Raw genomic sequence first — 144,179 nt, 5'->3', positions numbered from 1 at the left:
AGATGTGAGGCACCATGATAGAAATCAGAATGATTACTCATAAACAATTAAAAATAGAAGTACCACCTGACCCACAGACGTAACATTCCTGGGAATATACCCAAAGACCTCTAAGTCCTGACATGGATATATTTGCACATCCATATTCATTGCTGCCTTCTTAACAAAAACTATGAAGCAATAAGCCTAGATGTCCACTCAGAAATACATATGTGAATCCTAGATGTATTTATGTATACGTATGTATATGATGACATATGTATAGGGCATGAAACTAAAAAGGGGATGACAAAAGTGTAAAAAATAGATTTCAAAGAAAGGGTTGGGGGAAAGAACAGAAGAATACATATGACATGAGAGCTGAATGGTAGCAACTGAGGGAAGCAGAAAGACTGAACAAAGGAGGGAAAAGAGTAAACCAAAAAAGTGTGTATGAAAAAAGCTATTAAAACACCCTTTACTTTGAATGGGAATGGGTAGTTAAGAAACAAATAAAAATATTAAGAGAAAAGAAAGAAAGCAGAAGACAAAAGAGTAAGGATGGTATAACGGGAGGATTTTTGTGTTGGACTTTTTCTTTTTTTTTTTTTTGTTTACCTGCTGAGAAGAAATAGGTGAAGTGAAATTGTTAATAATATTAATGGAAATCTGTAGATTTTGGTTTGTTAAATATTTTTCTCTATTTATTCAGAACCAGAGAAGACACAGAAAAAAAAAGAGGTGTCAGACAATAGAAATGGTTCAAACCTACCACCCTGTTTTCTTAGGGGCAACAGATGGGGGTAAGAAAGGAAAAGATTGTGACAAACAGGGAAAAAGGTAAGAAAGGCGTTAGTAGAGAATTTTTCATAGACTAATAAGAATGGAGTCTCATAGAAAAAGCAGGGAATTTATGAAATACAAAAATTTGAAGTCAACCAACTTGAAGACATTTGGCCGTATCTTTGAATACTACAGATATTGTGATAATATGATTCAGAAACTGTCTTTGGTATTTAACAAAATGATCTGAAAACTTATATCACCACAAAAAGTATGCACATGGGACTTTACATCATAATTGCTAGAACTTTAAGGCAGCTCTTTGTCCAACCTTTTCAGGACGTTTCATAAGATTTCAGTCTTCTTGGTCTTAGAAGAGATGAGACCAGATTGCCAGCCTATCATGTTTACAAAGCAGAAGCTATTGTGTTTCTTTAAATGATGGAATATTCTCTGTGAAATCACTCTAGTTAGACTGTCAAAGACGTGTCTTTAATTAGCAGCCTGGAACTGGTAGACTGTGTATCTAAGGAAGTATATTCTGGGATGGCTATCTGTCCTCCATTTGGAACTCCTGGAACTGGTAGACTATGTATCTAAGGAAGTATATTCTGGGATAGATTTGTATCTAAGGAAGTATATTCTGGGATGGCTACCTGTCGTCCATCTGGATACCATCCTGCACCAAGCTAGCCTAGGCTTGCTGTCATGACAGCAAATTCTGAGAGAAATGAACACTACATAAAATGTCCAGAAGACTCATGCTGCAATCACCATCACACCACATTCTATAGGCAAAGCAAATCACTAACCTGGGCAGATTTACAGAGCAGGAAAAAGATATAGTCACATGGTAGGGTATAGACAGGGCAGAAGCAGAGACATGTCAGCTATGAATCCAGTTTCTATGTGGTAATAAAAGAGTATCTATCAGAGGGATGAGAGGTGGTTTGCAAAATTACATAGGACCCCAAGTCTTATAAATGGGAATGAACCTGTACACTGGTAGATAACAGGAGGCACGGAAGATGGAAGCAGAGAGGCTATAGGTTGGCATCTGACTTCAGGAAAATAACTCTGCTAGCAATAAAGTATGAGGCATCCAAGCCTTTCTTTGTAAACAAATACCTGAGCTGGAAACCTGCATAGCTATCTATGTATTTATATCCCTTCCCATTCCAGAGAAGATATGACTCTTACATCTCACCCATACTTACTTTCAAAATTGTATTTATTTATTCCCTCTTTGCTGCTAGAAAGAATTCGAAGCAGCTCTTTTGAATTCTGCCCAAAGGTCATCTTGGAAGCGTGTCATGGCCTGCTTTAACTGAGCTACTCATAAATGAAGCTCCAGAGCTCCCAGCCAGAAATATTCTGGAGGCAAAGTAAACAGAGGTGAATTTGGCTGTTTAAAAACACATGTAAGCACTTTATTTAGAACTCTGATTCCATTGTGGCTGAAGGGAAAGAAAGGCAGGGCAAGTTCAAAAAGAATATTCACCATTCCGACTGTCTTAAAAAAGGTTGCAATGACTTGTGCTTTGCAGGCACCGAAACAGGATGCTAAAATTGTTCATCTGTCTGCCGAGCAAAGAAAGGCCCTTAGAGACAGAACAGGGCCTGGCAGGCAAGGCTGCTTCCCACTTAGTGTTAAAGTGAAGCAAACTTGGACAGGCATTGTTTGCTTTCTCTCTTCCACCTGCTGATGATAACAAAGTAAAACAAAGGGAGGTTGGGAGACTTCTGACTTTTGCATGGGACTATCTTCCCCAATATTAGCGAGGTCTATATATTTAATTACTTATTTATTGTTATCTTTTAACCAAGACTAAATTCTTCTTTAAGTCAATTGTAGTCAACTTGAGGTTAGGACTCTTGATCCTTCCCCATAGCCTTCCACAGGTTACCAAATTTGAGTTAAGCGCAGAGGCTACAGAGAGGAACAATGCATCCTTGGGAGTTGTTCATACATAAATGGCACAGCTGGTATATAACTACAAAGGAAGTTCAGTGGCTACCGTTAACAGCAACAGCCTTACTTTTTTGGTTCCTACCCCTTGTCTCAGAACCCTGTTCTCTCTGCTCTAACACCGTTTCTTGAGGCGCACCTAACCATGGATTTCTGTTATCTGCACAACAGGTTTTACTTCAGGTGTACCCGAAAGGTAGGCTGCATTCAGTATAATCCTGGGCTTCAATTCTACATAGTACGTATACATCGTTTAGATGTTTTCTCACTTAAAAAGACGATGCCAAAGTAAGCTATACAAGCCTCCACTTGCTGCTTTGTTGTATCATATGCTCAGCATCTCCGAGGACTTTTTAACAACCGAAGACACATTACACAGCCAGGGCACTAATACAAACGGCAGATATCTCACAACAGCCATAAGTTAGTGTTTTGCCTGTTGTGATTTTTTTTTTCTGTGAATTACAAGTTATCCAAAATCTGGCCTCTGTTTTCTTTGATCATGGGTGTGATTTTTCAAGATGTCTGCTCCATGATAGGGCTGGTGTGTGTGGTTGAGAAACAGTTCTCAGAACAGAACTGAATACTCTGTGTAGAGATCATAACCCTGGGGATCCATCAGTGTCTGACATCCATAAAAACGAAGCTGGCTCTCACATCAGCTTCTTATTTGTGACTTGGTAAGAGAGCCACTCCTTGGAACACTTTGGACTACAAATGAGACTTACATTCCAGTCTTAGGTTTTCACTGCTGTGTTAATCTCAGCACTTGGTGTACTTGTCATGCTTTCAAAATATGCTGAAGGCACTTTGCCATGTTCCCTAAAAAATGCGGAGAAAAAACTTTAAAATGATTTCATAAGGTAAAATGGAGAAAGATTTTCTGTCTTTTGTCCTGGAAGAGACTTTGTTTTGCACCTAAGTGGACTCAGTTACTTTAAAAATCACATATAACTCAGTGTTCTTTGGTTAGCAAGATTTTGTAGTTTGTATTTCTATAATAACTAATATTCAGAATGAGCTTAGTTTGAGTTCCATTATGATATGAACTACTAGGCATTAGAGCCACATAGGCCAGGGTTGATGTCAATTTTCCCAGTCTATAGGTTTTTGATTTGGGACAGCTTATTTTTTCACTCTCAGTTACATCCATTGCTGAGGGGTTCTGAGGACTTTGCTATTGTGAGGATCACAACCAGGCTCGAGATGCTGACCAAATGTCCATGTCTTTCTTTCAGCATCTCTCTGGAAAGAATGCCACTCCCAACCTTTGAAGCATTCTCATTCTGCACTTTAAGGGATATTTCTAAAATTAAAGGAATCTTATTTTCATCTTCATAAAATTTATCTGTGCAAATGGATGGAAATAGAAAACCCAGACCCAGAAAGATGAATATGGTATGTACTCATTCATTAGTGGACTCTAGCCATAAACAAAAGACATTAAGCCTATAGCTGACAAGCCTAGAGAAGCCAAATAACAAGGGGAACCCCCCCAAAAAAAACATATATAGATCCTCTTGGAAATCAGAAGCAAACAAGATTGCCAGGCAAAAGTTGGGAGCATGGGGATGGGGATGGAGTTGGGGGAAAGGGAGAGGAGGCGAGAGAAGGGAAAAGGGAAAGACTGGAGAGTGCTTGGGGGAGTGGTGTTGCGGGAGGTTTTTCCGCTCCTCCAGCCAATAGCCGCTGAGATACCAGCCCATTGGGGTGTGGTCTCTCTCCCTTGAAAAAAAAGCGGCTACTTCCCTTCTCGCTCTCTTTGCTTCCTGCTCCGGTTCTGGAGACTAGACTTCTTCCTGGTTGGACAGAGGGCTGTTGTCTGGGACGGTTATCTGTAAGTTTTTTCCCCTTTAAATAAATACCACCCTATTAATCATAATTCCAAACTGGTGTGGCATTGTTTGTGACTTACGCCTTCAGAGTGGGAGGGTAGAGATGGAGGAAGGACAGATATAAGAGCAGGGAAGAAGATATTTACATTAAGGGAGCCATTTTAGGGTTGGCAAGAGACTTGGCTCTAGAGGGAATCCCAAGTGTCCACGGGGATGTCCCCAGCTAGGTCTTTGGGCAGCAGAGAAGAGGGTGCCTGGCCTTGCCCCACTATCACACTGATGATTATCTCAAATATCACCATAGAATCTTCGTCCAGTGACAGATGGAGGTAGAGACAAAGTTCCTCATTAGAGCAACAGACTGAGCCCCCAAGGTTCAGTTGAAGATCAGAAAGAGGGGGAAGATGAGCAAGGAAGTCTGGACTGCGAGGGGTTGGTCCACCCACTGAGACAGTGTGCCTGTTCTATAATGGGAGCTCACCAAATCCAGCTGGACAGGGACTGAATGAGCATGTGATCAAACCGGACTCTCTGAATGTGGCTGACAATGGGGGCTGACTGAGAAGCCATTGATGAAGGCACTGGGACTTGTTTCTACTGCATGTACCGGCTTTTTGGGACCCTAGTCTATTTGTCTATTCGGATGCAAAGCTTCCTAGGACTGGATGGGGGGGGGAGCCTTGGACTTCCCACAGGGCAGGGTTCCCTGCCCTCTCTTAAGGAGGGAGGGGGAGAAAGAGGAGGGTAAGTGGGGAAGCGGGAGGGGATTGGGAGGAGGGGAGGAAGTGTAAATTTTTTTAAATAGAAAAATAAAAAATCCTATTCATGATGAAAATAATCTTTGTCCACAAATAACTTCTGATAATATAAGTTCGTAAAGAATGACATTAGTGGTTCTTCAGATTTTGAAGATATTCTTTTTAATTATAATAAAACATTCTCTAAGGGAACTAAAAGAATGATTGATAGGTTGTTTTTATTTGTACATAAAAGTATTGAATTTAAAAACTGCCAATTAAATACAGTCTTTTTAAAGCTAGATAGAGTTTTTTAAAAACTGTGAAAAAAACAAGTCACTCTGGTGGTATTAAATCATGATAATAACAGAAACTGGTACCTTGTTCCAGAATGAGTTGTGCTACAGTAAGGAGGACCTTTTGAAATGGGGAACTTCTCCAGAGGACATATATCTATTATAATATGCACATGACGGAAGCCAAAGGCGTTTTCAAAATGTCATGTTCTTTGGTAGGAGAGCACATCTTCCACAGTAAGCACATGGAAAGATATTTGATGAGGACTAAAAAGGGAGCAAGAATGTGTAGAGGTGTTAGATGTGGAAGAATGGTACAAGAGACAGCAGGCCATTTGACCCAACAGAAGAGCAGATCCTGTGTACCACAGAAGACTTTGAAGTAGAAACCTATGATGGTATGATTTCCATGGGTGAGCTACATCAGGAAAATACATCTAGCTATTTGTGCAAATAATTCTTACTGGGAAACAAATCTCACATTGAAAAGTAGTGCCCTCACTTCTGCCTACTTTATTACATTGTCTTTATTCTTCAAAGTATTAATCGCATTTATTTTGCTTTATAATTTGTCAAATTTTAATTATATTTATATACTCTTACTAGACTATAAACTTCCTGAGGTCAGGGATGTTTTTTTTTGGTCACCTTTACATCCATGACATTTTTTTTTCCTAGAATGAATTGATGAATGCTCACATGGGTCAGCTCTTTGAGGTTGCAAAAATGTGATTCTCCTTAGGAAGCAGGGAATAATATGTGCTCATTCAATTTTATAAATGGAGTTATCAGTTCATGTACATAACTGTGAAATAAATGGAGAACTCCAAAATCTGAGTAATACAATACCCAATATAGTCTAGAAAAATATCCTTGCCAGGAATGCTTTAAATTGCTTTTTGGACCATTTGGTTGCCCTTTTTTTTTTTTTTTGCCTCTACCTCACCGTAAACATTATTGTTATCAATTTCCATTTGGCAAAATGAAAATGAAAACAGCCTGTTTCACTGTGTAAGTTTAGTCCCTGAGAGGGAGTCCTAAAGGGAAGAACAAGCATTTGGAACAAGAAAGAAACATAAGCAGAATCGAGAGTTCATTGGCATTTCCCATCTGGGCCACATCCTCTTCTCTCTAAACGGACAGAACAATAAAAGGGAACTTAGGAAAAATTTTCAAACCTTTATTGTAAACATATTCATTTTAATATATTAAATCTAGTTAAAGAAAAAAGCTTAAATCATTGCTTAAAGAAAACCCTAAATGTGTAAAGACACATAGATACAGGGATTGAGTAAAAGTGTGTAGAAATAAGAATTACGTAGGAATCCTAGCATTCAGATTGACCCAATGATTATATAAATGTCAAGGACAATATTAGTTCCTACTTGTGTGAAATATAACTGTGGAAAGCAACTTACTTATGACTTTCACTCATCTAATATTTTGAAAGACTTTAACTGCTTCTTGGAGCAGTTGTGAAAGTTTGAAGTGGGTGAAAGGAAAGCAGCCAGCTCCCACTTACTGTCAAGGAGAGAAGTTTTTAGACTGTGAAAACTGAAGAAAAGGAAAGAATTGTAAGGAAGTGCAATGGTCAATTTTATGTCAACAAGCTAAATAGACAAGTAAAAGGATTACTTTTTAGCTGATAAATTGTATAAAGTAGTTAAAGAGTAACTAATATCTCTCATTTAAAACTCTTACAGGGCCACTTATATCATGATATCAAATTCAGAAAAGGAGATAATAGAAAAACGTGACATCATAAATGCATATGAAGATCAAAACCATAATGATATACAATTTCTCATTGGATAGGAGAGCTACAAAAAAACATAGAGAAAACAACAACAACTGTGGCGGACCTCTCGACCGGCGAGAAAGAATGACCACCACACCAGGATTCCACTCAGATCACGCTTTTACTGGAGTGCCCTTGATTGATGGGGAGCATGGAACGAGAGGGCGGGAAAGCGAGGCAGAGGGGAGAGGCAGCAGGAAGCGAAGGGACCGGGGTGCACTCAGGCAGCCGCTTAAATAGGGAATTGGCACACGGGTCACCCTGTGATTGGCTGCCACCAACAGCTGACACCAGACCGCATCGGGATAGGCTCAAGGATCCTCATCCACCGCTCATGCGGGAAGCGGGGACGCGCAGCTCTCAAAGCCATAGCCAAATATGGAGTTGTTTATAACCAACAAGACAGGATGTCGGCGCCATCTTGTAATGGCGATCCTGTCCGGCTCACTACAAACAACAACAAAAAGCCAAAACAAAAATTAAGCAAACCTGTATATATCTTTACCCTAAAATTTCAATATAGATTTCCCAATGATTCAGCAAACCTCCTCTTAGGTATAACCAGGAGAATAATAGTTAAGAAGGATATAAACAGACATCAGCATTCAATGAAGTATTAGTAATGATGATGATGATGATGATGAATATCCACTTGCTCGCTTCAGAATGCATTGGGTGAAATCTATGAATTGTTGGAGCATCTGAAGGCAATGAACCTATAGATCCAAAACATCAGGATCTCCAAGACACAGGACAATAAGAGGATATCCAAGAGGAATCCAGTGAGAGCCCATCACCAGTGGTATAGCAGAACCCAGAAGTCTAGAGCCAAGAAAATGAACACTTGCAAATAAAGATGAATGGAATGGGCTAAAGGGCCACACTATAGCTTCCATGACAAGATTCTTCTTCTTTTGTTGTTTTTGTTCAGTTTTGGTTTGGTTTTTGGTTTTCCTTTTAAATTTGGTTTTGATTTGGGTGAAAGGTTGTAAGGGTAGAAAATGGATGAGAGGGAACAGGGAAATAAGTGTGATCAGAATGAATGATGTAAAATCCACAAAGAATCAATAAAAGTTTAAGAATATAGAAATAAGCCAAATGTTCATGAACTGATGGTATAATAAACAATGAGTATTATATCAGCAAAAACAAAACAACTCATAAAGTTCTTATACATAATAACCATGGATGAACCAAGTAGAAGCTAGGCAGAAATTGTCATGCTTATATAATCCATCTTATTTTAAAGATTGAGAATTGTTCTGTGTGTGGAGAGGACAACAAATGTCATCACTGCTGGGAGTGGTCAGAGAGGAATCAGAAAGTGACTACCTAATGAATTTGGGTTTATTTTTGGAGTTATGAGAATTCTCTGGAAGTAGGTAGTGGTGATGATTTTACATATTTGGAATGTACTAAAACACATTGGCAGGGTGGTATATTTTAAAAGAGTCAAAGCAATGAATTTTATCTCAATTAAAATACCTACAATTCTTATAGAAAATCAGGGCTATGAGGACAATTCCCTAAAGTAACATACAAAAATCATGTGGAAATTAAATTTAAAGACAAGAATCTAATAAAACTGGTAACATAGTTCGATATTCCTAACAAATGAACAGTTATCATATTATCAATGATAATCGAAAAAGGCTCAAATCTAGAAGCAAAACTATACTTTTGAAGGAAAATATAAATATAAGTCTTGGTAGCCTTGGACCAGGTAGTGGTTTAAGTATGATGTCACCTTTTAAGAAACAACAATAATTAATAAACTAGAATTCACAAAATGTAAATATTGTAGCACTGTAAGAGATGCCATTGGGAATGCATTGACAAATCATTGAAAAGCACTTATAAATCCTACACTTGGTAAGGTGTTAGTATTCAGAACATAAAAAACCCTCTCGCAATTCCACAAGAAAGACAACAGTGTAAGCAGAGACCACATTTCTATTCCCTGCCACCCAGACCCAAATAATCACACAGAAACTATATTAATTACGTCACTGTTTGGCTGATGGCTTAGGCATATTTCTAGCTAGCTTTTACATCTTAAATTAACACATTTCTATTAACCTATGAATGACCACAAGGGTGTGGTCTCCGATAAGGTTCTGCTATCCATCTCCTTTGGCAGCTACATGACGCCTCCCTGACTCTGCCTTCCTTCCTCCCCTATCTTTGCTTAGGTTTCCTGCCTTGCTATATTCTGCCCTTCCATAGGTCAAAGTAGCTTCTTTATTAACCAAGGATAATAAAACATACTCATAGCATACAGAGGGGGATTCCACATCACATCACAACACAACTGAAAAATGGTCAAATACTTTGAATAGAAACTTTTCTCCCTCTTCCCAGAATAAATAATTGGGCGACTAGTAGAAAGATTTTCAGCAGTGTTAGTCTTCATGTAAATGCACCTCAGATCCTCAGTGAGACACTGCTGCACACTCACCAACATCGCCACAGTCAAAAAAGTCAAACCATAATAAGTGCTGTCTAGAATGTGAGTCCACTTACGTTGATGATAGTACAAGATGGTGCTACTACTTCAGACACAGAAGGTCAATCCATAGGGCCCACCAATTTTACTACAACCACTATAGTTAAAAATAGAAACCTTTATGAAAATGTTTATGATGCTATTATTCATAACAACCAAAGTTAGGAAATAACTCAAATATTTGTCACATAAAGAATGGATAAAGAAAGGTGTTTAATTATGAAATATTACTTGACCCTAAAATTAAATGAAGTGCTGATAAATTTTGAGTCCTCGGTAAATCTTGAAAGACTGACACTAACTGAAAGAATGCAGTGTTAAACATGACCAAAATAGCTAAATTCAAAGAAAGAAAAAGCATATGAATGTCTTTCTTAGGATGAAATACAGAAAGAAGTGCAAATAATCAGTTTCAGAAAATGTTCTGATTTTAAATTATTGATAACATTTTTACAATTTTGTGAGGATAATCAAAGAAAAGTTCCAAAGCTGAAAAGGGTAAATTTTATAGGATAAAAGGTAAATTTCAATAAAAAAAATAGATAGAGTCATTGATAAGCCCAACAAGTAATCATGAAGAATAAATGATAATTCAATAACACCATGTCTGATGGTTTTTCATAACTGGATTAAACAGATACAGAAATAGACATGAACAATATTTCTTGGTCTATTCATTGTTGTATTTGCTTATTTATTTAGATAAGAAAGTATCTGTTTAATGATTTTGGTGTCAGCATGAACCTGGGAGAATGAGGCCTAAAAATGAGTCAGACTAAAATCTCATGTAATAGCTAACTTTATTCAGAGCATCAGACAATTAATAATACTCTGAGAGTTCAGAAGAGTCACCTGAGTAAAGTGTACAACACAAGAACAAGCCACATGTGGTGAAAACATTTTTTACATAAAGGCATATGAATAACAAATGTTGAAGGAAGCTCACTCCTAATTGCTACACCTCGAAGGAGCATGAAAACACTTTCCAAGAACAAATCTGTGTTTTTGAAGAAATTGAGATCATAACACTCTTGTCTTATTTTTTTTTTTTTGGAGTTTTCTCACAAGTGCTCAGAATTCTTTTTGTACAACTACATTGTTAAACTGTGTTACAACAATTATGTGCTGCTACTTCATTAAAAGTACCTGGTTTGTACTGGGTATTGGAGATACAGAGGTCAGAATAAGACAGGTCTCCATAACATTAGTGTACTAACTAAAAAAATATGCATTTTTTAATTGGAAAATAAAATTTCCCAGAAGTTAAATAAGCTAGTAAGTGACAAAGCAAAAATGTTAGCTATTATATGTGACAATAAATCCCAGGCTGTTTCAGTATGTCTTGCTTCCAAATGCAGTATGCTTATGTCTAAAAGAGTCACGGTGTGAGTAATGAGAGTTACGGTGTTAAATCACTGTATGCCTGAAACCTGAGCTTATACTGATTTCTGTCTCCAGTATCTTCATGGAGTTTTGATCTTGGTTGGGTTTTTGTCAATATTCTTATCAGCAATATAAATGAAGATACAACAACATTTTCTATATACACAAAGCTGGAAGAGACAGTTAATAAATTCACAGAAAAAAAGTAAGGATTAACAGAGATTCATCAGATTGGAACTATGGGTTGAAATTAATACACGGCTCAAGAAGAACTGAATGAACAGTAATTCACATGAAAAAGACTTGGCAGCTCAATGTGATCCAAAGGTACGAGCCAAAAGCACTCAAGTACTCTTATCCTGTATTAAGAGAAGTACAGCATCTAGGAAAAAGAATGCAGTACATTTCTGTTCTCTGCTGCTGTCAGATTCTGCAGAGTTTGGCTGTGCAGGCTGTCATTTGTAAGAGGAGCATGAGCAAACTGGAGTAAGTTAGGAAAGAGGAGCCAGTAGAGTGGAAGTGTCCTGTGAAGAGCAGGGTAACTTAACGTGGAAGAGTGGAGCATGCACCACATAATGGCAGCTGGGATTGGGAATGAAATCAGAAGGGGTATTTCAGGGTTGATGATTTATTCTAATTTCATTTAGTTTGAGGGAACCAGGACCTGTGAGATAGTGATGCAGAATTCTCGCTCAGTATGCGGCATGGGCAGGTGGGACAAGGACACAAGTCCTAGAGGGAACTACCAAAGAAAAACCAGGACGACCATTTGAAGTTATTTACCGGCATTCCTGAACTTCCTTGAGGATTGGTTTAAAAGATCTAAAAAATTTTCATGAATTTTTTAAAAAGCAGAAACTGTAAGTAATTGTCATGCTAACAACTAACATTGCTGCTGTTAGTATCCTAAGAGATTGTAACAGGCATTCAGCTCCCATTTACGAATGAGAAAATTGAGGCCTTAGGCTGAACTTTTCTCAAGACCTATGGCACAAGCACAGGCTGTGGAATTCTGACTGTACATAAACAAGTTCTCTTTCAAAACTCTCAGTCTTCATGCCATCTAGTGTGCTTAATGGGTTGATCATAAGAAGAAAAAATATTTAAATAACATTATTGCGTTTATTTTACATACCAGTCAGTTTCCCCCCTTCTCTCCTCCCATCCCCTCCCCTTTCCCATCTACTCCCTCCCGACTCACTCTTCCTTCATCTTCATTTAGAAAGGGACAGGTCTGTCATCGGCTTGCACAAAGCATGGTGCATCAAGTTGAAGCAAGACCACACAGCTCCTCTTATGATGAGATGGGACCAGGTAATCCAGCACGGGGAGCAGGTTACCAAAGGCCAGCTAAGATCCAGGGAGAGGTCCTGCTCTCACTGTTAGAAGCCTTACTAAGAGACCAAGCTACAAGACTGTCACACACATAGGGCCTATGTTGTTCCATGCAAGCTTATAGGGAGAAAAATTAATTTGAATTCTATATGCTCAGAATGAATATTAATGAGGACTTCATGCAGGTGGACATCTAAATAATTCAAGGTCAACTAGAATGCTTATCGCTGTGGAAAGAAGGGACTTTTCAGCAGAATTTCAGCATTCTCCAGTTCAGCATTTACAAAAACAGACAACTTAGCTCATAACTCATTCTTGGATCATTTTAAGAAAGAGAGTGACAGAATACACAAAAGCAGATAGCTTGGTTTCAAATTTTCAGTCCTGAATTGGGATTTCAATATGAATGCCTTACTAGTAGAAGCCTAGAAGAGAATGGAATGAAGAAAGAATGGAAATTACTGCATTTACTCCAATGTCAGATGACTAATTTCTGCAATGTGTGGTTTTATTTTCCTCTTCATAGCAGTTGAGCTACTGACCCGTGTTTTCTGGTAGACTTGAAATATGTGTTTAGTTTAAATATCTAGGCTTAAACACAAAGTGTAAGTCATTGTTAGAAGAGAAAAGTGGCAGCATAATGACTTTTGCAAATTCCTTTCTCCTTAATTGGTGTACGTTCACTGGGTTTCATAAGAATATTTTCATACAATATATAATGTACTTTTACCATATTCCTTTCCTATACTCCCTTCTCTCCCCTTTCTCTTACAACCTCCTCCTGACAATTCCTTTCCCTTTTCTAGGTAGTGTTGTGTCTACATTCCTGTCATACATATATACAGGACTTTGTATAACTGTATAAAATAAAAAAATCCACAAGTGTGAGAGAACATGCTATATTTGCTTATTCTAACTTCACTTGATCTGATATTTTCAGGTAACCTTAATTTTCTTCCAAGTGACATAATATCATTCTTAATGGATGCAAGATATTTTTATTGTAGATATACATGCTTTCTCTATTAATTTTTCTGTTGAGAGGGACTTATGATGTCTTTATAACTCATTGTTATTATTATTTAATAAATACTATGTGCAAATATCTCTGTGATGTTCATATATAGTACTTAAGGTACATACCCAGGAGTGATAGCTAGGTAATATAGTAAATTTTTGTAAGCCTTTTCAGTAATCTCCATACTGATTTTTATAGCAACTAGAAATTTACATTCCCATCAACACCATAAGGTTTTCTTTTTTCTCCACATCCTCATCAGCATTTATTATTTGTTTTTATTAAGGACTGTCATTATTATTTTGGTGAGATAAACCTCAGAGAAGTTTTAATTTGCATTTCCTATTACCAGTGGTGTTAAAGATTTTTCATTTTTATTGGCCATATTTTGATAACTGTTCATTTTATTGGTCCACTTGGTAGCTGAATTGTTTGAATTCTTGGCATTAAGCTTTTTGAGTTCTTTATATATTCCAGATTTTAGTCTTCAGTCAGATGTACAGGCTCTAAAGATTTTCTCCAATCCTGCAGACTACCTCTTTATTGGATTGTTCTCTTTGCTGTATAGAAGTTTTCTTATTTCATTCAGCTTCACTTATGAAGTTCTGCATTGTTTCTTGAGCAATCAAAACCCTGTACAGAAAGTCCTTGCCAAAATCTATACCTTGAAATTTTTATCTCCTTTTTTTTTCTAATAGTTTCAGAGTTCCAGGTCTTGTATTAAGGTCTTTACTTCATTTGGAATTATTTTCTACTCAGGGTTAGGGATAGAAATCTTATATACTCTTCTATATGTAAATATACTGTTTCTCATTACCACTCATTGGAGAATCTGTCTTTTCTTCGTGTATATTTTTGGCATTTTGTAAAAATATTCAGGTAACTGTAGCAGTGTATGGTGAATTAGGAATGTTCTACTATGTTTCACTGACCTATTTGTCTGCTTCTGTGTCAGGATCCTGCAGCTTTTGTTACTATTACTCTCCAGGATAATTTGAAATTAAGTATGGTGATACCTGTAGCACTGATTTTTTTATTTTGACATTGTTTTTTCTTTTTAAAATAATTTATTAGATTTTTAAAAACTACCAATCCAAGTTCCCACTTCCTCCCCTTCTCCCATTTCCTCCACACAACCTCCCACCTCACCCCCATCCAAACGTCAGAGAGGATAAGGCACATTGCTTTGTGAAAAGTCCAAGGCCCTCTCTACTATAACTAGGCAGAGCAAGGTATTCATCCATCCAAAGAGAATAGGTTCTCAAAAAGCCAAGAACTTTAAGTCTTTGAGGAAAGAAATTGAAGAAGGTCAGAAAATGGAAAGATTTCCCATGCACTTGGATAGGTAGGATCAACATAGCAAAAAATAGCAATCCTACCAAAAACAATCTGTAGATTCAATGCAATTTCCATCAAAATCCCAACACAATTCTTCACAGACATCGAAAGAACAATAATCAACTTCATAAAGAAAAGCAAAAAAACCCAAAACAGCCCAAACAATCCTGTGCAATAAAAGGAACTTCCAGAGGCATCACAATCGCTGACATCAAGTTCTATTATAGAGCTACAGAAATGAAAACAGCTTGATACTGACATAAAAACAGAAAAGTTGACCAATGAAATCAAATCAAAGACCTGGATATTAATTCATACATCTATGAACACCTGGTTTTTGACGTAGCATTGTTCTTTTTACTCAGGATTGCTTTAGCTATGTGAGGTGTATTGTGATTTGAATTTCAGGATTTTGTTTTATGTTTCTATGAAGAATATTACTGGAATTTTGATGGGGCTTGCATTGAGCCTGTATACTGTCTTGGTACCATTTCCATTTTCACAGTATTGATTATTTCTGGTCCATGAGCTACAGCTGTATTTTCATCTTCTAGTGTGTTTGTTACACTACAATTTTCAGTATAGAGAGGTCTTCCTCTGCCTTAATAAAACATGTTCTAAGCTATTTCTAAGTTATTGTCAATAGCATTATTTTTTTAAGTTTTTCCTTAGTGTGTTTGTTCCTGGTAGGTAGAAAAGCTACTGACTTTCGGGTGATGTTTTGCATACTGACACTTTGCTGAAAGAGTTTATCACTTCTCATAGCTTTCGGATGGAGTCATTAAGGAGTCTCTATAGGATCACAACATCTGCAATAAGAATCTTTGACTTATTTTTGATTTCTATTCGTTTTATTTTCTCCTCTGGTCTTACAGTTCAATGTCAACTTAAATCACTATAATGAGTAAGTGTAGGAAGTGTGGGCTCTCTTCTCTTATACATGAAGTACTATGAAATCCCGCCTTTTAGTAAAACATTGGGTATCGGTTTCTCACATATAGACTTTAATATTTTGAACTATGCTTCCTCAGTCCCATTTTTTTCAGGGATTTTTTTTTCATGAAAGGTTATTAGATCTTATTTTTAGCAGAAGAACTATGAAACTAGCAATAAATTCATTCATTCTTCGAAGTGGACAAATGCAATAACTCTAGATCTTAAGAACTGGAGGAATATGAGACTCTTAAGAAATAAAAAGTAGGTCTCCATGTCATCCAGCTATCCTACCTCTGGGTCCATATCGAAAAGAAATAGTATATTCATAGCAGAGCCAACCGCATCCCTCCCATATGTCTTGCCTCAGTCATCACAATTCCTGACAACATAATAAACCAAAAAGTCTACCAGCAAGTGAATAGATAGCAAATATGTGGTATATGCAAATGAAATTTTGTTTAACTATAGAACGAATAGTTTTCTGTCATTTGTCCAAAACAGGTGGAAATAGATTCTGCATAATCTACATATGTGAGTTTTTTTTCTAACAACCCCATCTGAATGTCCAGTATTAATAGAAGCTGGAAGATATCGGGAGAAATGTAGAAATAAGGATATTGACTAATAACACAGTTACAGAATAAGTTGTCCTGTGATAAAGCACAATGTGTTAGCTGTAGTTCACAACAACATACTACATATTTATGATTGACTAGAGCAAACAGGCTCTAAGACTTTAATCACAATATAATGATGGAAACAAGGAAGTGATTACCATGATTTTGCAGTGCATATTATAAAAATGTATTAATATGTATTACTATACTCACAAATATGCACAATTATTACATGCTAATGAAAATTGAGACCTTGAAATAGATGAAAGCTTTAAGTACAGCAAGTTGATTTTATGCTATATTCATATATTGAAATATCACACTGCATGCTATAAGTACAAACTATGAATTAAGAAAGCGCAAAGATCCTGCCACAGAGAGACATTACGGCCACACTGAGTATATTGCCATAACCTGCACAACTAGACTTGTGCTATGATGTCAGCAATAGAGAAGATCCCTGGAGGTTGCATTTAGACACTAGGGTTGACTTTAGACATGCAGTTGATGTTATAGGTGCTTCAGCTATACGTGAGGAATTTTGGAATTACTGTATACTCTCCAGAGATATTCAGCATATTTAAGTCTTTCATCAAAGTCTAGGACTAAGCAGCTCCTTTTCTCTAGTTTGAGAGACCAAGCCAGCTCCTCAGACCATTCGTCTCTACTTGAGGGGCTTGGGCTCCCACTCCACCCTTGTCTTCCTGCACTCCTTCCTTGCCATACTGTGTGCTACATGATTATATGACATCAAACCACACGTGGAGTAAACCAGGCCTGGATTTATCTCCATGTAGCTTTCATTTAATTAGAAGTTGGCAAACCAGAATGCAATTGTATCTACTTTATGTTTCTATTTTTCTTACCTAGTAATTATTGGATGTCTATTAAATTCCAAGTATGTTACATGCATTATATTTTAAATGTTATGTTAATTGTAAAGAGATACTATGACCATGACAACTCTTAAAAAGGAAAACATTTATTTGGGATTTACATACAGTCTCAGAGGTTTAGTCCTTTGTCACCATGGCAGGAAATCTGGAGGCATGCAGGCAAGCAGGGTGATGAAGAAGTAACTTAAGAATTCTACGTGTGGATCTGCAGGCAGGAGGAAGATAGAGACACGGGAATCTGGTGTGAACTTTTGAAACCCTTCAAAACCTGTTCCCAGAGACACACTTCTTTTTATTATTATTATTATTATTATTATTTATTTACTTATTAAAAATTTCCACTTCCTCCCATTTCCCTTCCCCTCTCCCATCTCCCTCCCCCTCCCTCTCCAGTCCAAAGAGCAGTCAGGGTGCCCTGCCCTGTGGGAAGTCCAAGGCCCCTCCCTCCATCCAGGTCTAGGAAGGTGTGCATCCAAACAGACTGGGCTCCCAAAAAACCCGTACATGCAGTAGAATCAAAATCCAGTGTCATTATCATTGGCTTCTCAGTCAGCCCTCATTGTCAGCCACATTCAGAGAGTCCGATTTGATCACATGCTCGTTCAGTTTCAGTCCAGCTGGCCTTAGTGAGCTCCCATTAGATCAGCCCCACCGTCTCAGTGAGTGGACACACCCCTCACAGTCCTGACTTCCTTGCTCATGTTCTCTCTCCTTCTGCTCTTCATCTGGGCCTTGGGAGCTCAGTCCAGTGCTCCAATGTGGGTCTCTATCTCTGTCTCCATCCGTGGCCAGATAGGCTGGAGACATGGCTCAGTGGTTAAGAGCACTGGCTGCTCTTCCAGAGGTCCTGAGTTCAATTCCCAGCGACCACAGGGTGGCTCACAACCATCTGTAATGATATCTGGTGCCCTCTTCTGACATGCGGACATACATGGAGGCACAATGTTGTAGACACACTTCTTTAGAGAAGGCCACGTCTACTCCAAGGCCACACCTCGTAATTCCTGTCAAATATCACCACTCTCTAATGACCAAGCATTGAAATAAATAAGCTTTGTCGGCATTCTTTCAAACCACTGCAATTTTTCTTATGGGACCCCTTTTCATTTTAATATATAGTGATATATATATATATATGACTATCACTATATATTATATATATATATATATACTATATATATATACACACATATATGTATATGACTGGCCTTCCTAGAATCTCTACTGTGCTTATCCACGTTCTCATAATAACATTTACATGGTTCATAATTATTTAAAAAGGTCCTTTTAAGTTCATTATACATGTTTCAAACAGCCCTAGAGGTTAACTTTATCCTGAGGACAAAAGAAGAACTCAGAAATTAAAGGGAAAATATTATATTTAGTTTTGAAAGACTGTTCAGACTAATCCACTTTTAAGAGATTAAATACAGCATTTTGAATGCAATTCTTGAATCTATTTTAACAGATTTTATCTTGTCTTATAAATTCTCTAGTTATGATAATTTATTTAATCTAGTTGACATATAGCAACTATGTATATTACAAGGATTTAACTTTGCATATTGTACACTGTCGTAGTTTGCTATCTATTTCTCTGATAAAACATTCTGATTAAAAGTAATTTGAGCTAAAGGGGGCTTAATTTATTTATACATCCCAATCACAGCCCCTCATTCAGGGAAGCCAGGCAGAAACAGAAGTAGAGATTGTGGAGGAATGTGGCTTGCTGACTTGCCCTCCCCCCCTTGGGGCTTGCTCATCCTGCTTTCTTATACAACCCAAGACCACCTGTCCAGGGATGACATTGCCCCCAGTGAGTTGAGGTCTCCCATATCAATCATTAATTTTTTAAAAAATAACCCTCAGATATGCCTACGTGCCATTCTTATGGAAGCATTTTCTCAAATGAGGTTCCCTCCTCCTAGATAATGATTAGCATTGCACTTATACAGTTACTTCTTTTGGTGCTTTCACAAATACCATCCCATATCTCCTCCATTCAGCATCTATCTGTTTCTTTTGGATAAATATTGGGGCTTCCTCATGGAAGTGTAATCACATGGTATCTCTGTTTTTATGTCTTGCTCATTTGGCTTTGCACAGTTATAAACTGAATCCATTCAGTATGGCTGCAAGTGGTAAGATTTTCTTCCTTTGTAAAGGCTGCATAATTTGGGTTCTCTTTCTCTCTCTCTCTGTTGGTGTGCTCATACATATGTATATTATTTCTTTTTCATTTTTCTAACAAAGGATATTTACGTTAATCCTAAATTTGAATAATGCTGAAATGAGCATATGAATGCAAGTATGTCTTTGCAATATTATTTTATTTAATTCAGATTTATATTCAGCAGTCAGATGGCTGGATCACATAGTTATTCTGTTTTTAATTTTTTAATTAATTTGTTTTTAATTTAACTTTTTAAATTTTGTTTTTAAACTTTTCTTAATTGCAAGCTTTTGAATTCTTCCTGATTCCATTTTCAAAATAACCAACTAAATACATAAATGAAACCAATCACACAAACAAACACTTATTCTAGCTTCTCCACGCTTTGCTATAGCTGAAGTTATGAGCTGGGTGGGCTCTGGAGAGCTTTGTGACTATTTATCACTCTGTGCTCTGATCTATATCTAAGAAATGTATTTTAGTTTAAGTCATAAGAAGAAGATGACTAAGGGAACTCTCTCTTTTCTTAGTTAACGATCTGATATCAACTCCTCATCTCCCAACGTGGAGGTAATCAAGACAGTTTTCAGCATTTCCACTATATTATTTTACTCTTATCTGTATTAAAATCTTGAAATGGGTTTTGCTTCTTTTATTCTTCTTGTTTGTGTAACCATATCAGCCTTCCTAATGATCTATGAAATTGCTAACTTAGTCATATAAAGAAAATATCTTGCTGAAATCTTTGTATTCAAATTATGTGCTTTTCTGCCTCCACTTTTATTCATTCCCTTCTTAGGTTGTGTCTCTCCTCCCTGCAACATTGTCTAGCTCACCAGTGCGTCAAAGTGATCTCTTCACTGTGACTTTCAGGGCCTCCATGGCCTGTGCTCAGCATCCTCCCTAAGCTTGCCTTACACCACCCTCTCTCTGAATCATCACCCTCCAGCTATCAAATTCTTGGAGTTCCTGCCTCTGTCGATGTCCTTCCTTCAACTCTTCAAATGATTAATACCTTTCCAAGTGTTAGTTCTTTGAATTTATCTTTTTGGGAAGCCCTCCTCCCATAACTATATTCAAAGGAGATCTGTTCTTTCTGGTCTACCCAGTACATCATTCTCTGGCTCAGCCTTTTATTCTAACATGACTCCCAAACCACAAGTTATCAATCTGCTTGGTTTATGTCAGTACACCGACCAAAACAAAAGTCCTAAACTGAGGGAGGAAACCTCCCTCTTGTTCCTTGATAAATTGTTGGTACCTAGGACAGAGATTAATGCTTACAGAAATGAGTAAATGTTATGAATGCATGCGAAAATAAGTGTAATTTCTTCAGTTGTATTTTTCAAGTTTATCTTTTGAGTGTATTGGATTTTGTTAAAATATTATTGCATTTGGAATTAACCAAATCACATATGACTGGGTAACCCTAGAATCTTCTGCAATGATAGGCACACTGTAAATCACCTATGTCACGGGGTTTTTTCTTTGATAAATGAATAATTTTAGGGAGATTATGAATTTATGATAAGATTTGTGGTATTTGTGTCTACAGAAAAGTCTAAATTAAAGATATCTACTCTAGTAAAAATACATTAAATTTATAAAATAGTTTTTGTATTTAGTGTTTTTAGTATAATCAGATGATTTTATTTTCAGATCTTTTCTTAATTTTTCACCGCCAGTGAGAAGTATTCTTTTATTTCCTTTGAAATGAGACCTTGAAAAATCCACAAGGGCTTAAGTAATACAGCATTTCAACAACGGGAAAGCATGGGAATTATGCTTGAGTCAGGACTACTGGGCTTTTCAAAAAAAAAATCTGTTTTGATATTATGCCCATTCTTATTTGTGCCTGGCAAAAGTGGCCAAGGGGCCATTTCTTTCTCTCATCGCCCTGGTAGAGGAGGCAACGTTATTGCTTGCAGAGTCCTGAGGCGTAGTCAACAATGACCATCACTCATTCTCTCAGTGGAATATCAAGGTGGGAAGTCTTTGGCATAAGCCAAAGAAGAAAGATTTGACCAGCTGTACCTCTCAGATTCACATCTGATCCTTGTTTGAAAGAAAGAATATCCCAAGAAAAGATTGAGAGTCTAAATACAATGCTGCCAAACATGGAGTATAACCCTGTTTATCTTGGAAGCGACTTGTGCATCAGTCTGCCTGTGAGAAAGGAATCTTATGTGAACTTCTGTCCACAGGGCCAGCCAGCTTCATTTTGCTTGTCTGATTGCAAATTTCTTTGTGAATTGTTTGATTTTTGTGTCTGGCACTTTCTGAAAAGAGCATATCTTTAAGGTCAATAATAAATGATTATGATTAAATGATTAAGGCTAAACAAAATTTGATTTGATCAGAATTACCAGTCTTGAGGACTGAAGTTCTGATAGAGTCCAGCAGGATGAAATGTCCTTAAGATTAATATCAACAGGTCCTCAGAGTTTAGTGGGGGAGGTATCAGAACAGAACTGCTTCTAGGCAGCATAGAACACTCCAGTCTTTCCAACCCTCCTCCCCCGAATCCACACACTGTATCCCACAGGTTCTATTCGTCTGGTTGATACTATTATAGATCTGCACTACAGACACGCTTTCCCACTGCCCCATTTGTTGACATTTATATCTATTGCATAACAGTAATTAGGTGCTCTATCCTATGGAATGTGACATAGTGGGGTTTTTCCCCCTGCGTTTCACTGGACCTGCTCTCTCAAGGACTGCAGTTCACTTTTGCATGCCACAAAAGAGCTTCTCACTCAGTTCTGCTCCTTTATCAGTGGAACATTCCAGTAAGTTAACATTATAAAAATATGAAAACCAGCTTCCGTTTCTATCAACTGATATTGTATTTCAAGGTTAAAATATATTGATGTAAAAATTATTTATTGTCAACTTTAAATTTCTCAAAGTTCTCATAATTTACCAGATACTTCTGATATATGAAAACACAAAACATACAAAAAAACACAAGAAAATGATACTGTATCATTGGGACGTAGTGAACAGGACAACTAAGAGAAGCTGAACAGTTAAAGGTCAGCGGGGCTGTTTACTCTTATAGCAGACCTACTTGGCCCCAGTAATGTGTCCTGTGCTTTTGAGTTTATGCTACCTTGGTGACTACATAGCCTAACGTCATTGTGCTCCACAGCTGCGTTTTCTTACAGTTGTAGTTTTTAGTGAACAAGTCTATGGCTTGAGGAAATTAACTTAGAGATTTCATATTAGTTTAGCTATTTAATTATCAAATACCAAATCACATACTAATATGGAACTAAGATTTTAACTGCCTACAATGTATAGCCATGGCTAAATTGTATCACAGCAATTAATTTCCCAAAACATTATAGGTCCTAGGAATGAAGTAAGCAGAAGAAAAAAAAAACAATAAACATGGTTATTTCTGAGGAAAAACACATGCTTTTTTCCACAAACATATATTTTTATGTGAATAAAAAAATTAAAAAGTACAAGTAACTTTTCTTAAGGTAATAGATTATAATTAATCATACCTTTGTCTTGCAGGCCCTGGGGTGACTAATTAGTGATTGATTGTATTATTTATTTATTTATTTATTTTAGTGGTTTTTGGAGCCAGAGTTCCCTGGCTGTCTTGGAACTTTTAGACCAGGGTGGCCTGAAACTCATAGAAATTTACCTGCCTCTGCCTCCCGATTAGTGGGATTAAAGGTGCGCACTATTGTTATCCAACTAATTGACAGTATTTTTAAAACATTGGGTTATTGTTTTATTGAAATTATTTTTTCTTGTGGATCATAAAATAATGCTTTATATTAAAATGAAAAGGAAGAAATGGAGATATATTGCATAACATTTTCTATAGAAGGTATTTTACTCTTACAATATTAAATTTTTTCAAATTTATACTCAATATTTAAAACATTTAAGAATAGATTTAAATTTAATTATTTATTTGGAATAAATAGGACAAAAGAGTGGTATAATGCATTATCCGAATTGAAAGAATCCTGTTATTGAATTTTAGAAAGCAATGAATAATGGCATTTTAGAATTATCAGTAACGATGATTCTGTACCCTGCTTTATGGAAGTTGAAGAAATACAGTCTCCAGTGTTCTCATTTCTATAAGATGCTGCTATATTTTGTTACAGTTTGATCCCTAGTGTAGTGGTGATATGTGCTATAACCTTTACAAAGTATGGCATAGGAGAAGGTCATTTGGTCCTGGGGCTCTATGCTTATATATGGACTAATGCTACCTCTTGAGAGTGGATCAAGTTTCATAGGACAGGACTAGTTCTCTGGAGGATGGCTGTCTGTGGTGAGTCTGGCACCCACCCAAACAAATGTTCTATGTGTGCTGTTCACCCTTGCCATGTGTCCTTCATTACCCAGATTCTGTCCTCTCAAGAGACCCTCCAGAGCCAAATCTTTGGAACAGCCTGTTCGTAAACTTCTAGAAGGCCAACTCTATAGATTTGGGGCCAACATAGGTGTGTCTTGCAAAATGTCATTTACAATTTAAAAGCCAATCTTTTTTATTCTCCATTAACTATTTGTTCAACTAGATTCATAACATGAGAGCAAGAATGAGTGCAGCATGTTACTTTTCAAATGTACATGCATCACTCTGTTTGTTGTTGGGAACCCAGAGAGAAGGACCCATGTTATTTTGAGAGGTTTGCAATGCTTTAAATTGTGAATGTTACAGAGGAAGCTTCAGCTCCTATAGAAATGAGGTTGCTGTATTTTTCTTCCCAGGAAAGCAAAGTACATGAGAGTTGATACAGTATTATTTCTTTTCTCCAAACATGGGTCATTACAACTCCAACAAGTGGCTTTGCCTGGAATTTGACTGGCAATTGAAAACAGAAGAAGACGGGTTTAATACATCACTGATCTTCTAGATGACAAGACCATGGCATTTTGATGAACATGACACAGTGATAGAAATGGTTTTAAGCTATAGGGTATAGAAAAAGAAAGGAGCAACTATACTAAATGAAAGTGTGTAAAAAAAATCAGCAGCAAGGAAGAATAAAAGCCTTATGGGAAGACCAAAGTAGGCTCTATGGATGCAGTAAAGGATGGGCGAAGAACATGTGCACTGAGCTTCTGAAAGCACCTGACACTCCTTTAATGTGTGGCATTAATGTGAACAAGAACCATGGTCATAAAGTAGCATGAGTTTTCAGCCTTGTGGCATGATTTTTAGGTATTATTGAAGTGCTGCGAGCTTCACTGAGTTCTGTTTGATTAATGCATTTTGTGCATAATTGGTCCTGGGTAGATTAACGTTTGCTATGATCCCTGTGCTGAAAAGGGTCAAAGCATGATTACAGTTTGTAGGAGAGGGTGAGTACTGTGAGTTTCATTTTTTAAATTTCATACACGCATGGTATGTCATGTAATAATGTCTGCAAGTTAGCACCTACACTTTGCAACATACAAGGAAGGCACTGTTTATGGTCAACAAGGGACAGGGTTTATTTAGGGTAGAGACATTCCAGAGAGATGTTCTATGTAGTGAACAAGGAAAGACAATAACTCCGTTGAGTGCTCACTCTACTATCTTAAGCTATGCTAGTTAACTGCTTTGTATATTGTTGTGTACGCTTCACAAGAGCTTTGTAAAGTGTACATTATTTTCTTCATTTCCCATAAAAGGCACCTAAGGCCAAAAAAAATATAGACAATCAGCCACTTAAGTCAACAAACAAACAAAACAACAATAAAAACCTACAAGAGTTAGCTCTACTTGTTAAATTCTATAAACAAACATCATCATGAAATTATTAGAAACAAGTCTTAATGGTCCATGTTTGATTCTAAGAAAGCACATTATAAAGTTCAACCATTTTCTCCTCTTAATATTCTATTACTGTTTTAAAATAATGATTTAGGTTTGGAAGAAACAGTTTGAACTGATGGACCTCGATGATCAGATCTTATTGGGTAGATCTGGGAGGACTTCAGATGGGGCCTCTTGCTCCCACTCTCAGGTAAAGTGGTCAGTCTGACACATCTCAGGTATGGAGGCACTTAGGCTCCTCTCCTCCAGGCTTGCCAAGAACAGCAGCCAAGTATAAGATCTGATCCAAATGGTCCAGCTGGCAAACTTGGGAACTGCCTTTGTCATTATCTATAGCACACCCTGGCCAATCTTCAGCTGACAGTGCTGAGGAGGAGGCTAAAGGCAAGGCATCCGTCACAGTCATAGTTTCATTGAATTTTTAATTTTTGTTGCCTGTTTTTTGCATTTCTGTCCTAGAGTTTATTTTATGAAAATAAATAGTAGAAAATCCATGTTCATAAACATAATATTTAAACTGAATTATTAAATTACTTCAGATCCTAATTGATGGTTTATTTTTTAGTAATGTAATGCAAATGCCAAATGATATCAATTTGTGGAATATTTGAGTTAACAGCATTACAAGTTATCTTTGCCAAATAGAATGATTAAATCATGGAAAAATATATCTAAATTTTAATATTTTAAATTCTAGTATTTTAAATTCACTTCTAATATTTTAAATTCAGTTTAATATCATCTAGCTGACTCTGCCAGCTGCACCTCTTTGGCTAGTTTTCTCTTTTCTTTCCTACTACCTCTTTCTCTGTTTACATAGAGTCATTTTGGGAGGAAAGTCCAGAAAATTGTCCACTTTCCCATGATTCTGCTGGGAGAACTGGAGGACACAGTCTGTAGTCAATTATTAATAGCTATTTGATCTTTCTCCTCATTTTCTTGTATACCTAGCATTGTTCCTTTCCATGCCAACTCCAAAGGCCTAAAAGTCCTTGACCTAATTTAGAAGTCTCTTTACTCTGTGGACAAACAGTTTTGTTGAAGTAACTCAATTAAGATGGAGATGATAAGTTTGCAGGTAGGTTTGAAAATTTTATTTGCAGTTGAATTCAGATGAGGTATAATGAGAAAGGGTCTCATCACGTGGCCTTACCTACCCTTGAACTCAGCATGTAGACCAAGCTGGCCTCAAACTCACCGAGACCCACCTGCCTTGTTGACTCCTGACACTGGAAGTAAAGATGTAAGTCACACTTCCGGCTTAGAATTACACAATTCATTATACATTATGCTAAATTATACTTTTCACTAATTTTTTACAAGAAAGTAAAAATTGCAAGTGCTGCTTTCAAAATTATTGTATGTAAATCTGTTAGATATTTCATTTTTCTACTTAGTGTTTTTTGTATTCCCCACTGTGTGCATTTATTAAATTGTAAATGAAGCAGTTAAAAAGAATCTCTGGTACGAACCGTGGTAGCACTATGAATTTCTCGTATGTCTTCACTCAATAATCAGTAACAAATAACTATTGGTAATTATGAGATTTAGTTATCAATCTCCTGATCACCCAGGTCAGAGAAGAGTTAGCATCAGAGTTGGTGGCCTGGAGTGAGATTCTGGCTTATTCACCCATAACCATGTGCTGGTAACTTTAAATCGCCAACTCAGCAGAACCTATCACAATGAGCTAAAAACCCAGTCACTCGTGGCCCCTTAGCTTAGAGCTGTGTTTGCTTGGATTTTCCAAAGTAACTGAGGGTTCCTGATTCCACAGTGCTATTGTGTGGATCAAGTGATCCCTGGTCACAAAAATACCCTGGAGACTGACTACCCTGGCGTCCAGGTTCTGATGTGGTCAGGCATTCCACATGCCTAGTCGATGAGCTGTCTTTGCCATGATGAGAGACTTCCTTCTCAGGTTTTGTAACCCCCAAGGAAAAGTAAAATGGAAAAAGTCATTTTAAAAAGTAGAAGGTATAAGAAAATGCATACAGAAATCTCATTCAATTAATTTCTTTCTGGTCTTTTAAAAAGATATTCTTGTCCAAACAAGAATTTTTTATAATGTATGCATAGAATTGCGAACATCTGCCATACTAATTTAGTGTGAGACGTAACCAGATATTTCTAATTATACCTTTGACAAGCACACATGGGATACTCCAGTTTTACTCTTCTTTTATGTGGGTGTTGTATTACGAAACACATTAGAACTGAGAGGAAAGAAACGACTCCTCCCCACAAACCAGTTCCGTAGACCCTTTCCTCGTTTTGGCCTAGTCTGTGATTATGCTTTGGAGAGTGAAATTTTTAGTTAACATATTCATTTTATGGTATCCTTGGCGTCCTGAGACCAATGGAGCCTACCTCCCAGTGTGACTGAGTCCCAGGCTGCTGCTGGGTGAGGCTGGAGTGCAGAGATCTTGCTCCGCCTAGGATCCGCCTAGGATCCTGCGCTGTGCTCCGAGTCCTACTGGACAAACGTGCCCGCTAGGCTGAATATGAAGCCTGGCACCGTCTGCCTCAGAAACTCATCCCTTGAAGGATAACGGGACTGGGCAGCGTGTAGTCCCGGGTTCCTCCTCATCTGTGTTTCCAGGATTTTACATGTTTTCACAAGGGAATCATGATTGAGTCAGAGGATCAGAGGAGTTCTTTCCCCGCCACCGTCCGGGGATTCTTTCAGGAAAAGGAACTTTAGCGTTCAGAAGACCGCAGCTGGTGATACTCCAGTCCGAGAGAAAAGCAAAGTCTTCCGAGTGAGGCTGCTGGAGCAGCTTTTAGTTGCTGACTAAGCAGAACAGGACTGCAGACAGTGCCGCGCCTGCCCAGACCCCCAAGAGGGAACCAGCAGGATCAAAACCGGAGCTCTTAGAAAGCCCTGCCGCTTGGAAACCATCAAAGAGAGCAGAGAAGGAGCCGGTGTGAGAGCCAAGGAGGGGCCTTCCGTTCCCCTCCTGCCTCCTCCTGTCACCCTCTCTCCAGGACAGCTGTCCAGCTCTTGTAATTCATTGGTTTTCCCCGCCCCGCCTTCAAAATACCACCCCAATCCAGTTTAGTCCCCTGCCTCACCCTCTGACCTAATAAGGCCATGCACACTGCAAGAGACCTATATAAAAGTCAGGACTCTGGGGACTTTGCAGGACACCTGGAGCAAGAAAAGGAAGAGCTGTCCAGCTTGGGAACCAAGAAGGTGACCATGGCTAAGGAGTGGGGCTACGCCAGTCACAATGGTGAGTGGAGCCAGGGCATTACAGGGTTGCCCTTGGCATTTCACAGGCATGCTGGAAAACGTGGGTGTAGGGGTAGTTAGGAAGTAGCATTTACTGACCATGCCGCTGCTCCTTTGAACATGATTCACTGTTTTCCTTTCCACAGAGGAATCTGAAGTTCAGAGACACACTGTAACTAGTCTAAAGTTCAGTGATGAATCTGAGAAGTCACTGGACCCGAAGTCAGATCCTATTGAAACTTACCCTGCGAAACTGAGCAGTGAACACTTGGTTTCTTTGAGTTTGGGGCCCCAATAACAATCAATGTTCTGATTTTGAGTCATCTCTCATCCATGGGCAAGAGAAGAAAAGTGTCCCCTGTAAAAATGTGATCAATATGTGATTCGTTTCAAAGATAAGCTTTCAGGCTTCATGATTCCCAAGCCAGGGGAGGGTCTGAGTGGACTGAAATACTCTTCGAGCATAGATAAGCAAGGTTCTAAATAGGTTTGGAACACAAAGTGCTATGTTGCTTAATCTGAACCCAAGACCTCTTAATATGAAGCCAAGACTACTCTCTGGTCTATGCATATTTTTTCTGGCTTAGTCCACTGGGAAGAGGCCTTGGGTTGTACTAAATAAACATACTCTCTTCTTTTTACTTCCTAGGTCCTGAGCACTGGCATGAACTTTATCCAATTGCCAAAGGAGACAACCAGTCACCCATTGAGCTGCATACAAAAGACATTAGGCATGACCCCTCTCTGCAGCCTTGGTCAGCATCTTATGATCCCGGCTCTGCAAAGACCATCGTGAATAATGGAAAGACCTGCAGAGTTGTGTTTGATGATACTTACGACAGGTCCAGTAAGTACAGCACTTAGGAAGGGTCATGTGGGTGTTTTTGGTATCTATTGTCAAAATGCAGTTTGTGGCAGAGTGACAGAATTACTGGGAAGAAGGACAGGCTCATCCCAGAAATGGAGATGATATTTAACCTGGCTCTAGTTGTAAAGATTTATATTTATGGAATGAAGTAGAATATCACACCCTCCAACTAATTTAGTTACTCTGTTGCTGAAAGATGAAGTTAAACGTTCATAACACACTCCTGAGACAGATTATGGTTGGGTAGGGAGTTCACGTGGACTTTCTTCTGACTATTGAAAGTTGAAGTTCTTGTGTTTCCTGATGGTTTGGAGAACAAGCTACCTCAAACAGAAGGAAATCAATTGGTTCTTCTCTTTCCTGGGTGACTGGAAAAAGGCCAATCAATGTGGAAAGGTAGGGATATTGTGTGAGTTCAGGTGACCTGGGTCCAGTACCTCACTGGGGTTCAACCAAAGAATCTTTGTGTTGAGTGTTTCTGATGTATATGACCACTTCTTCTTGGGTCAATGTTAGTGTAAAACTGGAAAAATAATATGTTTTTTAAACTCTACACTAGTATCCAATCTTTGAAATAAATAAGACTAATTTGACTTTATTTCAGACAGGCTTGGTGGCTCTCACCTATAAATCCAACACCCAAGAGACAGAGACAAGAGGACTGCCACAAATATGAGGCTAACCTGGTCTTTCTAATGAGTTTGGGGCCAGTCAGAGCTAAAGAGTAAAAATTTGCTTCAATTAAGCAAGCTTTTATTTCCTTGCAAATAAGTCTAAGTAAGAATTATTCTTTAGTTATCAAGAATGCAATTTCCTAGAACCATGTTCTTCATGATGAGTTAAAATGAATGAACATCCTGGTGATGTCATAAGAAATAATGGTAGAATGGCCATTCCTACCTTCTAGCTAAGGGAGATGACTGAAACTTACCATTTCTTGAGCAATTATTTCAGGCTGCTCTTTCCCACTTTTCCTTTGCCTTAAAAGCTGAGGTTCCATTTGGAGAAAAAAACAACAACAAAATTAAAAACTACAAACAGAATCACATAAAATACCATTTAAAAAAACAAAACATTGAATATTAGAGATTTAATATAGTTTAGTACAATAAGTTATACTCATGTCCTGATCATAGTTATTCTCAGTGATTGGACTAGAAACAAACCAAAGCACCTGCTTTCCATTTGATCAAGCTGGTTCAAGCCTAGAATTATTGCTCTAGGTCTGCACTGTGGATTTCCTGTCTCACTGCAAGAAACCAAGCCTTTCTAAAATAGCTGCTGTTACAATGTTATTTGCATCTAACTTAACATTGGTAGATGTTAGAGTTAGAGTTTCTGTACAGTTTTCAGTATCTTTTAGAAGACATTTGAACTTTGAAATTATTCTCCAGACAGCATGACTAGAGATCAAATTGCATGAGACATTTAGATAAGTGTTGTACAAGCCCATACTAATGCCCCAAAATTGTCATATATTATATTTCATATATAGCATATATCATATTTCATATATATATATATATATATATATATATATATATATATATATATATATCAGCCCACCCTGTCTAGCTTCCTGGGAAACTGCTGAAATTTTGTTTCATCTGACTTGAGCAGTCATAGTCTAAAGTAGATGTGTATGTATTGTCCTCTAAAGTAAAACACAACTGAAATTGGAACACTATGGAGGAGTCCCCACCTGCTCAGTGTCCCCTTCCTCGCAGGGCACTGTGAGAGAGCACCATTTAAGTGCTTGATCTCAGTTAATCCTCACAGCAGCTTGCAAAGTGTGGGATTATTAACACCTTCTTAGAGATTCAAAGACCAGTTCAGAGAAGTTGAGTGTCTTGCCTGAGATCACACAATGATGTGTGTGGACTCGGAAATGGTATCTAAATCCTGTCAAATACCTAGCTCTTCCCTGAACTACTAACCTATCCTCAGGGTCCTATAGTACATCTGCTACTTTAATTTGTTTCCTAAAGTGTTAAAAAGACAAGAAAAACAAGCAAAAATAAGAGAGAAAGGAAAATTCTTCCTTTGATATATTTGAACTTTAAGTTACAAACACTTGCAGATGGCTCCATATTCTCAGGAGGTGACATCTTTTACCCATGGAGTCTTCTGTAGAGTACTGGTTTCAGATAAGGCTCTGCAGAGGGATGGGGACTCATCAGTCACCTTATCTTACTCACAGTGCTGAGGGGTGGTCCTCTCTCTGGACCCTACCGACTTCGCCAGTTCCATCTTCACTGGGGCTCCTCAGATGACCATGGCTCTGAGCACACGGTGGATGGAGTGAAGTATGCTGCTGAGGTAGGAGGAACCACCCTACCACACTAGGTCTCAAATGGTCAAAACTGGAAACTTAGAAACAACTGCAGAACCCATTCTGCTTCAAGCCGCTCACTCACTAAGTGAAGCCCCACATAAACTAGGACAGAGAAGAGTGGACCAGTGGCTCAGAGCTCTCAATGAAGATTCTCCAGATTAGATTGAAAAAATGGGCATAGTCTTGAAAGGAACCAGGACCAGCAAGGCAGCTAATGTGTGTGAGACTAATGTGTGCTCTAGCTGATCTGATCCGCACCACAACAACTTGTAAGAGGTTACAGATAAGCAACATAAGGTTACATAATAGAAGCAGTGTGGCAGGGCCTGGTCTTCTTTGTACAGACTGGCTCAGGTACCTCTTTTATGGGTACATATAATGCTTCAAAAAACAATACTTAGCAATTAAAAAAAAATCCTTACTTTCTGCTTACTTAAGGAAGTATGCTTGTATGTATATGCATCTTGTTTATTTAAGGCAGTAACTTGCAGATAGAATAAGACAGGGTACTTCCCATTTTCATTAGAAAATCAAGTCTGTATTGCATTACCCTAGAGGTGAGCAAAATTCGCTTTTTTTCTGCTCTACTCTTTTCCAAAGCAGATGTTGGTAAGGACTGGTTTTGGTTGGAAATGTGAGCATGGCAGCACACTTCAGCTGATCCATTTGGGGGCATCACTGAGTACTTAACTGTTGGTTAAATAAAACTTGATGAAACTTCAAATACTACCCAGGCCTTATCTGGTTGGCTTCCAAATTAGATGAGATATAACACATTTAGGGTGCCACAGCCATTTCTATATAGCCAATGAGGTAGAGACTAATAAATTATTAGGACTGTCTTCCTGAATAGACATTGCCTTCACTGTTGGAGAAAGCTCAGGCTAATTTTTTTCCAAATTAGAAATAGGCTTTGAGTGTGATGTTTGTACATGGGTTATCTCACAATTTTGGAATTGAATAAAAATTTTTAACAACTATAAACCATTATCTTGCCATTTTAAGGAACTAAATATGGACAACTCGATTACTTAGGCTGTGCTCATGTCCTAAATTAAGATAAGCTTGCTGCTAGACACTAGAGTCTGTCAATTAGGAGGCAAATGATTTCACACACTTTTTATTTGAACTATTAAAATTTCACTGAAGCTTTGCTTACTAATAATTAGAATTTCATCAACTTCCATGAAAGTGTTCAGCAACAACCTGAAGGTTGCACACATTTGAGTCTCTTGTGGATAATAATGCTCATTTCTGTATCCAAGGATTTTTCTCACAACCTGTGTTTGGTGGTTGCAGCTCCACCTGGTTCACTGGAACCCAAAGTACAATACCTTTGGAGAAGCTTTAAAGCAACCCGATGGAATTGCTGTTGTTGGAATTTTTCTGAAGGTGAGGTATACACTGATGGTAATTTTTCTCATTCAGAATGTAATCCAATACTAATGTTTTGAGACCACGCATTCCATCTTTTCCTTGTATTTGAAACATGCGTGAGAGTAGAGAGGCTCAGAGTTTATGAAGGGAAAGACAAGGACAAGGGTGTGTGAGTCTGACATGTGTTCATATTCTTTTCACACTGGAAACAGGAAAGTCAGTGCTGGAAACTTCTGTGATGCCAAGTGACTGGTTGGACCTACCCTCAGCTTAAGGGGGCCCCCACCCACAGGATCTCAGGCGCAAGGAATGCGTGTGTTGTCCAGCCAACCTTGGTTTAAAGAGGACTTAGTGATATTAACACATGAACTTCGTGGTAACCCAATCTGAGTTTTAAGCCAGTGAAAGACCTAGTTTGTTCTATGTTCTGAATCCACAGAGAGGACTATGAGGGGAGAGACAATAAGTTCAGTTGTGGAAACATTATCTACTTTTGCTTTGGCTCTTTTAAAAAATGGAATCTCTTTGCAGAAAGGGCCAAGGAAATAGAGTTGAAACCAACATATAATTTTGTGGTTTTGAACTTCAGAGAACTGAAATTCAAATTTAGATTAGAAAATATATATTCTACCATCTTTTAGGATGAATAAACTTATATTTGGCTTAACCAGTGACCATGGAAGATTTATAAAACACCAATAGCAAGTAGATGGGTCAAATCAGCTTTTATGATGATCTCCAATTATGAAGAAGGGAAAAATATCTTATTGGATGTCTATTTTCTTACAGATAGGCCGGGAGAAAGGAGAGTTCCAGTTTATCCTTGATGCCCTGGACAAAATTAAGACCAAGGTAAGAGAAAATCATTTAAGTATGGTAAACTTGAGTCAGAACATATCAATTGTCTTCGAATTTCTGGGAAAACCTGCCACTGTCTGATGGATGCTATATGTTTGCATATAATAGTAAATATCCTCATATTTCTTTAGTGTTGAGTCCTTAGAGCACTTTCACATCTGTTATTTCATTTGTTGCTCAGCCTATGAGATAAGGACTTTCCACAGGAAGGTGAGTGAGACGTTTGGGGTCTCCTTCCCCTCTCCATGGTGGGCACAGGATCATTGAGGTTCCCTATGCCACCCACTGTCATTCTTTAATCTTGGTATTGTAGTTTTCTGGTAGCTCCTATATAAGCTTAATATTAACAGTATTCTTCTAACTAACAGACTTACTTATCTGTTTTTGAGATTATTCCAAGTAACGTTTTTTAAGTGTGGACACTAGAAGAAGTAAATATTCTGAGCATGAAATGTACTGAAGTCTTCAAATCAACTTCTAAGAAGTGTTCTTCATTCCGAGTAATCCCTGTGAGAAAGGACAGAATCGCAGCCCCACAGACCATAAAAACAAGGAATAAAATACTGCAGTGACTCTAACAGATCGAGTCAGAATATAAAGCAAAATCCTTTTCATCTGAGGTTTACTAGTGAAGGGCCTAAACCTGTTCAAATGGCAGCTTTTCTTTTCGCTGGTGAAATCCCTTCTCATAAATGAGTATGTGAAGCCTCTAGGGGGCGCAGAGTGCACGTGTCCTCTTAGAGTGCTCTGGTCTTCTAGGGCAAGGAGGCTCCTTTCACTCACTTTGACCCATCGTGCCTGTTTCCTGCTTGCCGGGACTACTGGACCTACCATGGCTCCTTCACCACGCCGCCCTGTGAAGAGTGCATTGTGTGGTTGCTGCTGAAGGAGCCCATGACCGTGAGCTCAGACCAGGTGAGTGCAATCACAGGTTGGGCATCAAAGGTTGTCAGGCTTGTCATAAGCACCTTCACACACTGAACCTGTAGACTGCCAAGGCATAATATGTTTTTATGATAATTTCCTATTTTATGATACTTTAAGGAAAAAAAAGGAAGGAAGTGGTTAACTTTTGTTGTTTGTTTTTCGAGACAGGGTTTTTCTGTATGGTTTTGGCGCCTGATCTGGAACTGGCTCTTGTAGACCAGGCTGGCTTTGAACTCACAGAGATCTGCCTGCCTCTGCCTCCTGAGTGCTGGGATTACAGGTGTGCGCCACCACTGTCCGGCCTAACATTTTAACATATGGCCTGGTTTTAATTTTTTTTTCTCGTCCTTTAAAGTAATTTCATAAATACTTAAGTTGGTCACACAACGGAAGCCTATCAAGGTTTTTCTCATTTGCAAGCATTCAATAAACCATCATCCCTTTTTATGTAAAGTGATACACCTCATGCTGGCCCCTCAGTTTACAACCCGGGAGAAATGCAGGTGGGAAAGGTGGTTATCCAGAGAGCAGGGCATCCTGAATGTAAAGAAATGCTTATATTATGAACTGATATTTGCCAACTCATGACCTATCCATGGAGACTGGGTCTGTGGTTTGCGTGGCCAGCTTAGAAAGCCAGTGGTTTCTAACAATCTGCTATCCTTTACAGATGGCCAAGCTGCGTAGCCTCTTTGCCAGCGCTGAGAACGAGCCCCCGGTTCCCCTAGTGGGGAACTGGCGTCCTCCCCAGCCCATCAAGGGTAGGGTGGTGAGGGCCTCCTTCAAGTGAGGCTCTGTTTCCATCCTCTTCAGGAAAGAATACCTGCCCCCTGAAGAGTTAACTGCCTCCTGGTACTCTGTGCTCTACGCTACTCTAAAACACCTAGAGAAAACAAGATGCAGTCGCAGGAAACCGCAATGCCTTTGACACTATCTAACCCAGAAGCATGAATTTCACCCCTAACCTTTGCAACAACTATGTTTTCTATAAAATTAGTATTTCTAGCATGGGTTCAATGAGGAAGAAATAGAAAAATAGAGATATGGAACTTAATGAGCATACTAAATTTCTCAGAACCTCATGGCTCCTGTTTCCCAGCTGAGTTCGGTCATGTTATTTATATGTGTGGGTATGGAGGCATGTGCCCACCCTACCACAGTTAAGTGAAGGCACAAGTTAAGATCATTGTGTTTGGCCTCTTAAATGCCAGTGAAACTCCATCACTCATTAAAATTTTGCCTACTATGAAGTTTGCCTGGTTTCAATTGTCTGTAAAACACACACACACACACACACACACACACACATACACACACAAGAACAAGTGATTTAAAATGTTTGATCCAGCATTTGAAATTTTCCTTCATAAAGATGGTTTTCTTTGAAGCAGGGCTATTTCTTTTTTACTTCACTACTTTCATTTTTGCATGCCTATTAAAATAATAATAAAGATAAGAACTCTCTCTGGTGTCTTTTGAATTTGAGGCTGGAATGAATGATTCCTAGAATAGGAAGGAGTAGATGACAACTGAAGCCAAGAGTTTCTACTGTCCCAGAAACTATAAAGACAGGATGCAAATGAAAAGTGTGTGTATTCTCTTTTTAAACTGAAGTCTCAGATTAAAACATTTGTTTTAAGGTAGCATATGAAGTGATACATTTCATTATGGCATTTTCATGCATTCGAGTCATTATACTTTATTCTAATTTAGCCAGTCCTTCACCACCACCACCCATCACATCTGTCCTCCAACAGTTCCCTCTTCTGATATAACATCACATGAATCCTGTTATCCTCCCCTTTAAAGATTTATCTCTTCCTCCCGCCATGATCCCCTTTCAAGTTTCAAGACCCCTTCTATGTCCATAGACATATATAATTTTATGCTTAGACTTTATATATGAAAGAAAATATTAAGTATTTATCTTTCTGAGTCTGACTTATTTCCTATAATAAGATTGGGCTGTGTGTGTCCAATTAATGGAAAAGCTTTATAAATGACAAAAATGGAGGAAACTGAGAATGACAAACTTTCCAGTTTTGTTTTTTGTAACTGGAGGATAGCAATAAAAGACTCTCAAGTTCTGAGTTCAGATGTTCCATCCTTAGGAAAGGGAACAAGGCAGTTGGTAAGGGCATCTAACTAAACTGCACACCTGAGCAGACTGCGTTGCCAATCTCATCATGTGACAGTTCCCAGTTGGACAAGTTGAAGCTGGGTTCTGGCATTCAGATCAGTGCAAACAGCTAGTACTCCTTTTAGGCAAGAAAGCATCTTTTATATAATTCTTCAAAAAAATGTACTTCAGCATTATATTTCCCAACAGTGTAGAAATGCATATATTTAACTTTTAATCCATTTAATATCTCTATATACAAAGTTCAATTGTGATAAGGGATCATGCCAACGTGGCCAACTAAATCCACTTAAAACCTGAGAAATCTTCAAAAGTAATTCTAGACACAAAAGAACAGAGTTAAGCATAGCTTCTTGGTAGCCTGCATTTTGCTGGCTGCTGGCAGTGTACTGCAGCTCCTTTAAAAGAAGTCTTCCTGGTTCAGTAGTAACAGAAAAAAAAGCTGCCCCATTTTAAAAAGGCTGCTTCCTAGGCTATGCTACCAGTACAAACTCTGATGAAGTCTGGCTTTGGAGCATTTAAATGGGGGTGTGTAAGCAGAATGCTACAACTCTGCGTGCCTAAAAATGGGGCAGTGTGCATGGTTTTCATAGGCAGTGAGCAGTTCCACCATGCTGGACTGGGCAGAGCAAGCAGGAGGACTGTGTGTGGAGTTGGTCTAAGCCCTGCACACTTAGCATTAAAAAAAAAGTGCTCCTGGTCAAAAGATAATTACAGATACACAATAAAGACAAATTCAGATGGAAATGACCTCTAAACGAGTCACAGTGTTGAATAAATGTATGTCAGCTTGGGAGAGAGAGAAGAAAAAGAGTATAGAGAGTTATAAAAATAAATGGGTTTACAGACAAAGGTCTGATCTCCAAAATATATAGAGAACTCAAGAAACTAGACTTTAAAATGCTAATTAACCCAATTAAAAAATGGGGCACTGATCTGAACAGAGAATTCTCAACAGAAGAAGTTCAAATGGCCAAAAGACACTTAAGGTCATGCTCAACTTCCTTAGCAATCAGGGAAATGCAAATCAAAACAACTTTGAGATATCATCTTACACCTGTCAGAATGGCTACAGTCAAAAACACCAACGATAACCTTTGCTGGAGAGGCTGTGGAGGAAGGGGTACCCTCATCCATTGCTGGTGGGAATGCAATCTTGTGCAACCACTATGGAAGTCAGTGTTTCGGTTTCTTAGGAAATTCGGGATCAACCTACCCCTGGACCCAGCAATACCACTCTTGGGAATATACCCAAGAGATGCCCTATCTTATGACAAAAGCATTTGTTCAACTATGTTCATAGCAGTATTATTTGTAATAGCCAGAACCTGGAAACAACCTAGATGCCCTTCAATGGAAGAATGGATGAAGAAAGTATGGAATATCTACACATTAGAGTACTACTCAGCGGTAAAAAACAATGACTTCTCGAATTTTGCATGCAAATGGATGGAAATAGAGAACACTATCCTGAGTGAGGTAACCCAGACCCAAAAAGATGAACATGGGATGTACTCACTCATAATTGGTTTCTAGCCATAAATAAGGGTCACGGAGTCTATAATAGGTGAATCTAAAGAAGCTAAGTAAGAAGGGGAACCCAAGGAAAAACATATAGTTATCCTCTTGGCTAAGGGAAGTAGACAAAATTGCCGGGGAGAAAATTGGGATCTTGGGGTGGGGTGGGTTGGGGGTAAGGGGAGATGGGGAGAGAAAAGTTAGAAGGGAAGGAGGTCGGGCCTTGGGAAAGCAGGAGGATTGGGATAAAGGAATGTTGGACAGGGGAGCACGGAACCACAATTCTTAGTTAAGGGAACCACTTTAGGGTTGGCAAGAGACCTGACCCTAGAGGGGCTCCCAGGTGCCCAAGCTGAGGTCCCCAGTTAGTTCCTTGGGCAGTTGAGAATAGGGAACCTGAAATGACCCTATCCTTGAGCAATACTGACGAATATCTTGCATACCATCATAGAACCTTCCTCTGGTGATGGATGGAGATAGAGACAGAGACCCACACTGGAGCACTGGACTGAGCTCCCAAAGTCCCAATGAGGAGCAGAAGGAGGGAGAACATGAGCAAAGAAGTCGGGACCACAAGGGATGCACCCACCCACTGAGACAGTGGAGCTGATCTATTGAGAGCTCACCAAGTCCAGCTGGACTGTGACTGAAAAAGCATGGGATATAACTGGACTCTCTGAACATGGCGAACAATGAGGGCTGATGAGACGCAAAGGACAATGGCACGGGGGTTTGATCCTACGTAATGTGATGGCTTTGTGGGAGCCCAGCCAGTTTGGATGTTCACCTTCCTAGATATGGACGGAGGTGGGAGGTCCTAGGTCTTACCACAGGGCAGAAAACCCTGACTGCTCTTTGGATTGGAGAGGGAGGGGGAATGGAGTGGGGGGAGGGGGAGAACGGTGGGAGGAGGGGGCGTAGGGTGGGAGGAGGGGGAGGGAAATGGGAGGCTGGGAAGAGGTGGAAACTTGTTTTTTTTTCTCCTTTTCTCAATAAAAAAAGAAAAAAAATAAATGGGTTTAAACAAAACAAAGTCTTTAAAGACACACAGTAAGACAGTCATAGATTAAAGGAAAAAGATCATAAAATAAATATTTAAAAGTAATAGAATAATAACGAATAATCCATGTAAAGATGCAATATACACAGAACATTTGGATTATGTATATTATTGTGTTTCCTTTGGATTTTTTTTACTGTGAAGGACCTAGTACAAAGAGACATTTCATTGTATGGGCTGCTAATCTAATCCAGCATATGTGTTCTAAAGGTATCATGATTTCCAAATTTGGGTCTAAGGATTTGTTGCTTTGGAAAAGAGGTTCTGCTTTTGTTTCCACAGAAGATAAGAACCTATGGAATCCTTTTCAGACTAATATGGTTTGATGGACTAAGACCCTCAAAAGGTCATCTGAACACCCCCCAAAATTACTTGGCCCACAAAGAGCAGGAAGAAGTTTGGAGAGAACTACACCCAAATTCTTTAAATGATTGTTTATAAATGTTTGTTTACATTTAAAGGATATGTTATAGCAATGTACATTGGTATGAATCTTGGTTTATTGATACAAATTTAAGGTCAGTTTTGTTATATGCCTATCTCTGCTCTTGATTAAGGTATTGTGTTTGTGCAGTTCATTTAAAAATGTAATGTATAATTAAGAAATATAGGTTAATAGAGAGTCATCTATAATAGTCAAGTTTCTAGTCATGTTAGTTAGGTTTTCTAGATATATAGAGATATATGGCAGTTAGGTATTCTTCAACTCTTTCAGAGACCTTAAGAGCATGGCATTTATAGTGCTTTAAGAACTTAGGACTTGGGGGCTGGAGAGATGGCTCAGTGGTTAAGAGCATTGCCTGCTCTTCCAAAGGTCCTGAGTTCAATTCCCAGCAACCACATGGTGGCTCATAACCATCTGTAAAGAGGCCTGGAGCCCTCTTCTGGCCTTCAGGCATATACACTGACAGAATATTGTATACATAATAAATAAATAAGTATTTAAAAAAAGAACTTAGGACTTTTTATGACGTGAGACACATCTCTTCCTGGTTCCTGGCAGAACCAATTACTTCAAGAGGAAGATGGGCATTGAAAAGGCTCCTTATGAAGTTTGCTAGCCATTGGGGCAAGAAACTGTTCTTCCCTGGACTGCTTGATGCTATGCTGTGTGAAGTGGACATGCAGGACCAATGGCTGCTGAACTTGCCTAATTATGAGATGGTCCTTTGGGGTTCCTGCTTCATGAAAGAGTCTGTCAGACCTTCTGCAGGACACAGAAGAAAGTTACTGTCAATATGGATGGAACTGTCTTTAAAATTTCCTGCTTCATGGAAAAGTCTGCTGGATACTATGGGCCTGTAGGCTGAAGATGGATGACCCAATGGTACAGAAGAACTTTGGGTGACTGTCCAGGCAGGGAGATGCCTCTGTCAGCTCTAGCATTCTGACAGTAGCATAAAATGCACTTTCTGTTTACTTAGGTAATATTATATCCTTCTGGTGTCTTTGATGGAGTTGAAGTTACAATTATAGTTTTCCTTAATTATGACAAAAGATAAAGTAGATGTAAATTCTTTAACTATAATTATTGCTTGATAATTGCTTTGTTATTTGTAATTTTACTATGTTAAAGTTAAATCCTTCCTTTTAATTAAAAAAAAAGAGAAAGTGATGTGAGATTCCCTTCTGTATTCTGTGAATATCACTGTTTAATAAAGAAGCTGTCTTAGGCCTATGGAGTAGAGCTAGGTGGGGAAAACTAACTGAATGCTGAAAGAAAGGAGGCAAAGTCAGGGAGAAGCCATGGAGCCTCAGCTGGAGACAGAGGCATTGAATCTTTGCTGGTAGGCCATGACCTCATGGTGATGCACAGATTAATGGAGATGGGTTAAATTAAGATGTAAATATTAGCAAACAACAAGCTAGAGCTAATGGATCAAGCAAAGATTTAAATAATATAGTTTCTGTGTGATTATTTTGGGAGTCTGGGTTGCCAGGAAATGAACAAGCAGCCTCCTACAACACAGTTGTACAGTTAGAGATCTTGGTTATCTTTCATTGCTTCCTTCGGTGGTCTATGTGTTAGCTATTGTAGAAAAGGGCAGCAATGAGCACATTACCTTAATGGCCCTGGGTCATGAGAGCCCTGAGACATTGGAAGCTAAATCATGTAACTAATTCCTGTGAGGCTAAAGTTATTTAATAGATTACCACTTGGGTGAGGTAAAACCAGATTGGTCAGTGTGAAGAGGATGTGCTAATTAAATCCCTTGAAATTAGGAGGTGTGGAGCTCTGATCATTAGTGGTAATATATAAGCTGCTTGTCTCAGAATACTTAGTTTGTGACGTTCAGAGTCCTATGAAGAATGTATCCATTATTTGTGCTGTGTATGGTAGACACATTGTCCCGCACTTGTTAGAAATGGTAATTATTCTATGCACACCCTGGGCAAGGCTGGAGGAGGCTATCTCCCTGGACCATCATCTCCCAGAGGGTTTGGGCATTACTCTTGCCACTGGCACTTGCCTGTCACCTTATACTGTGGCAAGCAAAAAATATCCACTTGCTTACTTTTGTATGAACAGATGATGTCATGAAAATAGGGGTCCAGGAAAGTTCCTCTTGAACTTCAAAGCACTTTGAATGTTAATGCTAATACCACTTTTGTTTCTCACAGTTTGCATCTTTGTGAAAAATCATTTCATTGGCAGTAGGTAGAGACTTTACAGTGTGCAGTCTGCTATTACTGTCAGTGATTAATACTGCAAACAACAGTTTGTCATGTTAACCCCCATCTCCTTCTCACTGTTCCTAACATGTGATGCCATAATAAACTTCTGCATTCAAGGGGCCATCATTTTCTGGATTAGGTTCAAACCTCCAAACAATTGCTCCACAGGCTTCAGCAGCTTGCAGAACAGTGTGCCAGGAGCTGCCGTCTGAAAACACTCCAGAACACACCAACCTCATTCTTTAGGGTGTAATTGCAGGTATCTTCACATTTCAAAGTGGGGAGAAACCTATGTAAATTAAGTGTTTAATAACCTTCGGATAACGGCATGCTTAAAAGCCTACAAGGATAACAACACTAGCAGGCTATCAGGCTGGAGGGTGCATTACATAGTCCTGCATTTGTGAAATGGAGAGATATGATAGCTTCCAGCATCTAACCATGGCCACTTATGTCATTAAACAAATCTAGTTGAGATGAACCTGTCATAAATATGCTTGGAAGCATTTGAAATGGTAATACATCAGATACCAGAATAAAACGTACACAGCAAAATAAACCATATGGTGCTAAGACACATTAACTTCATTTACTAAAAATTATTTCTCGATTTTCTTTAAGGGTTTATAGGACATATGAAAGAATTCTGGACATGGGTATTTAGAATATGAATAATAAGAGGAGTAAGAAGAAACAATAACTATAATATGTCAGATTTTAATTAGTTAATATTTAATGTTTGCAAATTTAATTTTTTTTAATTAAATGTCACCCTGGATAGTAAGACTTTAAATGCAAATAAAGCCTAGCTGTGTTTACATGTTATTTTCATTTTGAGCACTAGATGGCAATAAAATCTCTTCTACAAAAAAAGCTTTCCAGCATGTTGCCATATAAGTTGCTCAGCTATTAAAAGTTTTTTGAACTGCCACTTTGTGTCCTTTGCTTACATATTTACTCTTATCCATTTATATTAACCGGCCAAAGAGATGAAGGACTTTTACTCTTAAGAACATTAGCTGAAAAAAAAAAAAAAAAGAACATTAGCTGACACCCTGAACCTTATGGAAGAGAAAGTGGGAAGTTCACTTGAACACATTGGCACAGGAGATACTGAGAGAAACAATTAATAAATGGGAACTCCAGAAACTGAAAAGCTTCTGTAAAGCAAAAGACACGGTCAACAAGACAAAATGGCAGCCTACAGAATGGGAAAAGATCTTCATCAGCCCCACATCAGACAGAGGTCTGATCTCCAAAATGTGCAAAGAACTCAAGAAATTGGTAATCAAAAGAACACATAATCCAATAAAAACAAGCAAGCAAACAAACAAACAAACAAAAAGAATGGAGTACAGACCTCAACAGAGAACTCTCAACAGAAGAATCTAAAATGGTTGAAAGACACTTAAGGAAATGTTTAAAATCCTTTGCAGAGAAATGCAAATCAAAATAATTCTGAGATCCTATCTTCCACCTGTAAGAATGGCCAAGATCAAAAACACTGATGACAACTTATGCTGGAGAGGTTGTGGGGAAAGGGGAACACTTCTGCATTGCTGGTGGAAATGCAAGCTGGACAGCCCCTTTGGATATCAGTATGGCAATTTCTCAGAAAATGAGGAAACAACCTTCCTCAAGACCCAGCAATACCACTTTGGATACATATCCAAAGGATGCTTAATTGTGCCACAAGGACATGTGCTCAACTATGTCTATAGCAGTATTGTTTGTCATAGACAGAACCTGGAAATAACCTAAATGTCCCTCGACTGAAGAATGGATCAGGAGTACTACACAGCAGAAAAAAACAAACAATGACATCTTGAAATTTGCAGGCAAATGGATGGATCTAGAAAACATCATATTGATTGAGGTAACCCAGACCCATAAAGACAATTAGCATATGTACTGACTCATAAGTTGTTTTTAAACATAAAGCATAGAAAACCAGCTTACAAATCACAATCCCAGAGAGCCTAGACAACAATGAGGACCCTACATGAGAGACGTACATGGATCTAATTTACATAGAAAGCAGAAAAAGACTCAGGTCTTCCTCCTGAGTAAATTGGGAGCATGGGGACCATGGCACAGGGTTAAAGGGAAGGGGATAGGAATGGAGGGGAGCAGAGAAAAATATATAGCTCAATAAAATCAATATTTTTTTTTAAAAAAAGAATCTTAGCTGAAAAAGAAGGACTGAAGGCTTACAGGAAAGCTGTTCCTGAACAAAGACTGTGATCAATAAGTACTGAGCAGTTTAAAGTCCTGTTTCAGGTAGGAAAAATCACACAGCTGGTTAGGAGACTATGAGTGGATGCAAACTCTGTACGCCTGTGGGAGTGGTCACGATGTCTATAGGGAAGATATTTTAAAAATTAAACAAATTAATATGCTTAAAATACAAAACAATGTCATACTGACAAAACTCTCAATAAGGGTTAACCCTTATCTTTTAAGTTGATTTTACTTAAACATAGGAAAATTCTAATGACTTATTACAATCCTAAAGGTCATGTTTTAATGTAGCTTTTTGATGTTAGGAATTTACATCTCATCTGTTCATACTGTAAGAAAAGGTATGAGAATTCTACTTACTTCTGCTTATTATTTGATGACTTTCTATTAAATTTATCTGTGTATGTATTTATGCTTGTGTATGCATTCATTTAGGTAGGTAGCTAGTTATATTGTGTGTGTGTGTGTGTGTGTGTGTGTGTGTGTGCAATTGTGCGTGTGTGCTTGTGCGTGTGTCACAGTGTTCCTGTAAATGATAGAGGATAACTTTTGGAAGTGAATTCTTTCTTTCTACCATATGGATCTTGGAGGAGCAAACTCAGTTCTTTAAGCTTAGCAGCAGGAGACTTTCCCTGCATAGCCATCTTGCTGGCTCAGTGATACTATTTAATAACTCAGGTACCAGAAGAGAAACCAAGGTGTGGTCACACTGAACCAACACATCTCCTGAAGAAGTGGTTTGGAGGAAGACTAAATTATTTTTTCTGGGAAAGTTTCTGCCTCAGGAGTTCTGTTCTTCCTGGAGGAGGCACATGATTAGCAAGACATCCAGAAAATCAAACACTGAACAGAGGCCAGAGAATTATAATGCTCATTTCTGTTGGACATTGGCTTTTCAAATGTCATGAACAGGGTATCCTGCAGTGCTGAATGAGGTAGAAGAGCCATCTTAATACTGATGGTGGGAAATGTCCTGCAGTGATTAATTTGAGTGTGCCTGGGCATGTCACAAAGTGAGAAGACCAAATATGATGCGCAAGTTACACCAGGGAGAAGCATTTATGATGCTGAGGGCTTTCAACTCCAATGGAAGAAAATAAAGTCAGGCAGTCTTAGCATAACATCCAGGATCAAGGGATTAGGCAGTGCTAATGATCCGTCTTCTGCTGATGTGAGGGTGTTTAGCAGGTACAACCTGTGACAGCTCAGCCAGGGAGATAGTCACAGGTGATCAGCAAGAGTAAGAGGGAGTGTAACAGCACAGCCCCAGGGGACAGAGTACACTGCAGTGGCACAAGCCCAGTTAATCTAAAAGCTAATTTTAGCCAGTTGAGAAGCTGCTCTACAGTAAACAGGGAACCGGGTTCTCCCTTGCACTTGAATGAGCCCCAGGTAGAGGATCCTGAAACCTCAGGGAGAATGTTTTTCCATTAAGTGAACATTTCTCTCTGTTCCAACTTGCCTGTAAATTTCTATTGCATTCATGTGCTCATTTGAAATTTGGATGGTTTCAAACACATTTGTTTAAGGGGAAGTCGTTCCCTAAAGACCTCCTGGTTCTCATGGAAGCATAATGCAAATAGAAGTGCCGGAAAGTACAAGGCTCACAGAAGTCGCACTTCAGCCTCTCTGTGAGCAGAGTAGAGCAGAGCCTCAGGTCACCAGGGGCATTGCCTGGATGGAGCAAGAATCCCAGAGAGACTGGCAAGGTCGATGAGCCAAGCAGAGCAGATGTGAGAGCAGGGCCCAGTGCGGAGCAGAGATGAGAGAAAGGCTGTATGCAGTTCCCAGAATATATAGGGACTCAAGTTCTTGCTCTACATGTTAATTTAGGAAGAGCTAATGTATTTAAAATTTCTATGTGAAATGAAGGTTGGAATGAGTTAATATGAGTTTTGTGAATAACAGGGACAGACAACAAGGTTTTATGGCAGTAAGGACTTGATCTGTTGTGTTGCACTCAGGACTGATGACCTCACTTATAACCAGGGACCTCGTAGAACTCAAAATTATTTGTTAAAGGATAAGGGAATGAATGGATGGTGAAATAAGATTTGCACTTGTCTTTGTCACCGTATTCTGGCAGGAGTTATTCCCTCACACTTTGAAAGTTAGAGACATCTCGAAGAGGTTTTGGAAAATTGTAGAATCTAAGTTATGAAAAGAATGCATGAGAAAAGCTATTTTACATATATTCAAATATTTGTTATTTGTAAATTTAGAACTGAATTCAGTAAAGAAGAGATGTGTGTTAAAGGATAGGAGAGAAAATTCTACACAGGATACTTATCTCTTTTAGCACCTGCACTGCTCTGTGCAAATGGAGCGAGGGGCTGGCAGAGTGCCTGTGGGATTCGGTTCCAGTAGCTCTCATTTGCACCATCATCCTGGTGCTTGTGTTTTCCCAATTTCTTTCTCCTAGAAGTTTTTCTTAATTTTCTCAGTGTTTTTGGTTCCCCAGTAGTATCCAGTTTTGCGGAAGGATGGGTAAAACAATTCCACAGACATAGTGAAGAGTCCTTTTCTTAGGCCTAATGCTTGCCTCATGGTCAAATATCAGAGAATAGAATGCATGTGACGATTCAGTAAGCACTTCTAACTCATCCACTCCAGGAAGACAGTAAGTTCAAGGAAATGGCCTCCTCCGCGTACAGAAGAGACGCAAATACTCCCGATAGTACTACCAATTACTACTCAGTACCTTTCTGCTGTGTGTATGTGATGCTGGGCATCAAGCACGCACTCTCCCATGACCTACATCCTGGACCTTTTTATTGTTATTGTTATTATTGTTGCTGTTGTTTTAAATTTTAAAACAGAGCTGCATTAAATTTCCAAGTCTGACCTTAAACTTGTAATTTTCCCTCCTCAGCCTGTCTGGTGGTTAAGATGATAGATCTGTACCATGAGGCCGATCTTAGTACTTTTTAATATAGCTGAGAATATTTTCAGAAAAAAATCCAAAATTTGACCCCCAGACAATGAATTAAGAGAAAACAGAATTGCTTTGGTGTGGGGAGATTAGATGGTTTTTTATATCTTAGCTCAGAATTTGACTTGTAAATTTCTAGTTCCCTGTTATAAATCCTTTTCTTTTAAAGGAATATTTTAATGACGTTTCGTTAAAGAATGTCTAATTTCTCCCCTTTGTTTTCTCTATAAAGGGCCTGTTGTCAAGATTGTGAGGTATGCTGAGCCTCATGTCCTCAGCAGCCTAACTGATAGAGAACATAGATAGAGAGGAAGAGTTCCTGAGGAGTTAGGAAATAACCACAGGCTCAGAAAGGAAGGGATGTGGCTAGAAGTACTGCCATTAACTGAATACAGAAAAAGCTTTCAGTATTAGACATGTGCTTAAAATAGATATACACAAGTGGCTTTGTAAAATCCTTTTTTCAGAATTACTCCATGCTTTTCAAATATGTTTGTGTGAAAAGAATATAAGAGATCAAAGAAGGTCAATAAACAACCTGGATTCAAGAAGGAGAAAAGAATAAGAAGAGAAGGGCAGCCGCTAAGCATTGCTTGAGAGAAAGGCTGATTTGGGCTGTGGCCACCAGAAGGAAAACTTATCAGGCATGGGCATGGCCACAAAACCAGGGAGTGTTGAGTAGAGATATCAGCACCACTGGAAAGGATGCTTAGATAGCAGGGCCTGGGGCAGGTGGCCTGCAAAACATGGTTCTGGGTCAGCAGGCCTGGAATCCCACAGTGGATTCCATCCAGCTTACTTTGGGTGATATGAGCCCTGAGGCACATGATCCCCAAATTGGACTTTTTAAAAAATGATATATGTGTATATATAACTTATATATCTGTTGTATAATTATATAACAGATACTTTAGTTTTAGTATCCGTTTTAGGATAAAAGTAGACATTTAATCATAAATACAAGTTCTTCTGTTTTCTTCCTGCCATGGGTAGCAGACATAGCATGAACAGCTCTGAAATGCATGGAGTTGTGGGTAGAACTGGGGTAGAGCCTTTTACTTGCTAGAGTGGCTGTGGCCTTCAGCCTCTCTGTGCACACTGTTCTTTCTCACTCTGCTAATCTATTATTTCATTTACAGGCTTACTACGTGGGCACCTGAGAGTGAAATGAAAGGAGTCCTGCACCATGAATAGTAGGAAAACAGAGCAATAATCCTTCCATGGTGGGAGAAGGGAAGCATAGTCCAGCTTCAGCACTTGGTGGGTCGAGTTTGAATGGGATATGACCCTTTCAGTTTGATCAGGAAATGCAAAGAGAAAGAAAGAAAGAAAGAAAGAAAGAAAGAAAGACTAAAAGAAAGCCTGTTGTTGGGGAGAAAAGAAGAAGTAAAGAATAAAAGGTAGAAATAAGAGGAATGGACAGAGGAAGAGAGTAAAAAGGGACATAGAAGAGAGAGAGAGAACACATTTTTCATTTCATCTTTAGGGGTCAGGTGACACTTACTATGTTTCCTCTGTCCACTGAAATAACATTCAGTTATTCATTAAAATGTGTGTATTCATATTTGAGCCACTGTAGTGAGATGGGGGAAAGAGAGAAACAGGGCAGAGAAATGCTATTGAAGACTACACCGTTTAATTTTGAAAATTTTGTATGAAGTGTGGTATGAAGCAAAGGTGCTCAAAGCAAATGCTGTCAGAGTTCAAAGTCAGAAGCATTTTCTTTGATTATGCTTTCTATTTTCCTGAATCCTAATTTTGAATAGTACAAAACTTTTAAAACAACTTATTTTGCATATGAATAAAATACATTTTTTCTGCTTCTGAACAAACTTGCACAAAGCAAGAAAGCCACAGTTAAAAATGGAGCCATTCCATTTGCTGAAGCCCACTCATACATGTTACAGGGCTGTGCATCTGTCTGCTCCTAGTGAGCAGGGTTAGTGACTCTGGCCTCCTTCCTGTAAGCAAGAGAAATCATGTCATCCTCACGCCCTTATCCCTGCATGGAAAGCGCTAGCTTGCTCTTGTTAGTAAGAGGGAGTCAGAATCCCCCAAACAGAGCGGTGACTTATAGGTGTTTATTCATGCAGTGAAGCTAATGCTCACCTAATGAACTGTTAGGATCTGCACAGCACAGGTGTGCATTCAAGCACCATAAACTGACGATTTCCCAAGGTGCAGTGGTAGGGTCCTATTCTTTCCTACTCAATCCAGTAAACAAAAACAATTACAAATACAAATAATTGTTTTCCTGATTCTCTCTGTCTCTCTGTCTCTCTCTCTCTCTCTGTGTGTGTGTGTGTGTGAAAATGAAGCCATGGTTTTGCTCATACTAGGCCAGCACTCTGCTCTTGAGCTCTACCATAGTTCTTTACCATGTAGATAGTCTTATGTCAGAATTTCATGGCCCAGAACAGTGGGTTTTCTCATATGTGAGGAAATAGATAGATCATTCTTATCCTCAGATGCTCTGCAGTTTTGGTGCACAGTTCTAGTATTAATTTGTCTTCCCCAGTTTTGTACTCTGGTTACTACTTTTGTTCTTTGACTCATGATGAAGTAAAACAGGTGTTGCTTGAAAAAAAATTCTCAGATACCTGGGTGGTCAATCTGATAACCAAGATACCTGATAAATTGTTATTGGCAGGTAGTGTTTGTAGCATATCTTGGTGGGATCAGTCAAAATATTGTTAGATTTCATGAGAATGGTAAATGATAAAAGTTTTATAAATAGTTTGTTTCTGGAATCTACCATTTACTATTTCCTTTATTTGACTGACCATGGGTAATTGAAGCTAATGAAGCTGTGGGTAAAGAAAATTCTCTAGATAGGTGGCATTAGGGGTTGAACTGTGGCAAATGTAGGGCATCCTTGACCTTTGTCCATTGGATGCCAGCCACACACCACTCATGTCTCCCAAGCAAGGAAAGCTAGAAGTCTCTTCAGAGATCATCAATGTCCCCTGTAGGATAAATCAGTTAAGAACCGATGTTCTAATGACAGGTGGGCTTTTATTTATTAGAATATTGTGTATGGTGAATGAGGCAGCTGTGCTGAAACACCTGATATTAAAAAGGTGTTATTCACATGCTTGAGCATAATTTTTTCATTTAGTATTTCAACTCACTTCTGCTTAAAATGGAAAGTTGTTAACGTACTTGAACTCATTGACTACTCTGGATGAATTTTGTTCTTATAGAAATTAAATATTACCAGTTTTTATGAAAAGCAAAAACATTTTTAAATGTCTTTGAAACTTAGAAATGTAGGCATTACACTTTTTTAAAATCTAGAAAACATCTGGCTAAGAGCAGTTGAATTCAACTGTTTGTAGATATAAAGTTTGTGTTATCTCTCCCCCATGCTGTACTTAGAAGGACTTTGGCAGGATGTTCTAAAAGTGCTTGGCATGTTGACATAACTTGGCTTTCCAGAGTAGGGCTGCACACACAATCTTAACACATTGTTATTCCACTACCATGGAGCAGAGTCCTTGACAAAGAGGAATGCATTGGCTCTTAGGAGGCCAAGGGACAGGTGGCTGAGGCTTCAAACTGGAGTTACCAGTTTGTTTCACACCTGGCTCTGTTGCTTGCTAGCTGAGTGACCTGGGGTCAAGAAGCTTATCTCTGTCATCCAGTGTCTCTGGCTGCAACTTAGACTGATGTGAAGAATTTAATACTGTATTGGTAGATAAGTACTTTTAGTAAGTTATTTTTCAGAACTATATTGGTAAATGAATAGTTTTAACAAATTATTTTAAGAAATCAAATTTTAAGCATGTTATTTAAATTCTCTTTTCCACACAAGTTAATAACATAGAAAAGGCAATCTATTATTTTTAGTGGAAAATATTATAGTTATCATTATATTATTAATTCAGGAATAAAACCATGCCAGGCTTTTAAAATCTTCCAGACCCTTTATCTTATATCTGGCTATTCTATGGCCAGAATTCTCTCTCATTATTTTACAAATGGAGCAGGACAAGCTGAAAGAGATTGCATAACTTGCATAACTTTAGTTCAGGGCTATGGTGGAGTCCAGGGGTGGACTCAGCTCACATGGAAAGTCTGATTTTAATTTTGTTAATCCATGCTTCTCCTCTACAATAAAATGGAACATAACAGAGAAGCTAAATAACACAGGAAGCCTTAGCTAAGCCACATAAATGAAGCTTATCACTCAACAGCCCTGTATTAACAGTGCTGAATACATTCCACATATAAACACAGAGGCTTGGGGAGTAGAGCAGATCATGCAGGTTTATACAGTGGAAAAGGCTCAGAGACCCAGTACAAACCCACAAGCCTGTCTCTCATTCCTGAAGAAGAAAGCCAGGAGCCTCACAGGAAAAAAGGGAAGCCAGAGTCAGAGTCAGATGGCTTTCCATACCACAGGGACTTGTCATGAAGGGAAACACAAAGGTGGGATGACAAGGGGAACACAGACCCTCTATCTTACCCTTGTCAGTAAAATGAAGAGTTGGAATGGGTCACCTCAAACTTCTGTCTATCTTAGTTATAATTTGCATCAGTCTCTTCCTTACACTTGCCTCTGGCTTCTTCGTACTCTTAAACACAAAACACTTTCAAAAAGTTTTACCTAAGTGGCTACACGTTTATCCTGGGGCTCAGCTTAGGAAAAGGGTTCTAATACCTAGGATATAACAAGAAAGAGTATTTCTTAGCTAGGGTTACTGTTACTGTGATGAAACAAAATGACCCAAAGCAACTTGGGGAAGAAAGGGTTTATTTTATTTGCAATTCCATATAACAGTGCATCATCAAAAGCAGTGAGGACAGGAATTCAAGTAGGGAAGGGACATGGATGCAGGAGTTGATGTAAACGCCATGGAGAGGTTCTGCTTACTGGCTTGTTCCCCATGAGAGGCTCAGTCTGTTTTCTTATAGAATCAGTACTATCAGCCCACCTCCCCACCAATCACTAAGTAAATGTTGCATCTTAGGCAGACATTTTCTCTGTTGAGATTGCCTCTTCTCAGATGTCTCTAGCTTGTATCAAGTTGACATAAAACTAGTCAGCGAGTATGATACAGTTTGTATTTTCATGGCTCAGTGTATGTTAGAATGGATGTTCCTGTCCCAAACATTCTTCATTCCGCCCCCCCCCAAAGAAATTCCAGGCAGCTGGAGGCTTTCTCTCCCTTTGGCCCAGATGTTTACTTTTACATCTGTTGCATGGTATTTTGTACAGCCCTGGGTAGGACGAACTCTAAAGATATAACTTATTGATGACTTCAGGTATCAGGTGGTTAATGGGCACTCACTAACTGAATTCACCTCACAGTAAGCACTCAATGGCTTATGGTGGTGTGTTACAAACAGGTGCATAGACAGTGGTATCAGATTACTTTGCTGCATCAAAGACACTAGGTTAGAAAGTAGACTACATATAGAGCTCCAGAAGCCCTGAGAAGTGAATGGCCCTCTGTCTCCATAGAACCTTATTACTCTAATGAATAACTATGAGATTACTGACTCCTTTCCTTGATTATGGCATGAATCAAATCATATATATTTCTTTGTAACATATATTAACTATCTGTATTTGGGAGTAAATCAAATGTTTTCTCATTTTGTTTTAAATTTTTACTCAGATTCATAATAAAGACTTTTTAGTATAGTAAGTGAAACACAATTTTAGTAATTTTTATGTTTTCCAGATCCTGATCATCAGTAATATATATAATATAAACATATATATATTTATATATATTTTTCCCCTGGAGGTACATTTCTTCTCTCTAAAAAGACATGAGCACAAAAGAATTGTTTTTGTTTTTAAAAGCCCAGTGTTAACCTCTGAAAGCCACTGACTGACGACAACCTGGAAGGAACGTCAGCTTGACAGTGACGGATCTATCTGTGTGACTGTGCAAAGCCATCTCCGGCCATGAAAACCTAGCAGACAGAAAATGCCAACAATCACTGTAATTTGAGAGGAAAATAAATAAGAAATACAATACCCGAGACTGTCTTGATTGTCCAAAGTAGGACAAGGGAGATTCCCATGCAGGAGCCTGGCTCCCACTAAGAAGTACCAGAACCTGGAGGTTGTGGCACACGCCTTTAATCCCAGCACTCGGGAGGCAGAGGCAGGAGGATCTCTGTGAGTTTGAGGCCAGCCTGGTCTACAGAGTTAGTTCCAGGACAGCTAGGGCTGTTACACAGAGAAACCCTGTCTTGAAAATCCAAAAAAAAAAAAAAAAGAAAGAAAGAAAGAAAAGAAGAAGAAGAAGAAGAAGAAGAAGAAGAAGAAGAAGAAGAAAAGAAAAAGTACCAGAGATGATGAAGATTCCCAGTAGCTAAAACCGGAGTTGGTGGGGTACTTGATCAAAACCTGTTCCTATTCAGTGCAGGGCAGTAATGGAACAGTGGACTTCACAGGAAATGAGTCAGGGCCACACAGCAAATTATTCAGGTCTAGTGTCACAGATGAAAGCACTCTGTGAACTACATTCTGTAAAAGTCCTAGAAATCTAAAATTAGTGATTTACTCTCCTTTGTCAAAAATTTCCCTTGACATCAGCACGAAGACTCATATATAGGGACTTACACAATTTTCTGAATCTTAAAATAAGAACAAGGAGATCTACGCACACATCATCTCTGTGTGGCATTGACTGAAATAAATGTATGTAGATTCCAAGAAAACTGAAAATCTAGTCACATGATAATGTGCCATTGCATTTACACATAGATTTTAATATATAAGTAACGTGAAATCTAGCACCCTCGCCCCCAATTATATCCAGCTTAATTTTATGGCCTCAGATCCACAATAGATTCAGAAGTCTACGAAAACGTTCTCAAAGTCAAAATGGGAAGAAACCAAAGGGAAGTGTTTAAATATAAATGCCCAAACGGAACACTGCGAAATATATCTCTGGAACGCCTTAGGTTCCTGGAAAGCCAGAGAGCTACTTTTTTTTTTTTTTTAAAGTCATTTTGATCAAATTATTTTGTTGTTTGTTTAGGCATTCCAAAATTCCTTTGCCAGGCAGGGAAAGTTCTCGTCTCTTTGGAAGATTTTTTTAAAACCCGATTCCAAAAGAAAAAACGATTTTTGAGAAGTGCTGGGTTATGTTGAATCAACACACGACTGGAAAGCTCAGTGTCCTGTGTTAATTTGCCGGCAAGTGAGAAGCTGGAGGAGGGCGCCCTGGTGGCAAGGCTGGGTCGTCTTGCCGCAGCCGGGCAGCAGGGGGCCCCGGTTCCCCTCTCCCAGCTCGGGTTTCCCTGCTCCGGGCTGCTCCAAGACGTTCCCCGCCCAAGGTCAAACTCTGCAGACGCGTGCGGGCCGCTGCCAGGTGGTCGGGCGACACTGGGAAGCGGAGTCGAGCTCTGTGGGCGGCTAGCGCGGACTGTGCATACAATGGTGCCGGGTTGTGGGGCTCCGGCGGCCCGGGAGGTAGCGACGCTCCCGGGAGGGGTGGAGAGCGCGCGGTTGCCGCAGAGTGGCTCGGACGCAGAAGCGGAGAGCAGCCGGAGGGCGCCCCGCCCCGACCAAGCAGCGGGAGCCCCCGGCTACCCAGGCCTCCGCCTGTCACCTGCGTCCAGCCAGCTCCACGGTCTCCTCCCCTTGTTCAGGTCCACTCGGTCCCTCCCCTGGGCCGTCCAGAGCACCAAGTTGGCGGGAGCCTATAAAAGCCGGACCGTGCGACCCGCGACACACACTGCAAGACCGCTAGACAGAGGACAACTGCTGTTCTGCCCCAAGCACAGGCGCGACTATGTCCCACCACTGGGGATACAGCGGGCACAACGGTGAGTGCGAGGCCGCGAGCTCTGGGCCACGCGCTCCAGGTCTCGGTTTAGGCTGCTGCCTAGCACCCAGTTCCCGTAGCGCAGCTGGATGCTTGGGTCCCAGCCGGGCCCCCGCGCTAGGATGTCCCTGGCGCGACTCGGAGAACTGTCGAGGATCTGGTGTCAAGCCAGCCTGGCCGTGCGCAGGGGCTGGGAGGTACAGCGCAACACAAGACCGGAGGACAGTACCTGTAAGGACCACAGCTGGTCACCTTATGCCAACCTAGGCAGAAGCACACGAAGGTTGTTACAAATATTTTAGCTGTAGGTCACAGAAAGATTACGGAGGGGGAGGGGGAGACGGGGGACTCTTGTCCCCTTCGCTTCAGTCTCTGCCGCACCTGTAGCTGAAATTTCCAGCGCAATTTGTTAAGGCATCTTCTGGAGCCAGTTTGAATCTAAATGAGCTGGCTCCAGAGTTCTCCATTCATTTCTCAACTTGCAGTGTCGTTGATAACTGGATGTTTTCCTGGTCACAGACCTATGTGCCAGAGGACAGCTGAGGGGAAAAGAAAGTGCACCTGGCTCGTGGCTGAAGTGTGTGGGTCTCTAGTAGAAAGAATTCAAAGGAGGTGTCTGTGCCTGAGCTTTGGTCTATATCCTCTGTACTCTCACCTAGAGTGACAGCAGAAGGCATCCAGACCTGCTAATGCCATAGGGAGAATATATATCCCAAACCCAATCTCAAGAGGATGTGTAGTCTCAGTTGGACTACAGCCCTATCAGTAGTTCTGCCCAGTCTTAGTTACTGAATTTAGGTAAAAAGACCAAAATTGTTAACGTTTGCCTGACGGCATCTGTTAAGAAATGGATGTATGTGAATTCTAATTTTCACACAGATCTTTCTTAGGAAGGCTTGAAATATTATTGCTTCATGTCACTAATATGGAGACTGAGGAACATTTTGTTTTTGTAAATGTTACAGTGCTATAAAGTATCACCTTCAAATTTGGAACTGAGCAGACTATCTCTAGAATTACCCGTGGTTTCTAGTTGCTAGTGTTCCCTTTCCTACACTGATGGCTTTATGGTGTCTTTTCACTTTCAGGACCAGAGCACTGGTATAAAGACTTCCCCATTGCCAATGGAGAGCGGCAGTCCCCAGTTGACATTGACACCAAGACTGCCCAGTACGACTCTGCCCTCCAGCCGCTGAGTGTATGCTATGACCAAGCTACTTCCAAGAAGATTCTCAACAATGGCCACTCCTTCAACGTGGAGTTTGATGACTCCCAGGACTGTTCAGGTCAGTTTCCATTTTAATGGAAGTTGCAGGGACACTGACAGGAGGCCCTTGACAGGATAGTTTTTTTTCTAGAAGCTAAGATGTCATGCTGATTTCTTTATTAGGTTCTAGAAGCAGGCTATGTAAACTATCCTGGGGCTGTTTGCCACTTTGTCAGATTGTGAGATCTGTAGGGTATTGTTCAATGTGCCTTCGAGAAGTCATAAAAAGCAAGCCAGGTCCGTAACCAGGGAATTTTTGAAACTTTTAAACTTTTAAGATTAACTTAACTTTTAAACAACTTTTAAAACATTTATCCTCCCGAGCTGATGATGTCTATCCTCGATAAGTATGTCTTTGGTGTCTTCAAGTAAGCAGTATGGAAAGTGATGAGTCTGATGACTTAAAATGTTGAAGTTCCTGGTAAACACCCCGTGTACTGGCCAGTGCCGGCATACTGGGACAAAGGCAGCAGGATCTCATTCAGAAATTTGCTTCACAAGGGAAGAGTTTTCAGAGTGAGTTGGCTATGCTTAAGCAGTTACTGAAAGGCCCAGTTACCATAATTTATTTGTAACTGGGCTGCTGACAGGATGTTGGTGAATGCTTTTTTGCTTTATTTAGAAAGAGGAGACTGATTCCGTTTAGACTTGGTAGCTGTCTTGATTGCTCACTGACTGTTTAATTGCCAGTGTCCTACTTTCCTGAGTGTTTTCCTTTGAAGGTCACTGAGTGAAATGGACCTGTAATACATTATGTTTGGTGGTAGTTTGGAAAAGGACAAAGATAGAGAAAACAGTTACTATTGCTGTCACAGGTAAAAGTAATGCCTCTGCTAAATACTAGCATGTATATGATGTGCAATTAAAATATTATGTTTCAGTAGCAGCAGAAAAATCTCAAATACTTCAGAAAGAAGCAACAGTTGAAAAAGGTGCACTTATTGGGGGGTGAGGTCGCATACATATACAGCAGATGCATGGAGAAAAGACCCTCTACAAGAAGATGGAAAATTCAGAATACCAAAAAAAAAAAAAAAAAAGCCAGTCTCTTCTTGAAGGCAGTTTTTGTTGTTGTTGTTGTTGTTTGTTTTTTTGTTTTTTTGTTTTGTTTTGTTTTGGTTTTTTTTGTAAAGCCTCTGAAGTATTTTTCTCTCCTGACTTAAGGTTGGTCATTTTAAAGAAAGCTAGGTGGTTGATTGACCCACAATTGTCTGTCGGGCCTGTCCTGAGCAGCCCTTGGGACTTTGTTGAGTCAGTCAGTCAACAGGGGCCGTGCTGGTGGGAGACAGAAGTCTTGCAGAGCCTTGTTGTTATGTCAAGTCACACCTAGCTATGGCCTCTTCCCCGTGTCTGCCATACTAGGAGTCTTTCTGTCAACATCACTAACAACATGCCTTGTTAAGATAAGGGACATGAGGGCAGTTGAGGTCTGATTCCTTTCTTGTATCCAGAATGTACTGAAGACGTCTCAAATAGAAGGCTATAAAGAAGGCTATAAAACAATAGGCTTTGACGGTAACCTCGATGCATGCAAAAGTAAACTGTTCAAGGAACTGATATGGGATCCAAGGGTCTTGAAATGGATTGTTTGGTTTAAGAATTCTCTGAGGAGTGTTTAAGACCCTAGCAGAAGCAAACAATGTGTGGGTGGATGGGAGGGGGGGGTGTTGATTGAAGAGAAGAAGAGGGTTCCGGTGGCACAAGTCCGGTTTCCGAGCTTTTGGAAGATAGAGTAAGGGGGATGGTTTTGTGGTAGTATCTTGCCCACAGGCCCCAGGCACAGGGAAGTGGGTAGGGAACAGGATATGTGGCTACCAATACGTTTTTTGATTTAAATTTGTTCCCCAGGTGGGAAATCCTGACATTTGGAAGTCTGTTAGCTAGAGACTCACAGACAATGTTCTCAGATGGGTATCTGTCAATATCTGCGAAAAGGGAGGGCTGTCACTTTGGTGCTTGCAAAAATGACGTGAGAAAAATAAGAAGGCTTAGGCGTCCACATGACACCCCAGTAAAGAATTCCCAGAGTAAATTCCTTCCCTTCGGAGGAATAAATTACTGGGTTTTGTTTTAAGAGACTCCAGCAAAGGGAATTAGGAAACTCCAGGGGGTTAAAGAGAGAACAGAATGTGTGTCTTTGTGCCCTAGATAGCAAAAAGGTCTAGGAAAAACAAGGGTCAGTGGAGATTAGAGGGAATTGTTCTCCCTTAGCCATGAAAGATTCCTTTGTAATTTGGCCAGCGTCTCCTATCTCTTTCAGTGACATTGGCTAAACAAGAATGTAGAATGTATTAAAATGTTGATATAAAAGGAAAATCAACTTACAGAATAAGTTAAAAAGTTATGCAGCACCTGGAGAAATACTCTTTCGATTTTCTTTTTAATGATTCTTAAATTCTCAAAAGCAGAGGAAATGGTAGTGCTGCTCTCGTCAGCCCACAATCTGAAGAAAGAGAACCATGTGCTGAGGCTTGTCCTTCTCAGCACCACTCTCCTGTAAACATCAACTAGTGGCCTTTAATATTTGTGCATATGAATACTCGAATGATAAGCACTGTCAAGGTTTAATTCTACATACCATATTTTTAAAAGGTGATATTGCACGTAAGTCTCAAATGAATTCATTTTGGTTACTTCATATTTTGCAAGTTAACTTTAATGATTCTTGGTTGAGCTATTTTTAATTTTCTGCATTTAAATGCATCAGTAACTTACCCCAACCTACTCTGTTTGCCCCCCTGAGATCGCAGCCTCATAGAATTAAATCTTGAATTCTGGCCTTGCAGTATGTTCTAATTGTTATCTTACACATAGATTTTAGTACCTGCTGTCAAAACTGAACTAGCTGAGTTTGATGTTCTGTCTTTTTACCTGGAGGTATTTCTTTTAACACATGGAATTAATAGGTCTTAACCTGAAACTCATAGTAAAGTTCTCAAAATTCCTTTAAAGTCAATAATCTTAAATTAATGGAAATTTGATAATAATCCCTTTTTAAAGTTCTTTAAAAAAGTATTATAAAGGAATAACCTCTGCTTGAGATGTTTTCCTGCCAGCTTTTTCTGGTACTAAAGGAGAGGAAGCATTAACCACTGCTAACTTATTAACTCTGATTAATAAGTTAAAACTCTGCTTTATTGCAAAGCTACAGAAGAATATTGAGTAACGTTGGAATTTTCGGTCAGCTCACACATCATATTCATTCCAGTTAGGGCTTCCTTTTTTAAAAGAGAAACAATGTTTATTTGTTTATGCTAGCTCAAGAAGAAAGAAGGAAGCTGAGTTGTTCCCCAGTGTGCCTTTGAAGCTGGCCATTGTCTGCGTAACATAATGGAGCTTTGTACCTGGGTTCTGTTTAACTTTGCAGGGACTTAGTTTTGGAGCTGTAAATTTACCTTCCACAAACAATCATAAGCAACCAAGGAATCTCTAATACTCAGAACACTGATCAATGCTTCCTAAGCGCACTGAGTAGTGGTGACACTCTCTCCTAAAAAAGGGTCAGGCATAATCCTAAGTAATCCTACATAACGTAAGCTAGAACAATTGATTTTCACTGTGCTACTCTAATGAAGTTGATAGCTCAATGTTTTATTGTTTAGCAGAAATGGAATATGAGCTCCTCTCTCAGATATGCTTGCATGACTATAGATAGTCCTAGGATTATTTGGTACTGTCAATGGAAAAGTATGTATAGTTTAATAAGTAGTTAAAATTGCAAGCATGAATTAAAAAATTTCAGAGTTTTTGCGGAGAAAAGATTTTAAGTATTAACGTTGACATCTTATCTGTGGAAAGTTTTCATTTGTCTGTTTGGACAGGAAATCACTAAATGTTGGTTTATGTAAACAATATTGGGATGTTTACTTATTTGGATTAAAGGAGATTACTTACCCCAGTGGTCTTTCGTTTGTTGTTTAAATACATCCTAATTATCAATAGTGACTAGGAAGAAAAATAGTGAAAAAATGGTAAATTTTCAGTTATTTTATATGGGTTTCTAATTGGTTTCAGCAGTATAGAATCTCCTATTTTAACAAAAATATGGTTTAATAATTTAGGTATTCAGCATAAGAAGACATTATTATATAGTGTTATAGTATTTATACTGTGTTTAACTGGTAACAGATTATAAAAGTTGAAATTGGGACAAGTTCTGGTTTTAAGAGTTGAAATTTAATTTGCTATTTGAAAGTCTACAGTAAAGAAGAATAGAAAGCACCCTTTATCCTCCCACCTGGTAGAACAAGTTTCTGTGGCATAGCGAAAGCATGAACTCTGTGGAAACCCCTTACCCCCAAATACCTAGATTTTACAGAGGATAATCATACAGCTAGTAATTTCTACCACAGTGAAAATTTTTTGCATTAGAAAAAGCAAGCAAGGCATATTTAAAAATGGGGTATCACAGTCACAATAAATAAATTTATTTAGGAATATAGTGTAAATTATTTTTAACAAAGTGTTATATTTTTTATTTCTTAGACAAAGGGAAACACGTTATATTTATCCAAGATAAAGACATTGTAAGATTCTGACAATGTTTACCAATTAATCAGCTAAACTTTATGTTAACAATTTCTGAAACCAGAACTGTTGCTGTGTGTAGCAATTTAATTATAAAGATTTAATAATCTTTACTAATGGCAATGGACTTCTATTCTGCATAACAACAAGTTTTATTTTAATGTGGGGTAAAATATCTGTCTAGTGTTAAAACCACTGGTATATTTAACATTGAATCATTTCTTCTAGTGTTCACAAAGCCTTTAAACATAAAAGTGCATATGCACTCAAAATATATTTGTGTTTAAAATATTCCCTAAAACAAATGGAAGATGATGCAATTTCAAAGTCTGAAAAGGAGGGAATAAGAAATAGTGGGAAAGTATATTCACTTTAAAATATGAGGTGGCGGTATGATTCTCCTCTGGTGGAATGCAGATACACTTAGATTGGTGATGCCTGATGCTTAAGATAGGTTCATTGAATTGGATTAGCCCCTAGACTGATCTAATGCACACGACATTATGCATGACTTTTGCTGCATATGAGCTTTGCAGAATTAGGGCAAAAAGCCTTTTTCCCTAGCACTAAAATTGCTTCATCAAAATGATGGCATTGTTAAGTGTGTATTTGTGATGGTGTATGTCTGGTCATATTGTAGTTTGTGATGCTGTATTTGGTTGATATCCCTGGATATCTTGGTGGAGGGGAGGTGGAGGGGAAGTGTGTGGGGTGGGAGGTTCATCTGGAGAGAGATGAATCTGGAGGAGAGAGGGGAGGTTGTGGGGAGAGACTGGTGGAAGGGGAGAACTACAGTCAGGATGTAATATAAGAGAGAAGAATAAAAAGGGGAAATCCGTATTCTTTCATTTCTGAAAAAACATAGCATAAGGGTCTCAATACTTTCTTCCCACGCTCATCAGATAAACACAGTCGCTTCTGTGCTTCAAGGGACACAATTTCAGCATAGTACATTTGAGTTCATGTTTCTTCACATGAGTAATATAACACCATTTATGATTCATTTTTTTCTGCTTTCATTCTTTATTTTTTCTTTGTCCATTGGAAGAATAAGCAGCCAATGATTGCATAGTTGCTGTGGAAAGGCCACACTGCATATCTCTGCCAGTTTCACCCTTTACTTTGAATAGCTTAATAGGCCTTGCTACAGTATTTAAGTGAAATGAAGCAAATGATATTTATTGTACAGACTTTGCCCTTGTGTTTTACAAAGCCCTGTGAATTTAAGTTCATTATTTTATAGAGTTATAGTCCAAGGCCAATAAAATGTACCTAAAGCAGCAGATGCTTTTCATCCTAGAAAGATAGACTCTCGTAGAACAGAGTCACTTCCGAAAACATCTAACTGTATTGTTTAAAGGGTATAGATACATACAAATAAAGTAAAAGTTTCAGTTTGTTTGCTTCTATTGTAACCCTTGTTCCAAACACACTTGCCAAGTGTCTCTAAATGAAGCAATCCAAGCCTGTGGCCTCTAGGATGATCTGTTGACTAAAATGAAATTAATTCCAGGATAGATAATCCAAATAGTTTCTATAGTTTAAATTTCAGCTTCTGAAATAAAGCACCTTGAAATACACATAGAGATGATGGATAGGTTATTATTAATGAAATAAACAATTGAACTACACATTTTAAAGAATAAGAAGTTTCAGAGGTTGGATACAGATTTTCAGGGACAAAGTTAGTTAGCATAAGCACAGTTAAATTTTATAATATTTTGAATTCTTTCACAAATCTGGTGTTTGGACTGTCAGGGTAATCATTGGGCTACATGGGAAGATAGGCCCCTGGGTTTGCAGATCATTCCACTAGCCCTTTGGCTAACTGTCCATCAAGTCTCCCCTCTTTGGGCCTGAGAGCTTACAGGAGATATACCAATGTGCCTGGCAAATGTGTGTGTGTGTGTGTGTGTGTGTGTGTGTGTGTGTGTGTATCTGGAGACATTATATGCATGTATTGTCATTTCAGTGCTGAAAGGAGGACCCCTCAATGGTACCTACAGATTGATCCAGTTTCACTTTCATTGGGGCTCATCCGATGGGCATGGCTCTGAACACACTGTGAACAAAACAAAATACGCTGCAGAGGTAAGATCATTTCTTTGTCACAGAGAAAAACTTATTTAGCATAAATTTCCAAGACTTAGGTTTTTTTTTCTAAAATATTTATTTATTTATTTATTATGTATACAATATTCTGTCTGTATGCCTGAATGACAGAAGAGGGTGCCAGACCTCTTTACAGATGGTTGTGAGCCACCATGTGGTTGCTGGGAATTGAACTCAGGACCTTTGGAAGAGCAGGCAATGCTCTTAACCACTGAGCCATCTCTCCAGCCCCCCATCCAAGACTTAGTTTTATATAAAGTCTAACACATACCAAGTCAACAACCTCTTCGCAAAAGACCTTCATATTGGTTCTTAGGGGCTTTGTTACCATCCAGTTAAGTCTGTCAGAACAGCACTGAGTTTATTTTATTATAAATCCAGAAATAATCTCTGCCTTTTCTTGATATTCTACATTTCCTCATCTTAGAGTAGTTTTTAAAGTGATGTATTAGTATAACAAATATAGCCAGAAGTAAATCAAGTTTTTTTTCTTAAAATTATCCACATTTTCTTTTTAATAAAGCTGTAAAGAGAAGAGAGGGAAGAGTAGCCACTAGATGAAATCTTCACTTTTATCATGTGAGTCACGTACTGTGGTTTTTCTCCCCTGACTTTAGCTTCACTTGGTTCACTGGAACACCAAATATGGTGATTTTGGGAAAGCTGCACAGCAACCAGATGGACTGGCTGTTTTGGGTATCTTTTTGAAGGTTAGTTAATGGCCCAGTTCTTTGTTTCTCTGTGTTCAAGAATGATTGGCTAGATAGAATATTGATAACAGGAAGAACATTCTATTAAAATTCTGAGAAAATGCATTGGGCACTATATATTTCCAGGCTCAATTCTCTCTCCACCACTTCATTCTTTCCTGTGGATGTCTGAAAGACACCTCGAGTGTGTCACTTAGAAACCAGTTAGATATTAATGTGATGAAAAGACAGATGTAAACTTAGTGTGACCAGTAAGATATTTGCTTTAATCAAACCGTCAGCTAAGGTTCCTACTTGATTAGTTTAGGACAGACAGTGCTAAAGTGAGATCAAGTTCTGTGGGGTGGTGCTGGGGTTCTGGGTCAGCTTCTCAATGTTGGCAAATTTTAGGAACTGTGGGCTCTCAGAGTTGAGCTGCCCCTAGCAAATTGGAAAGGGAAGTTTAGAACACTTTGGGATGGACGTTCAAGTGTTATGTCCCATGCTAAGGAGGAAGTTGTAGCAGGAGTTCATGAAGCTCACTCATCCAAAGGATGCTCATGCAAAGACAGCAGAAAGAGATGATAAAAGTACTCAGGATATAATCCTGAGAAACTGCTAATGCGAGAGGCCTTTAAGCCCTGAGAACATGGTTACTAATGATTGAAAAGAAACATAGGAGTCAAGAGATAGGAAGGCGAGAGAGTGGGGAGAGCAAAAGGAGAATTTGTGTAAGGAGGGGTAGGCAAGAGTGTGAGTTCCTTCAAAGGCATTAACTGAGGTCAGCTTTTGAGTTCATTCAGCTTAGCAGTTGGAGGTGATAGGGAACATAGGGCAAGGCAGTTCAGGGGAGCGAGTTACAGAAGCAGAGGTAAGCTAAAGATTCAGTGACAGCTGAAATGCTATGTTGTCAGTGTTTACAAGGCACAAATGACGTGTGGCATGTCTAAGGAATAACTGCTTCTTCTTCTCCTTCTTCTCCCTCTCCCTCTCACTCTCCTTCTCCTCCTCCTCTTCTTCCTCCTCCTTCTTTTCTCCTCTTCCTCCTTTTCCTTCTCCCCCTTCTCCTCCTTCTCCTTCTTCTCCTCCTCCTCCTCCTCTTCCTCCTCCTTCTTCCCCTCCTCCTTCCTCTCCTTCTCTTTCTCCTCTTCTTCCTCCTCCTTCTTCAGAAATTTTATGATTGTGTTGCTCAAATCAAAACTGGTGAGTGCCATCTGGCTTATAAGGTCTTGTAACTCTCTGCTTTTCCATAGATTGGACCTGCTACACAAGGCCTTCAGAAAGTTCTTGATGCCCTGAGCGCCATTAAAACAAAGGTAACTCTTTTCAATACTCTAGATTTTAAAATATTCTTTTGATCAGAATGAGTAGTTTTATTGATGATGTGGTGGTTGGATGAAAATTTCAGTGAAGGCAAATAATTCCTTATATTATTTTTCCTTCTGCAAAAATGGATTCTAATTCTGCTAAATAGTTTGTCTTGTATTGACTTTCTATTAGAAGCATACATGTTCAAGACCCAGAGGACATCAAAGGGCCAGAAAGATCATCTGAACAAAGCATTCAGTGATTCATACAGTGTTTTTAGAGGCTTGCTGTGTTATGGTCTCTATGTTAATCTAGGAGATCCAGAAATATTTGGGGTGGACAAGCCTGCTCTATGGAGATTCATATTCCATAATCTGAGTTCATCCATTCTGTGTAAACCCTCTTTGCAGCATTGGAATGTTGAGGCTTTGGGACATCTGCTTATGTGCAACATTCACTTGCCGTCATTGGCCATCCCTATGGCAGCCTGGTTGCACAAAGCCCATCTGCAAACAGCACCCAGCTTATGAAATGCACAGTGTTTGCATCTATCTTGCGCCTCCCCCCGAGTCATATGTGATAAGACTGATCTTGTCTTCTTCTCGCTATTATTTTCTTTCTTAATTGCTAATTGTCCTTGGTTCCCTTCATTTCTTTTTTTTCCAATATCACTTCATCTCAGCAACAGCTATAAAGGGAAAATAGTAGTGTGAAATTTTGCAGTGTCATCCAGTTACTGGTTTAAAACTGCTGCATCAAGATCTGAACATTTTGCTTTAATGTAGCTCTGAAATATAGAAAAACCATTTTTTTATTGCCAGAGATCATTTATTTTTGTTAATATTGCAACCTAAGTATGTTTACCATTTTAGTGGTAACAATATAGTTTTAAAGAAATGCCATAAATGATTAGTTAAGGGCAATGGAAAACTTTAATTGTTTTGATGACAAGATGAAGCACAATTAACTTGTCATGATCTCACTAGGCAATCTATGTTTCTAAGTGAAATCCCTTCTGTTAGTGCTCTTCATTTCGTTTGTCACTAAACCTGGCACTTCTGTACACATGACTTCCCGTGAGAACTGATGAGACTGTGGCTGACAGTCTCCAGCTGTGGACTGGTGTTGACTTTCTTCTGTGCTTTGGCTTTGCAGGGGAAGAGTGCTGCCTTCACTAACTTTGATCCTCGCTCCCTTCTTCCTGGAAACTTTGACTACTGGACATACCCTGGCTCTCTGACCACTCCGCCTCTGCTGGAATGTGTAACCTGGATCGTGCTCAAGGAACCCATTACCGTCAGCAGTGAGCAGGTTGGTTTTCTAGAGAGAATTCTCATTTAGCTGAGACAGAAAAGCTGCCCTTCCCAGTTAGACCTGGGATATAAGCCTCCTGTGACTTTTCACCCTGTGGCTAATGTCACAGAAGTCTTTGGCAGCTAGTAAAGATTTGGTGTCATTGCCAGCACCGCAGGCAGTTCTCAAGCAGTTTGTTTAATCTGTGATTGTTGGTTATTGTGAGATTTACATGAGAAAGATGACTGCTTATTAATGTATTGCTTTTTGACAGCTAGGAGGAAATAGAGGCTTTGAAAAATGAGATTTCATATTGAGTGTTACATAGATATCAGTGATAATTCCTAGGCTCCTGCTCAGTGATGAAAGAGCTTAGTGGAATCCTGTGCACGTGAGATGCCATTCTCAAGCTTGGCTTGGAGAAAAAATATCTCTCAAAACACCCAACCCCAGCTTGCTTCGGAGGCTCACACCAGATATTCATTCTTACATTTCCTGAGCAATTTGGATGTTTGAGTGCTCGGTGCAGCCCCGAAGTCACCAGTGAGCCCCCATACAAGCAAACACAAATGGGTGTTTCCTCTGACTTCCTCAGCATATTCTGAGAGTGGAAAACACACTTTTCTCAGAAATCACAAAAGGTCAGATCCTGGTAATATAAAAGACAACTGCAGTCAGTTTTGAAGTGACAATTATTTGAATAACTGTAATTTAAACTTGAAAAATTTTTGAAGTCATGAGGGTTCAGACTTGCAGTATGCAAGAAAGATCACATTGCCAGACTTTCTTATGTCACCATCTGGAATCTGCTGATTAAAAACTGTAAGCACAGGAAATACAAGTGCATTCCACCCAGTTTTTTGGGCAACACCAGCTATGACTGGGAACATACTTTCTTTTCGGGCTTATCTTTTAGAATATTAATGTATTAGTTTTAAGAATAGTTCACACCCAACCCTTGAGGAAATCAATATACAACTAGAAACTCGCATGGAGTAATTTCAAAATGGGCCACCCAATGGCATGCTTGGCTGGTATATGGCTTGGAAATTAAACTGGGAGTTGAACAGTTGAGCAAGCATCCTGAAGTAGCACGAGGGAAAGGTTAAAATGCCACTTCTGATTGTAGATGTGGTGCTTGAGATACAGTGTAGAAAAACAGTGTTCTTCTTTTTCCTCCACTAAGAACAACTTACGTTAGCTCTGAATCTGGTATCAATAGCTGCTTCAGCAGGTATATTTTATTGTCTGCACACATTTTAGTGCCAAATACCGGTAAGTACAGTCAATGAATTTTCCCTTTGCTGTAGAAAATGGTACGAAACTACAAATATGAATAACATGTTTTGGTGAGATTCCATAGTTAGGTCATATTTACATATCATGGAACACAGGATCTGGAGGTCTTGTCATGATCAGTTCAGAGCACAGCTCTGGTTCTTCCTCCAAGACTTCCTTCTCTTGGCTATGCTTCTCGGCTCTGTACAACCTAGGTGGCTGAAAAACCTCTTGAGCATCACATGCTCTGAGGCAGCCCCCACTGTTTCCCTGCCCTGTTCTAAAGATCAAAGATGCCCAGCAAATTGTTCACATCTCTGACTAGCATTGTACTTCTTGTTCATTTCTAAGCTATATTCTAGCATGAGAAAGTGTTCCCATGAGATTTTTTATACGTTGCCTTGTCTTTGATTCTAAAATGATGAGTCAAATTTACCAATATTTGAACACGACATGAGTGATAGAAAGGGGCCATAGTGTGCTATCCATCCAAATTGATGCAATCACTTTAGGACTGAGGAGATTGCTTATTCAGGCTCTGAAGTACTTATATCAGGGCCTGAGTTCAAACTCCAGAGGACACATGAAGAAGCTCAGCATATTGGTGTTAATTTGCAATCCCAATGTTAGGAAAATGAGAACTGATGTATCCTTGGGGCCTGAAGGCTAGCCAGCCTCTACTAGGAGGCAAGCTCCGGACAATGAGAGCCTTTTTCAAAGAGGGAGAGAGAGAGAGAGAGAGAGAGAGAGAGAGAGAGAGAGAGAGAGAGAGAAAGAGAGAGAGAGAGATTCTCTGTATAGTCCCTGGCTGTACTGGAACTTGTTCTGCGGATTTCACTAGCGTGAACTCAGAGAGCTGCTTGCCTCTGTGTGCTGGGATTACGGTGTATGCTACCACTGCCAAGCTTTGGAGGTGTCATTTAAAGATAAGACATGAAACTTAAAGTACGTAATATTGTGACACTTCATTTTTTTAAATTTCTTTGTGTCTTTTAAGATGTCTCAGTTCCGTAGACTGAATTTCAACACAGAGGGGGAACCTGAGGAACTGATGGTGGACAACTGGCGCCCAGCTCAACCCCTGAAGAACAGAAAGATCAAAGCATCCTTTAAATAAAATGGTCCTGGAGCGGGCGTCCAACAATAGAAGTGTGGCCGCCTCTCTGTAGCTGAGCACAAATCTACCTTGGTGATTTGGTTCCCACCTTTGCGTCTCTCACCTGTTGTGCTTATTAATCAAATGTGAAGAAGTCTCAGGCGTCTCCCATGGTGGTAGTGTGGTGGCAGGTTGGTAGCTGACTCATGGCACACTCAATCACTCATAGCAATCTAATGCAAAAGACAGAAATGGCTTCTTGCCTTTCTCCACAGCCATAGGATAATGAGTGCTCAGGCTCGTTTGCTAAAATGCTATTTTTAAAACATAGGAAAGTAGAATGACTGGTTACAAGTCCATATCATGAGACAAACTGAGATAATTGAAGCAAATCAGGTAAAATAGTTACAGTTTTATGATTATAAATTATATAAATGTTCACTATTTCAAGATGTTATATTAAAGAAAACTTTTAATATGCTTATATATTTGTAGCAATGTTATCTTAAATTTGAATTATGTTTTAATTTAGTGACTTGAATTTTAGAGAAGCAAGTAGGTGTAAATTGGTATAGTTGTGATACAGAGTATATCATAACTTAATGGATAATGTATTTTAGATATATTCTCTAATAAAAATCAGAATTATATTCTGGGTTGCCATCATTGTATGCATTACAGGGACAGAAATGAAAGAACAAATGTCTACTTACAAGGACCATGTCAATTCAGATTTGATAGTCAGCCATCACAGCTAGCTTAAAACTGAAGTAAAGTGCCTGGAGCCATGCACAGTTTGCCAGCTCTGCTTTGGCTGCTTTCCTAGCACTTATGTGATTCTGTGACATTCCTGTGGAATTCATCCTGCAAGAGATGCAGGACTGACTGTGCTAGTTTGGGGGTGGGGGGTCCCTCCAGCAGTCTATGGAAGGTTATTGCAAATAAAGCCCATGTGTTTAAAAATTGATACCTGGAATTCAAGCTGAGGCTTAGAACACCAAATTGTATCTACTGCAGACAGGGAGAAGTGAGCCAACCTTGTAACATTCTCTCCCTTTTATCCCTTGTTCTTCATCTAGTCTTCTGCCTTGACCATGAAATGTGTGGCTATGAGTTATTCTGGAAATGCCAAATTTAACCTGCCTTGGACTCTATACTTAATATATAAATACCTCACCATTTTGGACTGAAAACTTTTTGTTTTTAACTCAGGTGAATTTCCTTCTACCTTAACTGTTTCTCTTTCTTCCTCTTTCTTTCTTTCTTTCTTTCTTTCTTTTCTTTTTTCTTTTGGTTTTTCCAGAAAGGGTTTCTCTGTAGCTTTGGAGCCTGTCCTGGAATTAGCTATTGTAGACCAATTGGCCTTGAATTCACAGAGATCTGCCTGCCTCTTCCCTTCTGAATGCTGGGATAAAATGTGTGAATCACCACTGCCCGGCTTTAACTGCTTCTTAAGCTTTACTCTAATTTTATGTAGGAGCTGGGTGATAATCATCCAGTCCAGTCTCCAGGACTCTCTGATCCAGGCAGCTAAGTCTTCATTTATTCACATAGAGCTCCCTTCTCATCTCCACATTTCCTCAGAACAACATTGCCTGTCATCTCTGCTTAGTGGGAGGAAGCTGGAAGCTATGCTGTTAAAACACTGCATCTTAATCAGGTCGAAACAGCTTCTCCAAGATTCTTAATCCCTACAAACACCAGACCTCATAGATGGTGCCCAAGCCAATGGGATTGCTCCTTTGGGAAGGTGACTCCAGAGCCCTGTAGGTTCCTGCCATGGAATAATTTGTGCTTGCCACAGCTTGATTCCCATTCACATCTTCCCTGGTGTTTGGAGGCACCTTAGCTGAATAGTGACCATTATCATTAGTCTAGTAGTAGTCTTGTGCTCTCTTCTCAAGACTGAAGGATGTACCCAGAGGCACATAGAAGCCCCTGTCACATGGTAAGGGTCTTCCAAGGACAGTATTTCTCATCTGAGCAAAGTACGTTGCTTTGCCTCAACACCAAGGTCTGAGGAGGGGTGGAGATCAGCAAGAATATTCGTGATTGGTTTCTGTGCCTTCCAACTTTTATTTCTTCTGTGTCCCGAGTCAGGGAAAGTAGGCCATCTCTTCTAGTATAGTGCTTTACCTTCTACTTTGTTTCTTCCTGAAAGCAATATATATTTGGACTCTTTCCCAGGAACATAACAGATACAAGATATGGGAGGAAAAACAGCCAACCAACCAACAAACACTGTCCCCCCAATAAAACCACAAACCTACTTCAAAACACAGAAAATTAATTCCCTAGAGATTATTTCCAGACTAGTCTCCACATGACTTTGGCCATGTTCTGGCAAAGGTCAAATGTCTTCAGCCTACTTGGTAATCTAGAAGCAATTTAACCTGTATCCCCGTATCCATATCCCACCTTTCCAGGGTAGTTTGGATCTAGGCTGTTCCCCAAAGATGGGTGTGTAATGTTTGTTCCCAGTGTGACACTATTGGGAGATGGTAGAAACTTTTAAGTGGTGGAGCCAGGTGTGAAGTCACAGAGATTTTAGTCTTTTCTTTCCTCTTGCACTCTTTGCTTCTCATCTATAACAAAGGATAGAGCTTTCTCCCCAAATGCTCCTCTGTGACGTCTTGCCTTGTCATATGCCCAAAGCTGTGGATGAGGGGGTTCACTAACTCTGGACTGGAAATCTCTGCAACTGTGAGCAAAATAAACATTTTTTTTTCTTTTAAAGTATATCTTAGGCATTTTGTTTTGTCTATATAAAGCTAACTAACAGCTTGCTTTTCAACTTGTAGGCTGGCTGTCTTATGGACCAATGGGTTAATAAAAGAGAACTGATTATTCTGAACCTGAAAGATTCATTTTCCACAAATAGAAAACCATACAATTTTTTGTTGATGCTCTGTCATGATAGCTTAAAAACTGCAAAACAAACAAACAAATAAACAAACAAACAAAAAACCCTCCCCTTCTCTTCCATTAAGTGATAATTCTGTAGAACTTCAGGGTGTAACACTGGTACAGACTTGCCTCAGACTTTAGGGAAACCTGTAGGAAGGGTTGAGACTGGAAGGTGTCCTTTCTGACAGAGGCATAAGGTTACAAATGGAAAAAAAAATTGAATAGTTCAGGTAACCTTGTATACTTTAGGCAAGGCCACAGATGTTGGGAATTTCTCACCCGCATCTGTCTTTGGTAGGAAAGTTATTTATTGGAGAAAGCATGGACCTCAGTTCTTAGCACATAATGTTGGCTTGTTTGATAGAGAGTGTGTCCATCCAAGAAAAGGACTGTTCAGTGCTTTGTTACCAATTAGACACGCCCAAGTCCCTTGCTCTTGAAAGCTTTAAAGTCTGTATGCTTCATGGCCCAAAGTCAACCCTTCTACAGGATTAATGATGTCATTCAGCCAAGAAACCTGTACACTGAATGCCTGGAGAATTCCAAAACGATTTAAATACACACACACACACACACACACACACACACACACACACACACATACCACAATTTGCAAAATGCGTGTTTATGCTATTTAAGATTTTTATATAGTGTATGGCTCTACTGGTGACTTAACTGTAGTAGAATTTACCACTGTGTTCATACCTTTTTCCCGTCATATCCTACAGCAGAAGATCTGTGCATTTCAAATAGGGCAGTGTGGGCTGCAGGTATCCAAAAGTAGTGTGGATGTACTCCACACATGTGCAATACTCTGTGGCCCAAAGTTCATTCACTAACAGCCTCCTTTCTCCTCAAAAACTCTAAGCGTACCTTTTCTACAATGCCGTATACTTGAGGTATAAGCTTGGCCTCATTCTCTGTATTTGTGACACATATTCATTTAGTAACATCACTCCAGAGAAGTCCCACCTGATATACACCCATGTATACTCACATCCATGCAGGAGCACATGCACTCGTGTATATAGCATGCAACATCTAAGCAAGCTACGAAAGACCTTATGCCTTTAATCCAAGACCATTCCCCAGGATGGTGACTGGAGAGTTGCAATTACTCATTTTCTTGCTATTAATCATTTTAAATTCTTTACCCATAAATCTATAATTTGTCATATACTAAATATCACAAAATAAAAAATTATTTACCTTTACCGATAAAGCTTGAATGCCACAGGAATCAGTGTCCAGACTCTCTACCGTACCTCCTGTAGGCTGACAGGCCCAGGCCCTCTAATTTCATCAAATCTGCATACCCATACCCATTACTTTTCTAAGCCATTGGTTTTAAATGTCACTAAAAATAAAAACTTTCAGTATTAGTACAACCCAGATCAGGTGTTTCTTGCAAGCAGCCGGGGTTGAGTCTCTATATGACTTTTCCTCGGCCTCTCCTGGACATCAGAGCACCATGACTGTCATGCTTCTGAGTGACTGTCCTGAGCATTCTCCTAAATATTTGTACGTATAGGAATGAATGGACACTAAGTAGACAAAAAGCAAATGTACTTTTTTCTCCATGTTTCAAAATCTAGAAAGCCTGAATTCAACGAGAAAATGAAACTAAATAATTTCCCCATTTTACTCCTCTGTAAAACACCCTTTAAGCTTATTTTTTGCTGGTCAAGTAAGCTGTCCGTGAGGCCTTCTCTACAAAACTCATACCTCAGAAGAAGGAAACAAGGATGCAAACCCATCAGCCAGGGATTCTCCTTCTCCTCATATTTATTCTAATTTCTATTTTAGTCTGTTTCAGATAGGCATTTTATTCCTTTTAGTTTGAAATCAGGCGTAATTAATCGAGAGCCCTTTCTTAGCCTATCTTGGTCTAATATGACATAAAAATGTACATATTGAGTTTGAGGAGAAAGATATTCCATATGAATCATTGTTAGCTATTAGTATGTAAGTTATCAGAAACAAACTAAGATAAGAACTTTTAATAAAAGAAAGAAGTAGCTGGGTGGTGGTGGTGCATGTCATTAATCCTAATAGTCCGGAGGCAGAGGCGGATCTATCTCAGCCTGGTCTACAGAGTTGAGTTCCAGGACAGCCAGGGTCACACAGAGAAACCCTGTCTAGGAAATCAAAAAAGAAAGGAAGAACTTCCTTAAATGCCAACCCAGAGGCCTGAGTTCTAACTGCGTGACCTTGAATAAGTTGCTTAATGATTCACGCCTGTTCTTTTGTGTGTAGGAGGAGAGATCTGCTTCCACAGGTTTTATAGGAAAAGTAAGAGAGATTATATACAAAGAGCACCTGTGTGACTTGATTTATAGTAAGTGCTCAGTAAACAATTCTTCTTAGAAATACACTAGTCACAAAATAAGATCTATTGTCCAATTAAACAAAGCTACAGCTACAGCCACAGCTGTATGTGAGGATTGCGTGAGCTTCCGTCTCGTTGCCTTGTGTGCAGCCAAGTAGCAGCTTGTACGGGATCGATTTGGCCAGACTGCAATGCTGAGATCCTGCATTCTGTGACTAGGAAAGATACTCACTGCTTAGGGCAATAGATTCCCCATCACCTATGTGAATATACTAAAAGCACACTCACGAGGGTTGCTTTAAGGATGTAAAGGACAGTCTGAGTAAAACTCTTAATATACCTGGTTCAAAGAAAATGTTCAATGCATGTATTAACTTGGAAGAAAACTCATTGACTCATGTTATAGAAAGTAGTTTTTTTTTCTAAGCTTTTAAAAATGAATGACCAAATAAGAAAATACATGGTTGATTTTACCTTTCAATAAACTTTGACATGTGGTGAGCCTGTGAAACGCCTGATGTTCTTGGGAATAGCTCAGGGAAAATCCACAGTGACATCTCTGAAACTGTCCACTCTCCAGCAGTTACACGATTCATTAACTGTCTGTCAGTCCCTGACAGGAAGTTGTGAAGACTAAGTGTCTAGCTTCTTCAGCGTGGAGTTAGAGCTGTTAGTCACCAGGGTCCAAGAAGCATGTTTATGGGGTGCTCTCAATTGTTTTCACTTAGATTTGTTTAAATTTGCTTACTTTTTAGGTGATTTTGCTGAGTAATCGCAAAATGGTCAATAAAGCCTTAAGTTTACAATGTGTGTTATTTTAAAAATGCTATTGCCTTTACAGTAATTATCTTACATTTAATATATATTTATTTTTATGTACATGTGTGTGCTTGTATGAGTTTATATGCATCACATGCATGAAAATGTGGGCACTGATCTTCTGGAACTGGAGTTTTAAATGCTTGTAACCTGCCATATGTGTTCTGGGAGTCAAACCTGGATACTCTGCAAGAGTTTTTAACTGCTAAGTCATTTCTTTATCTTTTAATATTTACATAAATATTAAAATGTAAAATGCACTTAAAATGTATCCTAGTAAGATTGTTATATCCAAGTGTGCAGACAAGTCAGAAAAAATTTATAATAGTGTTTATAATTTTGAAGCTATCATTTTACCTCATGGAATTTCAGGATGTTTTGTCTGTGAAAGATTCTTTTCAAATACATTTTCAGATCTGAGATGTGCATATATTTATTTTTAAAATATTCCTTGGTCATAGTTTGATGTTACTACTTGCTAACATAGTATGGAATCAAGAAAGTCAGTATAAGTAATCTGTAAGTGATGGATTGATTCAGGTTCCTGGTTCTGGGTCCACTGCCTGTGCTACTAGTCAGGGAAGAGAACTGAGGACCATGGATGTCTCTGTCAACTTCGTAGCTTCCAGCAGAACCTGATAGCTACACGGCCGTCTTACCTACATCCTTTACTCAGCTCAAGAGGGTTGCTCTTGACAAACAGTCGCGTCCTATCTCTTTCTGTACTATCACTGCTGTGTGTGTCCTTAGAACTGTATGTGCTAGGAAATGCTGCACGTCAGTTCTTTCAACACACACGCACACACTCACACATGCACGCACACACACACACATGTATACACAGCATCATTGGTTGCTAGGGTTCTCCACAGCATTGGGTCCATTGGATCTCCATGCGGTGTGTAACTTAGACCTGCACTCTCTCCTCACAGCACTTGCCCTGTCATGGTACATTCTGGTTTTAATCACTTTTTATTGCTGTTGTTTTGGAAAACTGGAATCCCAATGGAATCTGAGTTCCCATGCCTTTTTCCACAGGTAGGAATATTTCAATTATTACAAAACCTAATTTATTTTAACATATACAGATGAGAATGTCCAGCTCTGTTCTACAGTATACCAGCTTACAATCTTTTGGATTCACGGGGCAGAGGGCAGTTCCTAAATCCACTCCCCAGCAGTGCTTGGCTGACTCGACTGGTTGGCTAGGATTTCTGTAGCAACCAACTACAGCCTGAGTGAACTGATAAGGCTTTGTCTCACAGGAGGGTAGACTGGAGGTGTGAAGGGCTTGGTCAACCCTCTGGAGATGGTCAAGGAAGGCCTGTCTCATGACCTCCCAACCGAAACCTCATCTGAATAGGGATTCACTCAGATCGGATTTCCAGCATACCTTCCAAAGGAAATCTAAACAAATTGACGCGATTTCCAAATAAGGGAACTCCTGGAGAAGCAAGCAGAGAGGACTCCAGCTCCAGTACTTTATTTTTTATTCTTAGAATGCAAGTCAACATCTAATACTGTCCAAAATAACCTTTCTTACAAAAGCTGTTTACATGAAAGTGAAGTTATAAACTATATTCCCTACTAACTCCTAAATAACTGATTTGTTACATTTTGAGAACAGGTTTTTGTGGATTATGTAAGATCAATTTTAGTCATGGCAATAGAAATCCAATATTATTGTAAAAAGGAAATGTACATGGTGGAGCTCTGTGCATTTATATTGTATAAACTCAAGTCTTTTGCCTCAAGCAAAATTTTTCAACAGAATATTTGTGTAAGTATTATGCAAGAAATAACAAAATTGTCAAGATATACTCATATCCCTGACACCTTTAAATGTATTTTGCTACACATTTTTATGTTTTGTAAAGCAAGGTAGGTGTCTCTTGCCTGCATCTTATGCCTTATCAGCTTCTCAGTGAAGGACTACATAGCGAGGAGATAGGTTCATTTCTAATGAGGGCAAACTATTTCTATAACATGATCATATGACATTACTGCCAGTTTATGAAGTAAGGCCCTAAGAGTCTTGTTAGTTGATAAATACATTTTGTTTAAAGTCAACAGAAATTTGGATTTGTACCAACTCAGTATAGGAAACCTTCACTTTTGAACTTTTTAAAAATTCTGATATATTGAATAATTTATATAGCTTTCCTTTGTTCTTCCAGAACAAAAATAAACGTGTCAAACTTGTACTGAAAAATATGTGTAAAAAGTTGACCAAGAATGTTCCGTGAAGAAGTGAGCGTGCAGAAAAGATGTCCTGTGTGTGCTGGGCTGGAAACTAGAGGATTGTCTAGTAGAGAGAGAAAGAATCATTGTGCAATGCCTATAAGACAAAGGCCAGTAGCACACAGGAGAAGCTAGTCCTGAGAACCCTCTCGGTATTCTTTGTGAATTAAAGTGGCCCAGGTTGTTACTGTTCCATGAAGCGTACTTACACATACAAGCAGATAGCGTTTTATAACTATATCAGGCCTTCCATGGACTCTGAAAACACGGTGCCCTCATGAGAACTGAGTTCTGAACTGAGATGGACAGTCTTCTCTGTACACAATCAGGAAAAATCTGTTAAGATTATTTTTATGTAAACAAAAGTCACTTACTCGTGTAGCTCCCACTAGCATAGTGCAGATTTCCTTCCTGTCCCTGTGTTCCTGACATTTGAATGAGCTTCAGACTGAATCAGGAGTAAATGCTTTCTTCCAATATGTGTCATGGAATCCCATGTGACAAACAGTCACAGCTAAAGGACAGTGCGCACAGTTTAGCAGAAGTCATATAAATTTTCACAAAATTGCTTTCTTCTCAAAACAAAGAAACAAACAAAATCCCACCAGGAAGTAAAGTAGCATGTCATAGCCAAATGATAAGATTTTGCTATTTTGGCCATTATATTATTCTTTATTGTTATAGTTAAAATTTGATTAGCCCATGCATGCATTGACTTTGCACATCACATATTATTTTAGGGAACTGACTAGTCTAAGTCTTACTTTTGCCATGTTGGAAAATGTAGAAAACTGCTTTGAAAGACCTTTTGTGTGAACTGAAAAGATCATGGATTTTAAAGTGCTTTTCTCTGTGTTGGCACATATATGAGTAATAATTTTTATGTTCTCTCCTTCCTCCTTCTATGTTCTTCCTGTTCTTGATATTAATAAATTCTCATTTGTTCTTAAAGCCTACTTTCAGTGTTGCATTTAAGAACAACTGTCCCAAACCTAAATGGCAAAGCAATTTATTATCCCGAGATAGTCCTACGTGGTGTTACATTCATTTCATGCATGGTATATACACTGACCTTAAGCAGAAGCCAATAAGAAACCATTTCTTGGATGTGTGCATCAGACATGAGCTTTCAGATGAAGTTTGATGGTATCACTTGGCTTCTTCTACAATAAGGTATATAGTTAGGAATAGAAAAATATTTTTTTTTCTGGAAATGACCCCAACTATACAATGTGCAGTTGTTTTCCTTATGGTAAGTGTGGGTCTCATCACAAGCCTGTACCATACTTCTTCAGTCATGTCTGAACCTATCTCAGCTGCCAAGCCTCTTCTCCAACAACTGATTATGATACTTTCTCAATATCTGAAAACTGTGAAAATGATTGCAGTATTGTTGCTTTATGAAATTAATAGTATGATGCCAAGTCAGCACTTAGGAAATACTCTAGATATCAACCAAAAAACTTGTCAGAACACTTGAGGGTGAAGGTCTGCCCCATTGCCTTGAGCTCTTTCACACCTGGGTGAGTTTAGTCATCAGGCAGCCAGGTGAGCTTGCAAATCTGTGTCTTCCAGGTAGATTGTGGTGGTGCTACTTGTCTTCACTTCCTCATTCCCTTCCCTCAGTAGCTCACTTGAGTGAACATTCTGCAGCACTCAATCAATTAAATGGAAAAGACCATAAATACATAAAGGAGATAGCTCTTGTTCCTCTATCCTCTTCCTTGTCACAGCATACATTTAATACTGCATTGGTCAGTCTTTCCTTTTTACTGCTGGTTACCATGTCCTTTTGGGACAGTAATTTGCTATCTATTTCTTATTAGCCTCCATGACTAGCCCCTTGTTCTGTTGGGTCAAGAGGTCTCATGCAAAGATGGGAACACCACCAATGTCCCTACTAGCGGGACATGAATAAAACCTGATCTGTCTGGATGGGAAGAATGAAAGGGACAAGAGACACAAGAAATAGACAGCTAGTCTATTCTGATCAAGTTGCCAACTTTATTTTTTTCTCAGGAGCATTATATAGCAAGCAGGCAGAAGGTAGGGTAGGATGCTGGAATGTCAGGTCTGGAGGCATCCCCTAGCTGACAGGAAGAGATAAGGAGATGCTGAGGGTCTGTAAATGTTTATAGGGGGAAATGCGAATCACTTCCGGTGCCTGGGATCCACAGGTCTGCAGGCCTGTAGGCACTCCTATCTCACAGGGAGATAAGAAGGCTTCTGAATAGCTTACTTAACTTGTGATGGCTATAACCAAAATACAGATCTTTGCTCTCAGCAGGTCCTCCCTTTTTATAAGTATTAGTATGAGGTGAGTTAAAGGTCATCTAGTAGATGGGAGGAGGGCAGAGGCCCAATCCTCCCATGTTTACTTGGTGGGAGAAATTTCTTTCCAACTTGGTGAATGAAATTTTTCTTCAAAGTTACAGATGTCTTTTTGGGGAGGAGAGGGTCTAGGTTTTTATATCAGTACCTCTGGACATCAACCTCTATGCAATCAGGAATGTTCCTGAGGAGACTCAGAGACAGAATGCATGGGCCTCTCCCTGCAGTGCTTTGTCTCGCACTCCTTTTGCTGGTGCCCATGTCTATCGTGGGCAGGCACACATATCTCTGGGTTTTATGTGGCTCCTATAGGAGACTTGCTTTCAAGGGGCTCTTCTAGCCCTTGATCAGCCAGATCAAGCCAGTGATAATGGACTTGAATGGGCTTAGAGGTCAAGGAGTCCACCTGTTGGAGAATAAACCTAGTGAGCCTATTGACGGCCCATGCTCCAAAAGCTATCAATAATCAAAATCCTAAAAGGGGTCCCAAAAAGGAGGGTAAAAGGGTGGTGACCCAGCGAGAGGTGGAAAAACCAGTTTTTAAACCATCCCTCCTTTTGGTCTCTCTGGTTTCTTCTATGCTCTAATCCTTTCCTGACCTTAGTCATATATTTCAGTGTGATCAGTATAGAAGCCACATTCCTCTTTTAAGGTAGCTCAAAGGATCAAAATTTAAAATTCTTAACGTTAAACCCAAACATTTACAGGGTGTGTCAAACTTTTTTCAACATCTATAAGCAGTTACAAATATCATTAGGTCAATTTCAGTAAAAGTACAATGACATTGCTGTTATCAAATACCAGTTTTAGTCTCTGAACAGCAGTTAAACTCCTAAGTCTGTCCCCTTTTTAAGTGAAGAGGGGTTAGTTCAGTCTGAATTTCAGCTCCAAAGTAAACTGTGGAAGATTGTAGTCACTGTGGTCAGGTCATCTCAGCAGGGCCTCTGGGTCTGTGTTCCAAGTCTGTTCCTCGGGGCAGGTGAACTTCCTGGGTGAGGTAAGCTGGATTCAGCTACCAGAAGCAGGAAACACATCTTGGCAATTATCTCAGCAGGGTCTCTTTGTCTGGAATCTCTGGCAGAATGGCACCCTGCAGTGGAGAGTCTCTAGTAGCAGGTCTGATGTGGGAGTGATTTCTTATTAATAAAGAAACTGCCTAGACCCATTTGATAGGCCAACCCTTAGGTAGGCGGAGTAAACAGAATGGAATGCTGGGAGAAAGAAGCTGAGTCAGGGAGTCGCCATGATTCTCCCATTCCAGACAGACGCAGGTTAAGATCATTCCTGGTAAGCCAGCTCTTGGGCTACACAGATTAATAGAAATGGGTTAGATCAATATGTAAAAGCTAGCCAATAAGAAACTAAAACTAATGGGTCAGGCAGTGTTTAAAAAAATACAGTTTCCGTGTAATTATTTCGGGTAAAGCTAGCCATGCGGGCGGCCGCATGCCAGGGACGCAGCCCTGCTGCTCGTAACACAACAGAGTGGCGCCCGACGTGATGGACTAAATCCACTTAAAAACCTGAAAAGGCTTAAAAATAAGGGAGAGAGACTTTAACACAGATTTTTGCTGTTTGTTGGTGGCATGCTGTAGAGAGATTTCCTGATTCGACAACAGCAGCAGAAAAAAAAAGCTGCGTCATTTTAAAGTGCGGCTTCTTGGGACTGTGCCGCCAATGCAAACTCTGGCTTTAAAACATTTCAATGGATTTTATGGGACTGGATGTTTGTGTTCCCGCTTGGGATCGGAAGGAGAGTGCTCTCAGTACTCCCCGCCTGCACCTGGGCAGATGGCAGAATCAGGCTTAGGCAGGCGGAAGAGCATGGTGAAAGAGACGTGTTTTCAGACTGCGCAGTGCTCTGCGTGTCAGATTTGGTTGTAACTTGGATAAAAAGAGTTTCTGTGCTGCATGTTCAGTCTCAAAATTAAACTACTGAGTGCGGCTCCAATGAGGACTTGCTGTGTGCCTGGAACTGTGCACAGCTCAGGGGCACCAAATGGATCTGAGGCAGGAGCGGCTGCTCCTTGCTGAACTGTGCTGGTTGGCAGGAACTACCGTAATTACCATAATAACAGCACAGTTAAGGTTTAGACTGGGCAGGACACAGGTGGTACCGTATTACCTGTACATGGTACAACTTAAGTTTTTAAGAAGTGCTTAACATTTTAAAAAATGCTCCTGGATTGTAAAAATATTACAGATTCACAATAAAACAGATTCAGACATAACAGACCTCAGTGGATCACAGCGTTGGATGAATGTACATAGGCTTGAGAGAGAGAAGAATAAGAATATAGAGAATAAAGCAAATGTCTTAAAAAAAAGGGTAAAGTCTTTAAAGAGACAGAGTACAGATAGTTAAGAGATTAAAAGAAATAAAGAAAAATAAGCCACGTAAAAATGGAAAATTCACAGAGAGTCTGGATTATGTACGTTGTGTTTTCTTTAAAATTTTTGACTGTAAAGGAGCTAAGTACAGACAGACATTTCATTACATGGGCTGCCAAGCTAAACCATAATGGATATAAAGGTATTATGATTTCAAAATTTGGGTCTAAGGATATGATACTTTGGAAAGGGTCTTCTTTTGTTTTCACAGAGGACCAGACCCTGTGGATTTCTTCTATCCCAATTTGGTATGATAGACCACGACCTCCCGAAAAGTTGCTGTGAACATCTTCACAAAATTACTTCACTCAACTGCCAACTGAGATGAACCTGACACACAGGTTACACCCTAAACGATCTGATTAACAGCGCCCCCATTCAGCAGAAAGCAGTTTGGAGAAAAAAAACTGCGCCCATGTTCCCAAAATATTGTTTGTAAATGTTCTTTTACATTTAAAGGGGGAAATGATATAGGTATGAGTAATTTGCATTGGTGTGGATTTTACAGTCAATTTTGTTATATGTATATGTATTTCTGATCTTGATTAAGGTATTATGATTGTGTAGTTCATTTTTAAAATGTAATGTATAATTAGGAAATATAGGTTGTTGATGGATAATCATAATAGTCAAGTTTGTAGTCATGTTACTTAGATTTTCTAGATATATAGAGATATATTTCAGATAGGCATTCTTCATATCTCTCAAAGGCTACAGAATATGGCATTTAAAATATTTTAATAACTTAGGACTTTTCATGACAATGAGACATATCTGCTCCTGGCAGCACCAATCTACTTCGAGAGGAAGATGGGCATCGAAGAGGATCCTTATGGAGTTGGATAGCCATTTGGGCAAGAAACTGCTCTTGCCTGGACTGTTGCATAAAATGGACACAGAGAACCCACAGAGAGAGGACTGCTAAACTTGCCTAAAGGTGAGACGGTCTTTTGGGGTTCATGACTCATGAAAGAGTCTACAAGACATTCTACAGGACACAGCAGATAGTGACTAAACTGTCTTTAAAATTTCCTGCTTCATGGAAATGTCTGCTGGATACTATGGGCCTGAAGGCTAAAGATGGATGCCCCAACCGTACAAAAGAACTTTGGGTGACTGTCCAGGCAGCGAGATGTCTCTGTCATTTTTAGAGTTTTCTTATTTCTTGTTTACTTAGGTAGTATTATATCCTTCTGGAGTCTTTGATGGAGTTGAAGAATAAATAGGTAGTTATAGTTTTCCTTAGTTATGATAAAAGATAAAATAGATATAAATATTGTAACTGTAATTCTTGCTTGATAACTGTTTTGCTATATGTAATTTTACTATGTTAAAGTTAAAGCCTTTCTTTTTTGTTTAAACAGAAAAAGGGGAAATGATGTGGGAGTGATTTCTTATTAATAAAGAAACTGCCTAGACCCATTTGATAGGCCAACCCTTAGGTAGGCGGAGTAAACAGAATGGAATGCTGGGAGAAAGAAGCTGAGTCAGGGAGTCGCCATGATTCTCCCACTCCAGACAGACGCAGGTTAAGATCATTCCTGGTAAGCCAGCTCTTGGGCTACACAGATTAATAGAAATGGGTTAGATCAATATGTAAAAGCTAGCCAATAAGAAACTAAAACTAATGGGTCAGGCAGTGTTTAAAAAAATACAGTTTCCGTGTAATTATTTCGGGTAAAGCTAGCCATGCGGGCGGCCGCATGCCAGGGACGCAGCCCTGCCGCTCGTAACACAACACAGGTCTTGTGATTAGACACTTTTCTCCGTGGGGGCAGATCAAGGATTCCTCTCCAACTGGGCTCTGGAACTCCTCTATGGGGTGTTTGCAGCTAGGAAGTCATCATGTCTGTCACTCCTTTGCTGTACATGCAGTCATCTCATTTAGCTTTTATTTTCTTTCTGTGAAAAAAGAACATAAACACATCTTCGACCCCAAATATAGGCCAGGTCTTTTTATGATTCATTGCAAGGGCTTCTTTACCTTGCCTTAGCAAAGGTCAGCTTGGTGTCATTATCAGATCTGTCTGTAGCTTTTACCCCTTAAGTTGTTTTCAAGGAGCCGTGGTATGCTCCACAATCCATTTCTGTTACTAACCATGTATGCAGTTCTTCCACTGGAAGAGCCATTTGGAAAATTTAGCATAACATCTTTTAAGGGATACTTAGCTATAACATTAGCAAAATATAGTTGCGTGAATTGTAGCAATGATCATCTGGGGAAAGATTATTATTACTCTGGCCTTTAAATTGAGCAAATACAATTGTCCAAAAATTATTATCTTAAAAATGCTCAAACATAACATCCTTTAGCCATTAGAAAAATGCAAATCAAAACAAGTCTGAGATTCCATCTTATCCCTGTAAGAATGACCAAGATAAAAAATATTGCTAACAAGTTATGCTAAAGAGAATGTGGGGTAAAGAAAAAAAAAATTCATTGCTGGTGCAAGTGCAAACTGGCAAGGCCTCTTTGGATCCTAGTATGACAAATTCTTTAGAAAATTAGGCAACAAACTATCTCAAAACTCAGCAATATCCCTTTTGGGCCTAAATACAAAAAATGCTCAACCATACCATAAGGACATGTGCTCAACTATGTACACAGCAGAATTACTTTATCATAGCCAGAATCTGAAAACAACTCCAAATACACCTCTTCTACACATAGGATAAATGAGAGACATCATCTTATACAATACACATAAGATAAGCACTATAAAATATTTTGGAGTAACTTTAACCACACAAATGAAAAAAACCTGTATGATAAGAACTTTAAATTTTTTAAGAAAAAAATTTAAGACATCAGAAAATGGAAATATCTCTTATTCCCTTAGAAAAGTAGAACCAACATAGCAAAAATGACAATCTCACTGAAAGCAATCTATGATTCAATGCAAATGCCCATTAAAATCATAGCAAAATTCTTTAGAGACCTCGAAAGAATAATCTTCAACTTTATAAGAAAAAATAAAAACTCAGGATAGCCTAAACAATCTTAAAATCCTATACAATCAAGGAACTTTTGAATGCATCACAATCTCTGACTTTAAATTTCACTACAGAGCCAGAGTACTGAAATCAATCCACCTTGGATACGGATTCACATGCCTACAAACAACGAAGCAGAATTGTGAAAGGAAAAGAAGCATATTTAACCTGCTTATTTATTTTTAATTGTCCTGAAGTTGCAGCTCTCAGAGGCTACCTTATTTCAAATCTGTCTTTCAGCTTCCAGTTGAAGCTGTGCAACATGGCAGGGGGTAGGACACAGGCTCTCTCCATCTGCCAGCCTGCTATCCCAGGCTCTGGAGGGCAGATTTTTAACTATCTTTTTAAATTTAATTTGTAATTATAAAATTAAGAAAATTTCTGAATACTCTCATTTGTCCTATTGGCTGACTTTGGGCTGACTGCGTGAGGTTAAATTTGTTGTCTAAACTTACTCTGTCTTTTGTTTGCTTTTTACCTGCAAGTGGGTTCCATTCAGAAGATGGCTACTGTTCCTATCTGTTTAGCAATCGATAAAAGTTGCATTTGTGCATCTATTACACTTACAGATTCTAAATATCTCTGCCTTTGTTCCTGCTCCACTCTATCTTAAGCTACCAACATATATAACTGAATACTTTTTCCTTATCCCATATATATATATATATATATATATATATATATAAAACTTATTTACAAATCTTTACTCCCAATTTAAATTTTGTCCCGCTTCTCTACACTGCTTTAAAATTTATTTTCTATTTCTGAGCACTCAATACTCACGTATTCAGCTGTGGCAAAATTTTCTCTCGTGGGTTCCTCATGTCTGGTCACTTCTTTCTAGCAAACTTTATTCCAGAAACCCGATCCCAGGAAAACCAGAAACAAACTTAAAAATAAAAAATAAAAAACCACCACGGGGCACAGAAGCTTATCAGCTAGCTGAGACCGCAGCCAGAGATGGTATTTGTTAGGATGTGGCAAAAGGCCGGTTTTTAAACCCACTTTTTATAGTAGGGGCACCAAGCATTGGGTCTGAACAAAGGAATTTTCATGATCTTGCCCTGACCAGTTAACATAGACCCTAAGGAGGGGAGTGAGTTTTAACGCCAATGAGTAACTAGGCAGCTATCATGAAATATGTTTCAGAGTAGATTACAGCGAAAGTCACTAATTGGAAGAAAACAGTTGTCTTAAGCAATTAGTCAGAAAAGGGACTGCTAGTAATACTAGAAGGTTGATAAATCAGAATAATTGGTTCTTGGGCTGGGAACTTAGAAGATAGCAGAAAGCTTTTCACATTTTTTCAAGGTAAAACTCAGATACAGACTGGAATACTTTACAACCTCCATTATCAGAGCTCATTAGTCAAACCCGTGTTTCTACCTTGTCCATTGTGTCTCCCGGTACCTCCAGGCAGTGTATACTGGAGCCCCATGCCTCCCCTTTGGTGGTGCCAGTTTCCTATAACAGAGACAGTGCCTAACCCAGAGGTTACATAACTCTGTTTCCCTGAGGTTAACTCAGTTCACATCTGTCGTTCATCAAGGATGACCAGGACACTACTCTCAGTTTGCAGAGAGAAGGTCCGGCCTTATAAATAGAACAGCCAGTTGTAAAATGAAATGACCTAGGCTAATGGAGCCTTAAGCATCTGAGAAAATAGCCCACTGTGAATGATTGACCCTTGATCTACTGAGAAATCTGCTGACAGTCTGTTCTCATTCCCCTAGACTTATAACTTTATATTTCTTTATTTCTCCATTCTTATTTCTGAAATGTATATTTTTATTTTCTTATTTTTGGACTCTTCAGTTCTAGGCTTTTGTTTTCCTGTGTTTAAATACCCTGACAAAAACCAATATAAGCAACAGCAGGATTTATTCATTATACTTCCAAGTTGTAGTCCATCATTTTGGAGAAATCAAGGCAAGAACACAATCAGCTTGAGTTTTACATTCATAGTTAGGAAGAAATACAAAATAAATTCACTCTTGCTTGACTGCTCTCAGCCAGTTTTCCCCTTCCTTATCCTACTCATGACCTAGGTACTGGAACTACCCACAATAGACTGGTGTTGGTTGGGGGGGTGGTCACACAAAGATGGAGACAGACCACAAAAGTCTAATAAAGCAAACTTTATTTCAGAAACCATATTCTAGGAAAACCAGAAGCAAACTTAAAAATAAAATAAATTTAAAAAAAAAACCCACCATGGGGCACAGAAGCTTATCAGCTAGCTGAGACCACAACCAGAGATGGTGTTTTTTTAGGCTGTCGCAAAAGGCCGGTTTCTGAATCTAGAAATCATAGTACGGGCACCAAGCATTAGGACTGAACAAAGGAATTTTTACAGTCTTGCCTGAACGCAAGGATTAATCAACAGAGACCCTAAGCTCGGGGAGGGGATGTGTTCTACTGTCAATAAGTAACTAGGCAGTTATCATGAAATATGTTCCAGAGGAGATTACAGCAAAAGTCACTAATTACAAGAAAACATGTTTTCAGCAATTTGTCAGAAAAAGGGACTGCTAGTAATATCAGAATGTTAATAAATCAGAATAATTGGTTCTTAGATTGGGAACTTAGAAGATGGCAAAAAGCTTTTGGTACTATCTCAAGATAAAACTCACATACAGATTACATTACTTTACAACCTCCATTAGCAGAGTTCATTAGTCAAACCAGTGTTTGTACTCAATCCTCTGTCTCTCCTGGCACCTCCAGGCAGTGTATACTGGAGCCCCATGCCTCCCCTTTGATGGTGCCAGTTTCCCAAAGCAAAGACAGTGTCTAACCCAGAGGCCACATATCTCTGTGTCGTAAAGGTTAACTCATCAAATACCTGTTGTTTATCAAGGATGACCAGGATACTACTCTCTCTTTGCAGAGAGAAGCTCTGGCCTTGTAAATAGAGCTATGGATTGTAAAGTGAAATAGCCCACTGTTAATAGTCAATCCTCAAGCTACTGAGAAAGCAGCTGACAATCTGTTCTCATTCTCCTAGGCTTACAACTTTTATATATTTTTTTTATTTCTACAATTATATTTTCAGAATCTATGTTTTTATATTTTTGTTCTCAGACTTCAACTGGGTCTTCCTGCATCAATAACAAGACAATCCACCATAAACGTATCCAAAAACCATTCAGATCTAGATGATTCCTCCAACAAGACTCTTCCAAGGTGATTCTAGGTTGTGTAAAGTTGACAGTTAAACCTAAGCAACACACTTCTTTCTCTCCTGGGCCTCTTATTGATTGAGTTCTCCATAGAACTTTGTTTCTTCTTGAGTCACACGCTAGGTTATCAGGACTTTTAAATCTATCTTTCAATGTCCTTTTAAAAGTTTCTTCTAATACCATAAACACTAGTCAGTAGAGGTAAAGGTTCTAGGTAGGCACCAGCATGACTTCTTAATGTTCAATGAGTATTGATTGTCTTCAGCATCAGGTTGTGGAGAGCAACCAATGGCCTTGGAAATCCCTGGGGTGTTCGGGGATGTCCAAAGGGCTCCTTTGGCCAACAACTTCATTAAATGTATGCAACCCATACCTGGAATTGGAGTTTTTGGTTGGTAATGAGAGCTGTATTGTTTGGGCTTTGTCCCTCCATTATTTGGTGATTCCATTTAGATTTTTTCATATGTGTATATTTTAAGAAGCGTCTACTGTACTGTGTTTCCATATAACCCCTTCAATGGACTTTAGTTTAAGATGTCTCTTCTCAAATTCCTTCTCTTACCTTCATTTTTTCTTCCCCTCCTCATGTGATCCTCTTGTTCCAGCCCTTCCCTCCATCCATTCATAACTATCTATTCTATTTTGGAGATCTGCACCTCCCTCAGTCCCTTGCTCTTTATGTAAGTAACATCTGTGATTATAAGATTTGTAGAGCCTGCTCATTGAAGACTTAAAAGCTAACATCCACAAATAAAAGAACACATACCTTATCTGTAATTTTGAGTCTTACTTAGGATAATTTTTCCTAACTTTATTCATTCCCCAGAAAATTTCAGTTTTTTAAATAGGTGAGTAATATTCCATTGTGTGAATATATCATATATTTTTATCCACTCAAGGTACTCTGCACACTATCAAAGGGAGAAAGACAAACACCAAGACAGCTACAAACAATTCAATCTACAATGGTGACCTGTCTGCAAGATATGGCAATAGCGTGTAGGAATAACCAATCAATATCTGATTGGGTTTAAAGCTTGCTCCATTATTTCAAGATATTTGATTATACTATGTAAAAATATGTCACTGTAATTAGCTTAATAAAAAGCTAAATGACCAATAGCTAGGCTAAGCAGCAGGGTATAGCAGGGACATCTGGACATAGAGAACTCTGGGAAGAGGAAAGGCAAAGTCACCAGCCAGACTGGAATAACCAGAATGGGCAAAATGGAAATGAGGTAAAGAGAGCATAGAAGAATGTAGATTTAACAATATGGGTTAAGTTATAAGAGCTAGCTAAAACAAACATAAGCTAAGACCAAACTTTCATAATTAATATCTCTCTATGTCTTTTTTTGTGAACTGGCAGCCCAAAGAAAAATCTGTCTACGCTCCATGAAACGGAATCCATACCTGACACTGCTGGAATAGCCCAGAACCTGAAACTAGACAGGCCAGAGATATAGGGGGAAAATCAAAGACTACTCTTCTGCTAAAGGAATCTTAGCCATAATATGACTCATAAGGACATTCTGCTATATTCAAAGATCAGGTCCTGGCTCAGCAATCTTCAGAAAAGCTTACTCCTGCAGCAGATGACAAAAGCAAACCCATAGCTGTACAATGTACAGAGAGTGAGAGACCTTGAAACAATCAGTTCTAAATAGGATGTCTCTGTCAAATCTCTCCCCCTGAGCTCAGCGAGTTCTATACAGAAAAGAAAGCAGAAATATTGTAAGAGATAGTGGGGATTGAAAATGCCAAAGAAGGGGCTGGAGAGATGGCTCAGAGGTTAAGAGCACTGGCTGCTCTTCCAGAGGTCCTGAGTTCAATTCCCAGCAACCACATGGTGGCTCACAACCATCCGTAAGGAGATCTGGTGCCCTCTTCTGGGCTGCAGGGATACATGCTGGCAGAACACTGCATACATAATAAATAAATAAATAAATAAATAAATAAATAAATATTAAAAAAAAAAATGCCAAAGAAATAAAGCCTTCCAGACACAACAGTACTGACACAATATAAATTCACAGAGACCGTGGCAACCTGCACAGGGCCTACATCGGTCAAAATCAGATGGGATCCATTGTGAGAGGGAAAGTAGACTCAAGCCTCTGTCCCTAACCCAAAAGCAATCTCCAATGAAAATCACTCTCAGTTGTTTTTCAGAGAGTTGTTTTTCTTCAGAGTCTTACTGAGCATACAAACCACTCTTAAGCACAGGTCTCATGCCCAGCAGTAGATGGCCAACACAAAATGAATCAAATAACATTTTTGGAAGTCCTTTTTCTCACAATGCTTTGTCTGAACTTTTTCCTTTCCTTTGCTTCCCTTCCCTTCTTTTATTCCTTTCTTTTTTCCCCCTTACAAGTATTTTGCACATATATTATGGTTGCTGGTGGTATGTTTTTATGGTGACTATATGCATGTGAACTTGTGTGTCTCTTCCTCTGTATGTATTTCTTTTTTTTAAATATTTATTTATTATGTATACAATATTCTGTCTGTGTGTATGCCTGCTGGCCAGAAGAGGGCACCAGACTGCATTACAGATGGTTGTGAGCCACCATGTGGTTGCTGGGAATTGAACTCAGGACCTTTGGAAGAGCAGGCAATGCTCTTAACCTCTGAGCCATCTCTCCAGCCCCTCTGTATGTGTTTCTTGTGCTTATTCTTTGGCTCTTTTTGTTCTGTTAGTTTGTTTATTCTGGTTGTTTATTTGGATTCTGTTACTGTTTTTAGGTATCTGTATTCTAATGAGAAATATAAAAGTTAGAGATTTTGGTGGGTGAGGAAGTGGGTAGGATCAGGGAGAATTGGGAAAGGGAAAACTGTATTCATAACTTAGTATGTGAAAACTGTTCTATTTTAATTAAAAATAATAAAAATAACCAGGTGGTGGTGGCGCATCCCTTCAGTCGCAGCACTTGGGAGGCAGAGACAGGTGGATCTCTGTGAGTTTGAGGTCAGCTTGGTCTACAAGAGCTAGTTCCAAATACAGCCAGTGCTGTTACACAGAGAAACCTTGTCTCAAAAAACAAAATAATAATAATAAAATGTTCTATTATATGGAAAATCTAGGGCCTCACGCATACTAGGCAAGCTTTCTACCACCAAGTGGCACGAAAGGCAACCAGTTCAGAATCCCCAAATTTCTTTCTCGTTATCCTCTTAGGCAAGTGCCCATTTATTCTCTGGCTGTCTAATAGTTATCTAAACTTTATTTCAGCAGAAAGATGATTGAAATCATCTTTGTAATTTCTCTTAGCTCTCTGGGCATCAAAGGATATTATTTTCTATACATGGCTTAATGAAAAATTTAGAAATCACATCTGAGTGCTAATTTTTCCTAACACTTTTCATTCAACTTTTATCCAAACCCTTGTGTTTTCTGTTAATAGCAGTAAAACATTTCCAGATGTCTCCCCGCTTCTATTTCCAGTTAATTTTCTACACAGAAGCTGTAGTCAGCCATCTAACACACAAACCTCATTGCATGCTTCCCTCCGTGATAACGAGACTCAGTTCTTTACCTTCAAGACTGCACATCCTGGCTTCAGCCTTCCTCCTCAGACTCCTTGCCCTCCTCCATTTTCCTATTTTGCTATAGTCTCCTATATTGTTGTTTTCTCACTTAGTACCCCTTTCTGGGATTTCACATGCCTGTCACGGGTCATCTCAGCTGGAAGAATGCCATAAGGAAGAGTTCATACTGTTTTAAACCATTCTCTTACCAGACAGCACTGACTTTTGCTGTTGCAAACCTCTTTAACACTAGCACTGGCAAGGCAAGTCTGGTTTGCAAAGTGATGTCTACATGAATAGGGCTACAAAGCGAAACTCTGTCTCCAAAACAAAACAAGAAACCAAAACCCGAAACCCACAAATCAAAAACCAACGCAGTTCCAAAACTTTACTCATCACTTTCCCTGTGTAACTTCTATTGCATTTTTGGCAAAACACCTACAATTATTTGGAATGACCTTATTTATGTACCTGTTTATATACTTTATTCATTGTATTTCATGGCCTTCAGTTTGTAGCCTCTGGCAGTGTGCCTCTCCTCTGTACACGGCTCTTGCAAGGTTGACTGGACACTTTAATTCTCAGCAAAGGTGGAATAGCTGTGTTAGAAAGGCTTGATGAATTAGAATCCTTTCTATAATGCTAATTTGTACTTATAGGTTACTCCATAAATGTTAGTTGTCATAATTACTAAGACATAGATTTTGACATAGAAAACTAGTAATTCAGTATCCATTAATAAATGTTTTCTATCCCTGAAGTGAGCATGGAAACGCATTTTCTCTTGTATTGCCTATAAAAACATGAAGATTTTAAAGCCAGGTCAGAGGATATTAGTAATTTTCAATATGGTCTGGCCTCTCAAATAAAAGCACATTTAAAAGCAAGAACAGAAATTTACAATGGGGGTATAATCATAGTTTTGTCTCATTCCCAACTTTCTTCTATTACTTATATTGTTGTTGTGAGTGTATAATAGGCAAACAAAATAATTTTGGACAATTTAGATTTTTTTTTTAAAGTTAGGTCTTATATCTCTGGTAATCTAGCTTTCATACTCAATTATTTGAAAATTTTAATAGTGACATAAACTTACAAACTTATTATAGGATCCATTTTTCACTGTTTTCTATTAGCAAAACTCAATATTTCTTTTTCTTTGTCTTCCCATCTCAGTTATCAATGAAAAATAGCAAAACACACACACAATCACTAAACGGATGAACACAAGAAAATTATTTTGCTGATTTTGTATTTTTCACCAGTTTTAATATCACTTTCTTTGGCAACCCAGTGCCTTCAAGACCTGTAATTTATTTATTCATTCTAGGCCCCTGATTTTGTAGATGCTATTTATCTTCAACTGATATGCTGTCTTGTTCACATCCACAATTAACTTTAAATATTTACCTCTGAAATAATAACCATGCCCTTACCCTTTCCTCTTATCAAACAGCCTCACCTTCTACTTCAGTGAGAAAATGAAAGCCATTTGCAGAGCCAACTCCTTCTTTTCACTAAGAACAGAGGTGAGCCTGGTGTGAGCATCGCCTCACTGTGACATAGCTTGTTGATCTCAGTCTTTCTAGGTTCACGTCCATGGATTGACTCCTATTTTGAATACTATCCATGTCACCACTTTAAAACTCACGAGTGTTTTCTCTCCTTTGTTTCAGAAGTAAAGTTTATTCATAGGCAAAAGCTTCAACTTTCCTCGTCACTTTTTCCAGAAGAACAGAGTCCGCTTTCCTCTCCTGTGACCATCCTCTTTCTCTTCTTGTAACATATTCTATCTCTCATCCTCACTAAAAACAAGCAAAATTCACCCAGTATGGCTTTAGCTAACCTTCTCTGTTTAAAGTCCAAAGTCACTTGGACAGCTCACAACTGGGTAAATCCACTGTGAGAACCTTCTGGGACTTTAAGCTTAAGCAAGCCAGTACTCTGGCCTGTGTTGCTTGGGGACTGTTCATGTCTCCCTGAGCAATCACTCCTACACATAACCATGCCTGGCAGTAGGAATTTTGTTTAATAATCCACTGCTTCTAGGAGAACTACTCAGGAGCCACACACATTAACTCATGTCAGTCTCTCTTTTGGAGTTTTTAATTGGGTTAAATTCCAGTAATTTTTCATGTCTTTTTCTTGTATACTTTGCTTTGCTTAACTGGTCTTCCCATATCTCCCCACCGCTGCACACTGCACCTGCTTAAACATTTCTGCCTCCAGTGTTGCCATCTCTATTTTTTTTTTTGTAGATGTTTTCCTGCTTCTCTGCTTTTAAGGCATTTCCCACACTCAGTGACCCCTTCCTAGCATCCACAGGTTATCTGCTTGCTTACCAGAATGGAATAGTAGAAACTAGGACCCAGAAGAAAGTGATCATATGACATTTGTTCTGCTGAATCTGAACCACCCCACTGAAAATATCTTTTCCTGTTTTATCCATTTTGCTTCAATTTTTACAATTTCATTTTTCTTGATGGCTGAGATGAGTAAAATTATTTTTCATATATACATCACTTTTTTATTATCCATTCATCAGTTGATAGACATTTAGGCTGTTTCCATTTCCAAACTATTGTGAATTGAGAAGGAATAAACATGGATGTGCAGGTGTCTCTGTAGTACTGTCCTTAGGATATATGACCAGGAGTGTAGTAAATATATACTAGATGAATGTTTAATTTAGTAAACAAAAAAGAATATGAGAATTATATTAAATATCACAATGCCTTTTTGACTATAAAATACCTTGGGAAAAGACACCAACTCAAAGAATAGGTAGTGAAAAGTGATAGTAATCTCAATAATACCTGTTTTGTGATGTTTTATCTGCTATTATGGTTATTTGTATTCTCTTTTACTCTAAATGTTTTTAATTTGTAACAAGATAGAGGTCCTTTGTGTAAGTAGTCTATACCTTGTCAGTTTCCACCATGTAATCATTCAACAACAGAAACATGGGCTAATGACTATTTGCTCCCATTCTTATAGTATACATCCGCCAGCATATATAAGGTAGTATACATATTCCTACTGCATTGTGAACTCCTTAAAGCTATGAGTTCTGTCTCCAGAACTAGGGTAGACAAGCACTTAGATATTTGCTGCAGTGCTGAGTACCCCGCATGCCAGCATCATATTTAATCATTCAAAGGAAGCTCTATAAGACAGGTTAATGAAGCAGAAAGCCAGAGAAGTTAAGGAAAGAAGTTAATCAGCTAAAAATTAATTAGGAATGTTTAAATAAATGGGAGAGCTAGGCTCAGTTCAGGTTGGTTTCGAGAAAAAAATATCATGTTTGCTTCACTTCCTCAACTTTGTACCCCAAAAGTAAAACTTTAAAACTCTTATAAATGAGAAAAGAATTACATTAATATTGCAGGCAACAAAAAAAAATCAATCGATTTAATCTTATGAATATGAAGGCAATGAGCCCTTATATAATACAGCATGTACTGGCAACTCTATTTACAGATAGAACATATGTATTAAATTGCAACTTTATGTATTTCATGCTCATTTTCTAAAGGGATTTAAGGTAGTGGATAACACTTGGGTTAATTGTGAAATAAGATCAAGTACAACACAAATGAATCAATAAACTTGATTAATTAAAATCAAGTACCTGGCCTGTCAGTTTGGGAAGAACAGAATGGACTTCTTCTCACTGTTTCTGTGGAGTACTGTTAGGAACCCAGAGCTGCCTAGCTTGTTGCTCCTGAGACAACAATGCATGAGAGGGTAGATAAGGCACACTTGACTCACCTGTTCTATTGCAATCCCATAGAGGAACATTAGTGGAGATCAGATTTTGATGGACAATGCTATTGTTTTGAAATAGCTCTGTTAAAGAAATAGAAGTAAGTATCAGTAATGGCTACCTCAATGCTAAGTGGCCTTCTAAACAATGATTCTTTCTTAGAATTTAATGTTCTTAACTTGTTACTTCAGGAGTTTACTTAACAAATATTAACTGATCAATTCGAAGATGCTGAACAGTGGGAAACAGAGAAAGTAGAAAGTCCTGCACATGGATTGGGTATTGTTTAGGAAATGCATATGTCAACAGATGTTTAAAATAGTGTAGGCAGATCTCTAAAAGCAAGGTGTTACTTCATTTACCAAGAGGCCTTGGGCTCACAAACGAAAGGATAACACAAGGAATAATAAATGGTGTGAAATCAGTGCTCACCTGAAGGGAACACATAGACAGCCAGTTCAGTTCCGACCTAAGTTTACAACATAGTGGCAGAGAGGCAAGTTGAGTTAGACTGGATTAATTAAGACACACTAAAGAGGTCTTAATCCTAAAAGCAGTGTGGAATAATTGGAGGAATTCAACATCCTCATAACTGAGTTTTAAAATGCTTCTCCAGCATAGGCAGTGTAGAAAACCATGCTGGAATTGGGAGAGTCAGAAAACAGCAATGCAACTTACAAGGAGGAACAATGTAAGTTCCGAATAAAAATAACTACGGTAGGCACGGAGAACTGTGAGAATGGATTGAACTATAGCAAACTAATTGTAATTTTCCTTTTATTATTACAATTCCAAAGAAAATTATATTCTTTGGCTGTAATGCCCTTGTCCTAAGATGGCTCTTGTCATTTATATCACCATGGTCAAAACTTATCCAATATCATCAAGCAGAAAAACAATTCTTCTTTGTTCTTTCTGGTTATTATCTCATCCCATTTGCTCTTGCCAAATTTATCAGTTATGATTCTGAAAGAAAATATAGAGATTAAAAAATTTTCAATACATATCTTTTATTGAATTCTACAAGGCACCAGAGATGCAATGCTACAAAAATACAAGCATTACTAACTTCCTAATATTGTCTGAGAAATTCAAACTGGATTTGATATTTATGCCTAAAAATAATAAGTAAAAATAGAAGCATAACATGTTAAGGACAATAATGACCTTGTACTCAATTGTGAGAGAAGTTCTAGGTACTACATGCAATTGTTTCAACTTTTAATGTGATTTTAGAAATTAAGGAGACAATTATACAACATGGACAAATGTTGACAAGCATGGGTGGGGGACATGTGGGGTCCCCATACTGTCTTTTTTTACTTTGGGTTCAATTTAATGTTTTCTTTTAAGAAATATAAAATCTTCCTAAAGTATTTAGCAGTATTTTATGGTAAATTTCTATACCAGAATATTAGATATGTTTTAATTTTATTAAATCATATGGTTAACTCATTGAATCTCTGGATTTATAGGCCTGTGGAATTCATAACATAGACTTACATTATATTATTTTAGTGTTTTAAAAAGTCTCAAACATCTCCTATAGAAAGCTGTTTACATTAAGGATTCAACTTAACTCAGTTTAAGATAAAAAATAAAAGCAGTACATGAGTGTCTTCCATCTGAGTAATTTAGTTAGAGGGAAGGGAAACCTTTTGTGTATCAGATAACTATTAACTTATTAGAAGACACCGTTTTATTTTGTCTAACTGTTTATGTTCCAAATTATTTCCAGTTATGTGATGTGAGCTATGATATAAATATGTTGTTTCTTAGCCTCAAAAGAATATTTTGCTCAAATAAAGTAACTAGGCCTAAGGAGAATTGTCCTTATAAATCATTATAAGGGTATAATTTATTCCCATTGTTCATGTCAACAAGGCTTCTGATAAAACTCAAAATGAAAGTTGGCTTAACTGGGATTGAGAAACAGCAGTTAGCAGGAAGGAATTTTTCTTCTTCTTTATCAGAACACAGTTATAAAGCAAATTAAAACTTAGGAAATGCAGTTCAGCAGTAGTTAATGTAAATGACCTCTTCAAACAGACCCTACTAGTTGTAAATTTCAGTGCACAGAAAGAAATGATGAGATCTGTGCTTCCCGAGGCCTGGAAAATCCAACAAACTGCAGCTCTCCATTTCCCAAATTTATGATCATCAATAGAAGCAAAACAGTATCAAGACAATGCTCAAGTTATGTGGAAAAGAAGATCCAGTCAAACTGACAAATTATTTGGAGTAAATAAGCTGTTGGAACGTTCGCTTAAAATTCAGAAAGCATTTTCTCATGATAATAATATTTCATATGGGGATTGGGCCTCAATAAGTTTACAGCATCATTAACACATGGTATGTTTGCAATATGTAAGTGCAGTATGGTGCTGGATCAATACAATGCGGGTGCCCTGCAGATGTTTAACTCTGGGATTCTTCTGACTGAAGAGGAAGTTCAGTCTACACTTCCTGTATGATGTCCCCTGCTTTCTCTCCCTTTGGCTTTTGGCTTTGTCACTCTGCTTTCATCACACTACCTCTCTTTCAGATCTCAGATATATCAAGGCTCAGTTTCACCATCAGACATTTCCACTGCATTTTTTTCTCAGAATGGAATTAGCTCTGATTTTAGCAGAATTATCTCTTTTTTTTTTCTTTTGGTATTTAAATCATTCAGAAAATGTCACGGTGACTATCCGCTGAAACTCACATATTAGACCTACTCTGATGACCAACATTTTATATATATATATATATATATATATATATATATATATATATTGCTCTCCCAATAGTATATATGTGTGTGTATGTGTGCATGTTTTTGTATGTGTGAATATATATATATATATATTCACACATACTATATATATATATATATATTTGCATTCTGACTGCATTTTCCCCTCCCTCCTCTCACTCCAGTTCCCCCCTCACCTCCCACTCGGTCTCCCACCCCCCAATCCACTCCTCTTCTATTTTTGTTTATGAAAGGGCAGGTTGCCCACGAATATCAACAAAACATGATATACCAAGTTGCAGTAAGACTAAGCACCTCCCCCTGCATTAAGGCTGGGCAAGGTGACCTAGTGTGAGAAGTAGGAACTGTATTAAAGGGTTACAACATGAAGAAGGTTGAGAAACACTTGTCTAATTGAGATATGATTGGTCCAAATCTCAAGTCTCAGTCTCTTAGAAAGATGGCCCTATTGAACTTAATGGATTTTGTGTAGGACAAGACTTGCTTGACTGGATGCAGAAGTGCACAGACACAATGCCTGGAGTCCCTGTTGGGAGTACATCTGAGAGCAAAAGTGCTCCAGGACAAAGGGATGGGAACCCTGAAGCGACTGGTTCCTACAGACTAGTCACAGGAGTCATCACCTTCCTGTTACTGGATTAGTCACTCTGAGAAGCTCTTCACCTCCTACAACAGCACATACATTTACCATGGTTAAAATACTTATATCAGCTCTATATAGTGGCACAAAGATATAACCAAGTCCAGCCTGGAAAGCAGAATGAGACCTTGTCTCAAAAATACTTTCTGCAGATTTTCATTTTCCAATGGCCAAAAAGAGTTAGTCAAGTGTATATTATATAGTCCTAAGGCTATTGTGCCAGACAAGCAGAGCTAAAACAGATACATTAAAAACATTGCTGAAAATATGCCAGAGACATTCAATAATCTAAACTTAGCTTGCTACTTTTATTATCCTTTTGCTTTTGATGCTGGGGACAAACCCACCTTGGTTTTGCTATATAAGCATTTTACCACCGAACTAAAACCCCAACTCTCATTGCCCTTTCTTGAGAGCTTTTAGAAAAATTTTATTTCTTTTAATAGACTTAGCTAGCAATCTTTTCTGGAATAAATACAAACAATTGATGATCTTAACAAGGTCTGTATTAACAAAAGACTAGAGAGCATGTCAGAATGTGTCTCAGATAAAGAGCCAAAAGTTGAAAGCTCTTTTGACTTCTTTTTGCAGCAAACTGATTACTTGGGGAGACAAAACTTAAAGCTACAATGCTACTGAGGTACAGTCAAGGAAAGAAATCAATTGAGGCTTTAATTGTATCCCACTTGGTACATTTGTTTGCATCATTTCCCTGGGGGGTGGAAAGAAGAAGCTGACTTCAGGAGTTTTACAGAAATTGCTTAATAATTAATTCACCTTCTCAAGGGTGGTCAGGGACTCAGTGGATGAGACAGACTCTGGCGAAAAATAGCAACTGAATTACATATTGCTGTTTTGTGTAATCTTCACTAAATCTCTTGGCTCACCTTATGGATTCTCTGTAGAATAGCATTAGTAGTCCTGATGGGCACCTCTGTCTTACATTTTGGTTCTCTTAGTATATGGAAAATGTCTGTAAAGTGGATTGCTCGCCCCTTTTCAGGCTTAGGCATACCAGCTCATTATTTAGCTGAAAAAAGTCTTTGAGGATTAATTAATGTCTACAAAGATGTTGAAGACAGTGTAGTACCTTACTATATTTTCCTTTTCATACATTATGGATTAAACTATATAAACTGATGATTTTATTAGGGTCAAAGTGTACCCAAAGGTCAGTGTAGGTTATGGTACAAGAAAGCAGAATACCAGAATTGGAATGTTTCTGATTTGGATATTCCTACAAATCTTTGATTTCTATTTTTGGCAAGGCTACTTAGGTAGTAAGGTATGATGTGAATAAAAAGTTATAAATATCAGAATAAAAACAAGTTTTTTGCTTTTAAATTTGGAAGTTTCAATGTATATGAAATGCCTCGAATAGCTCTGGTAATATAATAAGTTTTTAGTAAATATTGACATTTAATATTACGTTGACTATATTAGTATGGACTTCCTTGATATAGTATGCCTATTTCCACTCATCAAGGACTTGAGTCTGTTTAAGATTATGTATGGTGAAAAGTAACTAAAATAAGTAAGTGAGAGCAGGAGCAAGTGTGTATAGGAGAACAATACCTATTGTAAAGCCGATATGCACAGATATATATGTACAAACCTAGAGGTGGCATAAGTTGTCTTTGTAGTTCTCAGTGGCCAAAAACCAACCAAACAAACAAACTTAGGATCAGCTACAACTGCTGAATGTTCTTGAGCTAAAGCAAAAAATTTATTGAGCAGAAATCTCAAACTTGGGTAAGAGACCTAGGAACATTTTCCTATAGGTCTTCATGCATGCTTCAACTATTTTTAATACTGGGATACTATATATATGCTTCTTGGAGCACTTTACAAAATCTCTAGGAAAGTGTAGACATATTTAATAAAAATAACCCTTAAAGGTTATTTAAATGATTATAGATCTAGACCATACTCTGTAATTTCAAACTCTTTGGCCTGAAAACGTTTTCAAACAAAATTATGCCATTTGTTATAAGACCATTCAAATAGTTAACAAAAGATAACCATATGATATTAGTTGAATAGTAATGGAATCACCAGTCTTCCCTGATGGATTCATTATAAACATTATGCCCTGATTACCTAGACTATAGAAATACCTGACTCTACTGCTCTGTTCATTTTTAATAGCTAAATTATTTTTCAAGGATCAAAGTAACCATTTTATTTTTAAACCTAAAATAAGAAGCAAAAGAATATTTGCTTCATAGTTACTTGAAAGAAGTCATTATGATTTCAGGCATTTCCATTTCTGGTTTTCTTACTTGTCCCATGACAAGGTAAAAGATAACTCATGAGTATAAGAGCTCCAGGAGGAAGAGATGTGCTGTATTTTCCATTTTTTAAAATTGTTGTATCTCCAAAGAGTGGACCTGTGTGTAGCACTCTGGAGGTAATAATGGCAGTGTGCCTGTAATAGAAGAAATACCAACGTTCACTTCACAGTTAGTGATACAGATAGAAGCTTCCAATTTTCTCTCTCTCTCTCTCTCTCTCTCTCTCTCTCTCTCTCTCTCTCTCTCTCTCCCCTTCTATCCCTATCTCTCTCTGAGATAGGGTTTCTCTGTAGCTTTGGAGCCTGTCCTGGAAATCATACTTTTTAGATGTGCATCCCCTAGAGAAAACTCACATTAACCTGGTTTGATTCACACTATTTCTGAATTGTTACTTTACTTTGTTATTTACTTCATAGAACTAATCTCTGCTTGGCTAGATCTTGGTTGGGAACAGAGGATGCATGAATTGGGCAAGGTTATTAAATTTAAGAAAAGGATTTGACTCTTTAAAAAGTGTAGACAGGGCTGGAAAGGAGACTCAGCTCTTAAAGTCTTGACTCACAACCAAAAAAGAATGGGTAGGCCATGCAATCTACACAAGGCAGGGCATGGAGAGAGTGAGGTCAAAAGGCAGTCTCCACTCCCAGAATGGAGAATCCAGACTCCAGAAAGGTGACTAGATCCCAGAGAGGAAGCTGTGAAGAGCCTCTTGAATAGCTAGAGGAGATAAGCCAAGTGCCAGGAAGGTAAGCCTCTGGCAAGACTGTTCCATCAGAGATGCTTTGGCAGGTCTAACAGGAAGCGTCATGGGGAGGGCACTTCCTAGGGATAAGTAAGTCCACAGAGAAGCTTGGCAGGAGATTCAATGTGAGGAGTGAGGCAGGGAGGAAAACAGACTTTCTTCAGTCCCTGTAGTGATACCTCTAGGTCTTCAGAAAAGTCACAATAACAGGGCACACATGTGAAGGGCATCTCTTCAATTTTCCCCTTTCCTGGAAACCAGAATAGAACTGTTCTGGGAAAGCAGGGCTGGGTAGGAGAAAAATATCTGAGAAACTGAGAAATCTTAAGGGAGGCATCATTTTTCCCCTCAATCCATTTAGGTTTCCAAGAGACCAGAATGACTGAGATGTATTTACATCAAGAATTAGAATGAGCTTATCATTTCTGTTTTAATTGAAATTTTTTATGTAATATATATGATTATACTCCTTTTCCTCCTCTAACTCCTCCTGATTCCTCCCACCTCCCTGCCCATCCAACTGTATGTTCTCTCTCTTCTCTTTCTCCTTTCTCCTCTCTCTGTCCTCCACTCTTTCCTTCAAAATCAAAAAACAAGGAACAAAAACAAGAATCATAAAATCCACAAGATTCAAAACAAGCAAAAGGCCCATAAGGTAAAAAAGGCCTAAACAAAACAAAATGAAACAACAAATACATTCACTACACACACACACACACACACACACACACACACACACACACACAATGGAGCTTATTTTGTGGTAGCCAATTTTTTCTGGGCATGGGTTCTGTTTTGGAGTGTGACTGACATACTCAATGACACTCCATTGGAGAAAACCGATTTCTCTTTGCTGGCCAGTACTAGTTGTGTTATACTAAGCATTCAAAAATAATAACCAGCTATAATAGCTTAAAGTAAATAGGTACATTTGTATATACACTACTCTGTTTTCTGAAAAGAACTTGAGTTTCTGTGAATTTTGGACAAGGGTCTTGAAACCAATACCTTCTAGACATGAAAGGACAACTGGGAGAAAAAGCTGCTATTTAAATTCTAAGCTGTTAAGTCTTAGAGCAGCTAAATCAGGTTAGTACCCTTCTGTCATAATATAGCAGGGAAAAATTAAGTTTCTTTATCCATACTCTAATATTGTCTGGTAACAATAAGTCTTCCTTTGGTTGACAGCATTCATCCTGTTGGTTCATTGGTGACTATTTGAATACAGAGACATGTAGACAGACAAGAGGCATAAAAAGAGTCTTATTTAAAATGTCCACTAACTATCCAGACAGTGTTGAATAGTTGAGACCTCTAAGGGGGAGTTCTTTAACTGGTACTACACCATTTCCTAATCCCATGCCTCCCCTACATCATGAACTCACTGCTCTGATCTTGGTGATAATCAACATTCTACACTGAACTATGGTACAAAACTTCCAATCATAGATTTAATTTTAATTTTGTCAGATGAATGTGGGGAAATATATGAGACAGATGACCTTTCAATATGAGAACTGATCAAGAAATTCTTTTAGAAAAACAATTCAAAGAGATGGTAGAAAAAGAACTCAAGAAAATTCACCAAGTTAAACATGTTGATTTCAGTAGAGAAAAAGAAATACATACCTGATGGAACAGGGAGGGCAACCATAAGAAAAGGAAAACTGTAAGCAAAGAGTTCACTTTTGTTTCCTGGCTGCCCAGATCCGAATAATCATATAAAACTATATTAATTACATCACTGTTTAATATGCTCAGGCATATTCCCAGCTAGCTCTTATATCTTAAATTGATTCATTTCTAATAATCTGTGTATTGCCACTAGGTTGTGGTTTATCAGAGCCAGCATGTTACTCCTTTGGTGGTTACATGGCATCTCCTTGACTCTGCCTTCTTTCTTCTCTATTTCTGCTTGAATTTTCCACCTCTGCCCTGCTATAGGTAGAAACAGCTTCTTTATTAACCAATGGCAGTAAAATATATTCACAGCATATAAAAGGGAATCACACATCAGGAAACCTCAAACAGAACATGCTGAGTTGTTTCTAATTAATTGATTTGATAATTAAAAGACAGTAAATGACTCTTAAGAAACCAAGTCAATTATACTCACATGACTCCAGTAGGCTGACCCTTAAAAGAGATACATTAAGTTGGGTCCTTTAAGAAGCAAATAAAGTAACAAGCATTGTCCTTGGAACCCAAGACTATAGGCAGCTCTTGAAGTAATAACTGGGAGGGATTTCACACAGAACAGGACCAAGAGACCTAATGCCTGCTCAAGTATGCTTGTGCTGTCTGGTAGGACCCTGAGAAAACAGAGTTCCTACAGAACACACCTTTTGTTGCCTTATGTCTTTTCAGAAAATGCCGTTTGGGTTAAGAGGAATGCTACCATCTGTTAAAAACTGTTAATTTGTTTCAATTTTTTAGTCACATCTAAAGATTTGTATATGGTTTGAAGTAATGAGGAGTTTGTAGAATCTAGAAGGGTGAATAAAAAAAGCTTGAAAGTCATAGTGACCAAGGAAAACCATGCAGAGTATTTAGGTCTGTAGAGAATAGAAAGGGAGCTCTCAGTTCTTGAGCACTAATGAAAGCTTTGTGAACAATAATGACAACAGAAACATCTGTGTTGAGACAACTGTAACAATCTGTCACTTTGTTTTAAAACAAGACTGAGATATAAATCAAGTTTTTTTTTGTATAAGCTATGCATTAGACCTGTAGAGAATTTCCAAATGTCATTTAGATGGATCAGAAAATCAAAGTTTGTTTTTTTAGAAAAGTTATAGAGGTTCCATTTTATAATACCAACACACACACACACACACACACACACACACACACACACACACACAATGAAATAGAGGTTATAAATAAACTAACTTTAAAATACTTTTCAGGAGGCTTATCCCAACAAGTACATGAAAAACAGTCTTTCTTTTTTTAGAGAGAGACATGTACAATCCTCAGTAATAAGGAGAACTAATGATGTAAATCCATATACTTTGACTGACTTTGGAATTTTTTTTTTGTTTTGTATGTTGTAAGCCATATTATGTCTTGAATGAGATCAAATGACATATTCTGATTCCATGCTTTTTCAGAAGACAAAACAATGTCTTTAGTTGATTTTATATTTAAATGCCTGAACAGATAGTGAGGTCTAGAATTCCTAGTCAAAGAATTAACTTCAGATATTGAAAGTTAAATTTCAACTATCTTTTGAATTGAAAATCTATTTTATTACTAGGGGAGTTGAATTTCTGAACAGAAGGGCTTCTTCCTTGATTGTGACTGTACCCATTGATTTCCTTGGCAATTGTAATGCTTATCAACTTTCTCCTTTGGAGAAAAAGCAGTGCTAGATATCTGTGTTGTAATGTAGCATTGTTTTGTTTTGATCACATTCCAGTAAGAAATAGCCACTCAGCCAGATTTACATCAGCACTTCCTATGCTATCTGTGGGAAATCTATCACAAGCCAAAAATGATACTGTCTATTGCATTTGATTGGCTTGTGCAAATAAAGATAAATTTTGACTTTTCTTTTCCATACCATACTCTGTTTAAAAATATTTTGAGCAAATAATGGAGGACTGGCATTTGGTCATTCTCAGAAACCCATTAAAGGAAAGACCCATGTGCATGCTTTGAGAGTTCCTGAATACTGCTGTGGCACATTAAACAACACACAAGCCAGGCACATTAAACAACAAATTCACTATTTTCTAGAAGTCCAATAGAATCAAAGTCAGAAACCAAGATGCTAAGGCATTATCATATTCCCTTTAAGACCTGGTAGAAAGCACCTTTCCCAGACTCTTCCTGGCTTCTAGTCACTTGCCAGCAAATGCTGGTACTCCTGGGCTTACATGTGCATCACTCTCAGCATGCCTCACCTGTGGTTTGTGGTGCTGTACCAAGTGTCTTCACAGAATCTTTCCCCAATATGGAAATGTCCTCTGTCTAATATCCTCCTTTTTACAATGACATAAATGATCAGGCCTACCCTAAAATCACATTTTAATTTGGTGACCATGGAGATCATGTTTTCATATAAAGTTACATTTAAATGCTGCATGTTAGAGTATCAGCCTATATTTGGGGACACACAATTCAACTCCTGAAAGATATGGACATATGGGTTTCAGAATAACAACAAAGTCCAAGGCACTCTGCCCAAATTTATGGAATATAGCCTTTGGATTTTGCTTCATGGAGATAGGTTGTAAGGCATGAACAGAACAGGTGCTGCTCGCTGGGTGATGTCACTAGAACTAATTAGTCACTCAGATCCATTACCTTTCTGGTTGGATTCCTGTCAGTGGTCCCAATAACCTTCTTGCCAACCAACAATGCTCATTCTTTTTTAGAAGTTGCACTGAGTCTTTGTTAAATGATGGTGTTTTGAGACCAAGTGAGACTATTTAAGCTGGAAAATATTTGATAGGCTCTGTCAAGTGCTAACTTTAAAGGAAACAGTCTGGGTAAGGTCAGAAGGAATTACATGTAGAGTTTTTAGAATAAGGGCTCCTTTTTTACTTGCCCCATTGACACCACTGGTGGGCTGCATTCTGATTGTGCTATAAAACTTTACATGAGTTTCATGCCTACAAATTACAGTCATATTTTGTTTTAAAAACTAGTACTGTTCAATATTCTGTAATAGAGGAGGGCCACAGGATTTGAAACTAGAATTGTCTCTACTCTTTCCTTTGGGGAGAAACTAAAGCACAAATTATTTTGTTTATGTGTTAAATACTTAAAGCACTTATTGTCTGAAATGGTCCTTGAGAGGGTACATCAGCTTGTCTATATTGTCTATATCTTATTTCAAAATGATGATGCATGGATATCTGGAAGACAAACATCAAACCCTGTTTGCTGCTGTTCTAATTGTCTCTAAGATACTCTTCTCCTGGTCACACCTATTTTAATATTCTTGACCAGAAGACATGTCTTGTAATTCATGGATTTTTTTCATCACCATCATAGCTGAGCTATCATTACCTGCACAAGGGTAACATGTTCTTGGTAATAAATTTCACTTAAGTTGTGGGCATCGAAAATACTCCACATCTTGAATCGAGATGACACTTGAAATCTATATAGAAGAAATAAATTATAACTCAAAAATTTTTAAAAAAAGCTTTTTGTTCCCATAGAGACACAGAAGTAGACAATAGTGGCTTGAATTTAACAATAGTGGAGCAGGTATTAGTGAATGTGTTGATAGCTCATGATTACCATATGTCTTGGAAAGCAAGACCCAAATTCTTCACAGGACCTAGGGAAGAATGAGAGGCACAGTGGCTGAAGCTTTGTAGCAAGCACTTCATATAAAAATGTGGAGGAAAAGACTGTGAATCACATGCCAAGAGAAGTCACTGTAGCAAGTAGTCATTGCCAATCAGTTTCAAATAAAAATACAACCACAATGAGGTGAAAACTGATGGGACTGAATCCTTGCACATACCTCAGTATTGTGCTACTCAACAGGCACAGGCGTTTCACCTATTATGGTTGACGTAAAATTATCTTGCACTATATATGGTGATAATACTCAGGAGGTAGGTGGATCTCTGAGTTCAATACCAGCCAGTCTACTAATCAAGTTCTGGGATAGTTAGCTACATGGAGAAAGTCTGTCTCAAAAATACAAAGAAACAAAAATATGGTGTTATCTTATAACTGATAGCATCATTGATCCAATAAAATGCAATAGTTTATTGCCATTTCCATGAGTTTGTTGTTATACGTCTTGTAAAACAGACGTATAACTTGGTTGCATCAATTTTACTGATTAAGTAGGAATATCCTGTGTTAATGTGGCTGGGAAGGATGATGGAAGCTGGCTTCATACGGGAGAGGGAGAGGATGCACTCTTTTGTACTTGGGTTCAGGTGTCTTGATAATGATGTTTAAGTGAAAGAATGGAATAGAAAACTGGCTGGTCTGAGAGAAAATAGAGGTACGGAAATTTAATAGTAAGAGTGACTCACTCATCCACAGAAAACAGTAGAGGTTTGTTTGGGCCAGTCTCCCTTCTGCCCAGACCCCACTTGACTTGGTCTCATTTTTTGCATTATTTTTAAATAGAGGATCACCTAGCATTATAAAATATCTCTTCCTTTATATATTATTGTATTATGAGGTTAGCACTCATGTTTCTATGGAACTTTCCTCGGTCATCTTGTTTTGTGTTTGCTTTATATCTCTCTATTCCTTGTGTATGTTGAGGGAAGATCTCCTACCCACACTTCTTTTATTCCCATTAGGTGTAGATGCAATTTGCAACCCAAGGGTTCATGTACCCGCCCAGCAGGTCCAGTTATTCCAGGGTCTGGAGGGGCGCTACCTGAAAGAACATGGGCGAGAGAGAGGAACGAGGCCAAGCAAAATTCTCTTGTCAAAGCCTCCACTTATTAGCGTAATGGCAGCAGCTTATATAGCCCTTGGATGAGGAATTTGGGTTGGGATGGGGGGCAGGGGTAGGAAGGAACTTTACCGGTGTAGCAAAGGTCACCAGTCAGCACACCTGGTGTTCTCTGTGCAAGCTGAAACCTTTCTTTTGTGATTCCAACAACAAACAATTCTCTAGATAGTTGGAATGTGGGGCGGGTTCCGTTCCGTTAACTAATAGTTCTCAATATAGTTGGGGTGTGGGGCTCTCTGCAAACATCCTTAGGACAATGGTCCCTGCTATCATCTTTAGGAAAATGGCTCCTGACAGGTTCATTGTTGAAAGCTTGGTCCTCACTGTATAGTGTTATAAGGTGATGGGACCTTTCAGTGATTGAAGCTAATAAGGTCATTAGACCGCTTCCCTCCAAAGGAGTTAACACAGTTCTATGGGACACTGAGCTAACTCTTGAGAATGTAGGTTGTGGTTATCTGGCTTCTGGTTCTACCCTGTCTTTCTTCCTTGTTTCCTCCATAATGTATCTACCATAAGGCTCTATTGCCCAAGAGTCCCTGAATGGGAGTTATGCTATTTGAATCTCAGCTTCTAAAACTGAGAACTAAATAAATACTCTTTCTTTAGAAATTTCTTATTCTCAGGTATTTTGTTATAGGAATGAGAAACAGACGTAGGCACCTATTATTCTGTTGCTAGTACAATTTTCAGTTCCTAAAATAACTATAGAAGAATTTGTTATTCACATTGCCTTTGATGAAAGGAATGTTAATTTCTATGTTTTCTTATGGAATTCCTCAAAAAGTTTATTAAAACTTTATTTATGCATAAAATGAGAGTGAATTGATATTTACTCCATATGTAGTGTGTATATCAGTTACTTATGTAATATATTTCCAGAGTCTGAAGCAACTACATGAATTTCATATGAATATCAATACCATTGAAATAAATTATATTTTCATTACAAAAAAACCTGAGGCCCAAAGTGCTTACATAAGCATAATGTAATAGAGAAAGACATTCTGGTCTTCGTTCTGTCACTTGCTATAAACATTCCTTAAATATTTTATATATTAATTAAGAAGTAAATTTTTAGATAATTAAGAAAGCCTAAATTATCAGATTCAGGATGGACTTAATAACAGTAATAAGTAGAGAAGTTTTATACTTGTCGAGGCCCTCTTTTATGTATGCAGTAGACTATGCTAGGTTTTTTTTTTTTAATGAGTATTCAGTATACAAAACAACTCATAAAGATCAACATCTTTTTATTTTATAAATAAGGATCTGGGACACCAAGTATTAAGTACTTAACCCTAGTTTACAGAACAAACTACTGGAATCAGAAATTAGACCCATGCTGTCTGTCTCCAATACCTTGTGCTTAATAACACCAGAATCCAGCTTCTCATGTTAGACTAGGTAAGTCCAGAGGAGTCTTTGGGAAGTATCAGAGAACCTCAAGAGGGAAAGTCTGATATCCAGGCTTTAGGAAGTTAGAACTTCACCCACCCCAGGGTTTCTTTTCTTCCTTTCTTTTTTAGGTACATAAAATAATGAATTTTGCTATGACAGGTCCATGGATATGCCATTTCGCTTTTTTCATATTGACAACCCCAACCCTAACATCCATACTCTACCCAATTACTTATCTCATTCATTCTCCAAATTTCTCCCTGTCTGACTATATGTTATATAAACATATATGAATATGCATATATATTCTATATATGAGGGAAAACAGGCAATCTAATTTTTTTCTCTTAGTACTTTCTGATGTTCCCTCCTTAGGTCTCTTTCTTTACCCTACTAGGACCCCTTTCTGCTTTCATGTCACAGACATTTTTAAGTCTAGATTCACCACGCACATTGGTATTTCTGATCTTTATGTATGTAGAAAGGAATAAAAAGACAGCCATTAGTGTAGGGTCATTTCTATTTTCTGTTTGACTCCTTGATTGTATAATAACAGACTTTAAAACCTTAGCTGGAACCTGGGGTGATCATCAATTCCAACCATTCTAGCTTCATTTGCTGTTCCTCATCCCTCTTGTTCCACATTTAGAATATAATCCTCCCTCCTCCTTCTCTGAAACACACACGCACGTGTGTGTGTGTGTGTGTGTGTGTGTGTGTGCGCGCGCATATCTTATATTCACTTGGATATACTATAATATCTTAGCATACCCATGCATTCAACATATGAATGTGTGTCCACTTTTCTTCTTCTAGGTCTCAGGTCATGGTATCTTTATTATCTGGAAAATTCCTGACCCAAAAACTGCCTACTTTTACCTCAGTATACTTCCTCATATCTGGTGACCCTTGTTAAATTTCCCTCACTCTTACCCTAAGTGTTCACTCACCATCCCAAAGCTTGAATAGGCATCTCTCTGGCATTCCCAGTGATTATCTGGCTGCTGTTATGAACCTCTTTTGACTGTCTGCTGGGAGCCAAAGGTGGTTTATCAGCACCAGGGCTAAAAAAGTCCTTGGCAAGTATGCATTGATTAGGGGATTGAATGCATCAGTGAAGTGGAATGAAGCTGGAAAACAATAACCACAGTCATGAAGTTCCCTCAGCTCTATCTAGAGCTTTTCTCAAGGATGAGAAATTATTATTCCTCATTGTGGGATGTCACTAATTTTGCTAAATCAAGACATCTGCAGGAAAGGTTTTAAATGAAGAAATACAGAAAGGCTAGAGCAGATGTGAGCAGCGATGGCTATCATAAAAAGTAAGAAAGGTACAGATGTTTGCCTTCTGTCCTGCAAACTGCAACCTGGGTCAGGCTTGAAGCTTACTTAACATACCACTGTGGAATACCAAAGGACCTCCCAAAAATTCTATGTGTCCTGTGGGGAAAGACATTTCTAAGTGTGTTAAAAACAACTAAGAAGATGAAGAAATCTGTAGAGACATTGGAAGCTGCAGAGCAGAATACTCAGAGGTTTGGGGATGAAAGTTCATACAACCTGCATGTCAGCCTCTTTTCCACTGCTTGGCAGAGCATGAAAGACATTCTTTTACAAGGACTTTTACAAGTGCATTGATGTTTGACTAAATCTGACTCTGGCCTGTGCTGCCAATTTCCCTGCCTACTCATTGTGGGGGCTGTGGAGTGCTTTAAGCAGAGACTAAAAAGGTAGGGTTACTGAGAGTGTTATGATAAATTGAGAAGACACTAGGAAAATCCTTGGTCGAGTACACCTTTCATTGTGGTAAAAATAGCTGTCCCTTGTTAGTTAGGAAGAAAGGTTCTGAACAAAAGGTTGGTGGGAAGTCTGGCTTTGTTAGCTCATCCTTTGGCTGTACATGAAATCTTGAACAGCTTATTCAACTGCCCAGCTGTTAGTTTCTTCATCAGCATGATGGTGACATGATGCTGATTTCACAAGGTCATTAGGAAAAAGAAGCAAACTGACGTAGAGGAGAAAAAAGGTTCTCTCTGAGGCAGAGTCTTTTTTTATTTTCATTATTTAGAATAGTGGTTTTCAACCTTCCTAATGATGCAACCTTTAATACAGTTCTTCATGTTATGGTGACCCCCAATAATAAAATTATTTTCAAGGCTACTTCACAAGTGTGATTTTGCTACATAATTAATTTCACATAATGTAAAATATCTGTGTTGTCCAATGGACTTAAGCAACTTCTGTGAAAGGATTGTTTGACCCACAGGTTGAAAAATGCTGATTTTGCTTAAATTCTTCATTAAAAAGTATTACTTCTGATTCAGTAAATTTAATCAGTTTTAACTACTAACAGAACAGAGTGTTAGAGTATTAATATATTTCTAGTAAGCTTTCTACATAAACTTCAGTATGTCATAACCCTCACTGGAGGGAGGAACATGTATAGTTGGCAGGAAGTTTCTAAAGAGGGCAGGGTAACACAGAGTGGCACCTTGGAATGAGTTGACGACCCAATAACCTGTCATCTGGAGCCTGACTTTGCTAGCATTCCTTGACATACAATGCCATAGATAACTAGCTGCAGTAGGTAACTGTTAAATCAGGTTTTTTTTTTTCTTTAAAAATAAAAATCTGTCAGCCACTTTCCCAAATGTTGGATGCCCAAAGCCATGTCAGTTATGAGGAATTAAAATCTCTATAGTAAAAAACAGGAAGTATGTGTTTTTACCAAGGTCACAAATTATTCCTGTGCTTAGCCACATTGAATTAAATCCTTTGAAATTTTTTTTTTCTCCCCGATGCAGTAATCATAGTCTGAAACCACAAAGAATGGCAGAGGGTTTTTTTTTGTCCCATAAGTAAATTATGCCTATAGCTACAGTGTGAAGTATAGCTTTCTATTGTGTAAGATGTTTTCTTTATCTTTCCTTTATTAGTGGTCTTCTTTTGAATCTTGATAAGTCTTTGGTATGAATAAAATGTCTATTCTTTTTGTTTTTTTTTTTTTTTTTTGTTTTTTTTGGTTTTTTTTTTTTTTGGTTTTTTTTGGTTTTTCGAGACAGGGTTTCTCTGTGGTTTTGGAGCCTGTCCTGGAACTAGCTCTTGTAGACCAGGCTGGTCTTGAACTCACAGAGATCCGCCTGCCTCTGCCTCCCGAGTGCTGGGATTAAAGGCGTGCGCCACCACCGCCCGGCAAAATGTCTATTCTTTATGCCAAAACCTGATTTAATAAAATGAGGACACAATTGCTGCAATGTATGGTTGAGGAGAAGGATTTTATCGTGGATATGAGAGTTTAGTCGGAGGCATCTGAAGTGTTCAGACTGAACTGGGAGAGGAGAGGAGGGGCGGGGGCAGAGCAAGAGAGGAATAGAAGAAAGAGAGGGGAAAGGGCCAAGTGGAGGGACCAACAGCCAGGAATAGAGGTCAAAAACAGGAATCAAGAGACTCAAGAGAGAGTCAAGAGGGCAAAGAGAACAAGAGAGCATATTGTTTGGCTGAAATGGCAGGTTTTTAGAAGGGAAACTGTGGAGAAGGGAAGCTTCAAGCCCCTGACCTGTGGAGGTTTAGTGCAGGCGACAGGCAGGAAGAGAAAAGTCGATAGGAGCCACAAGCACTGAGTGAGCTTCTTAGTTTGCTAATGGGCACCATAGTTAGACATTTGTCCTGAGTTTCTTTGGAATTGACAATGATGAAAATCGTCTGTGAAATGGATTCCTCATTTGGTTGCTTTATGATTGGCAAACACTGTTTCAGTCTTTCCATCTTTAGTGTTTAATCAGCACAGAACTAATACAAAGAAGGAACTTTTATTATCTCTGCCAAAATGAGTGTCAAAAGATTTGCCCAGAGTCACAACACAGTAAATATAAATACTGAGATTTGAACACAAGTAGTCTAATTCTTAAGGTTCTTTAATCTTAAGCATTTGAAGAATAATTATTCAGTCAAATATTTGTTGTTTGTATATTATGTGTCTAACAACACTCATACTGTAGGGCCTGGGCCTACCCTTGTTCTTGGGGTTCATCTTGAGGACAGTTTCTGGTCAGCCAGCTAAAACATTTCGTTTGTTCCTGTGCTCCCTCTGCCCCTCCTGGTGATTAGCTGTAGGACATTTTTTACTCCATCTTTGGTATGGTAATTTCCCACCTGCCTGGGCAGAAATCCTTGTCCAGCAGCGAGGTATATAAGGATTTCCCCAAGGTTGAATAAATGGCATTCGCCTGATCTCCTTTTGAGTGACCCAGGTCTCTTGTGTGTTCTTTCAGTCTCCAGGCCCTTGCCCAACTCAGTGGCATGCGAACTGTACTGAGGGGGTAACACAGAATCGAGTGTTATACCATACATTCATATATAGATACATATATACACACACACAAACTACACACACTTCTTAAAATTTCTTGAGAAGGAATCAAACAGGTGGTAACAGATATTAATAGTTCAAGACTTCCTGAAAACCTAACACCCATGCATGCGTATAAGAAGACATCTAGAATCTCTGTTGGAGCAGGCCTAAGCCAACAACCTCTGCAGGAGCAGACCCAAAGCACTAACCCCCACCGAAGCAGGCCTGAAGCAGTGAAATCCATAGAAGCAGGTGGTGGTGGGGAACAGGCCTGAGCTAGAGACCTTTGGGGAGCCTGGTGCAAGTCAGGGACCTCTATGGAGAAGGTCTGAACCAGCTACCTCAGCCAGAGCAGGCCCAAGGCACTGACCTACACAGGAGAAGGCTAGAGCCAGTGATCTCTGATAGAGCAAGCCCAAGGCAACAACCTCCACAGGAGGAGGTACATGGGAGCCACCACTGACAGAGCCGGTCCAAACCAGAGACCTCTGTGGGACTGAGTGATTATCAGTGACCTATAAGGTAGCAGGCCTGAGATAGCAACCTCCACCAGAGCAAGCATGAGCCAGTGATCTCAGCAGGAGCAGTCCCAAGCAAACAACCTCTGTGTGAGCAGGCCCTAGCAACATCCAGTATTGTAGAGTGAACCCCAGGAGCACTGAGCAAACTCCAGGAACACCAAGTGACCTCCAGGGTGATTGGAACCATGGCCCTGACTGCACTATAAGAAGCAACTATCTGAGCCTTGGATCCACTGGCACCTGGAAGACTGATCACCAGAGACACAGTCCCAACTACACCATTAAGAGGAAAAGATGGGTAGACAAGGTAAGAACACACTCAACACCACAAAGAGCAATAAAACACCAGTAAAAACTAGTGACCCTACAACAGCAAGACTTGAACAAACATATAGATGAAACAGAAAAAAAATGACCTAAAAATAACTTTAAAAGAATGTCTGAGGCCCTTAAAGAGGAAATGAAAAATTCACTCAAAGAAATGGAGGAAAAGACAAACAAAAATTGGAAGAAATCAACAAATATTTAAAGAAAACTAAGAAAAAGCAATTAAACATACAAAAGAAATGATTTAAGACTTGAAAACTGAAATAGAGAGAATAAAGAAAACACAAACCAAGGAAAATATAGTAATGGAAATTATGAGAAAACAATCAGGGACCACAAATGCAAGCAAAACAGAAGAATACAAGAGCTAGAAGAAAGAATCTCAAACACTAAAGATATAATAGAAGAAATAAACTCATTGGTCAAAGAAAACATTAAATCTAACAAAAGCTTAACACAAAATATCCACGAAATATAAGACATCATGAAAAGACCAAACCTAAGAATAATTTGGATAGAAGAAGGAGAAGTCCAACTCAAACGCACAGAAAATATATTCAACAAAATGATAAAAAAAAATCTTTCCCAAACCTAAAGAAAGATATGTACATGAAGATACATGAAATTTAAAGAACATCTAAAAGGCTATATCAAAAAGAAGGCCCCTCACCACATAATAATCAAATCACTAAACATATAGAATAAAGAAAGAATATTAAGAGCTGCAAGGAAAAAGGCAAAGTAACATATAAAGGCAGACCTATCAGAATTACACCTGACTTCTCAATGGAAACAATGAAAGCCAGAAAGTCCCTTCCAAGTGTTATGGAAACATTAAGAGACCATGGATTTCAGCCCAGCCTACTATACCTAGCAAAACTTAAAATTATCAGAGACCGACAAAACAAGATATTCCACGATATAACCAGATTTAACCAACATCAAGCCACAAACACAGCCCTACACAAAGTACTAGAAGAAAACTGCAACCCATGGAAGTTGGCTACATCCACAAGAACAGACAATAGATGAACTCACAGCAGCAAATCCCAAAGAAGGAAACACACATACACACACACACACACACACACACACACACACACACACACACACTAGCATCACCACTAACGAAATTTAAAATAACAGGAGCTAGCAATCATTGGTCATTAAAATCTCTTAATATAAATGGATTCAACTCACCTATTAAGGACACAGGTTAACAGATTGGATACAATAACAGAATCCATCATTCTGTTACATACAAGAAAAACACCTCAACTTCAAAGATAAACATCACCTCAGAGTAAAGGGTTGGGGGAAAATTTCCAATTTAAAGGACCTAAGAAAAAGCTGGTGTAACTATCCTGATATCTAACAAAATAGACTTCAAACTTAAATCAAACAAAAGAGACAAAAAAATGACATTTCATATTAGTCACAGGAAAAATCTATCAAGAGGAAATTTCAATACTGAATGTCTATGCTCCAAATACAAGGGTACCTTCATATGTAAAAGAAACACTTCTAAAGCTTAAATCACACATTAAACCCCAAACACTAATAGTGGGAGACTTCAATACCCCGCTATCACCACCGGACAGGTCTGTCAAACAGAAAATTGACAGAGAAATAAGGGAACTAACAGATGTTATAACTCAAATGGACTTAACAGACATAAATAGAACATTCCATCCAAGCATAAAAGAATATACCTTCATTTCAACAACTTATGGAACCTTCTCAATAATTGCCCATATACTAGGTAACAAAGCTAACCTCGAGAGATTTTTTTTTTTTAAATTTATTTATTTATTAAGGATTTCTGCCTCGTCCCCACAACCGCTTCCCATTTCCCTCACCCTCCCCCATCAAGTCCCCCCCCCCCATCTGCTCGAAGAGCAATCAGGGTTCCCTGACCTGTGGGAAGCCCAAGGACTGCCCACCTCTATCCAGGTCTCCTAAGGTGAGCATTCAAACTGCCTAGGCTCCCACAAAGCCAGTAAAATTGGAACAACCCCATCTATCTTATTGGATCACCATGGCTTAGAACTAGAATTCAACAGCAGTTCTAATTCTGGGAAGCCCACAAACACATAGATATAAAGCAATGCTTACCTTAAGCATCAATGGGTCAAGGAAGAAATAAAGGAAGAAATCAAAGACTTCCTAAAATGCAGTGAAAATTACCATACAACATACCCAAATTTAAGGGACACAATGAAAGCAGTGTTAAGTAGTAAGTTCATAACACTAAATGCCTATATAAAGAAGCTGAAAAAAAATCCTACACTAGTGACTTAACAGAACACTTGAAAACTCTAGAACAAAAAGAAGCATATTCACCCAGGAGGACCAAACGCTAGAAAATAACCAAATTGAGAGCTGAAATCAACAAAATAGAAACAACAACAACAAATACAAAGAATTAATGAGACAATGAGTTCGTTGGTTCTTTGAGAAAATCTACAAAATAGACAAGTATTTATCCAAACTAACCAAAAGGCAGAGGAAGAATATTCAAATTAACAAAATCTGAAATGAAAATGGAGACATAACAAAACACACAGAGGAAAAACATGAAATATTAGGTCATATTTCAAAATCCTGTACTCCACAAAATTGGAAAACTTAAAGGAAATGGACAATTTTCTGGATAAATATCACTTATCAAAATTAAATAGACCTATAACTGCTAAAGAAATATAAACTGCCGGAAGCAAAGACTTGTATTTTGAGATCTGTGTTTTGGTTACAGCCATCTTAAGCTCACAAGTTAAGAAAAATATTTACCTTTATTCCGTCTACAGGGTCTAGGAAGTAAACCTGGCATCTTATCTCCCAGCAGAGACCTGCAGGAACCAGGCTCCAGAACTCATTAGCATTTTCCTTTGTTAGTCAACAATTACAGACCATCAGTATTTACTTATCAGCTGGGGACGTCTCCACACCTGAATTCCAGCAGACCTGAGCTTCCTGATACTCTTCCTTCCCCCAGAAACCTTTCCCTTCCCCCCTTTGCCCGTTTGCTATAGAACAGCTTCTGAGGAAATAATAAACGGAACGGCTTGATCAGAAATCCTGTCTTGCCGTCATTTCTCATGTCTCTTGTCTCCTTTCATTCCTCTCCACTAGGTTTATCTGGGACCCCCGTTCGTATCCCATGGGTCAGGATAATAAACTGTCATCAATAGTCTCTCAACGAAAAAAATTCCAGAAACACATTGTTTCAGTGCAGAACTCTTCATGAGTTTCAAAAAAGAACTAATACTAATACTCCTCAAATTGTTTCACACAATAGCAACAGAAAGAACATTGCCAAACTCTTTTTAAGAGGCTACAATTGCCCTCACACTAAAACCACACAAAAACATTACTAATAAAGAGAATAACAGACCAATCTCACTCATGAGCATTGATGCAAAACTACTCAGTAAAATACTGGCAAACCCAGTCCAAGAACACATCAGAAAAGTCATCTACCATAATCAAGTTGGCTTCATCTCAGAGATCAGAAATGGTTCAACACATGAGTATCTGTCCATGTAATCCACCATATAAACAAACTGAAAAAAAAAGAACCACATGATCATTTCATTAGATGCTGAAAATGCCTTCAAAAAATACAATGTACCTTTATAATAAAGGTCTTAGAACAGAGATAAAAGGAAAACACCTAAACATAATAACAGCAAGCCAACAACCAACATCAAACTAAATGGAGAGAAACTCACAGCAATCCCACTGAAATCAGGATCAAAACAATGTTTTCTTATTTCTCCATATGTATTCAATATAGTGCTTGAGGTCTTAGCTAGAACAATAAGACAACAAAAAGAAATCAAGGGGATACAAATTGGAAAAGAAGAAGTCAAACTCTCACTCTTTGCTGATGATATGGTAGTTTACATAATGGACTACAAAAATTCTACCATGGAACTTCTACATTTCATAATCACCCTCAGTAATGTAGCAGGATACACAATTAACAAAAAACAAAAACCAATAGCTCTTCTTAACACTGATGATAAATGGTCTGAGAAAGAAATCAGAGAAACATCATGCTTCACAATAGCCACAAATAGCATAAAATATATTGGAGTAACTATAACCAAACAAACAGAAGACCAGTAAGGCAAGAACTTTAAATCTTTGAAGAAAGAAATTGAAAAAGACACCAGAAAGTGGAAAGATCTCCCAGGCTCTTGGGTAGGTAAAATTAACATAGTAAAAATGGCAATCTTACAAAAAACAATCTACAGATTCAATGCAATGCCCATCGAAATCACAGCAAAATTCATCACAGACCTCGAAAGAACAATACTCAACTTCATATGGAAAAACAAACAGCTCAGGGTAGCCAAAATGATGCTGCACAATAAAGGAACTTTTGGAGGCATCACAATCCATGACTTCAAACTCTACTACAGAACTACAGTACCTAAAACAGTCCTGTATTGGCATAAAAACAGACAGGAGGACCAATGGAACTGAATTAAAGACTCAGATACCAATTCACACACCTATGAACACCTGATATTTGACAAAGAAGCAAAAGATATGAAATGGAAAAAACAAAGCATATTCAACAAATGCTGCTGGCATAACTGAATATGTAGAAGAATGAAAATAGACCCATATCTATTGCCATTTACAAATCTCAAGTCCAAGTGCTTCAAAGACCACAACATGTAGCCAATCACACTGAACTTCATAGAAGAGAAAGTGGGAGGTACCCTTGAATGCATTGGCACAGGTGACCACTTCGTAAATATAACCCCAGCAGCACAGACACTGAGAGAAACAATTAATAAATGGGAACTCCGGAAACTGAAAAGCTTCTGTAAAGCAAAGGACATGATCAATAAGACAAAATGACAGCCTACAGAATGGGGAAAGATCTTCACCAACCACACATTGGACAGAGGTCTGATCTCCAAAATATACAAAGAACTCAAGAAATTGATCATCAAAAGAATAAATAATCCAATAAAAAGTGGGATACAGACCTAAAGAGAGAACTCTCAACAGACAAATCTAAAATGGATGAAAGACACTTAAGGATTTCTCAACATCCTCAGCCATCAGAGAAAAGCAAATTAAAATAACTCTGAAACTCATTCTTTCTTTCTTTTTTTTTTTTTTAGCTTGTAATCTCTGGGTTTTTTTTCTTTTTTTTTAAATTTATTTATTTATTAAAGATTTCTGTCTCTTCCCCGCCACCGCCTCCCATTTCCCTCTCCCTTCCCCAATTAAGTCCCCCCCACTCCTCAGCCCGAAAAGCAATCAGGGTTCCCTGTAACACCTGTAAGAATGGCCAAGATCTAAAACACTGGTAAAAACTTTTGCGGGAGAAAATGTGGGGTAAAGGGAACTCTCCTGCATTGCTGGGCAGAGGGCAAACTGGTACAGCCAGTTTGGATATCAGTATGATGATTTTTCAGAAAATTAGGAAACAACCTACCCAAAGACACAGCAATCCCACTTTTGGATATAAACCCAAAGGATTCTTAATCATACCACAAGGACTTGTGTTCAACTATATTCATAGCAGCAGTGTTTGTCCTAGCCAAAACCTGGAAAAAATATAAATGCCCCTTGACTCATGAATAAGTAAGGAAAATATGGAACATTTACACAATGGAGTACTACACAGCAGAAAAAAATGACATAGTGAAATATGTGGGCAAATGGATGTAATGTTCCTAAATCCCATGGCAGTTCCCCAAGCAGCTAGTGGCAGGGAATGCTGGCGAGTCCCAAGCAGCTGTAGGCGGGCAGCGAGCTCTGGGAGCAGCCAGTCCCAAGGCAGAGACTTGCAGTTTCCCAGGAGAGCCACTCAAGCGGGCGGGTGTGAGCGGGTGGCGAGCTCACAGTGGGTCCCTGGTGCCAAACCCAGGGGCAGCTCGTGGCAGGGGTGGGAGGACAGGAGACAGAGATATGGAGCAGATACAACATGTTGAATATTTATTCAGGGGGTTATGGAGGGGAAAGGGAGAAGGGGGGGCAGACAGAGAGAAAGAGAGAAAGAGAGGAGAAAAGAGAGAGGGACAGAGAGACAGAGGGACACGCATGCACATGAGATGACAGTAAGAGAGATTCAAGATGGGGGGGTTGGGGGTCATGGGGAGTGGGTGTGGCTTGTCCCTTAAAGGGACCAGAGGCCAAAAGAATAACAGGATGGATCTAGAAAACATCATTGAGTGAGGTAACCCAGGTCCAGAAAGAGAAATATCATATGTACTCACTCATAAGAGGCTTTTAGACATAAAACAAAGAAAAACCAGCCTACAATTCACAATTCCAGAGAACATAGACAACAATGTGGACCTTAAGAGAGACATACATAAATCTAATCTACGTTGGAAGTAGAAAAAGACAAGATCTCGTGAGTAAATTGGGAGCATGGGAACCAGGAGTAAGGGTAGAAGGGGAGGAGATAGTAAGGAAGGGGTACAGAGAAAAATATATTGCTCAATAAAATCAGTAAAAAATAAACCACCAAAAAAGAAGAAATCTAAACATGTACCATAGTTCAGTTTAGGCCTTGAAGTCAGACTATCTGCACTTTAATCATATAAATTACAGGATGACAGCTATAACCATATGATCTTGTCACAGTAGAGTTTTAATTTCCTTCTCTAAAATGAGGTAAAGTTGCTGACCAACACATAAAGGTTTATGAGAATTAAGGTGATAACCATGTAAGTTATGAAGTGCACAGTTAGTGAGCTCTCAGTACACACTGACATGAACATAACGCATTATCCATGTCTCTTCAATCTGATAGACTACTACTACCAATGCCATTTTATTTCATGATTTTATGGGTGTGTGTGCATGCAAGAGTACATAAAGGAACATGTGCACATATATATGTGAGTAGACAAATCTGGATATCTTTTTTCAATTGACATACATACAAAGTTTGATCATCTATCTATCTAGCTATTTATTTATTTTTGGTTTTTTGAGACAGGGTTTCTCTGTGGCTTTGGAGCCTGTCCTGGAACTAGCTCTGTAGACCAGGCTGGTCTCAAACTCACAGAGATCAGCCTGCCTCTGCCTCCCGAGTGCTGGGATTAAAGGCGTGCGCCACCATCGCCCGGCATAGTTATTTATTTTTGAGATAGACTTTCACTGGTCCTGAGTGTAGTAAACAGGCTGGGCTTGCTGGTCAGAAGCCCCAGGGATCCACCTGTCTCTTCTTCTGCAGCACGGTGATTATAAACACATGCCACCTTGTCTGACTTTGTTAATGAGCATTCTGGGATCAAATTTAGGGCCTCATGCTTGTGCATCAAGAACTTTCTGAGTGATATAGGAAGGTGCTGGCCCCTATTAAAGCATCTGTCAGTAGGATCAAACCAAGAAGTATTGAGTTATGAGTTTCTCAGAGAATCTAGCAGCTACTCATCTGCCATATTGATAAAATGAAATAAGGATGAAAATATCAAACTTTATAAATGTGATGGCCAGCCATTTTTTTTTTTGATTTTTTTTTTTTTTAAATGCTGGCGGGTCTGGTGGGTCCCCACAGAGCAGCTGTGAGCCTGGCGGGTCTGGAGCAGCTAGCGCATGGACAGGAGACAGAGACATGGACAGACACAACATGTTGAATATTTATTCAGGGGGTTATGGAGGGGAAAGGGAAAAGGGGGGCAGAGAGAGAGAGAGAGGAGAGAAGAAAGAGACAGAAGAAGGGGGAAAACGGGAAGACACCTGTGCTCCAAGAGGGTACAGAGAGAGAGAGAGATTCAAGATGGAGGGCAGGGGTGGGGGTGGGGTCGCTGGGAGTGGGAGTGGCTTGCCCCTTAAAGGGACCATAAACCATAACAGCCATGACAATCTAAGTCTTCACTTTTTCCAACCATTATCACTGGGACTCTGGCCATTGATGAATTTCAATAAAGGCTGAAGTCTCAATTGTTTACCCTGAGATGAAGCCGGCTATAGGAGAAACTAGAAGCTGAGATCTCCTGACCCCACTCCACAAGAACAGACCATTCAAAGGGAATTCCTGACATTCCAAGCACTGTAGATGGAAACTTACAGTCACCAGGACACCTCTAGATGAATGTCAGCCAATCAGGGGTCTTAAAACCTCAGAAACCCCTCACCCCCACCTTTACTACTATAAAATCTTATTCTAATTGAGCTCGGGGCTCTCCGGACATGCAGGGAGACCGAGTTTGCAAACTTGATTAAAATACTCTGTTTTTACATATGGTGTTAGGAATATTTCCTAAGGCGAGCTTCCTGATGACACAAAAATTCCCAGTCAAGCCAAATCAAAACAAGCCAAATTAAGAAATATCCAGGTTTAATGGAAGATCTGCGCTCTCGGTTGCCCAGAGTGGGTATTCGGGAAGAAGGGGAAACCAGGAAGCCGCAGGAACATGACCCCCAGGAGGAAGAAAGGGAGATTCTTTTGGGGGGAATCAGTTAAGTACCCTGGAGAGTGGTCCTGACCCCTCCCTAGCCTACTGGGATTTGAAGTCCAGATCAGGCCTGGGGGCTGGGATAGATGCCAGCGACTGGGACCTACTCTTCCAATTTAACAATGGGACTCTTGGTTTCCTTGTTGGCTTGTCGGGGATTGTAGATTTGGGCGTAACAATTTATTTTCTTAAACTTGTTCTTTTCTCTTCCAAAGATATTTCTGTGAGATCTTTACTATTTATTGGCTCAGAGAAATAGAACATAATACCTTATATAACCATATAGTTTAAAAACAGTCTTAAGGGCTTTTCTTAGTTTTTTTTTTTCTCCTGTTTTTTTCCTCAAGGTATATATCTTCCATGGTCATATTTAATTTGAATATTAAACTCACAGATCAAATGTTCTAGATTTTTAATATCCTAAAGGGAACACTTTCATGACATAACTTTTGCTTGTTGTTGAGTAGGAGACTGACTACATCCTAAGTGTAGGTGGTACCATTTCATGAGATTGCCTACTTCTTGTTTTGGAATCAGTGTGACTGCTGCCACAATGGACTGCACCCTTAGATTGTGACTTAAGTAGTTTGTTCTAGTAATAGAAAGAATGGTTGAGTGCTTGTGTTACAGAATGTAATGGCTTTTTATTTCCGGCTATCTCTTCTAGGAGAAACAGACATGTATGTATCTATACGTAGTTATCATGGGATAATTTCTATGATGAAAAACTTGGAAACAATCTAAATGTATATTGACGATCTATAGGGTATAGTAGCTGAGCTTTACAAGCTAAATCAATGATGACAACATTGTGTTTCTGTATCTCAAGACAAAGATTATATGTTGAGTTGACTTGATAGTCAGAACCAAGCACTTACACGGGATAGTCTATTTTGTTCTCCTTGGACAACTTGTGGCATCCCAACTGCTAAGGGATCCCCAGGCTTAGGTGTTCATGACTTCTGGGTATCTGACCTCTCTGGAGTCTACTGAAGGCTACGACACCACTTCCAGACATGGACACTGAAGACACTTACTTCCTGGAGTCACCATAAGCCAGCAAAATCTTTATTGATTTCCTTTAAAGCCAGTGAAGTTCCATGGTTGTTTCTTGTGCTGTGATACGGCAGCATGAGCCTTCTTTGATAACTTGGAGGCACCTGGTTGAACTGTTCTTTTCCTAGAGACCCGCATAGACTCCTGACTTCTGAAGACATAATCAAGCTTTCTGGACTGGGTGTGGTTGGGATGGAGATAGATATTTATTTTTTCGAGAAGTCTAGAGACAGTTTTGGGTGATACTTTGATCCTTTTCTTTCCAGCGTTCTTTGACCATTTTCATTTCAAGCTTTTCTTTCAGCATGTTTTTTTGTTCTTTTGTTTGTTTGTTTGTTTTTTGTTTTAACTCTGGAAAAATTTTGATTTTACAAATTAAAGTAAAATGCATCTTTTAAAAAAAAGTTTTGTTTTAAGGTTTTCATGACTGAAGGGGCTTGGAGTCAGGACAGGACACACAAAGACACCATATTCTGAGCATGAAGGAGATTTATTTACCCCATAGAAACAACTGGGCTGTCTTTGCCTGATCCAGAGTCAGCTATTTATCCTTCTGGGATAAATAAATTTTCTTTGTGCTGAGAATCTAATGTCAGAGTGTGTCCTGTGTTGACTTCAAGGCCCCTTCAAGAGTATTTTTTATGTGATTTTTCTAAAGCTTACTTTGAAACTTAATAGTTGTGACATGACTGTTTCATTGAGAAATTTTAGCACTTTGCTGAGAAGGTGAGAACTTCTAATCAAAGGAGACAAGGGCTGAGAATATGTATGAGGAAGAATTCTTCATTAATATCTTTATACTCAATCTTATTACTTTTATTAAAATGAAACAAAACTAGTGGATCCACATTGAGAACTTGTATGTGTTAAATAAAAGGAATAAATTCAGTCTGTGTGAATCCTAGGAATAATGTTAGGTGAGAAATGCAAGTTACAAGAAATAAATATGGTACCATACTATTTAAATAAAATCTTTTAAAATAAAGTAAGTATGTATCTATCAGATATTTCTAGATACAAATTCGTAAAGTCTGTAACAATCATTTTAAATCATGGAGACATTACTTTAGAAATCAGAGGAAAAAGATTGAGCAATTTATCAGCATATTTTGAAGTCTTTGTAAGTGAATAAATACTAAAATTTCAATTATATCTTTTAGAAACTAAAATAATTTTAAAAAGTATTTTAAGAGAATTGTCACTGTTTTGACATATAACAGATATACTTTCATGCCCACATTTAAATATAATTAATATTTGAATATAATTAATATATTTAAATAATTCCAAAGCCATTTTTGAATAATTTTAATTTTTATATGCGTAAATTTTTGCATATAAGTAATCTTTCATGTTTTCCCAAATACCCCACCTTTTAGATATCTGTAGTGTCAGGACTTTGGTGACTGGAAGCTCAGTTTTATTTCTGATTTTTTTCTTTTGTGTCTGTGGGTGTGCACACACATGTGTGCGTGTGTGCTGTGTGTGTGTGTGTGTCTATACTGTGTCCAGTTATATCTTGAATCAAATGGAATAAAGCCTTACCCACTAAAAATTAACACAATTGTCTTTGAGCCTAGGATTCCTGGGAAAGACTGAATTCACTCCTGAGCTATCTTGCCCAGCAGAAGAGAGAGGCTTGGGGCTGTAGTTTTAATCAGGCAATGGCAGTGAACCACTCTCTGGAGCTTCTGGAGAGAGAAGGGCCAGGAATATGATTCAGGATCAAACTGGGTTTGGCAGGTGAGTCTCAGGGAAAAGGCAACTCGAGCTTCCCACCTCTGTTCTTTTAGAGGTGTTGGTGAGACTGCAGAGGTTAATCATTAAAGAATTTGCCAGCTCCCTCAAGGAAAATGTTTCTGGTACCTTTTTTCCACCTCATAGGAGGTGAGATATAAAGAGCCAAGCGGAACATTCCTAACAGTAGAACACAGTGTAAATCTATCCATTGTCATCCCCAGTCCAGGAGTTATGACCTGAAATGACAGACACCAACGTGCTCTACTGTTCTCTGTGCTCAGAATTAAGTTTAGAGTTTTAGTGATTCTTCCCTTGTTTCGGCCTGGGTTGACATCCTTTAATATGACAATGAGAAAAGGAATGTAAACTTTCCCCCCCTTCAACTTCTCTTCCTATACCCAGAGTATTCATCAGTACTTGGATCCCCTTTGCCTATAAATCTTTGCTTTTACTCCCCCTAAAGCCAGGTATTCACATCTTTCTAGTGGAATCAATGAAGTTAACTCACTGTCCTGCAAATAGATAGTGTTTCATGGTAATGAAAATTTTCTACATATATGATCTGTCCTTTGGCAATTTTTCACAAAAGTTATCTTAGGCCACATTTGAGTTAAAAATAGTATTAAGGTATTTTATTTTACTTTAATTGCAAATATATAGACTAGGGTTGTTTCTCATTATGAAAATTATATGTAAGGTCTAGTAAATATCTAGAAAATTATGAATAATGTAAGGAAACTTAAAATCCCTCTGTCTCTAGCATTTACTAGTACGTTATTAATCACCTTAATTATACCCCACCCCTATGTTCAGTCTATGGATCTGTTAACACACATCTTCAAATTAAATAAAATAATTCATATTTTAAAAGTACATGAATGGGGTCAGTTGAAAGATAGGGTTTCTATTGACTTCTTTCTTTGGCTTCTCATATTTGGTATCTCCTTTCCAACTCCAATAGCCTCCCTCTTCCACTATGTTCAGGTTTACGATGCATTAAGAACAGTCCACATGGGCTTGAGTAGAGAGGTGCTAAGGCACCTCACCAATGCCTATGCCATTGAAAACAATGACCCCTCCTCCCTCAACAGCCCTCAACTGCCAAGAGCTCCCTAGGGAGAAGCCACGCCCACAAGGCCCTGCCCTCATCTACCACTGAATGGTGGTGGGCCTGGTCTGACATATTTCTTCATGCCCTGATATCTAATTAGGCAAGGGGGCTGGATACTGACATCAAATGGTATGCAGCTGAAGGTCCTAACACAGGGCTTACATCTTTTTTTTATATTATTAATTTTGAAGCGAGAGTTTAAAATACTTAACATTTCTATAAACAGACTATTATAGAACCACAGGACTTTGTCCCTTTCCAGAGAGAACAGCTTATTGATATTGATTGGCTCTAGTTTTGCAACAGATGAGTGACTCGACTGATCAGCTACACCGAATTAAATTATCTTTGTCCTGGGAAAAATCAGCATAAATGTATTTGTGATAATCTGTAATATTTTTATGAGTCTAAAACCCTTAAAAGAGAGTATATTACTATATTACTTAATTCCCCAGCAAAGACATCTTAGATGGCTGTGTTGTCAGATTTATTTCTGAAGCCATTATCTCTGATTCTGCCTGGAGCCCAATAGATTTGCATAAGCTTCAATTCACAGAACATGGAGGGGAGCTGTCATCTGTACACTGCTTGTCTTTGCTTCTTCCCTGGAGTTTTATAGGCTTCAGCTACTTACAGGATCTTGTCAGCTGCTACACTTGGGTAGCTTAGAATGTCGAGGAAAATAGTATCCCCGAGGAACTCACAAGCATGGATCCAGAATCTGTCCTGAAAACCTCATCTACCGTTTAGTAATAACCCTATACACTGCTTAGAACTTGAAGAAGTGTCTACACTCCATGTTTGTGGCATTTCTATTCTATTTGCAGAGAGGCTCTCATTTTGTAGCCAAGCTGCAAAGACTATATACACTGTGTGTGTGTGTGTGTGTGTGTGTGTGTGTGTGTGTAAATAAGTAAAGAATCCCTGCTATGTGGGACAACAGGTAGAAAACTCAAGGACACTGTAGTGCAAAGCGAGTAAGAATAGAATGTCAGACAGTGCATTCAGTTCTATGTGGTCTGTAAAACAGAGACCTCACAGGAACTTAGAATGATGGCTGCAAGCCTTGGAGAATGTCAGATTGGAAAATCATGCAGAAGGTCTAAGGCTTCAGCAAAGGAAGAGGTGGAAGCTTCAAGGACTAGCTGTATGACATCACACCTGTAATTAGCAATGTTGCATTGTGTACTTAAAAACTTACTGAAAGGGAAGCCCTCCCATTAACTGCTGTTCTACAGTAAGAGAAAGTAATAGGGTGCACAAGGAAGTAGCTGTGGGAATGAGGAAGTAAGGAAGGCAGGCTAGTATCCAGAGTTCTGTAATTCTAAAGCAGGAGGCTTAGCTTGGAGACACTGCCATGTTTTCCCTCAGATTCATACATTTCTTCACTTTCCTAGTGTCCTCACAGGATTTTTTCCCTCACACTGGATGCCAGACCTTGTGCTGCTGAGCTGTAAACAGAAGATGACTAGATGAAACAGTACTCAGGGAATTTCTCACTGTCATAGAGAGTGATGGCCTTCATGAGGGGATTTTATTATGACCATGTACCAACTCATGCACAGTGCACCATAATGTCTAAATTACAATTAGAGTTGCAGAGAGGCTCTCATTTTAAAAAACCACACCACTTTAGAGTCAGCGAAAACAAAAATATTCTACTATTTTTCCCAACAAATATAAAATATTTATTGCACATTCATTTTCTTAGATTTCTTTTATAATGCTGCCTATATGGTGGAAGTGTACTGTGGACTTCAAAATAAGTTGAGCCTTGGCTGCTTCCTGTAGTTATGGCAGCAGTTAAGCAGCTAGAACAAAAGCAATCAGATTCCTGGAGAGCATAGAAGAAAGCTCTTGGATGACAAATCCAAATAATGAGGCCAGTATTAACTACCTGCAGGAGACTGACAGAGAAGGAAAGGTGTCCAGCAGGGCAAGCAATTGTTCTCCAGTGGCCTCTGCTCAGCTAAACGTGCAGTGAGTGAGATGCTGAAGTGAAAACGTTAACAGATAACCATTTGAGCATCTGAATTCAATTTGTCCTACAGAAACCCTAGGATTTACTAGTTTATATTTAAAGGTATTGATTTTATTTTTTTAATCTTTCTTATAAATATGGATATGTAAACATAAAATACACTTATGCATAAACATGCATGTGCAAACATATGCATCTACGTTCAATTTGATAGTTTCTAGGCAAACACTGGGTATGACTTCAATAAATTTAACAAGCAGGACACTTTAGCTAAGCACCTTTGACAAATGTTTGTGGAAAAAAAATCTGAGATAATTACAAACCTATCATGACCACTTAAAAACTGCATAAAAATTTCAAGAGATCAAAGAAAAAGGATAAATCTTTGAGGCATTTTTGTAAGATATTGTTATTTCTTTACACAGAGATATAGTCAAGATACAAACAGGTTGGTTTAACTTATTGAAACATGTGTCCTTGCAGTTTCTTGTTTACTTATCCTACCTAGGTTTTCAAAGGAGTTCCTTGATTTAGTCAACATTGGCACAGTTTAAAAGGTCATCATGATACAGCAGAGCTCTTATTACTGCTTAAGCTTACTGTTGTGAAATGTGATTCCAACCCACAGTGTTTCAGATGGACATATTTTCTACACATTTCATCCTACTTCAACATATTTAGAATTATTAAACATAATTGTAATTATGAGTTGTCCAGAGGTATGATTATGGTTCACAGAATCATGTGTTTGTTGTTGTACTTTGTTTTGTTTACATTTTTGTGGTCACAAGCTTTTTTTTCAGGTAAGATTTATTCACCCCCCACTCTTCACATCCTCCAAAGCAGAAACAATTTTGAGCCGTGAATATGCAGCACCTTTTCAGCCATTTACTCACTTATTTCAGAAAACAAAATCTGCTGCTTTAAGATTTCACGATTTTTAAGTTAGGTGTGTGTGGTTGTGCTCAACTGTAGCCTCAGCATTCAGGAAGCTGAGCAGGGAGGATGGGTAGTTGAAGGCCAGCTTTAGCTACATGGATACCTATCTCAAAAAGAAATTACAGTTTCTCTCTTTAGGGAACTCCTCACCCAAAGCTTGGGAGGGAGAAGAGGAAGGAGTTGACTTACTTTGGATCCTTTGATCAAATCTGTGGCACACAAAAAAAAGATGGTGTATAAATGAAGACAAGAAGAAAAGAAAAGAAATGAAACCTCAGAAAATAAAATGTCATATTTATATTTTACAATGGAAAAGCAAAGTTGAAATTTCAACACCAGAGGCTATAAGGATGCTGGTTTGTTCTTTTTTTTTTACTTATTTATTATGTATACAATATTCTTTCTGCATGTATGCCTGAAGGCCAGAAGAGGGCACCAGACCTCATTACAGATGGTTGTGAGCCACCATGTGGTTGCTGGGAATTGAACTCAGGACCTTTGGAAGAGCAGGCAATGCTCTTAACCACTGAGCCACCTACCTGTTTCTGGGTTTGCTCTTCTTAAGAGTGAAGATAATTGAGTGGAGGAGAAGTTTAAGAGCTGGGAGTTGGGAAAGTTGAAAATATAAATGAGATATTAGGGATCAGGAATCTCTGAAAGGCTTGATCCTAACTGACTAAGTTATAGAAAATGGCAGAGTGAGACACAAAGCATCCCGTGTTCAGGGTTTGGGTATTGAACCTTTGTTTCTGACTCAGTGGTATAATAGATGACTGAATCTTTGTAGGTTAGATACAAAAGCTCTGCTTCCATTTTGGCAAAGCTAGTACCATCTGCAGAAGTTTTGTCATATTAGTAACAATAACAAAACCAAAATGAATATTTACCATGTTTTTTTAAGCCTCACATCAAATGTATGATACATTCTTACTATTTTCTCCAAATAGCATTGAAGAAAAAGAGACAGAGAGATTTAAGATATTCACTCAAAAGGATACAAATACAAATCAGTGTAGCCAGTATTCCAAGTCAGTTTTTGGCTTTAGACTAATGATTAATCACTTTTTAGAGATGAGGAGAGTGATATAGTGAAGGACTCTAGGGTTCTGAGAAATCAAACCATGAACTACAGGCAACCAAGGAAACACACACACACATACACACACCTATTTAAATGTACAGCAATCAATGAAAACTCAGGCCAAATATTTGAAAGGGAGAAAGCAGAAGTACCTGGGAGGGTTTTCAGGGAGGAATTTTGACATAGTAGCTATAAAACTGTCACAGAAAAGGCGAGTTGTACCTTTATAAACAATATATTTTATAGGTATGCAAGGCTGAATTCAACACACTATGCAATTCAGGTATTTTCATGCACATCACACTTGCATGTGGTTTCCAAGGCTCAGAGATTGGCAGGTGTTCAAAGTGCAATACCATTGTCAAGGTTGGGAAAGCTCATTGTAATGGTTAATCTTCATTGTTAACTGTATTTGGAATCATCTAGGAGATAGAGCTCTGGCATTCCTGTGAAGATGTTTCCATAGAGGCTTAACAGAGGAGGGACGACACACCCTGAAAGTGGGTAGCACAATACCATGGGTGGGAATCTCAACACAAAGATAGAAAAGGATGAGAGATGTGTCAGCTGAGCATCAGCGTCCTCACCTCTGTGCTCCAGAGTTGCTTAGATGACAAGAAGCCTCACACATTCCACCCACGCTTTCTGCCGCACAATGGACAAAGCTGTGAGCATCTAAACACTTCTTTTCCTAAATTGCTTTCTGGTAGTGATTTGGTGACAGCAGAGAGAAAACTAATATATACACTGACCATAGTTTATGACTTGAAGATTGGTTGGTACTATACCTATGGATCCTAAATGTGGACTTCAAGGCTGCCAAAAATGTGCCTGATGCTTATATGAAAAATAGAATAATGACTGAATTTAAGGACATTTTGTCTGGGTTGGACATCCTGGAAAGGTACTGGACATAAAGACAATCTCACTTTAGGCAAATGAAGTCTTCTCTGTTTGGAGGTAACCAAAAAAACCCCAAATAGAGAAGCCTTCATTTGCCTGCAGTGAGAAGGGCTTTACAAAAGAGGAGCAGCTTTGTCTATTAGTAAACAGTTTACATGCATAGGCATGAGGCTGGTAAGGAGACAGCAGAACAAACATGATATGTGCAGTGTGAGCAAAATATTCCTGAATACACGAGGCTAAGTCAGAATTGTTATGTGGCTGGTGAACAAAGAAAACAAGTTGCAGCAGATTTAAGGAACTCCATTTGTGTTCAGGGTTTATCAAGAAAAAATTATTGGTTTATGAATTTTGATGTAGCAGTTACATGAGAAAATTTATGCCTTTAATCTCAAAGTTTATTTGGGGTATCTCCCATACTCAGCCCTCAAAAGTGAGCAGAATTCCTTAGTAAACAAATGAAAAGAAAGTAATATTGAAAGGCAAAAAAGATAGAGTGAGGCAGTTCGCACAAATCTTTATACAGTCACTTTGTTCATCTGCTGCCCTTTGAAAATCACCAGCACTGTCAACCATTAAACATATTGTCAGCCAGTCATGTGCTCTGTGACCTTCCTTGGACTTGAAGAAAACTTATTACCCACAAATACTAACATTTTTCTACATCACTTAATTGCAACTCAGAATAATCATTTATTATGTTTTTAGTAATTCCTTGCTATAATATACAACTATAGTTCTCCTTTGACTCCCAAGCCTGCTCACTGTATGATACACAACCAAGCTCAGTGCTAGCAATCCTCCTCTCCTCTCTTCTTTCCTCTTGTCCCGTTTTATTTCTGACCCCTTCCTCTGACTGACATGCACTTTTGAGATATGTAGGTATTTTTCTAAAACACATTTGCAAAATTTCAAATGTAAAATGTGGCATTTGCATAACGTGCCTCTGCTTTCCAAGAAACACAAGTCTCCTGCGTGTCTGTTTTGCAAATGTCATGGAATGGATTTTGAGAGAATTTCTCAGATCTATTCCCATAAATGAATGTGCTTTTTGAGCAGTGACTTTCAAGGGTGATCTACTGCCACACTGGACTTGAGTGACTCCAACCTTTCCTGTCATCAGAAATGTGTGACCTTCCCCTTTACTAACATTTCCAACAGTAATGGGCACAATGAAAACCTAATATTTATTGCTTTGGCAGCTCGAAAATGCTGTCTCATTGTTCACTCTGCTTTTCTTGGTTATTGGTGAGTTTGAGTTACTCCTAATTTTTCCATTATTATTTTTAAATTTTTTATAATCCAATTCTAGTGCATGCTCATCATTTCCATTTCTTTTGGTTTTCAAGATCTTTGGCTAAGATATGAATACCTTGGCAGCTTCAAACTCTAATGGTCTTCCCACGAGAATGTAATTTTTCTTTCTTTTTTTTTGTTTTTTTTTTTTTGTTTTTTTTTTTTTTTGTTTTTCGAGACAGGGTTTCTCTGTGGCTTTGGAGCCTGTCCTGGAACTAGCTCTGTAGACCAGGCTGGTCTCGAACTCACAGAGATCCACCTGCCTCTGCCTCCCGAGTGCTGGGATTAAAGGCGTGCGCCACCACTGCCCGGCTTGCAATTTTTTTTGTAACTTAGGTATTAATTGTAAAAGAGAAAGCTCTGATTTCAGTACAGCTAAATTTACACTGTAGCTGCATATGACCTTGAAGTCCTGATCCTCCTGAATCTACTTACTGAGGGCTAAGATTAGAGGCAGCTGTGTGCCACTGTGCTTAGACTATATGGCGATGGGACTGAAGCCAGGGTTTGTGCATGCCAGGCATGAATGCTGCCAAGTGAGCCACACCTCAAGCTCCATTTTATGAATCTTAAGTATTTTTTTATCCTACTACCATATTACAGATATTTCCCTAGATATACTTCAAAACTTAGAATTTATATCTTTAATCTAGTGTTTATTTTGTTTTATAAAGGAAGGATATAGGACATAGTTGATTTTGCTCCATATATTAAGTTTTTAAAATCTAATCTACTGAAGGTCGAATTTTTCTTTCTGTTTGTTTTGACATTTTAATGTTTCTCTAACCATATATTAAATTGTATGCAGGAGAAATTGAGCCCTCTGAATCTATGGTTTAACAACTCACAAATTCTAACAAATGCAGATTGAAAATATTTACAATAGCCTCTCTAATCAATATGTACAGACATTTTTGTTGTCCTTATTGTTTCCTAACAGCAACAAAAACAGTATGGTAGCTATTCATTGGGCATGTAGATTGTGTTAGTATGTTTGTTTGACTAATGCAGTCATTGCTTAAAGTATAGCAAAGGCCACATGATTTCTATGTAAGAACTGTTTTATTTAAGGTCTTAACTGGCTCCAGGTTCTGGTATACGCACTCTGTCAATTTCTCAATGAAGCCTACACAGGTCAGGGAACCCTGATTGCTCTTCGAGCAGATGAGGGAGGGGGACTTGATCGGGGGAGGGGGAGGGAAATGGGAAGCGGTTGTGGGGACGAGGCAGAAATCCTTAATAAATAAATAAATTAAAAAAAAAAGACAATTTCACACAAACACGCAAACTCTAGTGCATGCACAGTTTGATTACTTTGTTCCTGTACCTGGTGCACATTGGGATATGTTATAAGTGTAAAGTACACACTTAATGTCCAGCACCCACTGGAAAAATAGTAAAATATCACTAATATTTGTATTGATTATATATAAAAATGATAATATTTTAAATATGTTAGGTCAACCTATATTATTAAATTTAACTGTTCTCATTTCTTTAAAAGATTTTGTGTGTCTATTGAAATGTCTTTTTACACCACCAAAATTACTTTTTAGCTAGTAAAAAAATTATATTATAGTTGGCATTTTATTTCTATTGATTGGTACTATTGAAAAGTTTATTTATCAGATTTACATACCTGCTTTTCCTTTCCAAGAATATAATATTAACTTGCATGTAATCATCATAATCAAATTAAATAACATTTTAGTGACTTTAGTTTTAACATGATTAAATAATATTTACAAAATCTGGCTTCTTGTTCTTAGGTGCTTGAGAGGCATCAGTTGCAGTTCAGGAAGGCAAATGGACGAATTGGAGAAGACCTGGGAAGTGGACGTATGGAGGAGCAGGGGTCTAGTCAGTGTTTATGGTTGTGTATGTGAGTTCAAAGCTGTGAAGAGAAATATGACACTGTTGGATCATTAACTTGGCATCAGCTATCCAAAGAGTTTTGCTTCAACTTTAAGGTAGTTGCTGATCAGTCTTCATAGTTTTCAGGAGTTAAGGATGACAATGTGATTGATTTTTGCCAGCAAACAACTGAACAAGCAAAAGGTCTCTTAGAGACGTAGGACAAACCATGCTTGTGAAGTGTCAGTAAACTGGGAACTTTTAAGACTAATCTTTCGAGAAGAAGTTTCTACAGTTCTACAGATATTTTCTAGAAAGTTCTCCTTTTGATTGAGTCCAACTCAGGAGGAATTTAAGGGCAACTACATGGCTCAAACCAGAGAAAGTCAACCCACGGCAGATAGGTTTTATTCCACTAAAATATTTGTTTTATTTACGGAAGCACATTAAAAATGGAGTGGGCAGATGAAGAAGGTCATGCTGCTGCTGCACAGGAACCATGATTTCCAACCCCAGACAGGGATGAAGGTGGAAGAAATGGTTGAGAACAGTAGATGGCAAAGTTGAATATTATGAATAAACAATGAGCAGGTGCTTTTAGCCTCATATCTGGCTACTCAGGAAACCATGCCTCCTTTATTGGCAGAAGAGGGAGATCTCACTCGATGAAGGTCACAGGACAAAGGAACAAAAACAATGGTATCTGGCTGTGAAGTTCTGTCCTCCCTTCTTGGATTGTGCAACCGAGGCCCACTCTTTTCCCCTGTAAGAAGTGATAATTAAGTTCTGCCATCTCAGTTGAATTCTACCCAGTTTTTTTTTTTTTTTTTTATTGAGAAAAAGAAAAAAAAAGTTTCTGCCTCCTCCCAGCCTCCCATTTTCCTCCGCTCCTCCCCACTCCTCTCTCCCTCCCTCTCCAGTCCAAAGAGCGGTCAGGGTTCCCTGCCCTGTGGAAAGTCCAAGGTCTTCCCCTCTCTGTCCATGTCTAGGAAGGTGAACATCCAAACTGGCTAGGCTCCCACAAAGCCGGAACATGAAGTAGGATCAAAACCTCATGCCATTGTCCTTGGCTTCTCATCAGCCCTCGTTGTTCGCCATGTTCAGAGAGTCCTGTTTTATCCCATGCTTTTTCAGTCCCAGTCCAGCTGGCCTTGGTGAGCTCCCAATAGATCAGCCTCACTGTCTCAGTGGGTGGGTGCACCCCTCGTGATCCTGACTTCCTTGCTCATCTTCTCCCTCCTTCCGCTCCTCATTGGGACCTTGGGAGCTCAGTCCAGTGCTCCAGTGTGGGTCTCTGTCTCTGTCTCCATCCATCACCTGATGAAGGTTCTATGGTGATATGCAAGATATTCGTCAGTATTGCTATAGGATAGGGTCATTTCAGGTTGCCTGTAGTCTTTTATTTTCTACATGCACATACACCCATCTGCTCACACCCATGAATACATATGTTTCCATATATTACACACAAAGAGAAAGAGAGACGGAGCAGGATATATAGTATAGATATTTAAATTTATATGATATGATGATAAGTCTTGGTTGTCAACTTGACTGCATGTAAAACCAACTAAACCCCAAGCAGCTGGGCACTGCTATGAGGGAGTCTCTTCTGATTATTTGTCAAAACATTTACCCTAAATCTGACACACTAGCTGATGCCATCCCAAATAAAAGAATAGGGAAGAAAGATACCATGCTTTTGTCTTCATTTCTTCTCTGACATTAGAATCAATTTCTCTGGGACTCCAATATGGCCTAATGACCAGCAGCTCTCCACGAATCCTCTAGGTCTCCAGGGTTGTATTGGGATTTGGATACAGTGATCGTTGTAATCTGAAGAACTATTGGATTCAACCTTCCAAGGACAAGACAGTCATTTTTGGACTACCTAGACCATACCCTGTATCCCAATCTAATTATTCTAATAAATCTTTTGTATGTATATATGTGCATATATATGAATATGAAATTTCACACACACTATTAGTTTTCTTCTTTTAGAGAACCCTGACCAATACATATTATGGCACTGGGAGTGGACCAGCCTAAGAGAAAGAAGTGTGTTACAGGCTACAAAGCTGGAAAGGGTAGAAAAATGTAATAAATCTTTTGACATTAGATATGGATCTACAGAATTCGGTGTTCTCCCTGCTGGATTCTGACCTAGTTTTAGCCTAGTATGTCCTCACTATGCCTTCATATCTCCTCTTCAGGAAGATAATGGCAATATTCTGTGCCATTGTATGTTGAAAGTGATTTGTCTTTAGGTTTTACAGGGGATACAGTTAAGAGATTGCTTTGGGTCTTTAAAGGAGACTTTGAACTTTTTTTTTCTCTCAGCCTCCATGGAGACTTTGAACTTTTAAATAATGTTGATATTATAAACGACTACAGAGATTTTTGAAGTTGGCCTAAATGCATTTTACATTATGATACGACCATGACTCCATGGAGGCAAAAGGAATTGAATATTTGAATAAGAATGTCTCCCAAAGGCACATGTATTTGAAAACTTGGTTGGTGGCTTTGTTGAAGGAAGCATGACACTGAGGTGGGCTTTGGGAATTTAATGGACTTCCAGTTGGTGTCTGTTCTTTCTGCTTGTGATTCCAGCTGTGAGTTCTCTGTTTCCTGTGCCTGCGACCACACCTGCCTATTGCTGCCATATTCTCCACCATGAAGGACTTTTAATCCTCTGGAACCATGAGGCAGATACACTCTCCCTTCTGTGTTTTGTCTTTGCCATGGTGGTTTATAACAACAATATAAAAGTCACTAATATAGAAGGGTAAATGAGAGGGAGAAGGAAGGAAGTAGTAGAGAGAGTGAGAGTCAGAGGGAGAGAGGAAAGAGAAAAAGCAAGCCAGCCACTGCTGCAAACCCGTGGGTAATTTTGGTTAAGAAGTGTTGGCTAACCCAGAGGACTTGTTAAGATGAACAGGTACTTTTGTTCATTTATCAGCAACTTGACTCTGGGTATCATTCCGTTTTTCTTCCCAGGCTGTCCCTCCATCCAGTGAAGCTATGCAAAATGTGATTGGATAGAATTATCCATCTTCAATTTCAGCTCAGCTTGTTATGACACAGGAAAATTATGAAATTCCAAATTTTACTGAGAAGCTTCCCAAGACTCATTAGGCAATGATAATACTTTGAAGATATAGAGAAAGGGCAAGATGTAAGGTATATTATAAAGTAGGTAGGGTGGGAAGAGGGAGAGTACCTTCCTTGGAGTTTCTATTGCCAAGGAGAGACACCACAACCATGGCAATTCTTATAAAGGAAACATGTAATTGCTGCTGATTTATAGTTTCAGAGGTCTAGTCCATTATTATCATGTCCAGACATGGTGGTAGAGAAAGTTGAGATGTTTACGTCTTGATAGGCAGTCAGCAGAAGGAGAAACTGTCTATCACACTGGTTTTAGTGACACACTTCCTCAAATAAGGCCACACATACTCCAACAAGGATGTTTAATAGGGCCACTCCCTATGGGCCAAGTGTAGTGTTTAAACACACGTGTCTATGGGAGCTATTCCTTTTCAAAATACCACAGGGAACTTATACAGCAAGGGGGAAAGGATGCAGAGAGTTTATACAGTGAGGGGTATAGGATGCAGTGGGCTTATACAGTGAGGGGTATAGGATGCAGGGAGTTTATACAATGATGAGGAGGCTGAAATATGGGGAGGTGGCACAGTAAGGGGACTAGAATGAGGGAAGTTTATAAAATCAGGGAATTACAATGAGGTAGGTTTTATACAACAGGGGGTTAGCATGAAAGGTGCCTTATGTAAGGAGGGAGTGGGACACGGTGGTGTTACAGTAAATTATATATTAAGCTTTCTAACAACCCTTATTAGATATCTTTCCTCTCACACAAATTCTTCCACATCCTGTAACTCTCTTCTCTCTTCCAACCCAGCTGTCTCTTTAGATGACTCTTTTTATGTAGAGAAACCCATTCCTTACTGAAGGACATAACTGAATGTGTGAGTGTGAGTGTGAGTGTGTGTGTGTGTGTGTGTGTGCGCGCGCGTGCGTGCGTGTCTGTATAAAAGTGTTAGAAGGAGGAGGGTAATTAATTGTAATTTAATGTTTGATTTTATCACGTGGAGATTGAAGACTGAACATTTTTTTTCGTCATTAGTAATAAGCAAAAGTCAGAAATACATATTTTCCCTCTTAGTGTTACAGGTTTCAAAGATCACAGATTACATGTCCCACTAGTTGTTCTCCCTTTGGCCCAGTGGCTTACATCTCCTAGATGAAGAGGATGTAGCAAGGAGAGGAAGGAAGTTAGTCTTTGTAGTGATTCTGCAGAGGACACATCTGCCTTTTGTTACAGGGCAGCAGAAATCATGTGAGACTGAACATCTTCCTTCAAGCCCTAGCAGGCTGCTTCTTACTGGGCTCATAGTTAGCTAACCACTTAGTCAGGTGGTGCCCCAGCTTCCCTGTTTGGAAGTGAGGAGTGTGTATCTCATCATACCTTAGCTCCTGCCCTCCATTTGAACCAGAGGGCTTTGGTGAGACACTCAGCCTTGTAAGCCATTAAACCAAGCATTAGAAGCCATTGCTCCACTCACTTTCTCTGTTCATTAAATGGGTTCCCATAAGACAAGTGATGGATGCTTTGAAACTCAGGAGATAGCATGAATATAGAGACTGATTCAACCTCAAGAACCTAGAAAGCATTGTATCTCTTTATCCTTGGGGAAGGCTTCCTTTGTGTAAAGGGAGGACTGGACTTGTGAGCCAGGCTGCTATATGAAAGACTAGGGCATCCTGTTTTTTGCTTTTTCACATGAAGTTGTTCTTTCGAGGTCTGTAAAGAATTTTGCTGGGAAATCCAGGATAGTCAAAACAATCCTGTCCAGTAAAAGAACTTCTGGAGACATAACATTCCCTGACTTCAAACTCTACTACAGAGCTACAGTACTGAAAACAGCCTGGTATTGGCATAGGAACAGACAGGAGGACCAATGGAACTGAATCGAAGACCCGGGTATTAACCCACACAACTTCAAACATCTGATTTTTGACAAAGAAGCAAATAAAAAAATGGAAAAAAGAAAGCATATTTAACAAATGGTGCTGTCATAAATGCATATCAACACGTAGAGGAATAAAAATAGATCCATATCTATCATCATGCACAAAACTCAAGTCCAGATGGATCAAAGACCTTAACATAAAGCCAGCCACACTGAACCTTATAGAAGAGAAAGTGCACTTGAATGCATTGGCACAGGAGAGCACTTCCTAAATATAACCCCAGTAGCACAGACACTGAAACAATTAATAAATGGGACATTCTGAAACTGAAAAGCTTCTGTAAAGCAAAGGGCATGGTCAACAAGACAAAACGACAGCCTACAGAATGGGAAAATATCTTCACTAACCTCACATCAGATAGATCTCCAAAATATACAAAGAACTCAAGAAATTGGTCATCAAAAGAACAAATAATCCAATAAAAAATTTTAGTACAGACCTAAACAGAGAACTCTCAACAGAGGAATCTAAAATAGATGAAAGACACTTAAGAAAATGTTCAACATCCTTAGTCATCAGAGAAATGCAAATCAAAACAACTCTGAGACTCCATCTTACACCTGTAAGAATGGCCAAGATCAAAAACACTGATAATGACTTATGCTGGAAAGGATGTGGGGCAAAGGGAACACTCCTGCATTGCTGGTGGGAATGCAAGCTGGTACGGCCCCTTTGGATGTCAGTGTGGTAATTTCTCAGAAAATTAGGAAACAACCTTTCACAATACCCAGTAATACCACTTTTGGGTGTATATCCAAAGGATGCTCAATTGTGCCAGAAGGACATGTGCTCAACTATGTTCATAGCAGCATTGTTTGTCATAGCCAGAACCTGGAAACAACCTAAATGCTCCTTGACTGAATAATGGATAAGGAAAATATGGTACATTTACACAATAGAGTACAACATTGCAAAACAAAACAAACAAACACAAAAAACAACATCTTGAATTTTGCAGGCAAATGGATGGAGCTAGAAAACAACATTTTGAGTGAGGTAACCCAGACATTTAAAGACAATTATCACATGTTACTCACTCATAGGTTTTTTTTTTAATTTATTTATTTATTATTTATACAGTGTTCTGTCTGCAGGCCAAAAGAGGGAACCAGATCAAATTACAGATGGTTGTGAGCCACCATATGGTTGCTGGGAATTGAACTCAGGACCTCTGAAAGAGCAGCCAGTGCTTTTAACCTCTGAGCCATCTTTCTAGCCCTTCATAGGTGGTTTTTAAACATAAAGCAAAAGAAACCAGCCCACAAATCACAATTCCAGAGAACCTAGACAACAATGAGGACCCTAATAGAAACATACACAGATCTAATCTATATGGGAAGTAGAAAAAGACAATACATCCTGAGTAAATTGGGAGCATGGGAAAATTGAGAGAGGGCTGAAGGAGACTGGAAAGGCAGAAATGGGAGCAGAGAAAAATGTAGAGCTCTATAAACATCATATAAAAAAGAAAGACTATGACAGAGAGGGTGAATCATCACTGCGATGGCTGTCACAAGTCCCAAACTACAATGTCAAAAGGGGGTGTCCTGGCTTGCAAATGGTGGCCTCCTTAGTCTTTAAGTAGTCTTTTTCTCCCTATGCATGTATGCTCAAATCTCCTTTTCTTACAAGAAGAAAACACTTCTATTGGTATATCTCTCAAAACACTTTTTTTTTCAGAGGGCTTAAAGATTAAATCTTACAGGAACTTTGGAAAGACACAATTGCCCTGCCTACCGTTCTCTTTTTATATGTTAATTTTTCATCCAAACTTTTATTCTAGCACTAATTCCTTTTATTTTGTTTCATGAGCAGCCATTCTTTTGTCCAAATTTATTTTGTCTTTTTGTGTTTGGTGTTGAAGGTTTCTGACAAGGACAGTATTGTACTCAAGACACTGTTCTTTGTGGTTTTTTCACTGTCTTCCTTTCAGTTCACAAACAGGTAGCGATTCATCTTAGGTGATGAACAGTTTGCAAAAAAGGAGGACATTTCCATTGCATAGGATCGGCCTTCAAGCAGTAATTCATGACTCTTAAGAGTCCAAACCATTCTCTGGTGGTGATATGTGCCTTTTTAGGTCAAAGACAAAGAAATAAGAACTGTAATTTTCACCAGTTTCAGCAAAAGTTACACAAGTGATGAGGGGCACATAATAATTTCTTAGAAAATAGAGGATAGCAAATACTTTCTTATTTGTAGGGGCAGCAAATGTGGAAGAGATTCCATATGCCCTTTAATTTGTCCTATGTATTTTCATAAGTGGTTTCCCATTCATTTAACTAACTGTGGTAAAAAGGAAATTTCTTTAGTAGAGATGGCTCAAAATTCTGCCAGTTTTTCAGGTTTGCCTCAATTATCAATTTGTCCAGGCTCTTCAGTAGATTCTTAGGGATCCTTGAGCTGGGCTGGAATAAGCTTAAAATGAGATACATCGGCAGTTGGAACTGAAACCCAGTTTTTCCTTCTGAATTATCAGGCTTTCTGACTGAGCCACACGCTTTATGACTGAATTCCTCTTTGGAAATGAACTGTCTTAGAAGGCCCTTGAGTCCACTTTTTAAAAATGAATGTATCTGTGTGTTCATATACCATGTGTATGGTGGTGCTCAAGGAGGTCAGAAGAGAACATTGGATCTCCTGGAACTGGAGGTCCAAGTAGTAGTGAACTACCAATATGGACACTGAGAACTGAACTCAGGTCTTCCGGGAGAGCATAAGCCCTCTTAACCACTGAGTTATCTTTCCAGCCTCTCCTCATCCCTTTTTGAAATGAAGTTTTGTTGGCTAAGTTCCCCTCATGCTCCTGCTTCTTAGCACATGTAAAACCAGGGCTCACTTATACCACAAGAGATCAATCAAGGACAAATGCCCTATGCTGAGAACTTTTTAAATAGAGCTTCCCTTTCTGTTAAATAACAAAGTATCTGTGTTGCCTAACTAACATTGTTCAAACCTTGGAATGTGAAAATTAAAATCAGTGAGTTACTTGTAGTTCTCAAACTAGAATCCAGGCATTTCAGAACCAAAATCACAGAGGAAAGTTTATATATATAGTGAGGATATAAGATTGCCTGATAAACTCTTCGGTTCAAGACATTCCTGTTGTGGGAGGTCCTTCCACTCCTCCAGCCTATAGCTGCTGAGATACCAGCCCATTGGGGCGTGGTCTTTCTCCCTTTAAAAAAGCGGCCACTTCCCTCTCCTCTCTCTCTTCATTTCCTGCTCTGCTTCTGGCGGCGACTAGACTCCCTTCCTGGTTGCGCAGAGGGCTATTGTCTGGGACGGTGATCTGTAAGTTTTTTCCCCCTTTAAATAAATACCACCCTATTAATCATAATTCCAAACTGGTGTGGCATTGTTTGTGACTTATGCCTTCACCTGGCTCCCAACGTGGGGCGCCACTCTGCTGTAATGGGAGCGGTGGGCTGCGTCCCCGGCACCCAGCTGCCAGCACGGCTAGCTTTACCCAAAATAATTACACGGAAACTGTATTCTTTTAAACACTGCCTGGCCCATTAGTTCCAGTTTCTTATTGGCTAGCTCTTACATATCGATCTAACACATTTCTAATAATCTGTGTAGCTCCATAAGCTGGCTTACCAGGAGAGATCTTAACCTGCGTCTGTCTGGAGTGGGAGAATCATGGTGACTGTCTGATTCAGCTTCTTTCTCCCAGCATTCTGTTCTGTTTTCTCCGCCTACCTAAGGGTTGGCCTATCAAATGGCTCTAGGCAGTTTCTTTATTAATAAGAAATCACTCCCACATCACATTCCCCTATCTTAGCCTCTTAAATATCTGTTAGTACAACTGTGCAAATTATTG

The 144,179-nt window shown here is 38.8% G+C and overlaps 2 protein-coding genes across 2 annotated transcripts; both read left to right on the top strand.

Moving 5' to 3' along the window:
• Positions 1-28,478: 28,478 nt before the first annotated feature.
• Positions 28,479-36,246, top strand: Ca3 (carbonic anhydrase 3). Its single transcript, XM_041630386.1, has 7 exons — positions 28,479-28,632; positions 29,281-29,478; positions 31,700-31,818; positions 33,134-33,226; positions 34,001-34,063; positions 34,829-34,984; positions 35,667-36,246. Exons 1-7 carry the CDS (start codon positions 28,491-28,493, stop codon positions 35,784-35,786), a joined length of 891 nt encoding a protein of 296 aa, XP_041486320.1. The 5' UTR covers positions 28,479-28,490; the 3' UTR covers positions 35,787-36,246.
• Positions 36,247-55,181: 18,935 nt separating this feature from the next.
• Positions 55,182-69,576, top strand: Ca2 (carbonic anhydrase 2). Its single transcript, XM_041630453.1, has 7 exons — positions 55,182-55,357; positions 56,445-56,642; positions 63,123-63,241; positions 63,880-63,972; positions 65,205-65,267; positions 66,415-66,570; positions 68,828-69,576. The coding sequence occupies exons 1-7, from the start codon at positions 55,324-55,326 to the stop codon at positions 68,945-68,947; spliced, it is 783 nt and encodes a 260-aa protein (XP_041486387.1). The 5' UTR covers positions 55,182-55,323; the 3' UTR covers positions 68,948-69,576.
• Positions 69,577-144,179: the final 74,603 nt, after the last annotated feature.

Source organism: Microtus oregoni, unplaced genomic scaffold, assembly GCF_018167655.1.
Source record: "Microtus oregoni isolate MIOR12 unplaced genomic scaffold, Mior012 000034F_ref0000314, whole genome shotgun sequence".
NCBI lineage: Eukaryota > Metazoa > Chordata > Mammalia > Rodentia > Cricetidae > Microtus > Microtus oregoni.
This window is presented reverse-complemented; position numbering and strand designations above follow the sequence as displayed.

Coding starts and splice junctions, on each gene's coding strand:
- Ca3 (XM_041630386.1), top strand. CDS start 28,491: ATGCACACTGCAAGAGACCTATATAAAAGTCAGGACTCTGGGGACTTT. Junction 33,227..34,000: donor TTGTTGGAATTTTTCTGAAG/GTGAGGTATACA, acceptor ATTTTCTTACAG/ATAGGCCGGGAGAAAGGAGA. Junction 34,985..35,666: donor TGACCGTGAGCTCAGACCAG/GTGAGTGCAATC, acceptor TATCCTTTACAG/ATGGCCAAGCTGCGTAGCCT.
- Ca2 (XM_041630453.1), top strand. CDS start 55,324: ATGTCCCACCACTGGGGATACAGCGGGCACAACG. Junction 55,358..56,444: donor GGGATACAGCGGGCACAACG/GTGAGTGCGAGG, acceptor TTTCACTTTCAG/GACCAGAGCACTGGTATAAA. Junction 63,242..63,879: donor AAACAAAATACGCTGCAGAG/GTAAGATCATTT, acceptor CCCTGACTTTAG/CTTCACTTGGTTCACTGGAA.